At 35.3% G+C, this 124762-nt stretch overlaps 1 long non-coding RNA gene across 1 annotated transcript; it reads right to left on the reverse strand.

Moving 5' to 3' along the window:
- Positions 1 to 45519: 45519 nt before the first annotated feature.
- LOC141493696 (uncharacterized) lies at positions 45520 to 108250 on the reverse strand. Its single transcript, XR_012470292.1, has 3 exons — positions 107888 to 108250; positions 106642 to 106776; positions 45520 to 45849 (listed from the first exon to the last, which is right to left on the reverse strand). It is a non-coding gene; the product is annotated as an uncharacterized LOC141493696 (long non-coding RNA).
- Between the last annotated feature and the right edge of the window lie 16512 nt (positions 108251 to 124762).

A 124762-nucleotide genomic window follows, 5' to 3' on the forward strand; every position in this document is an offset into this window, starting at 1 on the left:
TACCATCAATGTGATAGCTGACCTTGATAAGTGTTCATCCTTAGTGAAGGTGTTTGATAACAAGGCTGAACACATCATGCAAAAAGTATGGGAACAAGAACACACCCTTGTTTTACTCCATTGGTGACCAGGAAATCCGAAAACATTGTCTACCATCCAGAACTTGAGCAAACACATCATCATGAAATTATGGACATCTGGGCAATCAAATTTTTCAATAATTTTCCATAAACCCTCATGACTAACTATCAGAGGTCTAGGTCAGATCCATAAATGTTGCATACAGACCTCTTTTCTTCTCCTGCTCTTTCTCCTGCAGTTGTTGGGCAGGAAAAAAAAATAGTGACTGTCCCTTGACCCATTCTGAAGCCACACTGGCTCTCAAGAGAATGACAACTTCCAGGAGAAGGATCATTGTTTTAAGGCGAACTCAGATTATCATCTTGCCAGCAGTGACTAAAAGAGAAACATCTCTGGGATTGTCATAGGATAATCTATTCCATTATATCTATTTAAAAGACACACTTAGTAATCCACAGAGGAAAATCAAGTGATGTCTGTTGCCCAAATCATGAAATTCATCTAAATAAAAATTCAATTTAGTTAGTCCATTAATACATATATCCTGGATAAAGATAAAAGAATATCAGTGATCTGAATATAGAATTCATCGAGAGGAAAAGAGTGAAATGGTTTGCCTTTGGTAAAAAAGTAACAATTCCAAGCTACTTCCTGATACACACACAAAATATTATTAATACCAATATTAGCGCAGTATTGCTATATAACTGAAAATGCTGGCATTGGAAATTTTAAGAGTCCTCAAAAGGTACACAGAAATGCATGGTGGGTGGTGTGATGTTTCATCCTTTGTTCTCAAAGAAGACCATGACTTCAGGGAGATGATGGCATGACATGCACATGAATTAGATTTGAGTGAGGGGGTGCTGCTAAGTCATCAGCTTGGTGGTCTATATGTGCATGTAGGTACATATTACTGACATTGATTTCATTCAAGAATCAATAAATAAATAAATAAATAACATTTGTTAATTGCCTACTATGTGCCAATCATTTTGTTACACCACTGGGGCTATAAAAAGAGGGGAAAAAGGTCATCTTGCCCTCAAGGAACTTACATCTAATGGGGAAAGACAATGTACAAACATGTGAAAAGGCGAGCTACACATAGAATAAATAGAAAATAAGTAAAGAAGGGAAAGCACTGAAATTAAGTGGGGGTTGTTAAAGCTTCATGTAGAAGATAGGATTTTAGTTGTGTCTAAAGAAAGGCTATGGAGGTCAATAGTTATTTGAGGCAAGAGTCCCAGTTATAAGGGATAGCCAGAGAAAATGTAAGGAGTTAACCAAGAGATGAAGTACCCTGCTTGTGGAATAGCCAGGAACCCAGTGTCACAGGGTCAAAGAGTACATGTTGAGAAGTAAGAAGAAGACTGGAAAAGTAGAATGGGGCTAGGTTTTGAAGGACTTTGATTGCCCCTTCTAACTTTGTAGATCTATAGGAAATTAAAGTAATGGGCTATCCAAGAATCATCACTAACAAGTAACGTTGGGGGCTAGAGAAGTCAATGCCACATACAGGCATTCCCCCGTGGTCTGTAGTATTTGATTACAAATGAAGCTATGATCCATGGGTCATCCTTATGTACTAAACAGATGAGGAAACTGAGTCAAATAAGCAGTAACGTGTCTTGCTTGGGGTCAAACAACTAGTAAGTGCCTGAGGTCATATTTGATCTCAAGTCTTCATGACTTCAGACTCAGTACTCTAAACAATGCAACACCTAGCTGCAGTGAGAGTGAAATGGATGCAAGAGAATACAATCAGGGTTTAGATTAGACTTTCAGGATGTTCTTAAATACCCATTCTGCTTTTTTATACCAATCAGGGTATGCATATATTTTAACAGTACATCATAACAACAAATTTTCATGGCTTATAAGCAGATTTCCAAGTTCTTATTTTAAAAAAATCAAGTGATGGAAAATGGATGGGAATTGCCAGAATCTCCATTTTTCATCTTATGATTGGTATTTCATTATTACAGGTTTGGAATTTTTAACTAAAATAATAGTAACAACAATAATAACAGTGATATGATAAAAATATACATTTATATAATGTTTTAATGTTAATGTATTTCATGACATATCTGTTGGGAGTAAATATTACAAATATTATTATACCCATTTTAAAAATGAGGACATTGAAGTACAGAAAGGTGAAATGACTTATCTAAATCTCATAGCTCATAACTGACAGAACCAACGTTGGGATCCAGGTCTTCTAACACTAATTCTAGTACTATTTCTTTCTTTTGGAGGAAGGAGAGGGGATAAGGAGGAGATTAAGAAGGTCAGGTCACTCATAATCCCAATCAATTTGGAACAATTCCATTTCTTAAAAACGTCTGGATCAGTTCACTCCTCTTTAAGCAGCCTGGTGGCTCTCTATTCCCAGAGGTTCACCTTATTGTATTAGACTTTGTGAGGATACTCACTCAGCTTTTGCCCTATTTCAGTTCTTTGATCTACTTTTGTTTAGTCTCTCCTGGGAGCAGGTTTTTTCCTCTAGTGTTATTGTTACTATTTTAAAATTACTAATGAGAAAATATATTAAACATATAACTATAACCCCTATCCATCCTTCAAAGAGTAGGTACAAGTTAAAATCCAGAGCTGTTAAAAAAAGATTTAGAAAAAAATAATTAGGGCCTTTATTTGTTTATGAAAGATGTTTTGTCTTTCTTACAGCTTTTTGTATCCATAAGCAATTTTTTTTGAAAAAGCATGTTCATAGATCACAAGAATTATTGTATTTTTTTAAAGCAAGCACAATTCAAAGTCTAGTCAGCTCTTTCTACTTGGTGCTATTATGGGTAGGAGATATTCCTTAAATTAAAATATTATCCTTTATAATAAAAATCTGGTTAATGAATTGGCTAAAAGGTATTCTCTGTTGTTTGGGCTCTATTTCAAAGAGAACATAAATATTTTCAAATTCTCTCAAGTTTTTCATTCCTTTTAGAATATTCATGTTCCCTCTTAGGCAAAGTGTACCATATTGGAGGATGATTCTGAGATCTTCTAGGGAAGAATGTTTTTTACAGTAAAAACTTGCTGATACTGGAACATCTATTTGGATCAACTAAATAAAGTGTAGTCATTCAAATTAGAACAAAAATCCTCTTTACTAACACTTTAAGTAACTTTTTTGGTGTCATTCGTATGTGTTAATTTCTTCCAAATATAATTAATATAGTAATACTACATTCATATACACAGTTTTCAAGGAAAATAACAGTGACAGAATAAGACTTAAAAAGCAATTTTCCCAAAACAATCATGTGAGGTAAGGAAGAAAGGAAAGGCAGGAACAAAAAGAATAATAGAGGAAAAGGATAGAAGGAAGGAAACAGAAAAAAGGATGGAAGAATGGAAGGAAAGAAGAAAGGAAGAAAGAAGGAAGGAAAGAGCAAAGATAGGAAGAAGGGAAGGAAAGAAGAATAGAAAAAAGAAAGGAAAGGAGAGTAAAAAATGAAGAATGGAAGGACAGAAAGAATAAGGGAGGGAGGGAGGAAGAATAGAAAAAAGAAGGAAAAAATAATGAGGAAAAGGAATAATGGAAAAAGGAAGGGAGGGAGGGACTAAGGAAGGAACTAAGAAGGAGGGAAGAAAGGAAGAATAGATAAAAGAAGGGAAAGGAAAATTAAAAAGCAAGGAAAAGGATGGAACAAAGGAAAGATGGAGGAAAGGATGGAAGGACAGAAGGAAAATGGAAGGAAGGAAGAATGGAAAAAAGGAAGGAAGGAAATGGAATGAAGAAGGAAGAATGATAGGAAGGGAGGGAGGATGAATGGAAAGAAGGGACAAAGAAAGTAAGGAAGAAAAATGAAAGAAAGGGAGGGAGGAAGAATGAATGGAAGAATGAAAAAGGAAGGAAGAATGGAAAAAGGAAGGAAGAAGGAATAACAGAAATAGTGGAAAACAGGAAGGAAGGAGAGAAGAATGGAAGGTAGAAGGAAAAGGAGGAAGAATGGAAAAAATGAATGAATGAAAGAAGGAAGGGACTAAGGAAGGAACTAAGAAGGAGTGAAGAAAGGAAGGAAGAATAGATAAAAGAAGAGAAAGGAGAAATAAAAAGGAAGGAAAAGGATGGAAAAAAGGAAGGATGGAGGAAAGGATGGAAAGACAGGAGCAAAAATGGAAGGAAGGAAGGAAAATGGAAAAAAGGAAGGAAGGAAACGGAAGGAAGAAGGAAGAATGATAGGAAGGGAGGGAGGATGAATGGAAGGAAGGGACAAAGAGAGTAAGGAAGAAAAATGAAAGAAATGGAGGGAGGAAGAATGAAAAAGGAAGGAATAATGGAAAAGGAAGGAAGGAGGAATAATGGAAATAGCGGAAGACAGGAAGGAAGGAAGGAAGGAAGGAAGGAAGGAAGGAAGGAAGGAAGGAAAAGGAGGAAAAATGCAAAAAAGAAGGAACCAAGGAAGGAAGGATGGAAGGAAGGAGGGAAGGAAGGGAGGAAGAAAGGAGGCAAGGAAAGAAGGGAGGGAGGAGGAAGGGCAGGAGGAAGGGAGGGAGGAAGAAGGAAGGGAGGGAGGGAGGAGGAAGGGAGGGAGGGAGGAGGAAGGGAGGAAGGGAGGGAGGAGGAAGCGAGGAAGGGAGGGAGGGAGGGAGGGAGGGAGGTAGGAAGGAAGGAAGGAAGGAGGGAGGGAGGGAGGGAGGAGGAAGGGAGGGAAGGAAGGAGGGAGGGAGGGAGGAGGGAGCAGGAAGGGAGGAAGGGAGGGAGGAGGGAGGGAGCAGGGAGGGAGGAGGGAGGGAGGAGGAAGGGAGGAGGGAGGGAAGAGGAAGGGAGGAGGGAGCAGGAAGGGAGGGAGGGAGCAGGAAGGGAGGGAGGGAGCAGGAAGGGAGGAGGGAGGGAGGAGGAAGGGAGGAGGGAGCAGGGAGGGAGGAGGGAGGGAGGGAGGAGGGAGCAGGAAGGGAGGAGGGAAGGAGGAGGGAGCAGGGAGGGAGCAGGAAGGGAGGGAGGGAGCAGGGAGGGAGGAGGGAGCAGGGAGGGAGCAGGGAGGGAGGAGGGAGCAGGAAGGGAGCAGGAAGGGAGGAGGGAAGGAGGAGGGATCAGGGAGGGAGGAGGGAGGGAGGGAGGAGGGAGCAGGGAGGGAGGAGGGAGCAGGGAGGGAGGAGGGAGCAGGCACGCATCCTCCAGGCCAGACTGCGGCAGTGTGGAGGCGGCCTGCCCCAAGGCCAGCGCCCGGCTCGCCCCCCCAGGGCTGTCCTTCCCCGCCAGGCCGCGGCGGGGCGCTGCGCGGGGATCCCGCGCCCGTCCCCGCGCCCGCTGAGCCTCTGCGCCCGCAGCTGGCCGGACCCGGCTCCTGCGCCTCAGCCTCGCCGTGGCCCCTGCAGCGCTCGGGGCCGGGCCGGGCCGGGCCGCCTCTCGGCTCCTGCCCCCTTGCCGGATGCCCGACTCAGCCTGCCGGGGCGGCGGGCGCCAGGGTCGGGTCCCCGCGGGCGGTGGACAGCTCCTGCGGCCCGAGACAGAGAGCAGCGTCTGCCGCCACCTGCCGGGAGTAGGAGGAACTACAGGAAAGACGCGAAGCCGAGCGGGGTGACATCACCCGCTCCGAACAATGAGGAGGTGGGCTGGGAGAGGGAGCCCTGCGCAGTCAGGAATGCTTTCCCTCCGACCACGGGAGGGGCTTATTCATCCACAAGGTTTTGTTAGTGATCCAAGGAGTCTTTTTTTCCCTTTCTTTCAGGGAAACTTTTCTATTTACTGTGCACTGTGCTTGCAGATAGGGAACTGGTAGGTCCCAGTGTTCATATTCCCAGGTTTCTTGGGTGAGGCTACATACAAGCCAAGAGTGAGACAATACGCCCAGAAGACAGTCCCTTCATTCCTTGACAGCCTGGCTACAAAGGTCCTTAATCTGTGTGAAGACAAGAAACACGTCTTATCTAAACTTACTATGACCCTTACCACCTAAGATAATGTTCTATGCCCGTTAAATGTCTTATAAAGGTTTGTTCAGCAAATGAATTCAATTTGAACATGTTCCTAGAATTGTGGATTGTTTCAGACAGCGTGAGTATGACCAGTCATATGGAATAAGGAAGGTCTGGGTTCAAAAAACACCTCTGAAACTTTCTAGATGTACGTGACCTTGAGCAAGGCACTGCCCAAGCCTCCTTTGCCTTGTGGATAGAATGGATACAGTAGCATTTGCACCTACCTCACAGAGCGCTTGTTAGACTCAAATGAAGTAAAGGAAACAAAACCTCATCTAAGTGTCCCAGCATCTTACACATAGCAGATGCTTAATAAATGTTTCTTAGAGAGGGCATTTATCTTAGTTAATAGAGTCTTGGATCTGAAATTCGTTGGAACATGATTCAAATACCTTCCCCTGAGCTTATTCACTCAAAGCTTCAGTTTCCTCGTCTATGAAATGGGGATGGTGCATTCAGTATCAAACATATTCACAGAAGTCTTCTGAAGGTCAGAGAGATTATGGATGAAAAGCCCTTAAGCAAACCTTACAGAGTTATCAAAATGTCAGTTACTCTTCCTTCATTTCAAGTATACAGATTGTTCATGAAATTGGATATAAAGACTCTAATATCTCAGCACAGCAAAGATCTTTTTTTTCCCAAACAAGGACCTCAGTAGTCTCCACCTCCATTAAATCATCTGCATGAAAATCAAGTACAAGAAAAATGTTCTCCTGGGTGTCTTTAAAATGCATTTTCTTGGACTGTGGGGACATCTTGTGGCAGTTTGTATCACCAGTGTTGTCAGCTTCAAAATGTGACTTCTCTTTTGGTCTTTGTATGCTACATAGAGCCAGTACCACATGATCTCACAAAAGCCCTGATCTGGAGTTGGAAAGGACCTTAGACGTCACTGGTCAAATTCCCTCATTTCACAGATGAAGAAACTGAAGGTTTCGCAATATACAGATGAAATATTCAGATGTGTATAGTTCTAGGTCTTCAAGGGTCTCTGCAGAAAAGCATTAACTACTAAGAAAGATCTAAAATAAAAAGACTGCATGGGAGGTTAAAGGAACTATAGTTATTTTGCCAGGTAAAAATAAGAATGAAGAGCAGAAGAATATATTGTTAGAAAGACAAACAACTTTGGAAGCTGTAAAAATTATAATCAATATAACCAATAAAATTAATGATTCCAGAGATTGGATACAAAATACACTATCCATGTACTCTCACAGAAATACAGAATTCTATCTATGTCCATATATACATACAATTATACATACACATATACACATATGTGTTTGTGTGTATAAATTCAACCAATGAGGATTTTTTTTACTTGACCATGCAAAAATTGTTTCAAGAAATTTGGTTGTTTTCTTTTTTTAATGATATAGGGGTAGGATGGAGGGAAAATAGATTCCTAACATTTTAAATAGATTCCTAACATTTTTAATTAACCATACAGATATTGAATATACTTTAAAATGAAATAAGTATACTGCTAGTTTTTATAATTTTTTCTTTGTTATAAGAGACATCTCATGGATTTGAGGTAATGTGGAAATGTTTGTAATATAAAAACAAAACAATAGAATTTTTTTTAAAAGATAGATGACAGATAAACTCAAGAACTAAAAGGAAACAACCCCATTTCTGCACACAAAGCATCCTTAAATAGTCTACACTGAGGAGAAATGAATGTCTTGATAATAAGTGGGATAAAGTAGACAGAGAAAGAAGACAATATACAAAGAGCAAAGTGGTTTTCTTAGGTGAGTTATTTTCTTACATGATTGGAAACTGCTTTCTAGAAGCATTCTTTTCTTGGTGCAAATATACAATTGTCCTTCATCTAGAATATTAGATATTGCCATTGACAGGACCAATAAAGTCATTTCCCAGACAGAGAAAAAAATAGCACTGAGACAAAAAAGCCAATTCCAGTTACTTATAATTTTGTACCAGCTTTAATGCACTCTCATTTTCATATTTTGATAGGATAAATGGTATTTGTACTTAAAGAGCAGTCATTTCTTATTTTAAAATGAAAAGCAAAAAGTTCCACTGGTCAATCTGCAAAATTGTACATTTATATTTATCAGTGGCCAGATAGGATCAGTATAGAGCTGAGTGACTTGTCATCTTTTTTTTCTTTCTTTTTTTGCAAGGCAGATGGAGTTAAGTGGCTTGCTCAAGGCCACACAGCTAGGTGATTATTAAGGTGTCTGAGACCAGATTTGAACCCAGGTACTCCTGACTCCAAGGCCGGTGCTTTATCCACTAGGCCACCTAGCCGCCCTGACTTGTCATTTTGTATCAACATCTAAAAGGGGTATTTGGAAATAAAATTAATATGATAATTCAATTTGAGATTAAAACATAAGTTAAAAATAAGGTTTGTGATTCCCTATGAGAGACAGTAAAGGAAGTAACCCTCTTTAGGTAGTATATGTGAAGTTAGCAACTGCTTTCAACACAATACCTTATAAGGATGCGTTCATTTCTTTTCATTCACTTAATAGTAATAAACAATCATTTGCAAAATGAGGAAGTTGGATTTGCAAATTGATTGTCTTTCAGTTCTATGGGACCAGCTAGTTGGCACATGGAGAGGGGACTAGACCTGAAATCAGGAAGCTACATATTACTGAAATCAAATCTGGGCTCAGAGATTTAATTAGCTGTGTGACCCTGGTAAAGTCATTTGAGCCTGTTTGCCTCGTTTCTTCATTTGTTTCTTTGCCAAGACAACCTCAAATAAAATCACTAAGAATTTGAAATGACTAAACAGCGACAACGAAAATTCTGTGGAGCCAAAGATTCCCTCTCCTACAATTTACTATGTGACATTAGCAAGTCATTTAAGCTCTATAAGCATCAATTCCCTTAATTATAAAATGGAGAGAATAAAACTTAACGGAGATTTAATGAGATAATAAATGCAGAGTATCTTGTAAACTTTCGGTTGTTATATATGGGTAAGGTATAATAATTAGAACTCTATGGATTTTTTCCTATGCAATCAATATCCTGAGGTGAACACAATAATAAGTGACATTTTACATAGAAATTAATGTGTCAACTGTTAATCCAGTAAACTGTAAACTCCATAAGGTCAGAGAGGGCTGTTTTCCTATTTCTATCAGGTGATGGGATGGGTACAGTCTTTGTCCCATAATTGTTTTGTTTTTAGTAAATGTTTGTTGAATTAATCAGAAACTGAGATAAAAGTAAGTTCACTCCTACCATTCGGTCTTATCCAAATAAACTCTAAAATCTCTGCCCCAATCCAAATATTTTTACTTCAGCAGCATGGAACATGACTAACATGGAACATGACTGTTGAATTTGAGGGAGTGTCTATTTTTCTTTTCTTTAATTCTACCAGAGTTTAGATAATAAGAAGAATCAAAAGCAACAAATATAGTCAATATGGTATACAAAGCCCTCAGCTAGATGCTATTGGAATAAGTTAAGAAAAGGAGTTTTGAGACCTTCAAGGAAAACTCAGTTGGAGATAATATCCAATTTTATATGATGAATGAATTAGAGAAGGATAAAACAATGTTGGAGGGCATAACGGAATGTTGCCATGATATCTGAAGAGAAAGATGCCAGACCTGAGTTTGAATGCTGTCTTAGATAATGGCTAGCTGAGTGACCCTGGAAAGTCACATATCTGCCATTAGCTTCAGTCTCCTTAACTGTAAGATGGAGCTAGAATAAGCACACAAAGGTGTTGGGAGGATTAACTGAAATAATACATGAAAACTGGTGTATACTGCACTGAGAATGGGGTCAAGGAAGGAATGGGGAATATGGAGAAGAGTTTGGCTAGCATTTAGAATTGTGTAAGTTAGAAAGGTAGGGTAACACTAGATTGTGTAGAGTCTTGAGGAATTTGAACTTTACTCAGGAGGTAGTAGGGAGATACCAAAGACTATCATATGAAATATTATTTTAAAAGATAGCAGCCTGGTACTGGTTTAAGATATAGAGTAATGGATCAGTGGATTAGGAAAGTTTCAAAAGAAACTGTAGTAAATGATTACAGCAACCTCCTATTTGTCAAACCCAAAGATATAAGCTTCTGAGATAAGAACTCACTATTTGACAAAAATTGTTGGGAAAACTTGAAAATAGTATGGTACATCTCATACCCTATGTCAAAATAAAGTCAAATGGGTACAGGATTTAGATATAAAATTCAATACCATAAATTAGTAGATTAAATAATATCAGATCTATGGAAAGAGGCTAAATTTATGAACAAACCAGAATTAGAGAACATTATAAACTGCAAAACAAATTATTTTGACTATATTAAATTAAAAAGGGTTTGCACTAATAAAAATCAACACTACCAAAATTATCAGGAAAGCAGAAAGATAGAAAGCAATCTTCACAACTAGGAGTTCTGATAAAGGACTCATTTCTAAGATATATAGAGAACTGCATCAAATTTATTAGCTTATAAGTCATTCCCCAATTGATAAATGGTCAAAGGATATGAACAGTTTTCAAATGAAGAAATTAAAGCTACATATAATCATAGAAATGATCCAAATCATTATTGAATAAAGAAATTCAAATTAAAACAATGAGGTATCATGTCCCACCTATCAGATTGGTCAAGATGAGAAAAAGGTAGGATGATCAATGTTGAAGAGGTTATTTTAGGAGGATTGGGATATTGATGCATTGTTTGCTGGAGTTGTGAACAGATCCAACCTTTCTGGAGAGCAATATGGAACTATGCCCAAAGAGCAATAAAACTGTTCTTACCATTTGACCCCAAAATTCCAATTCTAGGTCTATATCCAGAAGAAATGATAAAAAGAGAAAATTCCTACATGTTCCAAAATATTAATAGCAGCTCTTTTTGTAGTAGTAAATGGAGGGGATGCTCATCAATTGGAGAATGGCTAAGCAAGTTATGGTGCATGAATACTATGGAATACCACTGTTCTATAAGAAACCATAAATGGTCAGATTGTAGAGAAGCGTGTAATGACTTTGGGGATCTGATGCTGAATGAAGGAAGTAGAACCAAGAGCACAATGTTCCCATCAACAACATTATGAGATGAACAACCTTGATGGAAGCAGCAACTCTCAACAGTCCAGAGAACTAGACCAACTGTATCTGACTGGCTATGGAGTATATTATCCCCATCCAGAGGAAGAAAAATGAAACAAAATAAACCACACAAGGAAAAAAAACCTTCTGAATCTGATAAACACTTTCTAAAAATTATCTCTTATGTTTCTCTTTCCCTTAATCCTAATTCCTCATACCAAAAATTACTAATTTGTAAACATATTCATCAAAATTGGTGTGTATGATGCTAACTTGAATGTTTGCTGCTGATGGGAGGTGGGTGGGAAGGGAGGGTGGAGGGAAACTTCATAACTTAAAGATATATGTGCATATGGATGAAATAAATAATTTTTTACAAAGATATATGGGGAAGTAGGGCTGGGGAGTAGAGATGGGAAGATTTATAAAACCCCTTCTACAACAGTTCATATACATCATCCTGAGAACCAGTGGCAAGATGGTGGCACAGTCATTCGAAAACATTTAGAACAATTCTGTGGAGTTAGAATTTTTAAGATCTAATACCTGATTGTTTGATTGAGAGTAGACAGGGACATTATGAGATTGATTTTGGGGAATAAAGTAAATAGTGGTTCCACATACATAGTGAAGCTAGTAGAATGATCAAGTTTAAGTCCTAAAATGGTTTGGCATAGGTGGACTTTGAAGGGCCACTAGAACTCTAGTTGGAACAAGCTATAAGTCTAAAGCTTTAATAAGAGTCCAGGACTGGAGATTTATGAATGGAGTCATAAGTATAAAAGGGATAGTAAAAGCCATAAATGCCAATGAGTTTGTCAAGAAAGTATAAAGAGAGAAAAGAAGAAAGACAAGGACAGATTCCTCCTTAGGTAAGGAGGAATCTCACAGTAAGGTGTGAGAAAAAAATGATAGACCCACAAAGGACATAAAGAAGGAGAAGTCAGAAAAGAAAAAGGAGAATCAGAGATGTCATTAATGCAAATGAGAGGGGAAGTATCAAAGAGGAAAGATTGGTCAACAGTTTCTGAAGATCACTTAAGCCAAAAAACAAAAAAAAGAGGCTATAAAAGGACTAGATTATCTAGAGAGTCCCCAATTAGTTTCCAAGTAGTTTGGAATTGATGATGATTTCATCTATTTTTAGAACCTTAGGGACATTTTCTTAGGAGCCTGGCATGTCATATCTGTCGAGAATGAAATGTTTTCTTTGCAATTGTCAGTGAAATGGAAATCTTCAAGAAAGCCTCCACAAATGAATCCATCACACCTTTTAAAGCAGCATGTTTTTTTTCCCTGAATTTTACCATAGTTTCAGTTCTTTTATTTTTCCCAAATGCTAAATTTATCTCCATACACAACATTGAAGGCACTAACTGTGCTCATGTCAAAGTGGCAAAACCCATTTCATCAACATGGCATGGACCAAGGGAGGAATCCAGGGCCTGGTCTAGTGGATTAAAACTATAATCTTTCTGTTCCTTGCACACACACATACACACACACACACACACACACACACACACACACACACACACACACACACACACACACACACAACAAACAAAAATAAAAACCCAGTGTTCCCCAAGCCATTCTGTAAAATATACTGTTTTCTCTTGGTAATTTGCCTCTTCATGCTAAATTTTAAATAGCTTTATATTATTAATTAAGATATCTTGAAAATAAGAATTATTTATGCAAAAAATGTAACTATGTCCCCAAGGCAGCTCATTTGGTGTCCATATAACTATGATTTTTAAGAAGTTCTCCTCATAAGGAAACAAAAATTTACCACTCTCTAATTTCTACCTATTAGTTAAATATCTTCCCTCTGGTGCCAGAATAATTTTTATGAATCCCTCTTCTATATAATAGTTTTCTAAACATTTAATGACACCACTCCCTATCCATTCTTCATCATTGCCACTTTTCATATCCAACTCTAAAGAATCTTTCCATCTCATAGATATACCTCCTGGAACTGTTGTAATTTTTTTATTGTTGTAGGGACTGAGGGGGTGAGTGATATTTGGGCTAGGCATTATATTTTCATTGTGTAAAGAATTCCTAGTGAGCAAACTTCCTCTATCAAGATAGATCTCCTGATGTTCAATATTTCTAGGAGCCTGGAGATCTTAAGATAGTGACTTACCTTAGCTCACATACCCAATATGTGTTAGTGGTATGACTTGAACCCACAACTTTTTGCTGCTGAATCACCTTTCTATTTGCTAAACTACACTATACCTAATTGAAGTTATTCAATGAAATATTAATAAAATGGTCTACCTGGACCAATAGCCCCAATAATCTCACTGCTGTTCAGTCCCTCTTCTTGTTCTTTCAATGACTGAATTATTATATAGAAATTCGGTCTAATTGATGGGGACCAAACCAATCAGTGAATAATGGCACTTTGCCCATTCTGGTGACCTAAGTAGAGAACACATCTGCAGGGTCGGGCTTTGTCCTCCTATTCATGAGACAGCAGTGGGTAACATCCTGCTGTGCAGAAAATAATCCACTCAATTCCAAGCTGCTTGGCTCTCTTGAAATTTTTTTGGGGGGATGGAGGGCAGGGGACAAATCTGGGCAGCATCTAGTCATTTCTATTCCAGGTCAGGATGACACAGTGCACACTCATTGGGCTTTATCATCCACACTTTGCTGTCCTTTTCCCAGATGGTGTTTCATAGTCATCCAATTTGAATTGCTTTTCTCCCTGACTAGGTTCAATATTCCTCTCATATTTATGTGGAGATTCCTTTCTGCAATAGAAAGTTATATTTAAAAAAGAAATGAGGGACTTCAGTGAAAGTGGTAGCATTTTCTTAGGGTAAGAATAGAAACATATTTCAAGACCCATGCTGTCCCTAAATATAAAATATCACCTACCCTGTTGGGGGAAATGTTTCACTATAGGCATTGTTAAATGGGGGTCATCATGGATGAAGAAGACATGACATTTTTTCAATGTCATTTTCCTAAACTGAAGGAAAATTCTTGAAAAGCAAGGAATTATATGAATATATAAGACCAGACTTAAGACTTATAAATAAATTATTATTAAAATAATAGCTAATATTTATATAGTGTTTTGAGCTTTGCAAAGAATTTTACATATATTATCTTATTTGATAATATACCCCGTGAGGTAGATGTTATTAATATCCTCATTTTATTGATGACGAAAGAGGTTAAGAGTAGTTAATCAACATTTCCAGGGATACATGACTAGAAAGACTAGGGTAAGATACAAACTCAGCTCTCCTTGATACTGAATCCCAGTATTCTACCCACCAGAATGCCACCTAGATAATTCCCATCTTTGCAAGTCTCTTGTACTCTAACCACAGTGGAAATAGCATACAGGCTATAAAAGTGAGAGGGGGCATTAATGTTGATTTCTTAAAATTTCTTAAATTCACCTTGAAACTCTAGGTTCTCATGGTTGTAATATTGGAAAAGAATTGCATCCTCACTCCTACCTTCTCTACCTATTAGTGGCCTTTAGGAAATCACATAGATGGCCTCATAGATTCCTCATCTCTAATAGGAAGCAGGTAGAAGAAATAAGTTCTAAGATTTTTTTCTATCCCTAACAATCTTAAGGGCATTAATGGAAAGAACACTACCCCTGGTGCTGGAGAACATGAGTTCAAATCCCATTTCTGATATTTACTAGTTGTATGACCTTGGACTAGTCCCATTTTCCCAGAGGTTCTATGTCCTCATCTGTAAAATAATGGAGTAGTAAAGGATGGCCCATAATTAAGCTCCCTCCCTGCTCTACATTTGGACATCTAGTTGTAGAAAGTAAATATTAAATTGACCTTTGAGATTTTTGAATCTTGAGATATATAAAATTCTGAAAACAGAATTGTGGTACATTTGGTAATCTATCTGAAATTCCTTGACTATTCTATGAATTTTAATGATCAAATTTGGTACTCAGGAAAGAGACGAGAAACTATTTCTCCCCTCTATTCTATCAAGAGATGAAAGTCAACAGTATAGAATGTGAACTATTTAATATATACTATCAGAATTGTATAGTGATGCCTGAATTAGTTTTGCTCAATTGTATTTTTTTACATTTTTATTCTTTTTACAAGGAATGACTCAGTGAGTAGGGGGAAAGGGAGGGACATATTAAGAGAGAAATATGATATATAAACAAAGAACCTAATTATACTTTAAAAAATCTTATTGGGTTGGCTAGGTGGTGCAGTGGATAAAGCACCAGCCCTGGAATCAGTAGTACCTGGGTTCAAATCTGGTCTCAGACACTTAATAATTAACTAACTGTGTGGCCTTGGGCAAGCCACTTAATACCATTTGCCTTGACAAAAAAAAACTAAAAAATTATTCATATTTTTATATCACTTAGATTTCCCTCTGTATCCTTGCCCTTTCCCTCTCCCAAAGACAGTTAGAACAAGAGAAAAAACAGCAAAAATATGAATAACATATAGAAAAAACTGGATATTACTTGCAATGTACATATATATCTGTCCCCACCACCTCTGCAAAGTAGTAGGATGGAGGCAGAAAAGTATCTTTTCCTATTTCTTCTTTGGTGATTTTGCAACATTCATTTGGTTCTCATTATACCATTTTACATCAGTTTATATAATTCTTTCCACACTTCTCTGTATTCATCATATTTGTTGTTTCTTCATTTAGAGTAATGTTCTATAACATTCATGTACCATGATATTTAAACATTTCCTAATTGATGAGCATATATTTTATTTCCAGTTGCTTACTACAAAAAAGTGCTGCTATAAATATTTTGGTTAAATGGCACTTTTCTTTTTCTTACCAATGTCAATAACAATTTTAAAAAGAAAATACTTTAGTTTCTACTTTGCCTTTTGGAGGGTAGGAATCCTACTATTTTCTTAAGGTTTAAATTACTTTAAAATAGAGATGACCTAAATACTCTCTTAATACATTTAAATTTTTCCATTTGAGCTATCTTGTTTTCTACCTAAGAATAATTTTCTACTGAGGAAGCAGACTTATCACAGATTTCATTTGCAGGGTCAGCTAAGGCACCCCAGGTAATAAAACCTGCTATTCCTCTTGTACTATCAGAGCAAAATGATGTTAATGACTGAGGAGCATATGGAGCATGGGCCCATTCCCTTTAGCAAACTTGCCAGACTGGGTGATTTTCCACCCAATTTGTCTGATTGAAAAGTGAAATTGTGGGGAAACTCCACTGATGGTTTTGTGGATTAGACTAAATCACAAAAGGTGGATTCATGACCTGGATCTTCACATTTCCAACTAATTCTGTTTTGATTAGAGGATAAAACTCCTTTAGTGGCCAGGGTTAGGTCAAGAAACAATTTCCTTAGAATCTCCTGAGTATTCAATCTCTGCTTTAAGACTTCTAGAGATAAAAATACATTCCCTTCCTAGTCAGCCCATCCCCTCTTTTGAAAATTCAGATTCAGGAATCAATTTTTTTTTTTGTGTCAGCAATCCCTTTGGTAGTCTAATGAAACCTATAGACCCATTCTCAATGTAATGTTATTAAATATTTCAAATAAAATACAAAGGATTACAAAGAAAACCAATTTTATTAAAGAAGAATGATCAAGGGTGGCTAGGTAGCGCTGTGGATAAAGCACGGGCCCTGAAGTCAGGAGTACCTGGGTTCAAATCCGGTATCATACACTTAATAATTACCTAGCTGTGTGGTCTTGGGCAAGCCACTTTACCCCATTTGCCTTGCAAAAAAAAAGACCTAAAAAAAAAGAATGATCAAGAATATATTTTTTAAAAATATTCATGGATCAAATACCATCCACATTCAGAAAGCACGCTGTTTTCAATTTTTTAAAATTTGATTTATGTTTTATGATTTATTTCATTTATTTTTATGATTTTATTCATTCATTTATTATTTTTATGATTTCCCCTCCCAATGATTTTTCTTCCTTTTTGTTCTAATTCTTCTTTCACACTATTTTTAGGCAATGAGGTTAAGTGACTTGCCCAAGGTCACACAGCTAGGAAATTATTAAATGTCTGAGGTCAAATTTGAACTCAGGTCCTCCTGACTCCAGGGCTGTGCTCTATTCACTGTGCCACCTAGGTGCCCCCCATATTTTTTTAATATGGAAATATGTTTAACATAGTTATACATACATAACCCATATTAGTTTGCTCATTGAACAAAAAAAGGAAGAGAGAGGGAAGGGATGGAAGGAGAAAATGTAGAATTCAAAACCTTACAAATAATGATTGTTGAAAACTACCTTTACATATAGTTGGAAAAATAAATATTTTTAAATGGTCATGGATGCCAGATTAAGAACTCTGCAATTGTTAGCAAGTTCTGCCTCATACTTGTCCTAAATCTTCCTCTTTACCTCTTCCTAGACATGCCTTTTGAAAGATACCAAGTAGAATAATGATTCTATGACGAAGTCTTCAATTTCTTAATGATAGCTCTCAATATTCCATCTTCACAAAAACTTTATGCCACTTTAATTGCCCCCAAATCACTCTTCTCAGCCTAAATATTACTGATTTCTTCAACTAATCTTCATATGAGCTGGTCTCCATTCCTTTCATCAACTGATTTTTCAGTGGTCTGTGATTTTCCAAAATGACTACCCAGAACTGATAATGGTATTCCAAAAGGGAATACCTGAGCAAGAGAAATATAACTTATTCCAAATGCTACCTACTAGCATTAATGACTTTCCAGGTGGGTGAACTTGGGCATTTTGCTTTATCATACTTAGTTTCCTTCTGTGCAAAATGAGAGGATGTTCTCCATGATCCTTCCCTACTCTAAATCTACGAGCCCTTTTTAGTTCAATTTGTTAATGGTTTGGCCATATCTAACTGAGCCTTCATCTTGTCCTTAGACAATGTCCATTTGTTTCATTACTTTGACACAACTTCTGCATCTTCTTTTTTTCCAATCTATCTTTCTGTTTTCTCATCTTGTCACAATGATAGTTTGGGCTCTTCCCTAGTTGTGTCCAAATACCTCACTTTATTGATTTTTAAAATTAGTAAACATAACTAATCAATATGTGCCTTCAGTTGCTGGAATGAAGGGTTAGAATGCCTGATTTGTTTCACTAAAATGACTAGCTATCTAGATGTTTGGTTGATCCCACCTTGACTTTGACAACCTTTGGTAACCTTTACACAAAGTTGAAGTGATGATATCAAACACATAATTAATAAACCAATAATGAAAATGCAAGCATGATCTTGAGGCAGGGAAGACATGATAGAGAATTTGAAGGTGCTTACATTCTGAGTTTCTCAGTGATTGATTTTTTCATTCTAATCGGTACAAGTGGAGGTATAGAAGCCCATTTGTCAGAAATACAGGCAGATTTTAAAAGAATCCATAAAACATCTAGTTCACAATCTGTGGGACCCAGACAGGTCCAGGAAGTCATTTTAATGACTCTGTTAATCCATAAATGCACCTATCGTGTCACTAAATGCCTTGATATATAAATAAGAAGATATACCCTAACCCTAACCCTAATCCAAACATTGCATATGTTTAACATTATTTAAGCTAAATGTTAACTTTATATCATAAAATTATACTAAGATTTTGGGAAAATTCTGTATAAGCATTTTTAAGTATTTGGTACTGCTCTCAACATCATCTCCTTCATCATCATCATCATCATCATCTTTATCAAACATCTATATAATTAGTACCTTAAGGTTTTCACTTTATACTTTATGTTATTTGGTCCTCACAAAAACACTATGAGGTAAATCATATATTTATCTCCATTTTACAGATGAGGAAAACTGAGACACAGAGAAGTTAAGGGACTTGACCAAGTTCCCAGAGCTAGTAAGTTTTTGAAGCAGGATTTGAAGTCTAAGTCTGACACTCTAGCCCTTGTTTCATTTAGTCAGAGGAATAAATCCTGACTAGATTAACAGGGCAACAATTTATTACAAATAGAAAAGCACTGTTTCTGAAATTAGAGAACAAATTAGAGGGAAAATTTTGACTCTAAGCCTCACCATCTATACAACTTCAGGCAAGTCATTCTATCTCCCTAAACCTTCATTTTCAGAAAAATGATTCTTTTGCTCTTATATTAATAATCAATTATTGACTTAGAACCAGGATTTTTTCAGAAGCCTATAGGATATTCAGTCTCTCAAGGACAGTTTTGATTGAGGAGAATACTGAAATCCCAAGGATATATCCCTTTCATCCCAAATGGGAGACCCCACTTAATTAGAGAACCTTACAAAGAATTTAATCTAAGGTGAATTCCCCTTGTGTTCCATTTTTGCAGGTTTGGGTGTATGTGTGTAGGGCAGGGCAGATATCCTTTTTGTCTAGATTACCCTAGATGTGATAACATGGTAAAGATAAGTTTCTTTGATCACCACTGAGTGATCAAACTGTTCCCTCAGACCCTCATTAGAACAGGTCTACCTCTCATTATAGTATCCATTCTTTTCATTAATTCTTTAAGATCAGGGTTGATCATCACTCTCGGATTATCCACTCTTCCAAGGGCATATAATCATTGAGTGAGTTCTATGAGGGGGTCTCTGAATGGCATTCAAGAGTGTTACTGTCTTTTTATTAATTGCTGCTAGCATGATTAATAAAAATAATTGCCCAGAAACTATGTCTCAAACCTTTTATATGGCAGTTTCCTTATCTATAAAATGAGAGATGTACTACATGGCTTACACTTATCCCTGAGCTTTAGCATCCTTTAAAGTCAATTTGTAGAGCCTGGCCCTCTGAAGTCCCTTCCAAATCTGAATCTGAAACCTTATGATAAAATGAAAATTCATTTATAAGTGCTACCAGATTCATAGTATTCAATGACATAATATCCTTTCACAAAGGACAGATATTAATGGTACAATTCAATTATATGTAGATCTGTGACATTTTATGTTTGAAAGGGGATCCTTATACTGCCAAAAATGGGAACCACTGGCCTTACTACAAGTTCATTGCATCCTACTCTGAACTGTGTCCTACCTGGGATACCTAGGATGACCCTTGATCTTTATCTGTCAGCTCCTTGTCACAGTTGTACACTGATGTATGACTTTAGACTCATCACTGCCTTTTGGCTTCTATCTTCTTCAAAATATGTTGACCCTTTTGCTTATATACTTCATTTCCTGGTGAATGAACTTTGCTTGCCTGGACTTTGATTTGGGATATCCTCTGAGGGCTTGAAAAAGAAGCAGGTTAACGTCTAACTTTAATCCATACTTTGGAAAAATTATCAATAAGGTCTTTCCAGAAGATATGAGGGAGATAATTTTATTCTAATAACAGAAGAGTCATCTTTGCTAAAGAAATAGATACTTAGATACTTTTTAGGCTTCTCTAAAATGAATTATTAACAAAAAACTGGGAAGATATTGACTTTTTTCCTAGCAAGATAATCTATGACTTCAACTAATTGGAGGCACAGAATTAGAAAGAAAATACATGCTGGCCAATTTTCCAAAATGCAATATAAAGTTGCCATTTCCAGGTTGCTGAAACATAGGGGTAAGCATTATTTGTTTCCCTCATAAAGGGAAAGTCAAACACAGTTTATGACTTTGGGAAAGCCTCCTGAATTATTAATTCAATCACAGTCTGTTTCCAAGAACAGCATACCACACCCATCCATAATAATAACAAACCTTACTGACCTGACACTTTTGTGTCTCAAATATATTTATGAAAATGAAAGTGTCAAAGGTGATAGATACTGAAGACAAGTTATACAACTCATTACTATTATGAGTAACTTAGGTGGGGAAACTAATTTGTTGCCTGACACACTGTTTGATTTACCAGTTGAATGACTCATAGCCAATTGGAGATTTGAAGCAAAGTTGAATCCTTAATTATAAAGATAAACTAGATTTTTAGTTCAAATATAGTTAGAGAAGAGCCTCCTAAAAATTAAAAAGACAATTAGTGAATTTTAAATTATGAAGTCCAAGTTGGGAGCTGTGATTAAATATGGATTGTTCCTTATTTCATTAGGCAAGTTTATTTTAATCTTTTATTTCACTACTCAGTGAATAGGTAGCCAATGTGTCAATAAAGTTTGCTTAAAAGGACTTGAAGCAAAAGTGAAACAACGGAAGCTGTAGTTTGGAAAGGAGATAGACATCAATTTATAATTTTGATTTTCCTATTTTTAATCATGTACCATTCAAGGTCATTGTGATGAAAAATATTTGTAAATATGTAGAAGTGTCAGTGGTCCATACATAGAAATGCCACCTTCCCCCAACTTCAGCTATATAAACATTACAAAAATCTGAAACTTTTAGGTTCCCATCTAGTATCCTTTTCCCAGGACCTAGACTCAGGGAATTCAACCAAAGCCTAATTAAAATAGACTTTTGTGGATAAGGCCAGGAAACCAATCAATATTTATAAATTTTTATGATAAAATTCTTTCCCCAATCCTAAAGTAATTTATTTTAAAAAAATTGGGAACTATTCCCTTAATAACACATTAGAAAATTTAGGGCTACCTATAAACATCGCTCATCTCCTCTCAACCTTATTAACTCTATTAGCTATTTTGTCATTTTTTTATTAAAGATTTTATTCGAGTTTTACAATTTTCCCCCAATGTTTCTTCCCTCCCTCTACCCCCCACAGAAAGCAATTTGTCAGTCTTTACATTGTTTCCATGTTGTAAATTGATCCAAATTGAGTATGATGAGAGAGAAATCGTATCCTTAAGGAAGAAACATAAAGTATAAGAGATAACAAGATCAGACAATAAGATATCAGTGTTTTCCTAAATTAAAGGGAATAGTCCTTGGACTTTGTTCAAACTCCAGATGGTATTCTCCATTTCAGACAGACCAAAATTGTCCCTTATTGTTGCACTGATGAAATGAGTGTCTCCATCAGGGTTGCTCATCACCCCCATGTTGTTGTTAGGATGTACAGTGTTTTTCTGGTTCTGCTCATCTCACTCAGCATCAGTTCATGAAATCCCTCCAGGCTTCTCTGAATTCCCATCCCTCCTGGATTCTAATAGAACAATAGTGTTCCATGACATACATATACCACAGTTTGCTAAGCCATTCCCCAATTGAAGGACATTTACTTGATTTCCAATTCTTTGCCACCACAAACAGGGCTGGTATGAATATTTTTGTACAAGTGATGTTTTTACCCTTTTTCATCTTCTCTTCAAGGTATAGACCCAGTGGTATTGCTGGATCAAAGGGTATCCACATTGCTGTTGCCCTTTGGGTGTAGTTCCAAATTTCTTTCCAGAAAGATTGCATGAGTTCACAGCTCCACCAACAATGTAATAGTGTCCCAGATTTCCCACAAAGCTTCCAACAATGAGCATTATCCTTTCTGGTCCTATTGGCCAATCTGAGAGGTGTGAGGTGGTACATCAGAGAAGCTTTAATTTGCATTTCTCTAATAAGTAATGATTTAGAGCAATTTTTCATATGACTATGGATTGCTTAGATCTACTCATCTGTACATTGCCTTTGCATATCCTTTGACCATTTGTCAATTGCAGAATGACTTTTTTAAAATAATATTACTCAGTTCTCTGTATATATTAGAAATGAGCCCATTGTCAGAAACATTAGTGGTAAAAATTGTTTCTCAGTTTACTACATTTCTTTTGATCTTGGTTACAGTGGTTTTGTCTGTGCAAAAGCTTTTTAATTTAATATAATCAAAATCATCTAGTTTGTTTTTACTGTTATTCTCCATCTCTTCTTTAGTCATAAACTGCTTCCCTTTCCATAGATCTGAGAGGCAAACTAGTCGTTGATCTTCTAATTTGTTTATAGTATTGTTTTTTAATTTTTTTAACTCCTGTATTCATTTGGATCTTATCTTGGTATAGGATGTGAGGTATTGGTCTAATCTAAGTTTCTTCCATACTAACTTCCAATTTTCCCAGCGGTTTTTATCAAAAAGAGAGTTTTTATCCCAACAGCTGGACTTTTGGGGTTTATCAAACAGCAGATTACTATAATCATTTCCTGCTCTTGCACCTAGTCTATTCCACTAGTCCACCACTCGATTTCTTAGCCAATACCAGACAGTTTTGATGACTGATACTTTATAACATAATTTTAGAACAGGTAGAGCTAAGCCCCCTTCTTTTACATTTTCCCCATAAAATCCCTGGAAATTATTGACTTTTTTATTTTTCCGCATGAATTAACTTACATTTTTTTCTAACTCATTAAAGCAATTTTTTTTTTGGAATTTTGATTGATAGGGCATAAACAGGTAGTTTAGTTTTTGTAGAATTGTTGTTTTTATTATATTAGCTCTACCTATCCATGAGCAGTTGATATTTCCCCAGTTATTGAAATCTGATTTAATTTGTGAGAAAAGTATTTTATAATTGTTTTCAAAAAAGTTCCTGAGTCTGCCTTGACAAATAGACTCCCAGGTATTTTATATTGTCTGAGGTTACTTTGAATGGGATTTCTCTTTCTAGCTCTTCCTGCTGTATCTTGCTAGTCATATATAGAAAAGTTCAGGATTTATGAGGGTTTATTTTATATCCTGCAGCTTTGCTAAAATTGCTAATTGTTTCCAGTAGTTTTTTTGGATGATTTCTTGGGATTCTCCAGGTATAACATCATGTCATCTGTAAAGAGTGAGAATTTTGTCTCTTCCTTCCCAATTCTAATTCTTTCAATTTCTTTTTCTTCTCTAATTGCTGAAGCTAACATTTTTAATACAATATTGAATAGTAGTGGTGATAATGGGCACCCTTGTTTCACCCCTGATCTTATTGGGAATGCCTCTAGTCTCTCCCCATTGAATATAATACTTATTGAAGGTTTCAGATAGATATGGCCAATTATTCTAAGGAACAATCCATTTATTCTTTTACTCCCTAGTGTTTTTAGTAGGAATGGGTGCTGTATTTTGTCAAGAGCTTTTTCAGTAACTATTGATATTATTATATAATTTCTGATAGGTTTGTTGTTGATAAAATTGATTATACTAACAGTTTTCCTAATATTGAACCAACCCTGTATTCCTGGGATGAATCCTACTTGGTCAAAATGTATTATCCTGGTGATAACTTCTTGTAATTGTTTTGCTAAGATTTTATTTAAGATTTGTGCTTCTATATTCTTCAGGGAGATAGGTCTATAATTTCCTTTCTCTGTTTTAACTCTTCCTGGTTTAGGTATCAGCACCATATTGGTTTCATAGAAAGAGTTAGGCAGAGTTCTGTCTTCCCCTATTTTTCCAAAAGTTTATATAAAATTGGAACTAATCATTCCTTAAATGTTTGGTAGAATTCACTTGTGAATCCATCAGGCCATGGAGATTTTTTCTCAGGGAATTCAACATGGCTTGTTGAATTTCATTTTCTGAGATAAAGAGTTGTTTAGGAATTTATTCTCCTCTTCATTTAACCTGGGCAACTTATATTTTTGTAAATATTCATCCATTTCACTTAGATTGTAAAATCTAAGTGGCATAGAGTTGGGCAAAAATAATTCCAAATTATTATTTTAATTTCTTCTTCTTTGGTGGTGAGTTCACCTTTTTCATTCATGATACTAGAAGTTTGGTTTTCTTCTTTCTTTTTAAAAATCAAATTGACCAGAGATTTATCAATTTTATTGTTTTTCTTCATAAAACCAATTTATGGTTTTATTTATTAATTCATTAATTTTTTGCTTTTGCTTTTATTAATTTCTCCTTTAATTTTTAGAATTTCTAATTTGGTATTTAATTGGAGATTTTTAATTTTTTCTTTCTCTAATTTTTTTAGCTGTATATTTAGTTCATTGGTTTCTTTTTCTCTAATTTATTCATGTAAGCATTTAAACATATAATATATCCCTGACAGCCACTTTGAATGAATCCCATAGGTTCAGGTTATGTTGTTTCATTATTATTAGCTCTTTTTTCAAAGAATTATTTCTGCTCCTTCTTCCTAGGCAAATAAGCCTACCTGTGACAAATAGCATAATAACTTAGCACCTGCTTTGTGTTATTAGCTTTTTCCTGATCCAATTACAGGATTATCAAAAAGGACTAAGTGACTCAAGAAGACAAGTCAGAACTGGATCAGTTCTATCATTTCCCAGAATTAACCCTAGACACAGTAGGGAATGAGAGAAAGGCAGAAAAACAAACTTTTCATCATCCTAAATTTCAGGGAGAAATGGTAAGTTAACGCTCACCAACTAATAGAGAAATCTTCTGAGAATTTTGAAATCCCTAAAAACAGTTGGAAGCTGTGACCCAATTCACAAATGACCTCTTATTATTGAATTTTCATCCAAATTTCTTAGACAATAGGAAAATTTTAAGGTTTAGGGCATTTTGACTGATTTTCTCAACTAAATTGAACAAAAGTTTGTTATTTTCTAATTAGGAATAAGTTGATTGAATCAACTGAAAAGCAATGAAAATTGACATAATGAGTTATAGGAAAGGTAGATGATGGTGAAAAAATGAAAACCTCTGCACCTGGAACCTAATTCCTCAGCATTCCCCAAATGTTCAATGTAAAGATGCCATAAGAAGAATAAAAACAATAAAAAATAACATTTACATAGCATTTAACATTTGCCAGACATATATTTAAGTAAAGAAAGCAGACTTTTTTTTTCCTGGAATGAAACAGTGAGATTCTCCTTCCCCAGGTCTGAGTAGTGTCAATGAAATCTTCAGGCTTGTGGGGCAATCATTTTCTTATTAATTCAAACAAAAAACTCAATAAATATTGATTAAGAACCTCCTTATATGCAGGGTACTGAATTAGACCTCAAGAAACTTATAGTCTAATCACAATGGTTCTTAACGTGAGCAACATGAACTTTTTGTTTTTATTTTTATTTAATAGAAATTTATTTTTTCTCCTTCTAATGCACACCATCCCCCCAAAGAAAGAAATGCTCCTTATAAAAACTTTCCATAGTCAAGCAAAACAAAATCACTCACTGGTTATCTAAAAAAAAATCGACCTCATTCTGAATTCATCACCTCTCTTAAATGGGCATGCTTAATCATTGAATCTCTAGAATCATGGTCTTTATTTAAACAGAGTTCTTATAACTTTTGAAGTTACTTGATTGTAAGTATTGTTTATTATCTTAATTGTTATCATTTAAAAATATTTTGATAATTGTATATTGATAAAATTAATTTCATTTAATTTTGTATATTATCTGTATTTAGCAACATTACTCTGAGAAGAGATCTATAAAGTTCACCAGATTGCTGAAAGGTCTATTAGGAGGAGAAAAAAAACATTAATAACACCTAGTCTGATAGGTTGTGGTAACTAGAGTTATAGCTAAGGTGGGGCAATTGAGCTTATATGTATGGTGCTGAATTTATAGGTCACATGCATTAGAAACAACAGAGCTTCACAAGTTGCCAGAAAGAATTAGTTAAAATAGGAACCTATCAGTGATCAGTTTCCTTTTCCCAAACTATTGCATCTACAACTCAGTCCTAATGGAACTCTACAGGAATATCCTTAAGGCGTACCTGGTTTGTTTTTCTAAAAGGGTGAGTTAATTTCTTGGATTCAAAAATTGATTGAAAGTTGTTTTCTGCTACTTGCCATGAGTGAAGTTTGTGATGTACTACATCCTAACACCCTACAAATAACCTTGCGTTTATTTGATATATAACATGTAATTACTTCTTTGCATGTAGTTTAATCCCCTTTCCTCGGTAAGATGTGACCCAATTCACAAATGACCTCTTATTACTGAGTTACTGCTCCTTGACAGGGACAGTTTCATTTCTAACTTTGTATCCCTAAAGTCTACATAATCAATAGAACTTATTGAGTGAATGAAGGTCCCACAGGCATCCCAAATTCAACAGGACTCATTATCTTCTTACCAACAAACTTCCTTATTTCTCATGTGGGCACCACTATCCTTCCAGTCTTCCATATTTGTCACCTCAGAGTCATCCTTAACTCATGGCACTCGTTCATCTCCTATCATCCAATCAACTGCTAAATGCTTCACAATACCTCTCACATCTTTTCTCTTCTCTCCATTTGAGACTCATGTAGACATCTATCATTCTTCTTATTTATTGTGACACTTGCTAACTGGACTCTCAGCCTGCATCTCTCCTTTCTCCCTCCATCTTTCATGCATCTAACACTATTACCTGCATAAAGAACAGATCTCATCGTGTCATTCACCTGCTTAAAAAAACCTTGCCTTGGAAGATTAAATCCAAACTCCAGTTTTTCATATAGTCCAGCTGACTTTTCGACCTTGCTTATATTATTCCCTACATATTCCAGTCAAATTTAATTAATTGCTATCATTAAATTCCTTATTCTAAATAATGTTGTTAGTAATCTTGCTCCTCTCAAATTACCTCATATGTAAATATTTTAACATGTTACTCCTAGGATCAGTAGACTGTATCATTCTTGAAGGCAAATATTATTTCATTTTTGAAATATCCCCAGTCCTAGAAAACATAGTATGTACTTTAAAATGCTTATAATATTGAATTACGTCAATGGGGGGCATATAAAGAAAGCAAAGCAAAGCATATAGTCACAAAACAAGGACTCAAATCCTGGTTCTTTCACTTTTCCAAATTGATTCTTTTAGACCAGTAAGGCACCATTAGGTGCAACCTTGCTACAATACATTCAATAGTTTATTTTTTTAAGCCTATAATACATTCAATGGGATAAAACAGCCCTACTATAATATACTGAATTGTATATAACAAGTTTCCTGTAATACAATCAATTTACATACTACAACCCACATGTGGAGAATGGTTAATTTATAGATAAAAAACTATCTTTAGTCACTTAGTCCATTCCTTAATGTATCCTGTACTTCAACTCAAAAAGAGCTCAAATATAAGTGATGTGCTGATAATAAAGAATAAATTCCCTTGAGAAATTTAGTGAAAATAAAATGAAAATGAAAATTCATTTTTTCTTCTACAATTCTCTATAGTGTATATAAATAGATTATATTCTGAAGGAAAAAACGCATCAATTAAATTAATGATATTTTGGAAGATTCCCTTTCTTGACAAGGTCACAAACCCAGAAGTAACCTCCATTTTCTCAGTCTCACTATGCTGTTTCTTCAATTTCAGTGATGCAACAAATAAAAATGAAATAGTACAGAGTCAAAGAAATTCTGAACAGAATTGGGGACTTAGAGACCAGCTGTTCTGATGCATATCTAAGCAGGAATCTCCTGGACAAAATGCCCCAAATTGTGAGCACTTTAAAAATAGGACAAGTTGGAAGTACTATATTTACTATAATGACTTGCACAAGAGAAATGCTCCCCCTCAGAAATGAAGGAAAAGTAAAGGGAAGAAAAGGGAAATGAGGAGAGACAAAAAAAGAAAAAAGTCAACAATATATGTGAACAGAAAAGGACATTGTGCAAAGAATACTCACATAGAAAAGATCACAAATCCAATCAATAACTGATTTTATTTTTAATGAACTTAGATATTAATTTTAAAAAGTAGCCAAATGATCGAGACTTAATTCAACAAATCCTTTGGTTTTGTTGTTATTTTCGGTAATAAATGATCCCCCCTTTCTGAATTCATAGAGTTATACTGAGTGAACACTAGAGTGCAATATTGAGTAAGATTCCACTTTCACTGATATTAGGAAATAAAAGGGAGTGTGAAATCCAAAGTCAGGAAATGTGACACAAATAGGGACTGAATAAATTACTGAAATACGTCACCAGCAAAGTAAAATGGCTGGATATTTTGCTACAGAAAATTTACCAAGAAGCTCAAAATATATGCTTTTGCAAACTTCATGGAAGTTTGGAAGATCAATGATATGATTTTTCCAGCTCTTCACTGAAAACCAAGCTAAGAGACCTCTCTAGGAGGAACAAAATGAAACAAATATCCAAGCTGCATTATAAGAGAAGGCTTGATTCATTTTTGAAATGGAAAATTCCTTCTGTTGCTTCTGTGGTACATTAAATACCATAGTAGCATACATCAGTTAAATAATTGCATTCAAACTTTGCTTCAATAGTATTCTCCATAAACCTGATTTTTCTTCTCCATACTTCAATTTAAGAAGAGAAGTAAATTAAAATAAAATAGACTAATAACGTGGATTTGTTCAACCAAACAGATTGTGGGAGATATCATGGGTTTGATCCAGAATTGGTCCATATCTTTTAAACCTTCTGAATTTACTTTACCTCATGATCACAGTTGATGCTTAGTGACATTTAATTACTGCAGAGTTGCCCATTATTAACAGAGATTAAATTATGCTCAATTAGTGTCCTTCTACTATACTCCATAATTCAATGCAATGGGCTCAGACTATTTTAAAAAAAGATTCTCAACAAGGTTTGAAACAATTTTTAAAAGTATTTTGATGTTAAAATTGCATTGCATCCAAATCTTCCATTCTGCTATTTCTTACATGATATTCTGCCTAAACTGACTGATTTTGACTAATTTATTAGTCAAGAAGATTGGACTTGGGGCAGCTAGGTGGTGCAGTGGATAGAGCACTGGCCCTGGAGTCAGGAGGACCTGAGTTCAAATCCAGCATCAGACACTTAATAATTACCTAGCTGTGTGACCTTGGGCAGCCACTTAACCCCATTGCCTTGCAAAAAAAAAAAAAAAAGAAGAAGAAGAAGAAGAAGAAGAAGAAGAAGAAGAAGAAGAAGAAGAAGAAGAAGAAGAAGAAGAAGAAGAAGATTGGACTAGCCACAGTGAGTAGGGCCAGAAAGAAATGTCTAGTGTTGACCTGTGTTGTCTATTTACTGATGAACCAGTGATCTCATCAAGGGGTATACTTCCCCCAATGACCCGGGTTCTATATCCTAAATAACTATTACCCATGCCCTCTCATGATTTTGCCACAGGGGAATCTACTCTAAACTGAGAGTCTTCTTTTTTGTTCACTGGATACTATACACATTATGAGATGATACATGAATTATCACTCTCACATCATGAAAAGCTCATGTCAATAGAAAGAAAATAGGGCAATAAAGATTAGTTGTCTTAAGCCTGAAATTCACTTTATCACTCTAGATAACCTTAGAGTTTTATAATTTGTGGAAATGCTGCTCAGTTTTTTCTGTTTAAATTTTGTTGAAATAATTATCAATTTCAATATATTATCAGAATTAGAATTTTAGTCACTTCCTGTTGTAGCAAAGATATGATCCCTAGTGGCTTAAATGAATAAGTAGATTTTTATAACTTTTTAATACACTTCTCCATAATTGCTGTGGCAATTTCTTCAAAGCGCCATTGGTTTGAACCTAAAATTTTATTATAAATTAGTAAAACTGCCCCAGCTATCTGGGTGGTGGTCAAATGATGTGGAACTCTTTATATAACATAGGAGATGACCCTTTATAAATGTAGCCTTAGATACCTTAGAAAAACATACTTAAATAAAGTAAATTGAAATTAAATCTTGTGTTAGCCTGCTTGGCATGATTTGAGTTCAAGCCTATTCAATAGATACTTACTAGGAATATATTTCATACACAACACTGAGTGGATACTTTCAAGGTCTTCAAGCAGAGGTTAATGAACCACTTGTGGACCATTATAATGGGGATTCTTTTTGTGTATGGGTTGGATGATGAGTTCCCTTCCAACTGTGAAACTGTGATTTTGTAAAATTACACAGTTACACCTATGCCTTTTCCTTTAGCTCAAAGTAACTTCTCTGTGTTAAGGGTGCTTAAATCTTCAGCCCAACAAAGTTCTCCTTTTTGGCTAACGCACTGCAATTTCATTAGACCTTAATAAATTGCACATATTATTGGGAAGGGAAATGCCCTAAGCTAGAGTTCTCTACATGTCATTCATGGATTCCAAGAGGGTCCTAAAGACCACTTCTCAGGGTCTACAAGCTTAAAACTTTTCTTCGTACCTCTGTTATTTATATAACTCACATAAACAAAAGATCTCTGACATTGTTTCTTTGTTTTCAAGAGTATAAAAAAGCCCTAAGATCAAAAAGTTTGAAAACTACTGCCCTAAGACATTATCAGCCTCTTACAAATAATCAAGATTAGTTTAAGAGCAGTTGTCTATTCTCTTGTACAGTACTGTATAAGGGCCTGGGGAAATGAGACATAGGACTTCAGGATCACAGATTTGAAACTAGATGCTATCTTAGAGACTGTCTAGTCCAAACCCCTTATTCAATAGATGAAGAATGTGAAGTCTCAGGAGTGAAGTGATTTCCCAAAGATTTTACTATTGGCAAGTGGGCAAGTAGATTTGGAACCCAGATCCTCAGATACAAGATGTAACGATCTGTCCACTATAAAACGCTGAACTCTATTTGGGGAAGAGAAGAAACACTCCACAGGACCAGGTCAGCAAGAATCATTGAAATAAGAAGATATGGATGAATGGAAAAAATGGTTTTCACTGGTCAGTGTTTTACATATCTTCTAAGAAGACAATTCTTAATTGATTTTTCAACTAACAGAAAGCCAAAGAATTTGTATTATATCTCATATTTGCCCATCTTTTTTGAAAAAAAAAGATATGTTTAAAACATTTGTTTCCCTTCTCCAATAAACAAGAAAGGTTTGAAGGAAAGAATTGTTCTTCATTTATGGTCTCAGTGCCTATCAAAGTAATTTATATACAGAGTTGGTAGATCATTGTAAAAGCATAAGTATGCCAAATGTCAGAATTGATGTTGCCATGCTTGTCATCTTCCTTTCTGTTCAAATAGTCTTATCCCTCTGAATTTTTTTACTTCCTGCTAACTGTTGTATCCCATGGGATCCATTGTGTAAGCAAGATCATTTATCTTGGTAAACCGTAAAGGCTTTTATAAATGTGAATTATTATCATCCATTGATCATCTTTGGAAATTTTCTCAGTCAGAATAATAACCTGTAAATTGACTCAATTTTAGTGGACACCCATGACTTTGGAGTACTCAGTAAATATCGATGATTTTTGTGAATCACATTTTTTTGTGCCGCAATCAAATTGCAAGCCTTATAAACTCAAGAAACATGGTGGGTAGATTTAATATAATGAAAACAGAATTCCTCTCTGACTTTCCCTTTAACTTGTACTTGAACAAATTACCTCTCTGTATCTTTTCTTCTTCTGTCAAATGGGGTTAATAAGTCCTGCCTCTCACACAAATTTGTTATGAGGTCAAATGAAATCATATTTGTGAAAGTTATTTTGAAAAGTTGTAAAGCATTATTTACAAAAAGGTATACTTAACATTTCAACAGATGAATCCAAATAATTGATATATGGCAATAATTTTATGAATATAAACTAGATTTCATTGCTTTTATCAAAAAGTCTTCTGCTCTCCATTTCCTCATTATATAAATGATTATCCATAATGCCTTTAGAACTTTCCTCATTGAGTTGTTGAGATTCAAATGATAAGTAATTAAAGCATTTTACAAACCTAAAACATTATAAAATGTTATTGTTAATATTCTTATTTTTAAAATAATTGTCTCCTTCCCAACTTTTTTCATTATTTCCCTAAGAATTTTGATCTTATAGTCTCTAGGTAACTTCGTTATTATTTTTTAGTTCTGAAAAGTAATCCTTTGGTAATATTATTGATATAGTGACACATAAAATTTTAAAACATGGGTAGTATTATCACTTGCAATCTTTTAGTGAGGTCTTCTTTAAATAAGAGCAATATCCTAATTCCTTTCCTCGTGTAAGTTAGGATAATTTAGCCTTAAAAGATGAGACCAGGCATTAGTCTTAGTTAACTCAGGAGATTAAAGGTTCAGTTTATTCACATCACTTCCTGTTCTCCTTAGGATACAACAGAGAGAAGCTTCAAGGATAGTCTGATCCTTGTGATGGATCATAATGGGTAACTCTGGCAAAGGATTATCCCTGAGTTGAGTCAATTCAAGGTATCCTCATTGACTATCTTCCATCCTTCTCTAGCTATAGCTAAATAAATCTCTTTTTTTGCTAATTGTTGAATGACCTAAGAGTATCTCACTTTACATTGATATCAAAACTAAACTATAGGGGAATAGATTGAGTCAGGCCAACCCAGAACACTTACCCATGAGTACTTAAATATTCCCGAATAATTTAGCATTCTTTAAAGGGGTATTTTGTAGTTATGTTCATATAGTTCCTCTATATTGGTGAGTAGAGTCAAAAATATTTTATCCATCCTCACCATGTTGAGTTTGTTAGTAATATATATATATATATACAATATTAACTAAATATATATTTTATATAATTTTACATATATTTATCATTCATATATCATATACCATCACATATATTATAATACTATATATAATATTAATCAACTATTATATTTACTACTAATAACCATAAACCATACATAACAAATTATGTATATTAAGCAACTATAATACATTATGATATATTGCCATTATGTATTTATTATTATATATTAGAGCATCACCAGCCCTGGAGTCAGGAGGACTTATGTTCAAATCCAGCCTCAGACACTTCTAACTTCCTGACCATGGGCAAGTCACTTAAGCCTGATTGCATCATATCCAGAGCCATCTCCAGTCATTCTGATTCATATCTGGTCACTGGACCCAGACAACTGTAGAGGAGAAAATGAGGTTGGTGACTTAGCACAGCCTTCTTTCTCACTTAAATCTAATTCACCTGTGTGTCATAATATTAGCTTCCTGATGCCATCATCTTCTTTGAAAACAAAAGAAAAATATAAATTAATTGTATATACATATATATTATATATAACAAAAATGCTGATGATTGGGGGGTTTTATTTTATATATTATTGCCTCACCGAAACAATTGCTTCATTTCTTTATTTGGTTGACACTTTAAGGTTCTCTTAAGTAAAACATCCTATCTGCAAAAAGTAACAATTTTGTTTCCTCTTTGCCTATGTTTATCTCAATTTCTTTTCCTTTTGATCTTATTATTGAGATACTGTAATTCATAGTATAAAGTTGATTTCCTTCTTTGCAAAGTGTTTCTAGTTCTTTCCAGTAGATGGTGCTAACTGGGCCTGAGACAGATTTTTTTTTTAAAATGGGGTCTTTTAAAAAATCCATATATGTTCTATGCAATGTTATAAAGGGTTAACAAGCCATTTCCAGTCATTATTAGCATTATTAGCAGGGGTTCCCATCCACATCCCCCCACTGCCCTCAAGCAATCTTTAGGGATTTCAAAATCTGCATATAGATGTGCTTTTCCAGTAGATGACCCCCAGGGGAAATTGGGCAATGGTCCTAGATACCTCAGAATGGTTGACTACTGCCAAGAAGACAATGGGTTGGTAGATTTTAGGATGCCCTTTATTTTGTGAATTCTTTGAAGGGGAAAAAATAAGGAAAGGGGATCTTTTAGCTTGAGTAAATCAAAGAGCTATCTCAAAAAATAAAAACCCCTCAATCTAGGGAGTCCTCACTCATCACCATTTAGCTGAAGCTAAGTCTGGGGAGTGTGTCCAGATGAGGTTAATTGTCCGTAAGTGGTGCATCATGAGGGGCAAAATAATGAGCAAGGAAGGCTAATTTTACAAAGCTCCTGATGTTTTAAGGCTTCAGATGCCTCCCAAATACACAAATATTATCATCACAGCCATTTACTAAATAGAAATAATTTAAAGAAGATTTACACAAGATTTGGCTTTCCTTTCCTGTTGGAACAGCCTTTTTGGTAGCCTACATGTAGCTTCTTCTGTATGTGCTTTGAAGTGAAAAAATATGCCCCCTTAATCAGGTTCTGTTATTTACATTCTGTGCAAATCTAGAAGCTTCTTTCAGCTGCTCAGACAGCAGCCCTCCCATTGCTGTTTTTATTTATTTCCATCCCCATTGCATTCTGATTAGCCTAACCATCCCCTCCACATTAACTCATTTTCTCATTTGTGGATGCAAAAGGAAAAGTCATCTTCCTTTCTGCACAGATGTCCAAGTCCACAGGCAAGATTCTACCTTTTCCTCTTCCTCCCCAAATTGTCCAAAAATGAAACACTTTTCCCTTTCTCCTCCTCCCCTCCCCAAAGGAAGAACAAAACTTTGCACTAGGTGAATCATCACTCACAGTGGGGAGAAACTGTCTCCCGGCAAGCCTCCCCACTGTGCCTGTAAAAGTGCTGCCAGCATCACTGGATTGTTCCTGCTGAATAACAATGCTAGCTGCTGGGTAGTTTCTCCTCCCTCCTGCAAATAGATTAGGCTGCTCCCTCTTAAGTGTGTGAAGACATTACCCAGAAGCCCCCGGGATTCCATTATCAGCGGCAAACAGATGGAGCATATCAGGGCCACGTCAATCATGCCACACCTGTTGATGGAGCATTCCAGCCAAAAAATTAATTGCCTAGAAATTTGAAATCAGCAGAGTCAGATCGGGTAGGATGAAAGAAAAGAAAGGGAAGAGAGAAAGGAGGGGGAAAGGAAAAGAAAACGGAAAAGAAAAGGGAGAGTTCTGCTAGGGAACTCTTCTCATGTCAGTGAATCTGAGGATGACTTATTAAGCATCTGATGTGATGGGGATCCTAAGAAAGACAGTACTATTGGAACATAAATCTATGATGGGGAAAAAAAAGAGGAATTATAAGGGAAGGACATCATAGAATTGCTTTATTTTGGGAGACTTCAAAGTCCCCAGGAGGAATCTTGGTTTTTTTCCTCTCTTTTTTTCCCTCCTGAATGATTTCTGATATTGACATCATTTCCCCCTTTTTATTGCTTTGAATCATAAATTTTGACTGAAGAGAGAGTCTAGGGAAACATTAACTTCCCATCCATTACTGATCGAAATCTCAAAATTATGAAGGATACATTTCATTCCTTCTACTCCAATTTCTACTACCTTTTTAGGACCTTTAAGATCTGATAGCAGCTCTAGGGTGGCATACCACTTACTCCATATGTTATCTTTGACACTAAATTCCTTTGACCTCATTTCTTTATTAATTAAGCGAGAATAGTTGAACAAAATGAAGTCAATTCTAGCTAAAAAATTCTATGGATCTGATACATGGAGAGATATGTTTTATTGGTGGCATTAATCATTTATCAATTTACTTCTGAATACCCCCCTTACCCATAAAATCTTAAAGGATTAGGCATGAAGAATCAATATGCAATGGAATACATCATTAGAATATATTTCTGTTTCTATATGTATCAATGTGTGTAAATGGGTAGATACAGAAATCTACAACATTGTATATATATCTATATCTATATATATATATATATATATATATATATATATATATATATATATATATATATATATAGCATTTTGCCTATGTGGTCCAACTACTATATATCAGGGACTATCCAAGTGCTTCAGAAACAAATGAAAAAATGACAGTAGCTGCACTGGAGGAATTTGCACTCCACTGGAAGATACAACCTTCTCACAAACAGCTAAGGATAGGGAGGGAATTAACAACTTAGAGGGGTCTTGAACCTTGAACTAAGCCTTGATGGAAGCTAGGGTTTCCAAGAGGGGGAGACAAGAAAGAAGAACATTGGACAAAGGAAACTTAAACTCAACTTTCCCCATGCCTGTCCCTCCTTCAGCCTTTTCTCTTTTGTATTAATGGTTCTACCATTTTTTCAGTTATGTAGGTTTTCAATCTCAGAGTCATCCTCAATTCTTCCTTCTCTTTTACCCCTTGTCCTACACCTCCTCCCATCCCAAATATTTCCAAGTTTTGTTGATTTGACTTTTATAACACCTCTCATATCTGACCCTTTTTCTTCATTTCCATAATCTCCACACTAGTCAAACTTTATGGTCTCTCTTACCTAGTCTATTATAATAACCTACTTGGTCTCCTTTCTACAATTCAACTAAGTGTTACAGTGGATAGACTACTAGACTCAAAATCAGGGAGACTCAGCTTTCTAAGTTCAAATCTAGCTTCAGTCACTTATTAGCTGTGCAACTCGGGGCAAATTACTCAATCTTGTTTGTCTCATCTGAGTTTCCTCATCTGTAAAAGGTGCTGGGGAAAGAAATGACTAGCCACTCTAGCATCCCTGTTTAATGGGGTCAGGGAAAATCAAAGAAGATTTTAAAATGACTAAACACCACCAATAACAATCATAGAAAAAGGAGTTAGTAAAGGAGTTAGAATTATGAGTAAAAAGGAATAATGATAGGATGTCCTATACTGAATTAAAATCCTGTCCCATTAAGATTACAGTGTTCATGGGATAACTGAGCTAAACCTAGAGCGATCATAAAGATCATTCAGTAACTCATTTTATAGATGAGGAAACTGAAGCCAACAAAAGTTAAATGATCTACCCAAAGTACACAGGTAATGACCTTTCTCAGATTCAAACTCAGGTCTTATATTTTCAAATCCCATTTCTTTACATTTCATCAAAATGCTTCTGTGATGAATTTGTGTTATTATAATTGTTTATATAATTCTATTATAGTGTGCTTCTGAGCCCCCCCAAAATAATCTATAACTCTTCTTCTTTGGAGTTAATAGCTCTAGAAGAGAATTTTCTGTTTTCTTTGGAAGAAAAAAGAAAATGAAATTTAGTATATTCTTTGCCTTCCCAGAAATCTCACTCTCATCACAACAGCAATACATAACTGATAAATCAACCACTGTGTGAATAGTACACTATTAAGAAATGTAGGGCAGCTAGTGGCTAGTGGATAAAGCACCGGCCTTGGAGTCAGGAGTACCTGGGTTCAAATTGGGTCTCAGACAATAATTACCTAGCTGTGTGGCCTTGGGCAAGCCATTTAACTCCATTTGCCTTGAAAAAACCTAAAAAAAAAAAAGAAATGTAAATAAGATTTCACTTCTTCAGCACCATAAATGAAGAAGCAGCTAGGTGGCACAATGGATAGAATACCAGACCTGGACTCAGGAAGACTAATTTTTCTAAAGTCAAATTTGGTATCAGATATTTACTATCTGTATGTCTCTGAACAAGTCACTTTACCCTGTTTGCCTCAATTTTGTCATGTATAAAATGATCTGGAAAAGGAAATGACAAACCTCTCCAGAAAACACCAAATGGAGTCACAAAGTATTGAATAAAACAGATGATAGATGATTTCATGAATATAGGTATTTCTTCGGCCAAGGTAATTCCCAATTTCTTTGCTCCTTTGGCAATCTGGTAAAAACTATGGACTCCCTCAGAATGTTTTAAAAATGTATAAAATTAAATACTAAAGGAATCCAATGATTGAAATAGCTGCCAAATACTAAAACAAGTTAACAGACCCGTTTAAGAACCCCAGCTTAATAAATGGTCATTGTGATGATGAACTCCACACTTAGCAAGATAGTCCTCTGATGACCAGCATATAGACCATACCTTTAAAAGTCTTTCCAGTTTGACTGAAGTTTCTATAGCTTATTTGTTCTCTACTGGGTTAGTCTTTAAGAACCAAGAATCCCTTCACACCCACAGCATCAAAGACTAATTTTAGTGGAGGAGAGAGTAGAGTACCTAAGTGTTGGAAAGACTTGATTTTTGTATCTGAACTTATTGTACTTTCCATTTTTATACTTGTATCTGAAAAATACATGAGAAAATGTCCTTGTTTATTTTTTTCACAGATGTGGCATGAGGGAAATAATTATTTTTAATTATATTAATAACAAATTATTGAATTAGGATAAGGTTTTCCTTTTCTTTTTCATCATTCAGAAACAAGTCCCTAAAACCAGGCTCTGAAGGACAAGGCTGATAGATGAGATTTTCTAAATTCTTGCATACACACCCTTGGTTGGGACCCCATTCAACTAAAAGACCTCACAAACCAGAATTCAATCTTGGTGAGTTTTTGCTGTTAGGAAAGAAGCCTCTATCCTTGCAATCGTCCAGTAGAATTTAGAGTGACTTAGCTTATAATAGAGAAAATCAACCATGAGTAGTCTGGATAGAAATGGAATTATTTGCCCAGATTAGACTGCCAAATCTCAAGATAGGGTCATATTCTCAGAGGAAGGAGCTGAAGACTTTTTGTTCACCTCTTCTAAATACATCTACCTCTTCAGTGATGGTTAATTAATCAGAGTTGATTCCCACCATCAGATACTAACTCTTTTCCAAATACTTTTTTTTGGGGGGGGGTGGCAAGACAATGGGGTTAAGTGACTTGCCCAAGGTCACACAGTTAGGCAACTAAGTTTCTGAGGCTGGATTCTGACTCTAGGGCCTGTGCTCTATGCACTGCGCCACCTAGCTGCCCCTTTTCCAAAGACTTTAAAAGAATTTAATATTCTACAGAAGAAAACAGAAAGCCACTGACCTCATTCTATCAATTATTTGCTGGCCATAATTAATAAGTTGATTATTAATTATCCATAAACTATGTGTGTCAGATTTTTTCATTCATTATAGGGGAAAATATAATTGTGGAATGTTGCATATAATGTCAATTTCAATGTGTTGATTAGTTTTACAAAGCATTTTTTTTCCTTTTTCCCTTCTATTCTCCATTAAAAGGAATATCTATTTAGGTAGCATAGGGGAAAGAAGGATACCTGAATGAATGAAAGTGCCTTAAGGGTAATAGATATTAAAAAGTTAAATTCTATAATATTGAAAGGCATAAGAAACAGCACTGTCACATGCATGTTCATGGTTCCCTTAATTGTAAATAAAATTGAACATCCCCCAAAGGTGTTATAGGTAAGACTTTATTGGTTAAAGAAAAATGGTCTCATTTGCTGCTTCCTTTCTTTTCCTGTGTTTGTGTGTGTGTGTGTGTGTGTGTGTGTGTGTGTGTGTGTGTGTGTTGGAGGTGGTGGGGTGGGGAGGATGAGTGTTTATGTGCATTTTATTCAAAATCTGGAGAAATTCTACCTGTCTGAAGAGCAAGATATTGTGATATATCTTATTTGCTGCATTTTTTCCCATGTGTATTTATGACCCCCTCTCACTTTTTCTATGCATAATCCCATTTAGACAACAGGTAAGGACCATCCTCTAAGGGAGGAAAGCCTGTGGTACTGAAAAGTATGCTATTTTGATAGAAAAAGTCACTGCGCATCTATAAAATGCTGCTTAAAAACCTTTTCAGTTTTCTATGGCATTGCCTAGACTGGAAAAGAATGATCTTTAAGTCCCTTAGAATTACTCCTCAACAGTATTTTATACGCTTGATGTGAAATGACCTATTCTAGCAGGGAGAAATCTATTGCACAGGAAGATGGCAGCTTTAGTGAATGTTATTTACTGTAGAATATCACTGACACCTAGTCTCATCTGCTGTGGTCAATGGGGAAGTTCTATCACTGGATACATAAATGAAAAAGATCAGATGAGACATTTCCCACAGAAAGGTATTAAGTCTGTGATAATGGAAAAAAAGGACTAAGCCAGGATTCAAGAGACCTCTGTCTATTCTTGGCTTTGTCAATAACTATTTGTATGAGTGTAGATAATTCACTTCATCCCACCTCGGCTCAATTTTCTCAGCCACTAAATGAAGGCATTGGACTGGTCTCTTTGCTGTTCCCCTCCTGGGGCCCTCCATCTTCTGATTCTGAGCATTTTCCATATCTAGAATGTTCTTTCTTCATTACCCCTTCTTGGTTTCTCTGGCTTCTTTCCATTCTCAGTTGACATCCTACCTTCTGCAAAAAAAGATATTTTCCAGTCCTTCTTAATATTAATCTTTTCCTCCCCTTGAGATTACCTCGCAAACATCTTGTATATCATTTCTTTGTATATAGTTGTTTGCATGACATCTCCTCCTTTACAATGTAGCCTACTTGAGAAAAGAGTCTATTCTCCCCTACATTTTTTTTGAATTGTACATAGCAGAATGTAAGTGCTAAAAAAATGCCAATTCATTGATGGTTGATTTCCAAGGTCCTCTTAGATTCAATGACATATATTCAGGAACCTCTGTCCCCCACACACTCAATTTAATGAAACTAGAATTTCAAAACAAAGTTTCAGCTTAACCGCTTCTCTCATTAGCTCCTGTAATTGTTTTGTTTACTGACTTTTCTGAAATAGGTGAAGAATTCTAAGAATGTCCTTCATGGATAGTTACATAAATCCATGAATAAAACGTGTTTGTAGAAGCAGGGAGGATAATGGAAAAGTTGTTGGTTCATCATTACTGAAGCCTAATTGTTATTTCAGAGGCTGACTCCTGATTCTGCCTTCAATTAGAAATTATAATAAGTGATGGTGATGATGAAAAGCAGTGAGATATACTGGATTGAGAGATGAGTTAAAGTCCAGTCCCTGACCCTGTTGTCGGTGTGATCTTGACAAAGTCCCTTAAATTGTAAGTCCTCAGGCAACACTCTAAGAATTATGAATTGCTGAGAGATACCCATCTGGGAGCTCTCCATATTACTTTAATACTTAAATTATAAGTACTCTATATATTTCCTTATATGGACCTTACAATAATCTCATATATAGGTACAATAAGCATTTTTATACTCATTTTAGATAAAGAAATTTGTGATCTCTAAGGTCTTTGAAGAGTCAGTGATTTTCATACACTCAGCAGTCTCAATCGTCTTCATGTTTAATTTAGCAGACAAGTACTTGGAAAGGAAGTGTTTCGTTGGCCATTTCTGAAAGATTAATCACTTATTACATGTTCATTTGGCTAGGAAATGATGGAGATATGATTCAAACCCTGGTTTTCCTAAGACCATAATTAGGGTCAGCCACTGATTTTTCAATAGGGGCTTTATCTGTGAGACTCTATCACCATCATCTTTAATGTTTCTATTTAATAGTGATACTGGCTAGTATTTATATAGTGCTTTGGAGTTTGCATAATGCTTTACATATGATTTCATTTATTTACAGAAACCTCATGAGGTGCTATCCCCATTTTACTGATGAAGAAACAGGCTGAGCGAGAACCTATGACTTGTCCAAAGTCATATAGCTAATAAGTATCTGAGGCAGAATTTGAACTCAGGTCTTCCTGATTCCTAGCCCAGCATACTATCCACTGTGTTTTAGAAGAGACAACACACATCTTAGTATAGCAAACTCCTCAGTCAACTTAATACCTGTTACAAAATACACTGAGACTGTCCTTGATTTCCCTGTTCGTATTCAAAAGTCAAATTCTATTTTAAGAGTTTTCTTCTATAGCTGGCTCCCATGTTATGCCCTTCATTCAAACTCAAACCTACATAAGAAACCCTAGCTCCTGTATACTACTATAAAAAGAATCCAAACTGTTTGGTTTGGGGATGTTTGTGTGTGGTGGTTACTGTGTGAGCAGTTGGATTTGTGTTTTAAACACAAATAAGAGCTATTGGCTCATAAGAGCCAATCAGGCTCAGCCAACTGGCAGAGGCCTCTTGCTTTCCTCTAACCCCAAGAAGGACAAGTAATGATGTTCTTTATGTCACTTGAACAACCAATAGTCATTTTTAAGCTTCTGAGATTTATTGCACCTGCCATATAAAATATCTCATTGAATCTCAAGATTCAATCAGGTACTTAATTCAAAAAAATTATTTTCACAAATTGTGCATTTCTACTGGAATAGGTAATGTGGTATACTAGGGCATGGACTGCATTTAATGTTAGAAGATCTGGATTAAAATCTCGAGTCTGCTATTTATGACCTATATATGATCTTAGAGAAGTCACTGAACCTCTTTTAGCTTTTTTTCCTCTGTCCAATGAAAAAGTTGGCCTGGATGTTATGTAGGTCCTTTTCCAACTCTAAATTTTTTAATGAAAATTAAAAAAAGAATACAACTATTACATCTAAAATACTGATCACAAATTTCATTAGCTGTTTCAATGATAGAATGCTTATTCTGTATGTGATAAGCATTATGTGATAAGCATTTTACAAGTCATTTGCTCTTCATAACTATTAACCCTGTTTTACAGATGTGGAAACTGAGGTAGGCAGAGGTTATGTTACTTTCCTATGGTCACCCAGCTGATAAATACTTGAGACTGGATTTGAATTCATCTCAGCAATCAATCTTGGTTGGGGTTTAGTGATAACCCTTCAAGATTGGCATGGGTATGAAAGGACTGACATTGTGATTCTATTTCTGAACCAATATGGAGCTAATACAAAGAAAATCATTTAGCAGGGAATAGAATTATGATGTGGTAAATTTGACTCTATTTATATGACACTATCAAATATTTGTTGAGTTGATTTCTGTGAAATTTACCGATTTGTTAATTCAAACAACTAATATGACTGGAAAAAAAGACTGGATACAATTTGTGAAGGATTATAAATAGCAGGTAGAAGAATGTTCATGTAATTCTAGAGGTTTTAGAGAACCATTTGAGTTTATTAAGTCACTGGGTAGTGACATGTCCAGAGCTGAGCTTTAGGAAATAAATTGTACTGTTGTATGTGGTGCATATTGGGAAGGGGAGAGACTTGAAGCAGGAGGATAGATTAAAAGGGTCACCATAGTTCAGAAGGACTGAACCAGGGTGATGGCTATATGCATGCAAAGAAGGGGACAGACCTCCACAAGTAGAATCAACTCAATTTGACAATTGTTTGGATGGTGAGAAAGACATTGAGGAGTCTATGATGACTCCAAGATTGACAATGTGGGTGACCAAAGATAGTGGTATGCAAAACAGAGACAGAGGAACTTGATTCCAAGAGGCGTAGGTTTAGAGGAATGATAGTTCTGTTTTGGACAAGTTTAATTTTAGCTCATGTCATCTCTTTTTATATTCCACGAGGAAAGGGACAATTTCAATTTTGGTTTGTATCTTTGATGCTTAGCAGTGTCTGGCACTAAATTTAATAATAATGATAATAGATAATAAATGGGTGATGGAGGAATGACTTTTCCAATCACTTTCAGCTGGCTGAAACATCAATCACTTTCTACCCAATATAATATATTTTGCTATACTGTTTCATTCAATAGAATTTTCATAAATCCATGAAAATTCATCCTTGCCCAAATACAACAGGCCATTTTGTTCATTGTTCAGTCATTTTTCATTTGTGTCCAACTCTTCATGACTCTATTTTGGATTTTCTTGGCAAAGATACTAGAGTGGTTTGCCATTTCTTTCTCCAGCTCATTTGACAGAGAAGGAAAGTGAGGCAAATAGGTTATGTTCCCAGGATCTTCACAACTTGAAAATGGCAGAGGTCAGAGTCAAACTCAGAAAAAGAAAAATATTCCTGACTCCAAACCTGCTATGCCAGCCACTGTACCACCTAGCTGTTCACACAACAGCTATCCCTATTTACATTTGTAAAATATCTACAGCCATTAACTTTAAAAGCATAAAAGTTCTCTCCTTTATTGTGGAGATAAAATGATTAATTCTGACCTTGAACTGCGTACCACATATCCATGTTCCAAAGTGTTCAATTGTAAACTATATACTAGAGTTAATGTTCATTTTATAATCCATGTACATTTTTGCTTGAGCATTGCTTTATTTCTCTTCAGATCTTAATCATTTCAATTCAAGCTGAGAAGACATTACCAGCATTTTTAATAATGATGACAAAAGGAAGAGGCAAATGCATTGAGTTTGAATAACAAACAATAAGAAGCAGAAGCATCAGGAATGTGCTGCACGCTTGCCATGGTGGGGTGTGAATTCTGGATTTTATGACTGAAGGCCACGAGAATGACAAAACCTTGGTCCCAGGCAAAGTTAACCAAGAGCTGCCCCAGAAGGGGCAGGTTCACAAAGTGGGCATCAGCTGTGTACTGATTTCTTCCTACTCTGCAAATAGCAAAACAATGCAGCAACTCTCACCCACATTTCCTGGGAAATGAAAATTCTTACATGCAAATCAACACAAAAATCTTCATGCCTAAACATGGGAATATAGTGCTGTGTTTGCTGCATGCACTTTGAACAACCAAATGGGAATTTATCAATGTTCATCATCTCTGTAACATAGACAATCACATCAACAGCTTCTATATTTTTTAAAATTCAGGATACAAATAGTCAAGATTCAAGAGAACCAACTAGATTTCCATTTCTATAGATTCTACATCCTTTTGTCTTTTCACCTAAAGTTAGCAGATCATGATCAGTGCCTCCTTTCCAATTTTAGACGTGATTTTATTTTTAAATTAAACCATTGATTCTTCCTTCTCTATCCTAGTGCATTCCCTACTTACTTTAGCTTATTGAAATTATATTTTCATCATTTTAATTTCTCTGAAGCAAGTATAACCATCTCTCCTAAGTTTTCAGTGGACTTTCTTGCATCTTTAGTATTTTGACTGACTTAGAAATGCTTTTTCTATGTTTTTGTTTTTCATTTTTAACGTCTTTCTTCGGTCTTGGTACATGAGAGAGAATATAGCTATAAAAACAATTATCCCCTAGTCCATATGCCTATCAGAAGGAAACAAACCACAAGATTCTATGGCATCATAATCTCCATGAAAGCTTTCTCCATGAATAATTATTAGTTTACCTAAAGCTGAAGAGCAAAGAATTTCAAAATAATTTTTGTTTTGTTTTCAGCCTGTTTATCTTTTCTGTTTCAGCCCATTGTTCCCGGTTTTATTCAAATGTACTCTAAACTCCATTATGATGTCTGATTTGATGTCTGCCCACTTTCTTCCTCATTTTTGACATTTCCTTTTCTTCTTCTTCTCAAACTGCACACTCACTTTTAGGTCTGTTTTTTGCTTCCAATTTGCTTGCTTTCTCCTCATACTTATTCCAGCTCTCTGTTCTTCTTAATGTTGACATGGGAAAAATCAACTGGTCTTCCAATCAGATGACTTTATCCTGATCAGAGAGAAGAAAGCAAGAAGAGGGAAGGAATAGTTGGCATTGCATATCAGCTGATATGCTGCATTATAGTTCTCTGATTCTTAACATAAAATCTATCACACAATGAATCCATTTTTGTGTATATAATGCATATTTTTAAATTCTGAGTTATAACTTTTAATATTCTTTTTAATGAAATGAATTTAGAAAGCTTTTCTCACTAATTAGATGTTTCTGGACACCCAAGATAGACATAATGAAAGGCAATTATATTAGCCTGGAAAAGTAGACTAGGTAACAATGGTTGCTATTGCCTTAAACTATTCAGCCTCAGCTTATTATTGGAGTACTGCTACTAACAGCTCTTGAACCAGTTATCACATGCATTTATGACAAACAGAACAATAGAGTTCGTTAAGTGAACTGCTCTGATGGCTAGCATTAAGGGTGTCAATTTATTGACTGTATCTACTTTTTTCACAACTATCTTCCTATTCTTCGAGGCATTTAATTTGAAAAAGAAATTTATGCTCATTAAAATATTAATTCTTAATTTTTTGGCTCCAGATCAGTGATTTCAACAATAGAAAGCACTCCATTATGACAATCCCTCCACCAATGCACATTGGTCACTCGTCTATAAATCAGAATGATAGAGATCAGACTGGGCAAGAGAGAGGAGTAAGAGAGAGAATTTGAACACAGGCCTTTATGACAATATGCTTAACCTATTTTGGACTATATGACACTTCCCCTCTCAAAAATACAATATTTATGTGGAGGTGGTAAGAACAGGGCTGACTTGAACTGTGACTTCATTGTTATAGGGATCTATAGATGATAAAATACCTTCAATTAGTGCAGACAAGCACCTGCTTTGCATCTCAAGAACTTAGAAGAGTAACCTGGGCTACCTAGCAGTTAGGTGAAGTTAATTGACTTGGGCAGTCAGGTGGTCAGTGGGGTTGGGATGTCAAGAGATGGTTTATTTTTACACTACTGTTGAAAAGTTTGTTGCCTGATATTGGACCACTGGGCCTCAGTGATATGGGAAAAATCCTTATTCTAAAAAGTAAAGATCTCCCAATGATCACCAACTATTCTAATCTTACTATGTTGGGTCACTGACCTCACCCAGGATAAGGAAAATGGCATCTTTATACAGTGCCCCCTCACTTTCATCAATCTTATGATGTCATGATCTTCTTTGAGACAAAGGACAACTATTCCTCCTATCATTGAAGTCAGGAAGACCAGAATTCAAATCAAGTCTTAGAAATATACCAGCTGTGTGACTTTGGGCAACTCATATAGTTAATACAAGTTAAAGACACCTGTTTCCTCAACTGTAAATAAGCTGGAGAAGGAAATGGCAAACTATTCTTGTGTCTTTATCAAGAAAACCTCAAATGGGATTATGAAGCATTGAATATCACTAAAATGATTAAACAACAACAAAAAAAGTTAATTGACCAATATCACACTATTTGTCAGAGGCAGATATCAAAGTCATGTCTTCCTGAGACCAGCTTTCTCTCCACAATGACATAATGCATCTCAATTGATGTTATTAATACTAACCAACTTTTTTTACTAATAAATATTCTGCTAATTACTACCTAAATGCCCACAAACTTTGTAACTTTGAGAATCAATTTAAACAAGAAAATTTTGAATTATTTTTTGCATATAGCTGTTCATACATGTTAAGAGTCTGATTTTTGAATCAACAACTTCCTAGGTCATTTCACATTTCCCTTTCTCAGATAATAGGAAAGGTGATATCAAAGCAATTCCAGAATCTGGATATCAATCATCTGCTCAGCTTTTTTCCCCTTATGTTTCAAATATGGCCTTGACTCTGGCTATTCAAAAACTGTAAGATGTAGTTAATAAATATATTTTATTGAATTCAACAACTTGGTCATGGAAAAGGAACTCTCCTTGTCAACTACTTCTGCCTTTCTGTGCTTTTGCAAGGACAGGTTCACATTTCTGAGTTGCATAATCTCATTTTCTCTATCTTCTAAGAATCCCTAGCTTTCTTCAAAGTTCAGGAAGCATTTCTCTTTGTCTTCCTCCTTATTTGTATTCTCTCCCTCCTTAAATGATGATATCACAGATCTGGAGCTAAAAGTGACTTCACAAGCTGGCTTATCCTATGTCCTCATTTTACCTATAAAAGAACAGAGGTTTAAGGAGATTAAGGGATCTGTCCAAGGTAACTAAAGTAGCAAACCATCAGAAGTGGAATTTGTACCCAGATCTCTAGTCTCCAGAGTCAGTGTTGCTTCCACACACATCATGGTGGGCTTCATGTCTCCATGATATATTTCTTCAGTAGAATTTAAACTCTTTGAGGGCACAAACTGTTGTTATTGCTGTTTTTAATTATCCCTTCCTATCACCAACTTCCAGCAAAATGCCTGACAAAGAGAAAGTACTTAAAATGTTTGTTGGATTCCATATCCAAATGAAGTAAAGAAGCAATGTTAAGACCCAATTATATACATATATACAACTAGATACATATATACAACATAGTTAGGTCTCCAAAACTAATAATAACATGAGAGATCCTTGAACAGTGGATGCCTGCAATATTTACAGTGGAACTCATGTCATTATCATTAGTCCAGTCTATAGGATACTCCAGCTAAACATTTGTGGACACTTGGGGTTTTATTTTCTGTCTAAACCTCCTTATGGTTTTTTAGCATTCAGTGAGGATGAAAACAGGATCAAAGACAGCTACTACTCTGAAGGTAAATTATTCAACATGAAAAGGGGGCGGGGAAGTTGATGTGTGACCTTTTCATTCATAGATGATTGTGAACCTAATGCAGGCTACGATTGTATTCATTTTGACCCATCAACACCAAGAAAATAGAGTTTCTCTCCCAGCTAGCACCATACCACCCAAATGTGGAACCATCAATTACAACAAATGAAGAAATTTTGAATGCTGTGGATGTGTTCACTTACCTTAGTAGTATAATTTCCAGGGATATACACATAGAGTTCGACACCTGGATCGCCAGAACGAGCTCAGTGTTTGGGAGGATCCAAAGAAAAGTGTGGAAGAGAAGAGGTAGTATTAGGCTGCCCACCAAACTGAAGTTCTGTTGGGCTGATCTTACTCACACAACTAGTGTTTGCTAAGACTTGATTTGAATTCAGGTCTTCCTGACTTTAATGATAGGAGGAGGTGTTGTCCTTTGATCTCAGAGAATACCATGACATCATAAGACTGAGGAAAGTGAGGGAACATTGTGTAAAGATGCCATTCTCCTTATCCTAGGGGAGGTCATAGGCCTGACATAGTAAGATTAGGATAGTTGATGATCAAGATCTCCATCTTGACTTCTTAGAGTAAGGATTTTCCCATATCACTGAGGCTCAGAGGTATGAGATTGAGGCAACAAACTTTGGATGGTAGTGTAAAACTAACCTGTATCTCAACATCCCAAGCTCACTAACCACCTAGCTACCCAAGTGAATTAACTTCACCTAATTGCTCAGTCATCCCCAGTCACTCCTGTAAGATCTTACTGTGAAACCTGGACAGCCTACCAGTGTGCCATGCCAGGAAACTGATTCTGTTCCATATGAATTGTCTTAGGAAGATTCTGAAGATCACCTGGTAAGACATTAAGGTCCGTTCTTGGGCTGAACTGCTAAGTATTCAAACTCTACTATAGAGAGTGTAACTCCAATGGATTGGCCTAGTTGTTCAAATGTCAAACAAATATTTGCCCAAAAGGCTATATTATGGAAACTCACTTAATGGAAGGATTCACATGGATGTCAGAAGGAGCAGTATAAGGATACTCTCAAGTCTTTCCGAAGAATTTTGGAATTGATTGGAAGGCACTGACATAGGAATGCCCACATCAAAGAAGTTGCTTTGCTTTGTGAGCAAAAGCAAAATTGCAGTTGTTCAAAAGAAATATGAGATATACTAGTTTAGAAACATTTCCACTCCAAATGTTCACATCGGTGCCCTACCTGTGATAGAGTCCTCTGAGCTCATTTGATTTGATCAATGTCATTAGACTCCCTCTACCTTGACTCCAATATAATGATATAATTTTCCTCCTTTTTGATCATGAAGGACAACAATTAAAAAACCATCATCACCTTGATTTTTGACTTTTTAAAATAAAAACTATCATTTATTGTGCAAGAAATAACCATGATTCTCCAAAATGTGATTTAAATATTGTGAACTCAACTCTGTATTATTCTTAGAGGTTTAAAGGTAAGAGGTAATTTTGGATCCTTCAATAGTACTAGTGCTCAAATAAAGATTTAAAGGGATGAGCTTGCATTCTTCAAAATGAAGTGGTCTGCTCAAAGATTAGGTCTGCAAGAAAGTCTGAATTGAAATACATAGAGTGCTAAGTACAGGTTTGTTTTTTTTTTAAGATTTTTCAAGGCAATAGGGCTAGGGTTAAGTGACTTGCCCAAGTCCACATGGCTAGGTAATTAAGTGTCTGAGGCTGGATTTGAACTCAGGTACTCCTGAGTCCAGGGCCGGTGCTCTATACACTGTGCCACTTAGCCACCCCTAGAGTTCTAACTATAGGTAGATAATGTAGATTTTGTTTCAAGTTGCTGAATTTAGAATGTACTAACAACCCTTATAGCCTATCAATGGGAAGAAACAATAGACATTAGGATCTATTAATATTTCTAGGTCATGAGGTATCAGACACTAAGATCCTTTCTTGGTCATAAAAGTTGTTCATATCCCCCACCACCATATGTATCTGGTAGGGAGATGCACAGCAGAAACATTTGAAGTATTAATTAATCCTCCAGATTTAATCATAGAAAATCATTCACATTCTAAGTGTGTATTCTTAATAGATTTCTTTATAATTGCTATATTGGTCAAGCATGCCAGAAAAATTTGTTTGCCCTTGAATTTGAAAAAAATGTATTTGGTTTGGGTTGAAGGGAGGAATGAAATATTTGGGTCTAGTCTTAATTCTTGTATAGGCTGGTCAATTCCCACCTGAATCTTACCTGTGGGTGACCAAATATAAAATCTTCTATTTGGTACTTAAAGGATCGACCTACTTTTATCTTTCCATTCTTCTTATACCTTCTACCCCTGCCCCACAATTAATGTTGAATTCTTTGATATTGGCATTCTTCCTGTTCCTCATGCCTGAAAAATTCTTCCTCCTCATCTCTGCCATCTGGCTTCCCTAACTTCCTTTAAATCTCATCTAATCTCTCACTTTTTTAGGAAGCCTATCAAGTCCCTCTTAATTCTAATGATTTCCCTCTGATGATTATTTTCCAACCATCTTGCAGATAACATGCCTGTCCATAGCTGTTTACATATTATCTCCTTCATTATTTCATGAGTCCATTAGATACTCAAGGATAGGAACCATCTTTTGCTTATCTCTCTATTCTCAGTCCTTAGGTACATAGTTGATGTTTAATAAATCCCTATTGAGAGGTGGCTAGGTGGTGCAGTGGATAGAGCACCGGCCCTGGAGTCAGCAGTACCTGAGTTCAAATCCAGCCTCAGACAACTTAATAATTATCTAGCTGTGTGTCCTTGGGCAAGCCACTTAAACCCATTTGCCTTTGCAAAAACAAAACAAAAAAAAAACCCTTAAAAATAAATCCCTATTGACTGTGGGCTATCATAGGACAAAAGCCTGGAATCTAGTATGGTTATAATATTACAGAGATCTTCACTGAATTCTAGGTACTGATAAATTACAATTAAATCTCTCAGCATGTCTCCTTCCATTTGGTTTATATTTAAAATATAAGTCTAGGGGGTAGCTAGGTGGCATAGAGCACCAGCCCAGGAGTCAGGAGGACCTGAATTCAAACCCAACCTCAAACACTTAGTAATTACCTAGCTGTGTGACCGTGGGCAAGTTAATTAAACCCATTGCCTCAAATAAAAACATTTAAAATATAAGTCTATAGTAATAAACAGTTGACTTGGAACTAGAGCCCTAAGCAAAATAGATGAAGCTCTCTGTGTAAATTCAGATAGGATTGGTGAAAAAAATTTTAAGCCACTATTCAGGTAGTGGAATTCATAAAACAATCTCAGCCTACATATTAAACCAGCCCTTATTTAATTGACATCTTAGACAGCTAACTTGTAGCTTCATTGTTTCTGGGAGCCTATTCATAAAATACTGTGTAGACCCTTCCAGATCACATATAATTGTTTCTTTGCTGTTTATGTTCTTTCTACATAAGAAGCAGCACATTCTCACTGAGTACATTCTGTCTCTTCCAAGAGGCACATTTACACACTTTGGAGCAGCAGGCTGTTGACTATTAAAATTGTAAGTTATCAGAGCATGCAGAACCTCATTTCAGGTATCGATCTGCTTGAGTCTGCTGTCTAGACTGCTGTTTGCATTGAGCCATCCCATTACTTAAGAACTACAAGGTTTATTTACCAAATGTGACAGGCAGAACACTATGAGCCTTTTTCATATGTATTTTAAGTGAGAAATATAACTCTTTTAAAATTATATGGCTCTCATAGAAGCCAGAAATTTTTGATTCAAAGAAGGACTGTGAAAAATGGTGTTTGGCTCAGAGACAGTCGGAGTTAGCCAATTCAAGAAATACTTATTAATACTTAGTAAATATCTGGCATTGTGATAAGCCAGAGGTCTCCACTAGGGGATACAAAGATGAAAGTTTCCCTGCCATCAAGTTGCTTACATTCTATTAATGTGAAGGTAGGAGCGGTAGGAGTATACAACCAATTGTGTCTAATATAAGGTAGATGGTGACCCAGGCATAAGAAGAGAAATACAGATGAAAATCTTTTATAAACTATCTAAATATAGGGGTGGCTAGGTGGTGCAGTGGATAAAGCACTGGCCCTGGAGTCAAGAATACCTGGGTTCAAATCCAGTCTCAGATACTTAATAATTACCTAGCTATGTGGCCTTGGGCAAGCCACTTAACCCCATTTGCCTTGCAAAAACCTAAAAATAAAATAAAATAAAATAAAATATTTGAATATGGAACGAAAAAGGAAGACAAAAGATGTAATGGTAGCAAGACTAAGAGTCTTATAGGAAAAGATGGACTATCAAAAGAAGAAATGAGGAAGTGCCATTAGGAGATTATTTACTGAAGCCTTACAAAAGACATACTCTAGTCATCATAATGATTCAGAATGACATATCTGACAATTCAGAAGCACATAGAGCTATTGGAGTAGGGGGGAAGAATCAAAAGTATAGCCTCTTAAAAGTAATTGCTGGATTTTTCTGAAGACCCTATTATCTTCCTTCCTTTGAGAGAGCTGGCCCCTATGTAATGACTTTGTCCCAATTTTTCAAATTATTTTAAAAAGATTTATTTTAATTTAATGCAGTGGGGCTAAGTGACTTGCCCAAAGTCACACAGGTAATTATTAATTGTTTAAGGCCAATTTTGACCTCAGGTCCTCCTGACTTGAGGGCTGGCACTCTATCCACTGGGCCACCTAACTGCCCTTTTCAAATTATTTTTTAAATGTTTTATTTTTCCCCAGTTGCTTGTAAAACAACTTTTAATATTCATTTTTACAAGTTTAAGTTCCAATTTTTTTTCCTTCTGCCCCCCCAATCCCTCTAAGGAATTTATATAGGCTATAATGAATAGTCATGAAAAACATTTTTATAATAGTCCTATTGTGAAAGATAGCATAGAACCCCAGAACAAAAGAAAATACAAGAAAAATAAAGAAAATGAAAAAATATGCTTTAATTTTATACTCCAAGAGTTATCAGTTCTTTCTCTGTGGGTGGATAGCATTCTTCATCGTAAGTCCTTCAAAGTTACCTTGAATCATTGTATTGCTAAGAAAAGCTAAGTCATTTACAATTGATCATCCTACAATATTGCTGTTATCTTGAACACAATACATTTCCCTTTGCAACAGTTCACGTAAGTCTTTACAAGTTTTTTGAGAACATCCTACTCATCATTCATTAGAACCAAATAGTATTAAATCATAATTACATACCAGAATTTGTTTGGTCATTCCTCAACTGATGGGCATCCCCTCAGTTTCCAATATTTTTATCATCAGAAAAGAACTGCCACAAATATTCGTGTGTGTGTGTGTGTGTGTGTGTGTGTGTGTGTGTGTGTGTGTGTGTAGGTCCTTTATCTTTTTTGTTTTTTCCTCTCTTTTGGGATCCAGACTTAGTAGTGATTTTGCTAGGGTCAGCAGTTGTGTGTGGTTTTTATACCCCTTTGAACATAGTTCCAAATTATTCTACAGAATGCTTGAATAAGTTCACAACATCACGGAAAAAACAAAAATGTCTTATTTTCCCTAAATCCCCTCCAACATTTTTCATTTTCCTTTTCTGCTATATTACCAATCAAGTATAAGATAGTACCTCAGAATTATTTTAACATAATTTTTTTCAATCAATAATGAATTTGAATATTTTAATATGGCTTTAGATAGCATTAATAACCATATCTGATCATTTGATATCCTTATTTGTTCATTTATCAATTGTTCCTTCAGATTAATTTTGTTATTTTGAGCGGCTAGCTGGTGCAGTGGATAGAGCACAAGCCCTGGAGTCAGGAGTACCTGGGTTCAAATCCGGTCTCACACACTTAATATATTACCTAGCTGTGTGGCCTTGGGCAAGCCACTTAACCCCATTTGCCTTGCAAAAATCTAAAAAAAAATTGTTATTTTTTCTAACTCAATTAGTATTTCACTAAATGAGTAATTTAATTTAGATTAAATTGTCAATTTTTTATACTACCTTAGCCTACCCATGCATAATTGCCTTTTTTAATTATTTAGATCTGATTTTGTTTGTGTGAAATGTGTTTTATAATTATTTCTATATGGCTTCTGGGTTTGTCTTGGCAGGGAGACTCCCAAACATTTTATGTTCTCTCAGTTACTTTAATTGACATTTCTCTTTCTGTCTCTTGCTATTGCGCTTTGTTGGTAAAATATATGTCTCTGTGTTTGTGTGTGTGTGTGTGTGTGTGTGTGTGTGTGTGTGTGTGTGTGATTACTGATGATTTATATGGTATATTTTATATCCTGCAACTTTACTAATGTTGTTTCTTGTTTCAAGTAGTTTTTAGGTTGATTTTCTAGAATTCTCTTAGAATACCATCCTATCACAAAGACCAAATACTATTACTTTTAATTTAGGAGAAAAAAAAACACCAATATCCTATTTTGTAATTTTATTATCTCTTATACTTTATGTTTCTTCCTTATACTTATGTTTCTTCCTTCTTTCTCTCTCATCACATTCAACTTAGATTAATGGAAACAATGTAAAGACTAACAGACTGCCTTCTGTGGGGAGTGGGGGGAGGGAAGGGAGATTAGGGGAAAAATTGTAAAATAAAACAAATAAATTCTTTCTAAAAAAAGAATAAAATCATATCATCTGCAAAGAGTGAGAATTTTGTTTTCTCATTACCTATCCTAATTGCTTCAATTTATTTTTCTTCTCTTATTGCTAAAGCTAAAAATAGGATATGGACAAAAGTAGTGATAAAGGATATCCTTGTTTCACTTCTGATCTTATTGAAAATACTTCTAGCTTATTCCTATTGTATAAAGTGCTTACTAATGGCTTTAGATTTTATACTTATCATTTTTTGATTATTTACTTATTTATAAAATTTTAAATTATATCACTTATTTATAAGATTGAAAGTTTATCATTTTAAGGAAAACTCTCTTTATTCCTAAGCTCTTTAGTATTTTTAATATAATTGGGTGCTGTTTTTGTAAATTTTCTCAACATTCACTGAAATAAAGATATAGCTTCTGTTAGTTTTGTAACTGATATGGACAATTAGAATAATTTTTTTCTGAAAATTGAACTATTCCTGCATAATTGGTATAAATCCTACCTGATCATAGCACATTAATCCTAATGATAACCTACCATAATCTCTTTGCAAATATTTTATTTAACATTTTTGCATCAATATTCATTAAGGAGATTGTTCTATAATTTTCTTTGTTTTGACTTTTCTTCATTTAAGTGTTAATGTGTTAGTGTCATAAAAGGAATTTTTCAGAACTCCATATTTGCCTATTTTTCCCAAATAGTTTATTTCGAATCAGAATTAATTGTTTTTAAGATATTTGTTAGAATTCACTTGTAAATCCATCTGGTCTTTGAGACTTTTCTTGGGGTGTTCAATAATGTCATGTTCTATTTCTTTTTCTGAAACAGGGATTTTTAAAGTATTTTAATTCCTCTTCTGTCAGAGTGATTTATATTTTTGTAAATATTAATTCATTTCATTTACATTGTCAGATTTATTGGCATACCATTGAGCAAAATAACTGAGAATTATTACTTTAATTTCCTCATCATTGGTTGTGAGTTCTCCCTTCACATTTTTTGATACTGGTAATTTGGTTTTACTTTTCCCTTTTTTAACAAATGCTTATCTATTTTATTGGATTTTTTCACAAAATGAACTCATTTTTAATTCTTAATTCAATAGTTTTCTTACTTTCAATTATCTTAATTTCTTCTTTTCAGAATTTCTAATTTGGTATTTAATTATTCTCCATTTTATTTAATTATTTTTGATTTGTTCTTTTTCTATCTTTTCTGTCAGTTCCTCTTTCTCTGTTTTATATATGTGAGCATTTAGGTTTTAAATGTTTGTTAGAATTCACTTGTAAATCCATGTGGTCTTGGAGATTTTTCTTAGGGTGTTCATTAGTGGCTTTCATTAGTTATTTTTCTGAAATGGGGATTTTTAAAGTATTTTATTTCTTCTTTAATAAGTTTAAATATAATGGCTAATCATTGTCATTGTCTTTGACTGATTCTGTTTCTAATTTGTGTTTTTATCATTCTTTAAAATTAGGTTATTTTGTTTCCAATTAATTTTTCTTCTTGTAGTATTCTTTATCCTCTTTTACCTCCCATTCTTCCCCCCCCCAGTATAATCCTTTATTTTCATGTTATAATTGTTTTATACCTGTCTTGAACCCATATCCTCTATCTTAGTATACTCTTTTCACTGTCCTATTATAGACTGTCCCAAAAGAAGTCCTGTTCTCAAGACCTACAAGCATCATCACATCATAATCATTTCATATCTATACCTTCTATCCAACTTTACTCCCCTCAACTGTCCCATTAGAAATACAATTCTCAGGAGCTTCAAGTATCATCACATCACAGTCAATTTATACCCATACCCTCTATCCAAATATACTCCCTTAAACTGTCCCAATAGAAAGACAATACTTAAAAACTAAAAGTACCTTAATATGATTATCATCACATCAAAGGAAATTTAAAGCCCACATCATCTGTCCAAGTAAATGCCGTCATTCTGTTCCAATAGAAATATAGTTTTCAAGGATATAAGTTTATAAGGATCATCACGTCATAATCAATTTATACCCACCCTTTGTCTGTTTGCTTCTGAATTTCAGCTCTCCTAAGATAAATACAATTGTCAAGAGTTATAATTACTGTCTTCCTATGTAGGAATGTGAACGGTTTAGTCCTATTGACTAACTTTTTTCTTTCCATTTATATTTTTATGTATTTCTCCAGTCTTTTATTTGAAGATACATTTTTTGTTCATTCTTCAGTCAGTTTTCCAATTGGTTAATTTTATTTTTAGATTTCACTTTTTTTTTCACTATTTGATCAATTTTACTTTTATAGGTTTAATTTTCTTCAGTCAATTTTTCATAATTCTCATGCATGACTCATTCAGTTTCTCAACTTTTCTTCTTCCACTCTTCTTTGGTTTTTGAAAATACTTGCTGAACCCTTCCAAAATGTCTTTTTGATATTTGAGACCAATTCATATTCCCATTTGATATGTTTATTTATTTATTTTTAATTGACATTTTATTTTTCCAAATACATTTTATGAAGGTTTTTCAACATTCATGTGTATATGTTTAAATTACAAAATTTCCTTCCACCCTCCTTTCCCATGCCCATCTCTTCATCAGCAGTCAGATTAATATTGTACATATATATTTGTGTTAAACGTGTTTACAGATTAGCCATTTTTAGCATGATGAATTAGGATTAAGGGAAAGAATTACATAAGAGATTTTTAAAAATATGAATATAATGTCCATCAGATTCTGAAGGATTTTGTTTTGTTTTTTCTTCCTCTGGAAAGGGATAACATTGTCCACAGCCAGTCTAATAGCGTTGTCCTAGTTCTCTCAACTGCTGAGAGGATCTGAGAAGAGCTGAGAGGAGCTGCTTCCATCAAGATTGTTCATCTCGCACTTTGAGCCTTCCAAGTTGGTGACCTGCTTTACCACTTGACCTACTGAGTAGGACCTGAGCTGTGCTGTGGCTAAGAGCCTTTGACTGGCTTCCCATCTCCTACCTATGCTGGGCTTCACTTCCCTCAAGCAAGACAGACCTTTTCTAAAGTTACTCCAAATACCTTGAGCTGAAAATGTGTTTCATTCTGTTTTGTTTTGTTTTGTTTCTTTTGGTGTGGGGAGGAGGGGCACTGCATTCTATCACTTTAGGGTCCCTTTAGAGCTCATTTAAAGTTGTTTTGGGAAAAACCCCGTGCCTTCCTAGCATCTTGCCCTCATCTTGCTTCTGTCCAGGAAGTTTCTTGCCAATTTTCTAAGTTGTCTTCAGTTTCTCTGAACTGAGATGTCTGTAAACTGCCACTGCTGCCATTGGTTCAGTTCCTGGGTTGCTTTGGGCCAGTCATCTGGCATGGCCTATACTAAGACTGTGTTCGTCTCTCATTGGAGTGCAACAGAATTTTACTACTGACCATCTAAGTTGTCTTGGCTGGAAAAATTCCACTCTAATTTTTTTGTGGGTTATGTCATTCTGGAATTTGTTTAGAGTCATTACTTACAGATATTTGAATAGGACCTTGGTTGAGTTCTTACTTTTCTTCTGACTTCTTGTCTTTGCTTTCTCAAATTACTTTTATCTATTTTCTTTCCCCTTTAGAGCGTAAGCTCCTTGAGGGAAAGGCCTGCCTTTCTATCCACTCATATTTATATTCCCATTGTTTAGTATATCCTTGATCATAGGAATGTATGATCGTTAACTAACTGACTAGGTAGAAAAGGAGTTTCCTTAGGACCCAGAAGTCCCTCAACCAATGCAGTCAATCAAAAAGCATTTATAAAGTTCCTCCTGTTCCCAGGTACTGCTCTATGTGATAGGAATACAAATACAAAGAATGAAGAGATCTGTATTCACAATGAGCTTACATTCTAATGAGAGAGAGAGAGAGAGAGAGAGAGAGAAATACATACCTAAATATAACGTTATTCCTTCTTAAATTGTTGCATTGGTTTCATTTATGCAAAATCTTTTTAATTTAATGTAAACAAAAGTATGCATTTTATATCTTATAATGTTCTTGATCTTTTGTTTGGTCGTAAACTCCTTCTCCTTTCATAGCTCTGACAGATATACTATTCCTTGCTCTTTTTATTGGTTTATAATAAATCCTGTACTTAATTTCAGTCTTATCTTGGTATAGGGTGTAAGATGTTGATGTAGGCCTAGTTTCTGCCAAATTCTTTTCTAATTTTCCTAACAATTGTTTTTCAAATAGAGTGTTCTCAGCCCAGAAGCTGGAGTTTTGGGGTTTATAAAATAATACATTACTAGTCATTTTACATTATCATTTTATTATATTAACTTTGTTATTTTTATATTATATTAACATTATTAATTTATATTATATTAACATTATTAATATTATATTGTATTAGCTATCATTTTTATTATATTAACTTGGCCTATCCATGAGCAATTGATATTTTTCCAATTATTTAGATATGACTTTATTTGTGTGAAAAGTGTTTTGTAATTGATTTCATTTAGCTTCTGAGTTTGTCTTGGCAGAGAGACTCCCAAATATTTTATGTTGTTTACAACTAAGTTTCTTTAATTGGAATTTCTCTTTCTATTTCTTGCTTTTGGACTTTGCTGGTACTATAGAGAAATATGTAGTAATGTTAATGATTTATGTAGCTTTATTTTATAATCTTATAATCTTTATAATTTTATAATAGTTTACTAAAGTTGCTTATTATATCAAGTGGGTTTTTTTAGTTGATTTTAAGGGTTATCTAAGTGTGCCATATATCATCTGCAAAGAGTGAATGTTTTGTTTTCTTATTGCCTATTCTAATTCCTTCAATTTCTTTTTCTTCTCATTGCTAATGCTAACATTTCTAATAAGATGTCAAGTAATTGTGGTAATGATAGGCATTCTTGTTTCATCTATGAGCTTATTGGGTGTGCTTCAAACATTCCTATTATATGTAATGCCTGTTGATGATTAAATAGATACTGCTTATCATTTTAAAGAAAATTTTATTGATTCTCATGCTGTTTAGTATTTTTAATAGAAATAGGTGCTGAATTTTATTAAAAACTTTGAGATAATAATGATTTCTGTTAGTTTCATTACTGATATGGCCAATTATGCTGATAGTTTTCCTATTATTAAAGCAACACAGCATTCTTGATATAAATCCTACCTGATCATAGCCTATTATGCTTGTGATGACTTGCTGTCAACTCATTGCTTTTAATTTATTTAAAATTTTAGTATCAATATTCTTTAAGGAAATTGATCTATAATATTCTTTCTTTTTGTGACACTTTGGTTTAGATATTGGCACCATATTGTGTCATAGAAAGAATTTTGTGGAAAAGTTAAGTTAATATGGAATTGGAATTAGTTGTTCTTTAAATGTTTGTAGAATTCTCTTGTAAATCCATCTGACCCTGGAGATTTTTTCTTAGGGAGTTTCTTGGTAACTTGTTCAATTTCTTTTTTATGAAATGGGGTCATTTAAGCATTTTAATCCCTCTTTTTTAAATCTAGGCAATTTTTTTTACAAATAATTATTGTCAATTGTCAATTTTTGGCATACATTTGGGCAAAATAACTCTTAATCATTACTTCTAATTCTTCCTTATTGATGGTAAATTCTCTCTTCATTTTTGATGCTGGAAATTTGGTTTTCTTCTTTAAAAAATCAGATAGATCAAAAGTTTATCTATTTTACTGGGTTTTTTCAATAAAATCAACTGTTATCTTCATTTATGGTAATATCAATAGTTTTCTTACTTTCGATTTTCTTATTTTCTCCTTTGAATTTTTCAGAATTTCTAATTTGGCATTTAATTGAGGGATTTTTGATCTCTTTTCCTTTTTTATTCATGTAAATATTTAAAAATCATAATTTTCCATAACTATACCAGTAATGATTAAGAGCTATTTTGCCCAAATTATTGGCAAAATATTTGAAAATATAAATAAAATAATTCTCACCCCCCTTTCCTTCTATTGTAATAGATCCTATATGTTTCTTCATTGATGTAATTTGCCACATTCTGCCTCCTCCTCCCTCCTCCTGCCCCAGTACAATCTCTTTTTTGGATGTCCCAATTTTTTAAATCATTCCATCAAAATCAACTTATATGTCTACCTTCTGTCTAAGTATGCTTCCTCTAATAGATACAGTTTTCAATAGTTGTGAGCATGATACTAGCATGTCCAGATGTAACCAGTTTAATATTATTGATTAAAATTATTTTTCTTTTCCCCTGTTTACCTTGAGTCACATATTTGAAAATTGAATTTTCTTCTGAGCTCTGATTTTTTCATCAAGAAAATTTGAAAATCATTTTAAAGGATATGCTCAATTTTGCTGGTAGTTGATTCTTAGTTGTATTCCAAGTTTCTCTGACCTACAGAATATCCTATTGCAGTTCCTTTGATCCTTTAAGATTGATGTTGTCAAGCCCTACATATCTTGACTGTGGCTCCTTAGTATTTAAATTGCTTCTTTATGGCATCCTTCAATATTTTCTTTTTGATTTGATAATTCTGGAATTTGGTCACAATATTCCTTGGCATTTTCATTTTGAGAGCCCTTTTATGGGGGTGATTGGTAGACTCTTTCAATGACTATTTTACCCCCTGGTCCTAGAATATCTGGGCAGTTTTCCTTGATGATTTCTTTTTTTTTAGGTTTTTTTTACAGGCAATTCAGTTAAGTGGCTTGCCCAAGGTCACACAACTAGGTAATTATTAAGTGTCTGAGGCAAGATTTGAATTCAGGTTCTTCTGTCTTCAGGGCCAGTGCTCTATCCACTGAGCAACCTAGCCACCCCTCCTTGATGAGTTCTGGAATGATATTGTCCAGTCTTTTTTTTATCTTTACTTCCCGGTAATCCATTAATTCTTAAGTTATCTTTTCTAAATCTATTTTACAATTCAGTTGTTTTTCCGATGATGTATTTTATATTTTATTCTTTTTTCATTTTTACATTTTACTTGATAATACTTTACGTTCCATATAATCATTGATTTCTATTTGCCAAAGTCTATTCATCAAAGAATTATTTTTTTTCAGTTAGATATTACATCTCCTTTTTCATTTGGTCAATTCCATTTGTAAAGGAACTATTATCTTTGTTCCATTTATTTTTAAAGGAATATTTTCTTTCTGTATCTTCCCAATTATATTTTTTAAAGAATTTAATTTTTTCATTGAATTTTTGTGCTCCCTTATATAAGATGCTGAATTTCTCTAGCATTATCCCAATTTTTCTACTACAACTTTTTTTCTACCTCTGGGAGCTCTTTTTGGACTGGAAACCAATTCATATTCTCTTTTGGGGCTTCACATGTGGTACTTTTTCTTCTGTCTTCTGCTGAAATGATGTTTTCCTCCATCCCTATATTCAAAATAACTTTCTATTAGCAAGACTTTTTCCTCTGACTTTTCTTATTCATTTTTCATCTTTCCTGTTTCAAGCTAATTGGTGGAGGGGTCTTCTGTGTTGGGAATAGTAGTGGCTTATTCACTAGGCCTTCCATCCCAGTCACATTGGTTGAACATGGCACCTGGGTTTACCTGTGTTGAAGCTCTCCCAGGTGGCCCGTTGTGCCACTGGCCCATTGAGTTGGATCTATAAACCCTCTGCTATAGATCTCTTCTGTGTTTGATAGCCTCAACCAGGTATCCTCTGAACCCTTCCTACACTAGTATCAGTTCCCTGCACTGTACTTTACTCTGCTACCTGCACTGGGTCACACTTCTCCACCATGGGACCTTTTCTGAAATCCTTTTCATAAATTTTAAAGCTGAAAGCTGCTCCAATCAGTTCTTTTTGAGTTATATCATTCCTGAACCTATTTAGGGTCTTGATTTGCATTCTTTCTAAGGGAGAATCAGGAGAGCCTAGGAAAGTTCCTCACTTATCTCCATCTTCTTGGCTTCTACACCCTCCCTCCAACTAACGCACTTTCGATGGTGTTATATATATTAGTTCAATCATTCTGGAATATAATTTGAAATTATGCCTAAAGGGCTATAATACTCTATATATTCGTTAACTCAGGAATACTACTACAAGGTCTGTATTCTAAAGAGATAAAAGAAAAGGAAAAGGGACCTATATGTATATATATAGCAGCTCTTTTAGTTGTGGAAAAAAATTGGAAATTGAAGGGATGCCCATTAATTGGATAATGGCCAAGGAATCGCATATGATTTTGGTTGAATACGATTTTGCTTTAAGAAATGACAAGCAGGATGCTTTCAGAAGAACCAAAGAAATCTTAAGTGAACAGAACCAATATATTTAGAGGACAGCAATATTGTAAATATGATCCACTGTTAAAACTTAGCTATTCTGACAAAAAAATGAATGCTCTAAAGGATCCATGATGAAAAATGTTATCCTCCTCCAGAGAGAGAAGCATACATATTTTTATTATCTTATTTTATTTGTGTTCTCTTTTGTAAGATGGCTAATGTGGAAATGTATCTTGCTTTATCTTACACGTATAGTTAAAAAACGAAGCGTGTATTGGGGGGAGGGAGTGGTAGATCAGGAAGTCAACTATGGACCCCCAGGGACGATTTGACCTTGGAAGTTTAAAACTAGGAAAGATACTGGAAGTCATTTAGTTAAACTACATAAGGAAGTGTAGTCACAGAAGGGTAATGTATACTGTCAAAAGTCATGTAAGTAGAAACTAGCATGTATTGGTTTCCATTAGGAACTGCTTCTCTCAAAAGGTAGAAGACTCTTTGATTAGACACTTCTGGAATCATATGTTGGATCCAATGAATTTCCATTGTCTACCATCTTAAAAATCAATTACCTCATTTTTTTCAGTAACAACTGTCCTGCTTGTTGTTGTTGTTTGTTCTTCATTCTTGGAGAAGACCGTGTCATCAGGGAGGTGATGCCATGATATGCAAGTAAGTTGGATTTAAGTGAAGGGTGCTGTGCAAACTTTCCGGCCTCACTTTCTCCTCCATCTTGATATGGATCAGAATGATTGGATATGACTCTAGGTGCAGTGGAAGACCTTGACTTTTTTAAGGTTAGATCTTTGCCAGGACACAGTTTCATTGAAGCAATGCTATTTCCTTCATTAAGGTTAGAGAAGAGAAAGATGAGACCAAGAGGTCAAGAGTTATCACTTCCAAAAAAGAAGAAAACAGATTGTTGGAAAAGTAAAAATCTCAGGGTAAGACAGAACTAAAACTCAGAGTTCCATTCTATCTCCATTGTTTCTTCTCTTTCCAAATAAATACAATAAGGGCATCAAAAAGAGTTTGAGGCCAGTACCCAAATTTTTGATACTATTGTTAGGCTGTGTAGAATTGGTTAGATAAGAACCCACATAGTCTAGAATATTGAACCAGGGAATCCATGAAGGCTTCACCATATTCCTACAGATTCACTTTTTGGTAAAACTATTGAATAACCAAGACAACTATAGATTTCCTCAGGCATCCCTCCACGTTGATTTCATTGTTTTAATCAATGGTTTTTGAGTCCAGTTGTTCAGTCACTTTCAAATTCATCTAATTGTACTATTCAATTGTCTTGAAGAAGCAATTCACCTTATGTGAGGATCCTATTTTCAAGTGATTTTCCCCCCTTTTATTCTAGTGCTCTCCTTCCATTGATTATATTCAATTTATCCTGTCTATAGCTAGTTTACATATACTTCTTTGTACATTATTTCCCTTGGAGATGATGATCTTCAGAGTAGAGACTGTCTTTTGCCTTCTTTTGTATGCATAGTGCCAGGAACATAGCAAACACTAAATGTTTATTGACTAAGTGCCTAAGAAAAATAATCATCATCTCCTACTTCTGAGAGTCAAGATGGCAGAATAAGCCATAAGTCACTATAATTTCCACATTCCCTTCCCAAAGCCCATAAAATTGTGCCTCCAACAAGTCTTGATTATCAGAACAACAAGACAATGGAGTCAAACAACTTTTAACCCAAGAAACTTGAAAGAACCACAAGAAAGATCCATCTCACTCCTTTAAAAGGGAGTGACGGAGCACAGTCCAGGGCAGGAGGCATCCCAGCAAGCCTTACCTCAATTAACCAGCAGGAGATGTTCCACCAGTGTAGTAGAACAGGCAAAATGCCAATACCAAGACTTCCTACATGCTGTGATAAAGTCAAAGGAGCAGGTAGTCTGCAGGTCCAAGAACTGGATGCTTCAGTATAGCCCTGGGCAAACAGGCATCCTCCAGAAACCAGACCACCACATGTTTCAGCATAATCTTAAGTAAACACAGAAACATCCCATTGATCTAAGCAAATGCCAGACATGACCACTGGGACTCCAGCTCAGAATCAGGTAAACCACCAGACCCCTTTGGTCTACAGCAGCTCTAGCTACCCACCACCCCATTCTCTCAACACAGCACCAGACTTGAGAGTCTCCTGTGGATTCAGGGAAACATCAGCATAGCAGCAAGTAAATAGCATTGGTTCCATAGCCATTGAAAAAAGAGGCCTTAAACAGTACCCCTTCCACCCTGGGAACAGAGACCAAATTTAAAAGAGAGGGAAAAGGCCAAAAATAAAAGGAGAGCAAAAACCAAACAAATAAACAAAATATGCCCAAAGAATGCTATTAGGGTGCCAAGGAAGATTAAGGACACAAACTCAAAGGAAAACAAAAATGTTAAAATACCTATAAGCACTGTCCCCTTCCACAAATGGGTGGTCTCAAGTCCAGAAAGAATACATGAAAAACTCAAAAAGGAGCTTAAAATTATATGGGGTAGAAGAAAAATTGGTTAAAAAATGAAAGTGATACAAGAGAATTATGAAAAAGAGTCAATAATTTGAAAAACTACTTAAAAAGTAGAATTTTACAAATGGAAAGGAGATTAAAAACCCATTGAGGAAAACAACACCCTGAAGAATACCATTGACCAGATTTGAAAAAAGGACAAAAGTTAATTGAGGAAAACACCACATTAAAAGTTGGAATTGAACAAACAGAAACTAATGACAATATGAATGATCAAACATCAATCAAACAAATTCAAAAGAATGAACAAATGGAAGAAAATGTAAAATGCCTCATGAGATAGACAAATGACCTGGAAAATAGATACATAAGAGATAATATCAGAATCACTGAACTACCTGAAAGTCATTATCAAAAGGAGGACCTGGATAGCACCCTTCAAAAAATAACCAAATAAAAACACCATATGTCCTGAAACCAGAGGGGAAAATAGTAATCGAAAGAATCTGCTGATCACTTTAGGAAAGAGATCCAAAAATAAAAACTCCAAGGAACATTTAGCCAAATTTCAGGTCAAGGAAAAAATATACAAGTGGCTAGGAAGAAATACACAATCAGGATAAAACAGGAATTGTAGCTACAATATTAAAGTATTGGATCGTGGCACAAGACATTTTAGAAGGCAGAAGAGTTACAAGCTACAAATAAGAATTACCCAGCAAAATTAAACATAATACATCAAGTGGTAAAAATGGTCATTCAATGAGAGAGAAGTATTTCAAGCTTTCATAAGGAGAAAATCAGAACTAAACTAAAAATATGACCTTCAATAGCATGGGCCAAGAGAAACATAAATAGGGAAAAAGGGAAAAAGAAACATAGAGATTCAAGAGAAGTAAAATGTTTATAGACCTATTTGGGAATATTATACTTGTAATTCTTATAAATTGTATCACTAATAATATAGGATATGGGGGAAAAGTGAACTTGAGGGAATGACAAAAAAATTAAGAAATGAGAAAGAGGAGTACATGAGTGAAGAAGGAAGTGAGAGGTACAATGGGGTAAATTATTTCACATGGAGAATCACAAAAAAGAATGAAGGGAAAAATAGAAAGGTGGGCAATGAGCATCATTTGAACCTTGAACCTTGACTCAAAGAAGAAATAACATACATAATTAGTTGAATATAGCAATCTATCTTATCCCTTATATGCAGGGAAGTAGGAGAGGAAAAGATTAAGTGAAGGGTTAGGGGACTGACAGAAGGGAGGGCAGAGCAGGAGAAGTGTAGGCATGAGCAAAACACTTGTAAGGAAGGGAAGGAGAGAGGACAAACAAGAGGAAGAATAAGATGGATGGAAATACAGACTGTAAACAAAAATGGAATGAACTGTACCATAAAACTGAAAAAGAGAGCAGAGAGGATTAAAAACCAGAATGGTATAATTTGGTTGTTATTGTTTCTATTGTTTATCCTTCCATCAAAGTATAGAAACATGGATTCAGGGAGCAGATGCCATGGCAAGCACATGAACTGAATTTGAGAGGGGGCGGGGGTTGTTGTGCTAAGTCACCAGCCTGACCTCTGGAGCTCTCTCTGTCCAGTAGCCAGATATGCATCACAAAGCCTGTAGATGGTCCTGAATATGAGGCAATGTTTTTTAAAAGAAAGATACTTGAAGCAGAGTCATAAACCAAGCAAAGTGAAGGGGCCAGAGCAAAAGCTGGTATTTGTCAGCTGAAGTCAAAAAAAGGAGGGATATGATACTTCTGGCCAAGATGGCAGAGAGAAGATAAGCACTGTACTAAGGTCTCCTTTACCTTTTTTTTAACCTTTTCATGTGCCTTCCCTCACATATAATATGAAACAAACCTCTGGACAGAAATCCTATTGACAAAAACCAGAAAAGAAGCTAGGAGAAGAACATCTCAAGTTTCATCTTCCAGATCATGGGTGAGCCTGGCACATAGAGAAGAGAGCCATTGGAGGTGGGGGTGAGATTGGGATTGGTCTAGGATCAGCCACGCAGCAGCCCAGGAATGAATGCAAAGGCATTGGCTGTGGGACTGATGTTCTGGGGTGCTCTGGCAGGGCTGGAGGACAAGTTCCAGTGCAGAGAGTTACAGACATTGACCAGCTGAGCTCTACTGGTCTAGAGGACCTCAGACTCCATAACTTAATTTCAGCTGAACCCTCTTCCCAGTATAAACAGTAACAGCAGGCCCCCCACCCCAGGCTCAGGCATGAGTAGCAGAACTCCCTCAGCTGTGAATAGGGAGAGCATTTACCTCTCTCCATGGCATAGCCCACATTGTTCAAGGACAAAAGTATCTAGCAGCACTACCCACACCCTCCAGTCTAAGGGATAGGAGCTCAAATCAAGGTCACAAACACTCCAGAGAAAGCAATCAGTACCTTTACTGACCGTCCCAATTGGAGTTATTAAACTCAGTGAGCAAAGCCTGCAGGGATCCCAACATCAAACCTCTTTGAACCAACCCCTCCCCCAATGCAAGATCTTAGGAAAACTAAGATAGGGCAGCGAGGGGGTCCATAGAAAAATTCCTAAAAAATAAAGATCCTAATTGAGAGAGATCTAGAATCTCTGAGGAAAATATGATTTGTTCTTCAGCACAATAAGACTTCCTTGAAAAATCAGGAAGGAGTTTAAAAATCAGTTGGAAAATTTGGGAAAAGAAACCCAAGAGAAGATTAACACCTTGCAACAAGAAAACAATTCTTGGAAAATACAATTGGACAAATGCAAAAAGAAAAAATTAATTCTCTTAAAACCTCAATTGGTCAAATGGAAAATTCTGTCAAAATAGAATTGACCAATTGGAAAAGGAGTTGCAAAAGGTAAATGAAGAAAATTCTTCCCAAAAAAGGAGAATGTAATCTGTGGAAACTAATGACTTCATGAGACAACAACAATCTGTTAAAACCAAAATGTAGAAAAAAAATAGAAGAAAATGTAAATCATCAGCAAAACTACTAACTTAGAGTAAAGTAGGAGGGACAACTTAAGAATTATTGATCTTCCTGAAAATATTGAAGAGAAAGAAAGCCTGGACTTAATATTACAGTATTTAGTGATGGAAAATTGCCCTGACACATGGAACCAGTGGGAAAAATAGTTATCGGAAGAATGCATCAATTCCCTCTAGAAACGGATGCCAAAATGAAAACACCAAGTAATATTGTGACCAAGTTCCAGAACTATTAGATAAAAGAGAAAATTCTACAAGCAGCTGTAAAGAAACAATGTAGATACCAAGGAGCCCCAGTAAGGATTACACAGGACCTGGCTACATCAGCTATTAAGGGATCAAAGAGCCTGGAATGCGATATTCCAAAAAGCAAGGTAGTTTGGAATACAGCCAAGAATTCATTATCTGGCAAAACTGACCCTTTTCTTCAAGGTCAAAAGATGGACATTTAATGAAATAGGAGACTTCCAACTTTCCCTGATGAAAAGACCAGAGCTTAATAGAAAATTTGAACTTCACACATGAGACTCAAGAGGCACATGAAAAGCTTAAAAAAAAGGTAAAGAAAAAACTGCTATCTTATTTGATGAAACTAGCTATATCCCTACTTGGGTGAAAGACTCTAATAACTCTCAAGAATTGTAATCTATTAGAGAAAATATACTTAGCCAGAAGTGATGGACACTCATGACTTTTCTGTGACTCAGATAGAATGATTTAAATCAATACCTCCTTTAAGAGGGGAGCAGTAAAGAGATGGGGGGAGATGGAGGAGATTAGACTGGGATAAATCTCATTACATTAAGAGGTAAAAAGGACCTATTTCAATAGAGGGGAAGAAGGGAGAGAGGAGGTGAGAACTGCCTGAATCTTACTCTCATCAGATTTGGCTTAAAGTTAACATACATACATACATTCAGTTAAGTTAATAAACTTATCTTACCTTTCAAGTATTAAAAGTGGAAAGGGGGAAGGGGAAGAAAAGGGGAACCAACAGAAGGACGTAAAGGAAAATGGGACAAAGGGAAAAGGGAAAGAAAGGGGAGGGGATTGGATATAGGAGGGGAAACACACTGAAGGTGATGGTATTCAGAAACAAAATACTGGGGAATATGGATAAAGTGAAAAAAGTGGGGAAATACAAACAGAGGGAAGATAACATTGATGGTAATAAAAAGTTAGTAATTATAACTTTGAATGTGAATGGGTTGAACTCTCCCTTAAAACATAAATGAATGGCAGATGGATTAAAAACCAGAATCCTACAATATGCTGCTTACAAGAAACTCATCTGAAGCAAAGAGATAAATATGAAGAAAAGGTTAAAGGCTGGAGCAAAATATATTCAGCTGAATTGAAAAAAACAAGGGCAACAATCCTTATCTCAGACAAAGCATTTGCAAAAATAGATATCGTTAAAAGAACTAAGGAAGGAAACTATAACTTCCTAAAATGTACCATAGACAATAAAGTAATTTCAGTGCTAAATATGTATGTACCAAATGGCATAGCCCAAATTCTTAGAGGAGAAGTTGAAGGAGTTACTGGAAAACACAGGCAAGAAAACTCTACTAGTGGGAGACCTCAACCTCTCACTCCCAGATTTATATAAATCTAACCATAAAATAAATAAGAAGGAAGTTAAGGAGGTAAATAGATTGTTAGAAAACCTAGACATGACAGACATATGGAGGAAATTGAATAGGAAGAGAAATGAAAATCTGCAGTACACGGCACTTATACAAAAATTGACCATGTACTAGGATATAAAAACCTAATAATCATTTGCAGAAAGGCAGAAAGAGTGAATACATTTTTCTCAGATCATAATGTAACAAAAATCACATGCAATATTGGGCCAGGGAGATGTAGACCCAAAACTAATTGGAAACTAAATAACCTCATTTTAAAGAATGAGTGGATCAAACAACAAATTATAGAAAGAATTAATTATTTCAGCCTAGGTAATGACAATAATGAAGCAACATACCATAATAAATGGGACACAGCCAAGGCAGCTGTTAGGGGATATATTATAGTTTTAAATGCTTACATGAATAAATTAGAGAAAGAAGAAATTAATGAACTATACATGCAAGTAAAACAATTAGACAAAGAACAAATTAAAAAACCTCAATTATATACCAAATTGGAAATTCTAATAATTAAAGGAGAAAATAATAAAATTGAAAGCAAGAAAACTATTGAACTAATAAATAAAGCCAAGCATTGGTTTTATGAAAAAAACCAATAAAGTTGATAAACCTCTGGTTAATTTGATTTTAAAAAAGAAAGAAGAAAACGAACTTACTAGTAACATAAATGGAAATAGCTATTGGTAAAAGAGTTAAGTAAGGAAACTATACCCTCACACCAATGAGAAGGAAATTAAAGTAATAATTTGCCCAACTCTATGACAATAAATTTGATAATCTAAATGAACTGGATAAATATTTACAAAAATATAAGTTTCCCAGGCTAAATGAAGAGGAAATTAAATACCTAAATAAACCTATCTCAGAAAAAGCATTTCGGGGTGGCTAAGTGGCACCGTGTATAGAGCACTGGCCTTGGAGCCAGGAGTACCTGAGTTCAAATCTGGCCTCAGACACTTAATAATTACCTAGCCGTGTGGCCTTGGGCAAGCCACTTAACCCCATTGCCTTGCAAGAAAAAAACAACCTAAAAAAAAGAAAAAGTATTTCAACAAGTCATTATTGAACTTCCTAAGAAAACACTCCAGGGCCAGATGGATTCACAAGTGAATTCTATCAAACATTTGAGGAACAATTGGTTCCAATTCTATAGAAATTCTATGGAAAACTAGGTGAAGATGGAACTCTGCCTAACTCTTTCTATGACACCAATATGGTGTTGATACCTAAATGAGGAAGAGTTAAAACAGAGAAAGAAAATTATAGACCTTTCTCCCTGATGAATATAGATGCAAAAATCTTAAATAAAATCTTAACAAAATGATTGCAACAAGTTATCACTAGGATAATACATTATAACCAAGTAGGATTTATCCTAGGAATGCAGGGTTGGTTCAATATTAGGAAAACTGTAAGTATAATTAATTATATCAATTACAAACCTATCAGAAATCATAGGATTATATCAATAGATGCTGAAAAAGCTTTTGGCAAAATGCAGCACTAATAATAACACTACTAAAAACACTAGATAACATAGGAATAGATGGATTGTTCCTTAGAATAATAAGCAGTATCTATATGAAACAATTAACAAGCATTATATGCAGTGGGGATAGGCTAGAGGCATTTTCAATAAGATCAGGATTGAAACAAGGATGCCCATTATCACCACTACTATATTAGAAATATTAGCTGCAGCAATAAGAAAAGAAAAAGAAATTGAAGAAATTTGAATTGTGAAGGAAAAGCCAAAACTCTTACTCTTTGCAGATGTCATGATGGTACAACTAGATAATTCCAAAACATCATCTAAAAAACTACTAGAAATAATTAGCAACTTTAGTAAAGTTTCAGTATATAAAATAAATATTCATAAATCCTCAACATTTCTATATATGACTAGCAAGATACAGGGGAAAGAACCAGAAAGAGAAATCCCATTCAAAGTAACTAACTTCAGACAGTATAAAATACTTGGGAGTCTGCCTCAGAAATTTTTTGAAAACAATTACAAAACACTACTCACAAAAATATAATCAGATTTAAATAACTGGGCAAATATCAACTGCTGACCTATAGTGACTCTAAACTAGAGAATTTTCTTTCTCCAATTTTAAAAAATCAACACATTTGTCCCACTCTAGTCTTTTCATGTAGTAATTCTTCCTTTCTCCATGATTGTTCAAAGCTTACTTTACAGTTCAGATACCACATGCCCAAACTTCAAAGACCTTGGAACTCATTTAGTTGAATTTTCTGTCTCATTTTATAGGTGAGAAAATTGATATCTGAAGAGATTATGTCCTTATCTAAAGTCATATGGCTATTTAGTTGAAGAGTCAAGAATGAAACTCAGCTCTCCTAACTTTCAGTCCTGGATCCTTTCTGCTACATCTTCTGGTCTTTACTCATACTGTACCCTCCATGCAGAATATCTTCCTTACCATCATACCCTCGTTTCAATTATCAACAGTATCCTCTACCTTAAAGCTCCGAGTAAGTGGCATTTGTTGTTGTTTGGTTTCTTCATGACTCAATTTGAGATTTTTTTGGCAGAGATCCTGAAATGGTTTGTCATTTCCTTTTGTAGCTCATTTTACAAATGAGGAACTGAGTCAGACAAGATTAAGTGACTTGCCAAGGGTAACCCAGATAATAGGTGACTGAGGTGAAATTTGAATTGAGGAAGATGAGTCTTCTTGATTCTCAGTCCTGTACTCTAATCATTGTACCACTTAGCTGCCCTTTAAGTGGCATAACAATCTTTAAACTTTCCCTGAGAAGCAACATGTCATAATAGAAAGACACTCGACTTGGAAAGAAGAAATAAAAAACTAAGTTCATATTCTTCCCACGCCCCTCTACTGATAGCTATATGACCAGGTTTATTATCTGTGAAATAGGAATAATATTTGTATAACCTCTCTCTCTCTCTCTCTCTCTCTCTGGTTTTTGCAAAGCAATAATGTTAAGTGACTTGCCCAATATCTGTGTGACCTATCTCTCAGGGATGTTGTGAAGATCAAAAGATACATATACATATAAACATACATATATATATACATATATATACATGCACATACATATATAAACATATATAGATACATTCATATAAATACATATATGCACACATATACATATATGTGTATGAAGAATGTAAAGTGTTTGGTTTCCAAGGCTCTGGTGCTCAAGGACACCAGATAATGATAGTTTACAGTGCTCCCACACACAACAGTCCATAAAAAGAAAGAAATGAAACAAAGAATGGTCTCTTTTACCTACTCAAAAAACATCCATCTGGGAGGGGAAGACCCACAGGGTTTCTAACCAAAACAGGAAGTATTGCTATTTATATTCATCCTGAGCCAATCAGGGTTCAAACAATGAACAAGTTGGGCTTGTCCTGGGACTTATTGTTGGCCAACCTATAAGAACTACAGTGTTTTGGGGCTGGTAAACCCCAAGATATCTAGCTAGATTTCAGTGATCAAAATGTATATTGCTTTGGGCAGAACACCCTCAGGTAAGGGAAGGAAGGAAGGAAGGAAGGAAGGAAGGAAGGAAGGAAGGAAGGAAGGAAGGAAGGAAGGAAGGAAGGAAGGAAGGAAGGTAGGAAGAAGAGAAAGAGTAAGTTAAATTAATCTTTATTATGAATAGCATGAAAATATATAAAAATAGTGATCTTTTGCATATATATATATATATATATATACCTTTGCTTGTCCAATGTTATAGATGTTAATTTGTAGTCCCTTCAAAACATACAAGCATTGAAATAATTGACTACAAAAGGTAATGGATATGAAAAATTTTAACCAATTGTTCTTAGCCTTCAGTTTGGGGTGACCAAGAGGAAGGGACCCCAAATTGGATCAGAAGAGATTTAGGCTATACCTGCACAAAAAAAGGGTTTTTTTTGTCTTTTCTCTTAATATACTATAAATTACTTAGGATCTGTTTTGCTTTAGTCTTTAAATTACCAATGCCTACATGGCACTATAAGGGGCCTTCCTGACTGAAGGGAAACGATTCAGGTGAAATAGCCTGGAATCAGAATTATCTCAATGGATGACCTTGGGTAAAACATTTAACTTCTCAGTTTCTCAGAATTATGGAGAGGTAAAATGAGCTACTAACTCTGAAAAATTAGAAATCCTGATCATTTTCTTTGTCTACTTCTTAACTGATGAGTTGGATGGAATTATGGTCTACCGCATTAATGAAAAATTTTCTCTGAGGAACTGGACAACTAGAAGGAAATGACTTATAGCAACGAGGAGTTCTCAAATGATCTCAGGAGGAAAATTGCTTAATGATATACCCATCATGATTCTCTTACCTAGGAAATGGGACACTTGAATTTGGAAGGAACAAACCTTGCTTCTGACCAAACTAATCATTGGCACATTACAAAGTCAACCAGGAAACCTTTGCATAAAGATGAATAATAGAGGAAAGCAGCATTTTTTCCCCTCAGGTGAACTCTTTTAATTGGTAATTCTATGACAGAAATTCTAACAATGCCCCTGCTAACTGACATTGGTATCTAGGGCATTTCTAGCAACTGGCAAAATGAATTGTATCCCTCACCTTGCCGACAGGCTATTCTGATAGGTTTCTAGGGAATTCTGATACTTAATACTAATGTATATTTGTAAGCTCAAAACAAAATATGGCAGGAATGTTATTTTTCTCTGCACCAGAAACTGGTAGAGAGAAAAATGAAAAAGCATTAGACTTTCTTGGGAATGATAAATGAATATCTTCTTGGGATAAATTTCATACAGATTCCTGAGACTTTAAGCCACACCATCTTTAAAACGCAGTTTGTTTTTGTTATAAGAACAATAATTTGAAATATCAGAATGCCATGCAAAATAATTTGTAATTATTATAGTTAATAGCCACCTTCAGAAAGCATTGTCCACCTTATATATAATCTTAGTAGCAGACTTATCATTAACTTATCATTAATTATGAATATTAATAATTCTGTAAAAGATCTAATGTATCATTTGTTTCTTGTGGGTTGACTATTTGTCAGATAGTTCTCCTAAATGGAAAGGGCTTAAGGTCTGAGAAGTATGAGGCTATTTTAGTTAGTAACTTGGAGCTTTGTGGCTGATGGTTGTTTTGTTTGTTTTTGCCATTAACTCTGAACAGATCTCACCTGTGCCTTTATTGACTAGAGTAGTCTATCTTTAGGGCTGATATTTATTAGTTATAAAATTGCCTTGAAAACAAGTACAAAAAATCAATGCAACAGACATCTATAAAAATCAACAGCACAAATAAAGTTACTACCCACTTTGAATAATTTGCTATTGGGCATATAGGAAAGTAAAATAACTTCAAGGATTTGTGTATGGACTAAAAGGTAAGATTTCAATTCTTTCTTGGACTTCAGAAAAGAATAATAAGTTTAAAATGTATTAATTCAACTACATAGGTACTCCATGAACTAATATTCTAGAAAATCTCTTCAAATAAGTAATGAAAATGTAATGAGTCTCTCTATAGGATGCAAACACTTATAATTTCATTTACCTTTCAAGAGTGTGATATCAGACATGGTGGAACTATTTCTGCATCAGTCAACATTTCTTTACTTGTATTTTAAAAGGTTAGTGTTTCTATTATTGTTTTTTTCAGCTTCTATTTGTTCTCTCCATTTTCATGAAGGCAAAATCAATACTGCCATTATTATGAGAATGGTCAGAAACTGGAAGAAATCTTCAACTATTTCAGAATCAATAGACTTTTAAGTTCTTACATGACATAGTAATTAAAAACAATTATATTTTTCCTTACAATTTACCCTATTAAGTCTATGTGCTGTTGACATGGGGAAATTACTAATTACCAAAGGCTGTTTGAGATGAAGAGGGAAATATCTAAAAGCTCTCCTTCCCCTTTTAGTTTACAGTTATTTACCATTTATTCTGTCTCTTTCCTTTTGTGCTCTCTATCTCTCTCTCTCTCTCCTGTTTCTTTTCTCTTTGTATATACCCAATATATGTATATGTATATCCATATTTATGTGTATGTATATGTATAAAACATGCTTTTGTTTATATAGTATTGTCCCCATTGGAAAACAAGTTCCTTGAAGACAGAGACTATTCTGATCTCTCTTTATATTCCCAGAGCTTAGTATAGTGTCTATCACATGGTAACCCCCATAAAAATTATTGCTAAATTGATTTTGTTGGTTAAAATAAAGCTACCTATTATGCTATATTCAAAACAAAAGATAACAGAGCATCCACAAACTCCAATTACATTTAAATGAACCCATCCAACAATTTCTACCATATGTTGGTTGCATCAATGTTAACATACACACACACACACACACACACACACACACACACACACACACACATATATATGTATATATATATATATATATATATATATATATATACATATATATATATATGTCAAGTATGAATTGGACCAGATAAGTTCAGAGGTTCCTTTCAGCTAGGATTTTTGTATTCAATTAGTCTTTCAGGGGAAACTTATATCAATGAAATTATGGATCTTTTAAAACTTGAAGAAAAGAACTCTTGTTATGTTTTAAGATCTCTTAGCTAAAACACTTATCTCCTGGAGAAAATTAATAGTGACAACTGAATTTGGTATAATGAGAGAGAAAGAAAGTTATCTTCTGGATCTGTTAATGGCTAATCAATCCCATTTTAATGACATTATACCTAATACCCATTGGGGAAAAGAGAAATTATATTAAGTGACTCAGTTTTTGATGGACAGCTCTTGTTGTTAGATTTTCATGAATGTGAAATACAGGGATGACTATGAAAATTTTCCTTATTCAAATCTGCAATGATTCTAAAAAATATGGCAGGAGAATTTTGGACAATGAGAGATTAAGTTATAGGAAAACAGAGTGTTGCTTCAGAGGAAACTGCTGAGAAGCTTAGATATATGTCAAAGAAAAGGAAAAATTGTAAATGTTATGGATTTTCCTTTATCTCTGTAAAACAGAGCTTCAAATTTTATTTCTATTCTCAATTTCATGCTCTGAAAGCTGTTTTACATATGATGCCATGATCCATTAATCTGTAATGTAAATCTTGTAGTCTGAAATCAACCAATAGGTATATGATAATTTGCTTACCTTTTAAGGACTTGTGAACAAAGTTCCAATTGTTAGTTTAAGTATTTGGGAGTCAGGATTTATGACTCCTTCTAGCTATGTTGATTATCTGCCTAGATATATTATTAATGACTTAATAAAAAAATCTACTACAAGTCCCTTTTGTCAAAAGCCAAACCATCCTTTACATTAAAAGGTTAAGGCAAGAGACTAAGCTTTATCTTTGTATATGTCAAAAGGATACATGGAATAAACAAGGTTTCCCCATCATTATATTTGTCATGATACCACATTTTATTATGATACCATATCATTTGTTTAGAGCTGCATATAATATGCAATCTGTGATCAAGGGAAATCTGATTGTGGCAATAAATATTCCAGTGATCATCTGAAAAATCAAAATGTTCCCTCTCTTAAATTCTAATGATGTTGAATATTTCTCTCTTCGAGGAAACTACTGTACATGGTAGGCAGTCACTCATCCCTTTAGCCAATTTGATTCAGATCTGCAGGAGAAAAACAACTTGGTAAAACAGCTGCTGAAGGAGAAGTGGGTTCCACCTCATTGAAATTCCACTTAGTACTATAAATGGTTTTGGGGAGAAACCATCGAGCTGTGCATAAATGCGTCATCGAGCCCCAGGCAGGGACAGGCCCCACTGACCCCAATGTGCTTGCATGAGTAACCCAAGCTCTTCTTCATCAGTTGAGAGAAAATGGACAACTCTGACAAAAGAATCAAAACCCCTCCACTTCTGAATCAAGTCTGTCCTGGAATCAACATCTGGAGATGCTCCAAAAACACTAATAGATATCATTAAGAATTGATCACCCTGATTTTATTCATCTCAGCTAATGATGGAATCTGACTCTTTGCAAGGATTCATGCATGATCTTTGAGATTTTCATCACAAAGGCAAGTTGTTCATTTTAAATACCAGTACTGGAAAGAATAATTGCCCCAAATTATTTTTTAAGTATTTGTTTATCTAAAAGTGCAGCTGATTTTGTTTGGTTTGCATTCCTAGCCATTAGCAGAGTTGGTTGTAAAAATCAGATCTATTCTTTCATTGGTCTGCAAAACCACCACAAAGGGGAGTCTTTCTACCAACGTATGTTCTCACTTGCTCAGCATTAAATAAATCTTTTGTTTTAATTTTATAAGTATTGAAGTACAATAGGAAAAAACTACATTTGCAAATAGACTCTCAATTTGGAATCCTGGCTCTCTAATTTACATATTGGTTGTACCTTGGGATTCTGCTTCCTTTGCTCAGCACCAGTTCATACAATTCTTTCCATACTTCTGTAAAATTTGACCACTTATATTTTTTATAGAACAATAGTACTCCATGACATTTATATACCATAATTTGTTCCATCATTCCCTAACTGATGGACATCTCATTTTCCATTTCTTTGCCATTACAAGAAGAACTGCTATAAATTTTTTTAACATGTGGGACATTTCCCATTGTTTATCATTTCTTTTGTAGATAGAGCTAATATTGCTATTGCTGAGTCAAAGGGTAGTATCAGTTTTATTGCTCTTTGGGCATAATTCCAGATTGCTCTCCAGAATGACTAGATCACTTCACAACTCCACAAATTAATGTCTCAATTTTCCCACATCATCTCCAACATTTATCATTTTTTCCCTTTTTGTCATCTTAATCAATCTGATAGGTGTGAGGTAGTACCTGATAATTGTTTAATTTGCATTTCTCTAATCAAAAATGATTTGGAGTATTTTTTCATGATTTTGTATAGCTTTCATTTCTTCATTTGAAAACTTTCTATTCATATCCTTTAACCATTTATCAGTTGGGGAATGACTTGAGATCTTATAAATTTGATTTAATTCTCTACATATTTTAGAAATGAGACCTTTATCAGAAAAACTAGCTTTAAATACTATTCCCCAGCTTTCTGTTTTCCTTCTAATATTGGCTGCATTGGTTTTCATTAGTGCAAAACCTTTTTAATTTAATATAGTCAAAGTCATCCATTTTGCAATTTATAATTCTTTGGTCATAAATTTCTCCCTGCTGATGATCAACTACGAAGAACTTGTTCATTTCAGCTGTACAATAATAAAGACAATTCTAAAAGTCTTGGGATGGAAAATATCATTAATATCCAAAGAAGGAACAGTGGCATTTAAATAAAGACCAAAGCTTACTATCTTCAATTTTTTGAAGCTGTCTTATGCATTATGTCATTTTTTCTCTATGTTTTTCCCTTGTATTTGGATTTGATTTGTCTTTTACAACATGATCATTATGGATCTATGTTAATATGGTTATACATGTAGAGGCTCTATTAGATTGCCTTCTTTCAGAGGAAATGGGGCAAAAAATATAACACTCAAAACCTTACCAAAACACGATTAGTATAAACTTCCATTGCAAGTGGTTGGAAAAACAAATAATTAAACATTTAAATTTAAAAAAATTATTTCTCTTCTCTCTTTAGATCCAACAGAGTATTTCTTGATCTGTTAATTTGTCTATGGTATTACTTTTTATATAATAAATGATATTTGTAATTTATGTAATAAATATGGTATTTATACTTTTATGTGTAAATCTTGAACCAGTTTTGGTCTTATTTTGGTATAAGATGCAGATCTATGAGATCTGATGAACATGAGATGCAGATCTATGCTTAGTTTTTGCTATACTATTTTCTAATTTTGTCAGCAGTTTTTGTCAAATAATGTTCTTATCCCAGAAGCTAATGTCTGGGTTTGTCAAAAAATATATTACTACATCATTTACTACTTTTTCTTTTTTACCTAATCTAATGCACTGATCCATTATGGTGTTTCTTAGCCAGTACCAGTTTTGATGGCTATTGCTTTATAGTATAATTTTAGATCTGGTACAGCTAGGTCACTTTCCTTTGCATTTTTTCCCCTTCAATTCCCTTGATATTCTTTACTTTTTGTTGCTCCAAATAATTTTTTTCATTTTCTCCCAACTCTGTAAAATAGATTTTTAAGTAGTTTGATGGGTATAGCACTGAATAAGTTTTTTTTTTATTTTGAAAGAATTGTCATTTTTATTATATTAGCTTGGTCTAACCATGAGCAATTGATGATTTTCCAATTTTTTATATCCAACTTTATTTGTGTGAAAGCATTTTTGAAATTCTATTCATATAGTTTTTGGGTTTGTCTTGTGAGGTAGATTCCCAAGTATTTCATGGTGTCTACATTTACTTTAAATGGAATTTATCTTTTACCCTTGGGCTTAGTTGTTCATATCTAGAAATGCTGATGATTTATGGGAGTTTACTTTATATCCTGCTATTCTGCTGAGGTTGTTCATTATTTCAAGTAATTTTAGTTGATTTTCTAGGATTCTTTAAATATACCATTTTATTATCTGCAAAAAGTGAAAGTTTTGCTTCCTCATTACCAATTCTATTTCCTTCTCTTACTTTTTCTTCTCTTATTGCTAAAGCTAACATGTCTAGTACTATATTGAATAGTAATAATGATAATGAGCATCCTTGTTTCACCCCTGATCTTATTGGAAATGCACTGAGTTTATTCCCATTACATGTAATTTGTGGATGGTTTTAGGTAGATAGTGCTTATTATTTTTAAGGAAACCTTTATTTATTCCTTTAATAGGAATGAATGTTGTATTTTCTCAATGGTATTTTCTGCATCTATTGAGATAATCATTTCATTTCTGAATGTTTTGTCACCAATATGCTCCATTATGTTGATTGTTTTCCTAATATTGAACCATTTCTGCCTGCCTAGGATAAATCCTACCTAATCATGGTGTATTATCTTAGTAATAACTTATAATCTCTTTACTAAAATTTTATTTAAGATTTTTGCAACAGTGATCATTTGGGAGATTGATCTATAATTTTCTTTGTTTTGGCTCTTCCTGGTTTAGTATAAACACCATATTGGTATCATAAAAGGAAATTGGCAAAACTCCTTTTTTAATTTAGTCTTTATTTATTTAAGACAATGGGGTTGAGTGATTTGCCCAAGGTCATACAGCTAGGCAATTATTAAGTGTCTGAGACCGGATTTGAACTCAGGTACTCCTGACTCCAGGGCCAGTAATCTATCCACTACATCGCCTAGCTGCCCCTAAACTCCTTTTTAAAAAATAGTTTACATAGAAATGAAATGTTTGGCAGAATCACTTGTAAATCCATCTGGATCTGGAGACTTGTTCTTGGAGAATTTATTGATTGATTCTTCAATTTGTTCTTCTGAAATGGGGTTCTTTAAATATTTTATTTCCTCTTCTGTTAATATGCATAGTTCATAGTTTCGTAAATATTTATCCATTTCACTCAGATTGACTAATTTATTAGAATAGAGTTATTGTCAAAATAGCTCCAAATTATCTTTTCTATTTCCTTCTTATTTGTGGTGAATTCACCCTTTTTGTTTTTGATACCAGTAATTTGGTCTTTTTTATTTTTTTAAAAAATCAGATTGGGGCGGTTAGGTGGCATAGTGGATAAAGCACCAGCCTTGGACTCAGGAGTACCTGGGTTCAAATCCGGTCTCAGACACTTAATAATTACCTAGCTGTGTGGCCTTGGGCAAGCCACTTAACCCCATTCACCTTGCAAAAAAACTAAAAAAAAATCAGATAAATCAAAGGTTTACCGATTTTATTGTGGGGTTTTTTTCATAAAACTCTTAATTTTAATTATTAGATCAATGGTACTTTTTGCTTTCAATTGTATTAATCTCTCCTTTGATTTTTGGAATCTCAAATTTGATATTTAATTGGGAAAATTTTAAATTGTCATTATTTCTAGCTTTTTAGTTGCCCGGTTCATTGAACTTCTGTTTCTCTATTTTATGCAAATAAAAGTTCCCCTAAAAACTGCTTTGATTGCATCCCATAAATTTTGGTATGATGTGTCGTTGTCATTTTCTTGGAAGAGATTTATGCTTAATTCTTTGATTGTTGTTTGATCCATTCAGTCTTTAAAATTACATTATTTAGTTTCTAATTATTTTTTGGTTTCTCTTTCCATGTCCCTTTATTACAAGTAATTTTTATTGCATCATGATCTGAAAAGCAGGCATTTAATATTTCTGCCTTTCTGCATTTTATTGTAAGTTTTTATGCCCTAGTACATGGTCAGTTTTGGTATAGGTGCCAAGTATTGAAGAGAAAAAGGTATATTCTCTTCTATCCTCATTCAGTTTTCTCCAGAGGTCTATGCTATGTAAATTTTCTAAAATTCTATTCACCTCCTTAACTTCCTTTTTGTTTATTTTGTGGTTAGTTTTATCTAATTCTAAGAAAAAGAAGTTGAGATCCTCCACAATTATAGTTTTTCTCTCTATGTCTCCCTGTTATTTGTTTAGCTTCTCCTCTAAGAATTTGAATGCTATAACATTTGGTGCATATGTGTTTAACAATTATATAACTTCATTGCCTATGGTGTCTTTTAAGAAGATGTAATTCCTGATTTAGGTATAAACACCATATTGGTGTCATTCCTTATCCCTTTTAATGAGATCTAATTTTGCTTTTTCTTTGTCTGAGATCAAACCTGCTACCCCTGATTTTTTTTTTACTTCCACTGAAGCACAATATATTTTGCTCTAGTCTTTTACCTTTAACCTATGTTTATCTCTCCACTTCAAATGTGTTTCTTATAAATGACATATTATAGGATTCTGGTTTATAATTCATTCTACTATCTTCTTCATTTTTATTAGAGAGTTCATTATTTACATTTATAGTTAAGATCACTAATTCTATATTTTCCTCCATGCTATGTTCCCCCATTTGTTCTTTTCTCTCCTTTTCTCTTATCCCTCCTCACCAATGTTTTGCTCCCTTTCCCCTTTAAATTTCTTTTAAATTTAAATTTTCAGTTTACTTTTATTTTCACTTTCCTTTTATCAGTCACTTTATTCCCTTTTCTTTCTCTTTCCCCTCCTGTAGGTTGGGATAGATTTTTAAACCCAATTGAGAATGTCTATTATTCCCTCTTTGGGCCAAATTTGTTAAGAGTAGGATTTACTCAGTGTTCATATCCTCCTATAACAGGTCATTGTGCCTATGGAACTGTTTAGCTTCTAATACCTATTCTTCTCCAAGTTTTATCCTTTTCATGTCTTTATTGTTTATGCAGTTTAATGTGCTTGACTAGATGGTTTTTTTCCTCTTTCCATTTACCTTTTTATACAGCTCTTGAGTCTTGTATTTGAAGATTGAATTTTTTTTAATTCAATGCTGGTCTTTTTATTAGAAAATTTTGGAAGTCCTCTATTTCAAAGAAAATTCATCTTTTAACTTGCCAGTATATGTTGAATTTTTCAGGATAGTTAATTTTTGTTTGTAATCCAAGATCCTTTGTCCTCTGGAATATCATATTCTAGGTCCTCCAATGGATTTATGTTGAAGTTAATAAGTCCTGTGTAATGCTGATTATGCTTTTATTGTATTTAAATGGCTTCTTTTTGACCACTTGCAGTATCTTCTTTATTTGAGAATTCTGGAATTTGGCTATGGTATTCCTTAGAGTTTTTATTCTATATCTCTTTCTTTAGGGGTTCTATGGATACTTTCAAGTTTCATTTTTCTCTTCTTCATCTAGGCTATTAGGGCAGCTATCCACAATAATTTCCTAAAAGATATTTTCCAGGTTCTTTTTTTGATCTAGGTTTTCAGGTAGATCGATAATTCCTAAATTATCTCTTCTGGATCTATTCTTCCCAGCTGTTTGTTTTTCCCAAAAGTTATTTTACATTTTCTTCTATTGTTTCAGTGTTTTGATTTTACTTGAATCTTCATGTCTCATAGAAACTTTTGTTTCCATTTGTCCAATTCTAATCTTTAGGGTTTTATTTTCTTAAGTTAGGCTTTGTATTTCTTTTTCCAATTGGTTAATTTTACTTTAAAATGGAGTTGTTTTTGGAGTTGTTAATTTTACTTTTTGATGGGTTTCATTCTTTTTTCAGTCAGTTGATTTTATTTTTTGTTGAAATTCATTCTTTTTTCCAGTTGATTATTTTTAAAGCAATTGATTTTTTCAATCAATTTTTCATCATTCTCCTGCATGGCTCTCATTTCATTTTTTCAATTTTCTTCTTCCTCTCTTCTTTGGTTTTTAAGATCCTTTTCAAGCTCTTCCAAGTTGAGACCAATTCATAAACTTCTTTGAGACTTCTCATGTAGATTAATTTGTAACTGCTTTCATCTGAGATGACATTTTTATTATCTCTATATGAATAATAGCTTCCATGGTTAGTATTCTTTTTGATAGTTTAATTCTGCTCCTGAGGTACAAGGAGTATAGTCCCAAGGTTTTTTTATAGCACCAGGATCTGGTACCTGGGTTATCACTTGCCAGATTGTTATCTATGCAACCTGGGCATTGCCTATACAGAGGTTTGTTTCCTCTTTTATGCCCAGGCTTTACCTATGTAGTGGTTGTTTCCAACCTAGTCCTGGCTGTTGCTCCAGAGTTTCCAGGGCTCAGATTTAGTCTGGGGGTGGGATTTTCTCTCTGCTGGCCTGCTATCTAGCTAATCCAGGACCTGGGCTGGGCTGTGACTTCCTGTTCTCCCACCAACTCTGGGTTATACTTTGCCTTCACCCCCCCAAGAGACAAACCTTCACTGAAGATTCACCACAATAGCTTGAGTTGAGAACTTGCTTTTTTGTGTAAAATATAGCTTTAAGATATATGTAGAGGTTTAATTTAAAATTGTATATGGAAAAGTTCCAGGAACATGCTAATTTAGTTGCTGCCATCTCGGCTCCATTCTCGAAGCTGAGACTCTCTCATCTATAAAGTAAGGGAGTTTGATTAGATGACCTCCAAAATCTCTTCTTGTTCTAAATTCATAGTCTTATGATAGATGCATCAACAAGTTTGACTGGAACATGGTATGTGAAAAGGCATAAAATAAAAATTCATGAATCTAAACCAGGTTCCTTAAAGATCTTTTCCATTCTAAAATATTCACTGTATCAATTACTCATTCAATAAACATTTATTACTTATCAAATTATGGACGTTGTGCTAAGCAATGAGGATACTTTACCAAAATACATTTGTCTAATTACTCCCTTTTATTTCATGAAATATTTTGATACACAGGACTATGCTTACTTTTCAATATATCTCCTTGGGGCACAGATTGATCAAGTGGGAGTGAAAAGAAAAGATTACCTATTAGTTTATTATTGTATAATAACACCCCCACATATCCAGAATCAGTGGAGAATGAAAGAGTTCTATATAAATCATTTTTTCAGGTAACAGAAATATATACCTCTATCACCAAAACTTTTTTTTAAAATTAACTGTTAATGAAAGTTTGAAAATGCATGTTTTCCCTTCCTAAATGTTTTCTGATGATTCAATATTATTTTTATGTGATGGGAGAATTTATTTAATCTTTCTAAGTTTTAGATTCTTCATCTGTACAGAAAGAGGTTGGAATATGATCATCTGTATATGTCCTTCCAGCTTTCATGTTGTATACTTCCATGTGTTTGATTACTGCCTGGAACTATGATAAATAATGGCATTATATTAGGGAAGTCTATAGAACAAAAAATTTATCTTTCTCTTATAATGTTGACTATTCTCTAATCTACTGTCTTAAAGTTAATTTTATGTATAATTCTATGTATCTCTTGGCCCTAAAGTAGTCACCAGAGTCCTTCACAGAGCAGAGTTTGTGAATTTTGGCAATTCCTTTAGAATTTGGAGGTCCTTACCTGTCCCTAGGGTGAGATGGAGTATGGTTTTGCCTAGACATAGATCTTTCCAATAAAAGGTGAATTTCCACTAAAATAAAGATCAAAGGCAGGCTTGAAGGAGAAAACATATCAGAAAGGGCTGCCATGCAATCTGAAATGCCTGTATCAAGGCCTAATTCTCTATGAACTTTTGGTCTTTTTTAGTACTAACTGAAAGACCTTACTCTATGACCAACCATAGGATTGTAGATTTAGAACTGGAAGGGATTTTAATATTCATCATTTTTCAGATGAGGAAATTAAGGCAAGAAGCAGTTAAATTACCTGCCCCAAACTTACATAGCTAGTAAATATCTAAAATGGGATTCAAATCCAGACCTTTCTAACTCTCAGCCCAGGACCCTAATCACTATGTCAGAGGATCTCAAATCACAGAGTAATGTGGATTCCACATAAGAACAGCAGCATTCTTAGAGTCCTCTATAGTTCAAACCTATATGCTGGATATTTGAAGTGTCACAAGACTATGCTCTAAATGGCTGAAATTATCATAGGACTTTAACTTATTCCCAAACTGACCAATTTCTTTCACCTCAATCAAATGATGCATCAAAAGAGTATTCAAAAGAAGAAAGATAAAATAATGATTATAATTTGAGATTTCTCTGTGGCAATCTCTAGCTAATTGTTATATGAGAAGTTTGGAGATGATGGGCAACCTCCTAGCCAAAAGGAGATGTTTAATTATTTTAAACAGTTAATAACTAAATGGGTTTATTGCAAAAAGTAGCTTTTATAAAATATATGACCACTATATCTATCTATATATCTATTCTGCTCTGGATGTGTATTGGGATTGTTGTGTTTTTATATCTGTTTATTACATTTAATTTATAGCATTGGTCTTAGGTACATGAGCAACAATTGAATTATAAATCCCCCCCCCCCCCCCGGATTTCATATACTAAACCACAGCCTGCCACACTCTTCATTCTTCTTAGTGCTCAAGTCACTTGAAGCTCCAATTATAAGTAATTGCTGTATTACAATGTACTGATAATTGATCCACCTGACATCATGTATGTTAAAATAGAAAGATGACAATATACCAATGAAGCCATTAGCCCTATGGGGCTTGATGTTAAATACTGCAGATGGAATGAGTGGCCTTTGAACCCTAACTTCAACTGAGGTAGAATTCTCTTAAAGGAATCCTTCACCTGGCAGACCTGGAGTCTGGCTCATTGAAAATAATTGTCTATATGACTTCTGCCTGTAAAGGACATCTAATCCATAAGGGAACATGTCCTTATGTCCCTCTCTATTCTGTAATAGGAAATTGCCAAGATCATTCCAGGTATATCATAATTAAGCATGAGAGTGAACCATTGGAACTCTACCTTCTAAATTCTAAATAATAGGCAAGTATTTTGTCTTGGCCTTTTAACAAAGGATGTGAATTTTTACCACAACAAGTTCCTTTAAAGAAAAGAAATATCAATATGGCTGTTTATATCAGGATAATGCCTATTGGTCTATCTTTTAAAAGATATCCATTCTTCAATTAGAATTTTTATTCATTCTAAACATGACCAAAACTATAATAGAAAATTTTATTGCAAATTACCTTTGGGACACTTGCAGTTTTAAAATGCATATTCAGCACATTTGTTTATACTATTTTGAGCTTTTGGTTACAACGTAATGTGGCATCTATTAATGAATCTGTGTTATATTGGAAACCATGTTCTTATAAAAGATATTTTGATACTAGCTTAGGATCATATAGTATAAGTCTTGTTCTTTATAGACCTAGATTTTTCTTAGTTATTGGGTTTCTGTTAAATAGCCTTCTCTGTTAAAAATATCTCTGATTTTTGCTTGCTCATTTTTTCCCTTGAGTTTCTTTTCTCTAACTGTATATCTCTAAGACCAGCCTCTGCTGGATGCCATACAACTGTACCAGCCAATCATTCTCTGGAACCTGCCTCAATGAAGTTCTCATTGCAGTGCATTCATCTCCAAATGGACTTTGAAATGACCAGAAGAATCTGGGTCCTGAATAATTTTGAGGGGGGAAATGATGTAGAGAATTCTGAAGTAGCAGAAACAAAATCTGTCAAATGGGTGCAAGTTCCTACTTTAAGATTCTGCCTCCCTTGGACACTGTTGATTGTATCCTGTCTCCTCTTGACCCTATTGTTGTATCTTACCCCCCGTTTCCCCCTTCATGTGCCCTTGGCCTGGACACTGGCAGGCAGGAAATAATGTGTTAAAATTGGACATCAAGTACCTTGAGACAGGTAGATTGCCACTGGAAGTTACCTGTTCCAAGGTGAAAAAGGCCACTCCCAAGCCCCCGGCCCTGTCCAGCCTACAGTGGATGGGTATTTAGCAGAAAGAATACTTCGATCTTCTTTGCTTCTTCTGGCCTCCCATCCAGAAAGATGGACCTTCCTTCTGGCTCTTTCTTGAACCATGTGGAGCTTCATGAGCTTCATCATGTGGCCTGGTTAACACAAGCCTCATGGCTACCTGCCCTTTCTCTCCCTCTCCCTCTCCCTCTCTCCCTCCCTCTCTCTCTTTCCCTGTCTCTCTCTCTCTCCCCCTCTCTCCCTGTCTTCTTCTCTCCTCTCTCTCTCTCTCTCTCTTTCTCTCTCTCTCTCTCTCTCTCTCTCTCTCTCTCTCTCTCACTCTTCTTTTCCAGACTTCAGATTTCATATGAACCTGCCAGGTGATCTGCCAAGATTACTTAGCAATCCACATGGTATTTTCCTTAAATACTTCTTAACATTTTTAATAATTTTTTAATCATTTTATTATATGTTGCAATTTCTTTTACTAAATCTCTATTTTATTTTACACCTTCAAAAAAAGAGTACTCAAAAGAGAAATCAATCATACAATATTAAAACTGGAAGGGCCTGTGGAGATGATGAAACCCAACCTTCTCAATATACAGATGAGAATGAAGCTTAGAGAAGTTAAATGACTTGTCTTGTGCCACAAATGAAAAAAATGAAGGAAAACTTTTATCAAAGTATCTTTTCTAAAAAAAGGTGATTGAATTCCTTTTTAGATTATTGAATCAGGAGAAACTAGATGGCATCCACCCTGCCATCACATGGCAGGATGTTCTAAAGTGATAGGAGGTGGTGACTCCATTGATTAATATGTTTATGAAGCATGGAATGGGGTCACCCATGCTTTATCTGATACTGAGACTTGTCAATTTTTGTCTTTTTAGCTGTGCTAGAAGGAGGAAAAGGAAAATTATGAGAATGTTGAGTGAACTTCCTATGTCAGATGCTAATTCAATGGACTACCTAGTCAATGCCATCTTTTTTAATACCAGTAATACTCTATGACTATGGATCATAGAGCATCATGATTTCATGAGAATAAAAACTGAAGATAATTCAAAGAACACATTTTAGTCAGTGAACAGCATTTAAGTTCTAAGATTTAAAAAAATAGTGGAAAAAACAGACAAGCAGAATGACCATAGTCTCTGTCTTAGAGTAAGTTACATTCTAGTGGGAGAGATAATGTGGATACACACACACACACAGACACACAGCAAATGTAAGGTAATGTAAAAAGGAATATGCCAACATTGGGGAGGACCTGGGAAGAACTCCTGGAGAAGGTAGGTTTTGAGCTGCCTGGACAGAAGCCAACTTTCAAGGAGATGAAGGAGAGACCTCTAGGCATTGAAACAAACACTAAAATAGCTATGGAATTAGGAGATGGATTGTTTTGTGGGAGGAGCAGCAGAAAGGTCAATGCAACTTACTTTAGTGCCCAGAAGGGAGTAAAGTATAAGAAGAATGGAAAGGTAGGGAATAATGAGGTTTTGAAGGGCTTTAAATGTCAAGCAGAGAATTTTCATATTTGATTTTGAAAGTAATAGAGGACAACTTGAATATATTAATTGGAGTGGGGTAGGGTCAAACTAGAACTGCACTTTAGGAGAAAACATTTTACTAGGCAAATAGAGCATGGTAGGTAGAAGAATATTAATCTTCCAATACTGATTTTTTATTATCAAATAAACATGACCAGAAAAGTACATATGGCTGTTTATATCAGTATAGTGCCTGTTGGTCTATGTTTTAGCTGTTTTAAAAGAGATCCATTCTTCAATTAGAATTTTTATTCATTCTAAACATGACCAAGACTAAAATAGAAAATTTTGTTGCAAATTACCTTTGTAGTAAGTAGTCAGTTGCATGGTAAGAAGAACAGATGGATAGTCAAAATACAGCACTGATACCTCCAAGAGATTAAAAACTGAGGAGACGGGAGCCAAGATGGTGGCAGGAGTACAGCCTCTCTTATGTGCTCTCTCCAAAATATGTCACAAACCTTAAAATTATGACTCTAACTAAATTTTCAAGAGACAGAACCCACAGAAAGATCCAGTGAGGCAATTCTCCAGCCCAATGTGACCTGGAAAATAGTGGGAAGGCTCTGTTCCACAGGGTTCCACTAGAGGGAAGGAGATTCAGCCTTCCAGGAATAGCCCCAGGTTACCAGGCAGCAGAAGCAGTTTCCTGACCTGCTACCCCAGGGAGCACCAATGACAACTTGGAAGATCAGCAGGGAGACCTCTACCAGAGCAAGCACAAAACCCAGGCCATCATGGCCTCCAGCTCAGCACAAATCCCAGGAAATGGAAGCAGGCCCATGTAGCTAACCAACAGGAGGCACCTAGCAGCTGCTCCCTAATTGCTCAGCCCACCGAAGCTAAGGGAGTATAAGGAAACTGCCAAGGTCTGTCCTCTGTCCCTGGGACAGGACTCTGGGGCTTTGGCCACATTCACACCCTCGTTGCAGTCTGGGGCCCCAGAAGGGAGAGCTTGTGGCCATTCCACAGACCATGAGAACAGTCATAGCCTCACATACTGAGGTCTTTGTGGGGGGTGTACCAGGAAGGCTCAAAATCTCAGAAAGCACCCCAAAACCAGGCACCAGCTGGAGAAATGAGTAAATAGGAAAAAAGGAACCTGACCATAGACAATTACTTTGGTCTCATGGAGGACCAAAACACAGATTCTGAAGATCAGAAAGTCCAAAGTTCTGCATCTAAAGGGTCCAAGAAATATAGAAGCTGGGCTCAGACTATGATAGAACTCAGAAAAAAATTTTGAAAAACCAAGTAAGGGATTGGGAAAATAAATGAGAGAGATGCAGGAAAAACATGAAAGCAAAGTCAGCCACTTAGTCAAGGAGATCCAAAAAAATGCTGAAGAAAATACCATGATAAAAACCAGTTCAGGTCAAATGGATAAAACAGTTCCAAAAGTTATTGAGGAGAAGAATGTTTTAAAAAGTAGAACTGGCCAGATGGAAAAGGGGATAAGAAAGCTCTCTGAGGAAAACAAATCCTTCAGATGTATAATGGAGCTAAAGGAAGCTGATGACTTTGCAAGAAATCAAGACACAATAATTCAACACCAAAAGAATGAAAAAGTAGAAGAAAAATGTGAAATATCTCATTGAAAAAACCAACTGATCTGGAAAACATATCCAGGAAAGATAATTTAAAATTACTTTTTACAGAAAAATGCCCTGATATCCTAGAAATTGAGGGTAAAATAGAAATTGAGAGACTCCACCAATCTCCTACTGAAAGAAATCCAAAACACAACCCCCAGGAATATTATAGCCAAGTTCCAGAACTTCCAAGTCAAAGAGAAAATATTACAAGCAACCAGAAGGACACAATTCAAATATCGTGGAGCTGTGGTCAGAATTACACAATATCTAGCAGCATCCACATTAAGGGTTCATAGGGCTTGGAATATAATATTCCAGAAAGCAAAAGAACTTGGAATGCAATTGAGAATCAACTACCCAGCAAAACTGAGCATCCTCTTCCAAGGGAAAAGATGGACTTTCACTGAAACAGGGGAATTTCAAATGTTCCTGGTTAAATGACCAGAACTGAACAGAACATTTGATCTTCAAGTACAGGACTCAGGTGAAGCACAGAGAGGGAGGATGTGAAGGGAAAATTATGAGGGACTTAATGATGATGAACTGCATGTATTTCTGCATGGAAAGATGACAAATCTTCATTTAATACTTCTCATTTAATAAAGCAGATAGAAGGAACTTTTATAGATGAGGCACAGGACAGAACTGAATTTGAAAATTTAATATATTGTAAAAATAGAGTCAATGGGTGAAAGGGAAATGTACTGAAGTAAGAGAAAGGAGAGGTATAATGGGTTAAGATATCTCATATAAAAGGTATTTCATGTAGCTTTTGTAATGGTATAGAAGGGGGGGAAGGTGAGGGAGAATGAGGGAACCAGCATTCTCATTGGAAATGTCTCAGAGAGGAAACAGCTTACACACTCAATAGGGTGTAGACATCTAGAAGAAAAAGGAGAGAAGGGCGACAGGGGTAGGGGAGAGGGATGTGGGTGATAGAGGAGAAGGTAGATCATAGGAGATTATAGTCAGATAAAACACATTTTCTTTTTCACTTTTTGCAAGGTGGTGGGATTGGGTGGCCTGTCCAGGACCATGGGGCTGGGTGGTTGCTAGGTCTCTGAGGTTGGATGTAGGGTTGGGGCCTCTTGGCTCCAGGGTCAATGCTCTGTCTGTTGTGCCACTCAGCTAACCCACAGCACATTTTTGAAGAAGGACAGAGTGAAGGGGGAGAGAAAATATAATAGATGGTAGTGGGGAAGAATGAATGGAGGTTGCAACAGCAATTGTGAAAAAAATATGGAAGTAACTTCTATGATGGACTAATGAATGATAAGGAATGTGAACCACCCAAGACAGAGCTGATGGTATCAGAACATGGACTGAAACACATTTTTCTCTTTCTTTTACTTTATTTCTCATGAGGTTTTATATTTTTGTGGGGGAGGGGGTATTATGTTTACTCTTAAACAAGAATACTTTAGTAATGTGTAAATAAATTTTTAAAAATTTTAAAAACTGAGACCACCTCTTTCCAGTTCAGCAGATAGTTCATTGGAGAAGAAACAGACAAAAGTCATATGAGATGTGGAAAAATTGTCATCTGTATGTGCCATGGAGTATTTAAACTAATGAGGTCACATAACCTTTGAGAAATGTGAGATGACACATGGCTAGATTTGCTATAAAGAGAGTAATGTTTGATTGCACCTGATTCTAGTATAAGACAGTTGAGATTCTCCTTTCTCTCTAAGAACAAAAACAAAACAAAACCACCACACTGATGCAAAGGCTATATAATAACATGAATAGGTGGGTCAAGAAAGAAACTGAAAAGAAAAAAGACTCAGAAGTATGATGAATGTCATCTTGTGACATTCCTGAGAGAATGATATTTTGGTTTGTTCCATTGTCTAATATTAGTACATTGGCAATGAGGTTCTGCAAAAATCTTTTCAAGTGGTTTTCAGTTTCTAAGAAGACTGTGCTTGAATAAAGCCTAACAAATGGACAGAAGTCTGATCCTCACATGTGGCTTGCTGCTGGTCATTTTAATGACTGACCTGCATTGTCTTATACTGTTTGGGCTGCTGTATATGTAGATGAATTCAATGTATATGCCAAGGCAGTCCACATAGAGCTATTCTATGCAGCTACAACTGGCTTATTTCACATGGGCAGGCATGGCCCACATTTCCATTTTTTAAATGTATTACTCCTCTATTTGATGGCAAGATGCTTTGGTAGGAAAATGACTCCTGGGATTTATCTGTCCCCTGCCACTTTTGTCATAGACCCACTTTCAGTGGCTAGTAAAATACAAAAGCAGGGTCAGTGCCAGGGGGAGTGTGATATGGCAAAACCTCCCTAGAGATTTGTCTCAAACCCATAGGGATTTGGAAGGATCTATACTTTGGATTTTTATTATACAGTTAATTATTAGTCTCAAAGGCAAACAGATGGAGATAACTACATTGAAAAGCCCAGCCTTCAGACAACCTACTAAAGAGAGCCAGCACCAGGAAACATGGGACATGCCAAGCTAGTTTCTCTCCAGACCCCATGACCCTCCAATGGGCTCATCCAGATTTACACCCCCCCCCCCAGACAGCATACATGATACTGCAGGTGAAAAACAGAAGGCACAATCAGGGAAAACAAATCACAGCATTGGACCCATTTTCATGTAAAATATCTTGGCGTTCATCAGGCTTCCTAATGGCAGGACATTATTTTCAACAAAATGAAAATGTCGAAAACGCAGCAGCCAAGTACACACAGACTGGAGAAGCGCATTTCATATTCCAGTCACGGACTGAGAGCAGTTTATTCTTGAGTTCATTCTGGGGAGGTAATGACTAGGAAAATGACAAAGAAAACTGTTACTGACCATTAGTGAGCAATCACTCTGTCATATTACTGAGATAATTTAGATAAATGTGAGGTTTTGCTGTCTCCTGGGGAGATGGGCTGTGGATATCTTAGATGGTGGACGAACATTTAAAGCTTGCTTTTGAAATATGCTTGTGTGTATTTTATATATATATATATATATACATATATACATATATATATACATATATCTTTATATATGTATACATATATTTCTTTTTATACATGTATATATTTATATAAAATACACATATACATTTATACACACACATATACATTTGTATAAACATACACAGATAGGTTACACTTATCTGTGATTACATGCATGTGTGTCCATATATAAATTGTGTGTATAGGTCTATTTGTATAGATATTCCTTTCCCTTAACAGACAAAATAATAACTCTTTAAATCTTTCTGGAAAAAATCTATTAATATCCCTCTGGTCAGTGCCCAGAGATGCCCACTGAAATACTCTGCTGAAGGCTTTTCAGAAGTATAGAAAGCAATGTTGGGAAACATAAGATATTTAATAAATGAATGTCAGGCGGACCATGTTTTTCTTCAATTGACTCCTATTATTTTAGCAGCTGCTAATTATGCAGTGTTGATATTTGGAGGAATGGTAACAGATTTCTCTGTTCCATCTGGGTAATCAGGCCTTTAGAGACTGTCCTTCTCTGAGGTTCAACTTTAGAGGGTTCTGGCCTCTGCCTCTAAGGGTAGTAAGAAGATTGAGTCTGAATGAACAAAGAGGATTTCATGGATATTCCTTCTGTGTTCTTTGGTGATTCTTTCTGTTTCTGTAGGTGGTCTCAAATGTCAATGAAGGTATCATATACATTACAGTATCCCATACCAAAGGAAGCTAGGAGCTCTTGTTTCCTCTTTGAGAAAGTATATCTGAGGGCATTATTTGATAATAACTTATGATTCTGATATATAGTATGTCCCAAAATTTTAGTGTAATTTATATTATTAAAGTTTGAAATTATACTATGGCTTTTTGGGATATGCTATATACATATATATTCATATATATATATATATATGTGCATATACATATAATGATAAGATACTTGTTATAATACACACATAAAACCTAATACATATAATATTTATATATATATATATATATATATATATATATATACACACACACACATATACATATGCAGATGCCTATACCAATTCATATATATGAAAGTAGTTACCATACCTGGATGTTTAACTTATTAAAACATGAGATTCAGCCATTTCAGCATTGTCCAACTCTTTGTGACCTGATTTGGGGTTTTTCTTATCAGAGACACTAGAGTGGTTTGCCATTTCCTTCTTTAGCTTAATTTATGAATGAGGAAACTGAAACAAACAGGGTTAAATGATTTGTCCAGGCTCAAACAGCTAGTTAGTATCTGAGGTCAAATTTGAACTCAGGTCTTCCTGATTCCTGATCTGGCTCTCTATCTACTGCACATATTAGCAGTTTATAATGGAAATAATACCTTTGGGGGATCTCCTGTATTGTTTTAATCGTGTTGAATTTTAATGACTTCTATACATTCTTTATTAATAAGGCACTTATAGATAGTATATTGGGTATGAAGTTACACTGGTTATGAATAGATGCAAAACCTACCTTAAAACATTTTTACTATTATAATATAATGCTTTCTAAAGTCTAAATACTCTCTTTGACTTCTCTGGAAGGCAAAAAAAACAGCCAACTTTCCTGGAAATCTACTCAATAGATTTGATTTTGCCCTGACAAAATTTAAAGAGCTCAGTTCAGTATTTTGAGTCTTTAACTATCAAGCTCCAACCTAGCTTGTGGGCTACAATTCTGGCCTCTCTGACTTATTTGATGTTCCCTGAAATCAGCATGGTGTTCTCTGTACTTGTTGAGTCCCAGTTCTTATGTTGGGTCTCTTTTCTGGATTCCCTCAATCTTCCCCAGGTGAGCATTGGAGGGGCTGAAGACAAGGAAGACAAGGATGACAAGTTCTCCAAGATTCCCAAGTACTACCAGATCTCCAAGTCTCCATTTATTCACCAAAACACAAGTGCTTAAATATCCCTCCCAGTCTCTAATCCACTCCCTATGGCACTTAGTAAGATATGGCTCTGGTGCTCAAGGACACCAGGTGAAGATAATTTTGAGTGCTCCTATACACAACAGTCCCTAATATGTCCTTTTTTTTCACAGGCTCCCTCTTTCTGATGGCCCTAAAGCATCCCCTCCTCACATTTTTTTCTAATTCTGTAGTTATTTTGCAGCTCAAGATATGTACTACCTTCCTAAGAGCTACCATTCCCGATCCTCTTGGTGGTCAGTACACTAACCCTCTTCTTATATGAAAAGGGGCATAGAGAGAGAGAGAGAGAGAGAGAGAGAGAGAGAGAGAGAGAGAGAAAGAGAGAGAAATCTAGACTTTGAAGTCAGCACTGTTTTTTCATTGTCTTTTTGTCTTTATGTTCTTTGTGTTCATACTGCAACTAGGTATGTACCTGTACAGTAGATGTGACTATACTAGATACATAATCTACCTCTTTCATTCTATGGCCATCTCTCACCATAATGATCACATTCCACAATTGTTTTTGCTGTGCTTGCATTTTTCTTTCCTTACAAGACTATTAGCTTCCTAAGGATCATTGTACCTCCTAGATCCTGCTGAAGGTGACATAATTTAATAATCTTTGGAATCAATGCCTTGTGGTAGTGATTGGTGTATTGGTATTCTGACTGGTGAGTCTGCTAGTACAAACTTCTCTGGTCCATTATATCTATCTGGCCCCAGACTATACTTTATAAGATGTGCAAATTTAGAGAATCTACCCCAAATGTTCACAGGGTCTATTGTGCCTGACTTTTGGTGGTGCACTACAAATTCTTATTGGTCTGATCAATCACAATTGGATACATTCAACTTGATTCTGAAATATTGTGAATGAAGGTTGGCAAACATTCTAAATGGTACTTTATAACTTATCTTACTGCACACCTCATTGTCATTAACCTCTACCTCTCTTTCAACTGCAAAATAAGATATTTGTAAAAGCTCTTTGAAGGGGTGGCTAGGTGGTACAAGTGGATAAAGCACTGGCCTGGAGTCAGGAGTACCTGGGTTCAAATTCAGGCTCAGACACTTAGTAATTGCCTAGCTGTGTGGTCTTGGGCAAGCCACTTAACCCCATTTGCCTTGCAAAATCTTAAAAAAAAGGTCTTTGAAAACCTTAAAGAGCCATATAAATACTGGCTATTATTATTATTCTGGAGGAGTCATCAAAACAATATTTCTATTATTATCGAGAAAGTCTCGTCAGTAGACTCCTTTTTGCCTCTGTTCATCATCTCAGTAACTCCCAAACCAAAAATACTCCTCTGGCTACTCTTTTGTGTGATAGTTCCCACTACTGGAAAGTAACCTCCTCAAGGACAGGGACTACCTTGCTTAATATGTGTAATCTAAGTACTTATCATGGTATACCTGCTGAGTTCTTAATAACTGCTTTTCTTCTCCCCATCCATTCATCCACTCATTCATTTATTAGCTCGTCAATTACAATCTTTCTATGACCCATAGCCCCATCCATATAATAAGGACCTAATACATTATCCCTGAATGAATAGAGACTCCTACAAATGAGAAACGGACACTCCTAGTTTCCCTGAAACCCTGGAACTATCTAGACCAACTGCAATAAAGCGGAAAAACCGATTCCTTCAGTCTCATGCAATTTTGAAGAATGCAAAGATTCAGCCGGAATAAAAGTGAAATAGAGCAAAAAAAAAGGTGATAATTCAGCTTCCCCTCAGAATCCTGCCATTTCAGAGAGGAAATGTGTTGAGATATGCATTCTCCTTATCAAGTGCCTCCATTGATCTCCCTCACTAACTACCCTCATCCTGCTTTATTCTGTCAATGCTGACAAAGTCAATGCCTAAAAATATCAGAACCTAGCTGCTTTTAGGAACCTTGCATTCTACACCTTTTTTAAATAAAAGCATTCAAAGAATTAGCTTTACAATAGAATATAAACTACTCAAGAACAAGCACTCTTGTCTTTATATTTATATTTCTAGTACCTAGGCACTTAATAAATGATTGTAAATATGGATGTGATCTTACATTCTGGGATATAGTATAATTACAACTTTATTAATATTTTTAAATTTAATTTGAAGCCAAAATCATTAAAGGGAAAATTCTTCATTTACTAAGATTAAATTTTGATCAATAGATTCTGCCTTCATTATTTTTTTTTTTGCCACAAATAGTTTCTATGAAAACAAAATGAGATGGTTCTGCTTGGTCTCTTATTTAAAAGACAAGTTATATTAAAAACTACATACAGAGTATGCATAGAAATATTGGTTCTTTTTAATGCATTTTTGTGACAAAACTTGAAGGATATAAGAGAGCAATTAGAAGCATGACAGGAGGGGAGGCTAGGTGGTGTAATGGATAAAGCACCGGCCCTGGAGTCAGGAGTACTTGGGTTCAAATCCGGTCTCAGACACTTAATAATTACCTAGCTGTGTGGCCTTGGGCAAGCCACTTAACCCCATTTGCCTTGCAAAAAACCTAAAAAAAAGCATGACATGGTGGATAGAGAGCCAGTTTTGAAGGCATGGGTTAAAGTTCTACCCCTTATATATGGCCCTGAACAAGTACTGTAACTTATTGGTACAAAAGGCAATAAATTACAGAGAACATGTCAACTTGTACTGGTAAAGGGAACTTTTTCGATTAGGAGGACCTTTAATCAAGAAAATTATAGATCTGTTCTCTTATACCTATATGTATATACATACATATGTAAACATATATAAAACTAGAAATTATTTGTGTTTTGATAATATGCTAGTGTCTGGTGTTACCTACAAATTTAAAAAATATACTAACTCTGCCTTCATTAGAATCACTGTTTAAAATGTTAAATACCTCAGGGTCAATGATATCTCCTTAGGGCACACTACCAGATTTTTTCTTGGTCAGCTAGGTGACCAAGAAGATAGGGCATCAGGTCTGGAGTTAGAAAGGCTTAAGTACAAATCCAGCTTCTGAGCTACTAGACTGGGAAAGTCACTTCACCTCTGCCTACCTCGGTTTCCTCAGTTGATGATAATAATAGCACTCACTTCCCACAGTTGCTGTGAGAATAAAATGGGCTAATAATCATAAAGTACTTAACACTGTACCTAGCAGGTACTATACAAATGTTAGCTCTGTTAATATTATTTTCCTCTAATTTGATATCAAATCATTAATCCAAACAGTTAAGGATGTGCCTAAGTATTCTATCAGCTTGCACATATATACATCTTTTTCACAAGAATAGTATTTGACTTTTAAAACTATTTTAGTAAAAATCTAGGCAAATTAACATATTACTTTGATGAAGCTAGCAATATAGTGTCCATCCACTATGATGATCCAGTAGGACTCTAGTCAGGGTTCAGAATTGAGTTACTTCATTATTATGATTATTTGCTGATGAGGATGTTCAATGGGATCGTATGTGCTTCACACAGAGGCCATCTGCTCCCAGATTCCTAAGAAGAGAAGAGTACGTTATGGTCTGGGATCTACTTCTTCTGGGAGCTAATGGCCTTCTCTTAAGTGGTTACATTAGGTGACTCATGGACAGGATGTTCAGTATTACAGCTCATGATGTCATTTTTTTGGCCTTGATACATCTCAAGAGAATAGTGTGCAGAGGGAGATAGTTGAAAGTTTTTAGAGTAGCATAACTTGGCAAAAATCCACAATCCTGAACCAATCAGCCTATAGAATTTCAAAGTAGAAACTGTGGAATGTACAAGATATAAGCAAGCATTGTAGAATTAATTTATGAGATCTCTCACCTGAGGGCATGCTTTTGCAATTATGCTACAATTATGTCCCTCAGAGTCTAATATTAGAAGTTATGTTATATATTTATAGCCCTTCACATTTAAAGCATATTAGATATACATCAAGCACTATCTATCTTGGGGCAGGGATCTTAATTCAACTAGATGGGGGATGTAAATATAAGGAAGAGACATTAGAAGATATATGAATGGATAATGCTATGTTGTAAAAATTAAAGGGACAGTGGGGTGGCTAGGTGACGTAGTGGATAAAGCACCGGCCTTGGAGTCAGGAGTACCTGGGTTCAAATCCAGTCTCAGACACTTAATTGCCTAGCTGTGTGGCCTTGGGCAAGCCACTTAACCCCATCTGCCTTGCAAAAAAAAAACCTAAAAAAAAATTAAAGGGACAAGACATTGAAAATATGTTGAAGAATCCTTCAATGGCCAGGCCCCCTATTTAGCCACAACTATATCCATATAATTTCTTTGGCTAACCAGTCTAGTAACACTGTCACCTTCTCTAGATATTCAATAATCATAAATTAAATGATATATCCTAGAATTTTGCTGGGATTGAAGTCAAACTTGCTTAGCTATGTCTTGCAGAGTCTATTTCCTTTATTTTTTTTTGAAATTCAAGAGAGTATTTACCTTTTCTGACCTTAAGGCACCTCCCTTATTCTCTACAGTATTTCAAAGATCATTGACAGGGATTTTTCATCAATTCCACCTATAAGTTCTTTTAATATGCAGGATATAATACGACTCTTCATCAAGACTTAACCTCATAAATAGCAGCTAAATGTTGTCTATTTCCTTACTTCCCTTGGCACCATCTCCCAAATGATTATTTTGATTTTTACCTTTCCCTGTCAAAAGATTCTGTTCCTTAGCAGATAGAAGCAAAATTAGAATTGAACAACAATATCTAGAGGGGGATGATCAAGGTGGGGGTGGAGAAAGGCAACTTTGAAACTGTACTAGAGAAGGATTAGCCTGTAGGAACTTGAGAAGCCTTTGGGGAGGCATCGTAGCTATTTTCAGATAGTTGAAAAGTTATCATATAAAAGAAAATGAAGATTAATTTGCTTGTACCCAAAGGTACCAAGGGGCAAAGATAGAAGCAATAGATAGAAAGTAGAGAGAGAGAAATTTCAGTATAATATGTAGAATTTTTTTTTTAGTAGAGTTGTTCAGAAATGGAACAGACTACTTAATAACACAGTGAATTTCCACCACTTGAAATAGATGACTATTTTGGCCGATGCAAATGAAGATGGGTTGAGATAGATGACCTCTGAATTACCTTCCAACTTAGAGATTCCAATGTTCTAATTAAGTCCACCAGTAAGAGAAAAATCAGGTTTAATTCATTAACTTCAGCCTTTTCCTCCATTGCAGTTAATGATAAGTAGCTAATTGACTGATTAAAAGGTTATCTCCTCCTCTTCCAATGCTCACCTTCTGGTAGTGAAATGATCAAAAGAGCAATGGTAGCTCAACTAATCCACATTAGAGCAAAGTAATGAGGAATTTGATGCATTATATTGACTGCTGACACCCCACCCCCAGAAAATGCTCCTAACCACAATTATGTACTTGCCCAGGCTGTTCCTGTCATTCAGATTCCTTTCAAATCAGGCAAATCTTTACCTTATTTCTCCAAGCTATCTTTATTACTCTAATGTAAAGCCATATTCTCTTGTCTTTTGCTAACTCTGGTCTTTCTTTCTTTCTGCCCATTATTCTGAGAGTATCAGATGTTTGGTTTCAGTGTTAGGCTTATGAGTGGAGCAGTGACCATTAATGGAGACTCATTAAGTAGTGAAATACAACAAAGATACCTTAAAAAAAACTGCCAACAAATGCATCTAGTTCTTTTCACTCATTAAATGCAACTAATACTAGTTTCTAATATCTCTATTCTATCAGAAAAATCTCATGAAAAAAGCTATTTTCAATTGTGCCTCTTCTACACCCTCTGCCAATCTGGATTCCAAACCCACATGAAACTGCTTTCTTTATTTTTAGTTAAAGATTTTATTTATTTTGAGTTTTACAATTTTCCTCCAATCTTACTTCCAACCCCCACCCCCCAGAAAGCAATCTGTCAGTCTTTACATTGTTTCCATGCTGTACATTGATCCAAATTGAGTGTGATGAGAGAAATCATATCCTTAAGGAAGAAACATAAAGTATAAGAGATAACAAGATTAAAGGGAATAGTCCTTGGACTTTGTTCAAACTCCACAGTTGTTTCTCTGGATACAGACAGTATTGTCCATTGCAGAGAGCCCCAAATTGTCCCTGATTGTTGCACTTGATGGAATGAGCAAATCCATCAGGGTTGATAATTGCCCCTGTGTTGCTGTTAGGGTGTACCGTGTTTCTCTGGTTCTGCTCATCTCACTCAACCTCAGTTCATGCAAATCCCTCCAGGCTTCCTTGAATTCCCATCCCTCCTCATTTCTAATAGAACAATAGTATTCCATGACATACATAAACCAGTTTTCTAAGCCATTCCCCAACTGAAGGACATTTACTTGATTTCCAATTCTTTGCCACCACAAACAGGGTTGCTATGAATATTTTTGTACAAGTGATCTTTTTACCCTTTTTCATCATCTCTTCAGGGTATAGACCCAATAGTGGTATTGCTGGATCAAATTTTTATTGCCTTTTGGGCGTAGTTCCGAATTTCTCTCCAGAAAGGTTGGATGAGTTCACAGTTCCACCAACAATGTAATAGTGTCCCAGATTTCCCACAACCCTTCCAACAATTATCATTATCCTTTTTGGTTATATTGGCCAGTCTGACACTCTGAGGTGGTACCTCCAAGAAGCTTTAATTCACATTTCTCTAATAAGTAATGATTTAGAGCAATTTTTCATATGACTATGTATTGTTTTGATCTCCTTATCTGTAAATTGCCTTTGCATATCCTTTGACCATTTGTCAACTGGGGAATGGCTTTTTTTTTGCAAGGCAAAAGGGGTTAAGTGGCTTGCCCAAGGCCACACAGCTAGGTAATTATTAAGTGTCTGAGACCGGATTTGAACCCAGGTACTCCTGACTCCAAGGCCAGTGCTTCATCCACTACGTCACCTAGCCGCCCCACTACGCCACCTAGCCACCTCCGGGGAATGGCTTTTTAAAAAAAAAATATGATTCAGTTCTCTATATATTTTAGAAATGAGTCCTTTGTCAGAAACATTAGTTGTAAAGATTGTTTCCCAGTTTACTACATTTCTTTTGATCTTGGTTATATTGGTTTTAATCTGTGCAAAAGCTTTTTACTTTAATGTAATTGAAATCATCTAGTTTGTTTTTAGTGATGTTCTTCACCTCTTCCTTAGTTATAAACTGCTTCCCTTTCCATAGATCTGACAGGTAGACTAGTCCTTGATCTTCTAATTTGCTTATAGTATTGTTCATTATGTCTAAATCCTGTAACTTTTTGGATCTTATCTTGGTATAGGGTGTGAGGTGTTGTTCTAATCTAAGTTTCTTCCATACTAACTTCCAATTTTCCCAGCAGAAACTGCTTTTTCTAAATTTAGCATCACTCTCTTAATTGTAAATTTAATGGCCTCCTCTCGGGTTTCATCTTTCTTGACCTTTTTATAAAATTTGATATTACTAAGCACCTTCTCCTCCCAAATACTTTTTCTTTTCTGGGTTTATGTAATGGCATTCATTCCTGGTTCATCTCATAGCTGTCTGACTTCTCCAAAGTGTCCATTATTTGATTATCACCATGGCATGGTTCTTATCTATGAGCATGCCTCAAGGATCTATCTTAGTCTTCCTTATCTTTTCTTTCAGCACTTTCCCAGTAAACTCATTAGTTCCCAGGGATTCAATTATCATCTCTATACAGATGATTATAAGATCTGCTTATCCAGAACTATCTCTCTCCATAGTGTTATTTCATAAATTGCCTAGTGGATATTTCAAACTCGACATCTCAGAATCATCTTGTATAAAAAATGAACTCTTTCCTCCCAAATCCACCTATAATCTAATCTTCCCTATTAATGTTAAGGACAACACATTTCTTCCAGTCATTGAAATGTACAACCTTGCTGTCATCACTGACTACATACTCTTTCTCATCCCAAATAATCAAAGAGTTGCCCTATCTTATATTTGTCTTCACAACATCCTTCAAGAATAAGCTCTTCTATCTACTTCCACATTTACTGTCTTAGGTTTTAACTTCATAATCTCAAACTTGAACTATTATAATGGCTTCCTAAGTGTCCTCCCTGACATGTGTCTACTGACTTCAATCCATCCTCCAAAAAACTGCCTAAGTGATTTCCCTAAGAATGTGCATCTGACCATGTCACTCTTCTATTCAATAAACCCTAAAAGCTGCTTCTAAGATACTTCTTATATCTAATATAAGCTCTTCTTCCGGGCATTCAAAATTTTTACAATTTGGTTCCTCTCTAACTGTCCAACCTTCTTATATTTGAGTTAGCTTGTACTCAACAATTCAGTCATACTGGCCTCCCCAACCTATATTTTGATTCATTTGCATATATGTTATATAAATGTGTAATCTCCCCAATTAGAATGTAAACTCCATGAGAGCATGGAATATTTCACTTTTGCCTCTGTAACTCCATTATTTAACCCAGTGCCTGGCTCAGGAAATGTCTTTTGAAATTGGGGAAGGTCTTCACCTTTCTAAAGATAATAGAAATTATTTCTTATTATATAAACATCTTTATATCTAGGCAATCCATAGACATTTATTTAGCACTAGACGTTGTGCTAAACATTGAGAATTCCAAGAAAGGCAAAAGAAAATCAAGAGAGGGAGGGGATATTAAGGAAGATCATTGACCATTAAGTTTTAAAATATTAAGAAAGGATCCTGAAATTTGAAGTAAAATCCCGATGATAAAAGCAAATATAGTATATACTAACAGAATAGTATTTCTTACTTGTCAGAAATCCAACTTCATTACCCAAGAACATATCATTAGTAGAAATTCAATTTGAAAATGACTTTTTGGTAAAAATACTGCAGTGATTTTCATACCAGTAAACAATGACCCTGCATCTGGAACCACCTTTTGTTTATATATAAGCTTCTTCATTGCTCCAAGTTCTCTTAACACTTTGAATTGAGTATTTCCTTCACTTTGTGCTTTGAGCTGAGATAAGCAAAATCTCTTCTATCCTGAAATAACTGACTCTCTTCACCAGTGATGTCAGAAACCCTGATTGAACTGGGCCTTCCTGGAGCTCTCCAACCCTGATGTCTGACTTTAGGAGGAAGAGGCTCTTATTTAAATGCATCTTTTGTAACATGGGTAATCGAGGAGAAAATTACCGTTGGAGGAAATGGCTCTGAGTGCACATATACTTTTTCTTCTTCCCTATTACCCCAATTCATCCCAACCCCCTGGTTCACACATCACTAAAGTTACTTTTTAATGAAACAAGGCTGAGCTTTAATGTTGCCCTCCTTGCACATCTGGAGACATTTGCTTGAAAAGAAAAATTATCTCTAACAGTAGATAATTTGCTTTTTAGTCAGGGGCCTTTATTTCCCCATATACTGCATTTTCCTGACTTTCATCCTCTATCTAATTTTCTGGAAGTGCACATCCTAAGCACAGTAGAAAAGGGGGAATAAGAGAGAACACATTCATCATTAAAGAGAGGAAAACGGAAATAGAAAAATGATGATGACCTGGCATTAGTTGAACAATCTCCCCATTCTCTCCCCAAAGTTTTGTTTTTGAATAGTCTAGGAAAGTCAAGCTGGCCTTAAATGATCTAAACATAGTAATTCTGCATTGTGCTTTCTTTTAACTTTGGCATATGAACAAGGTCATGAGTGGCTCCAGTTGTTGGGCTACAGTATGTATGGAGCCTAAGAGAGGAGGCAAGTAGGGGATGAGGAGTATCTATTCAGATAGTCACGTAAACCCAAAATCTGAAAATTTATATATTCATAAGACAAGGGAGCATTTTCAGTCATGATATGATTTGGGCTTACTTACCTTTTCTGCTCTGAGTAGCATCCAAGCATCCTTTCCAAAGGTCTGAGGCAAATTATGAAATACAAAGTATATTTTCATGCTTTTCTACTTTCTCTTTCAACATTTCCTTTCTCCTTTCCAATCAGTCTATTTCCCCTGTAATACATACATACATATAAGCATATATATTTATATGTAATCACATATGAATCTCTCTAATCCTTCCATCCTCCCCAACACATACATACATACATGCATGCTCCTTTCCAATCACTCTAACTTTCCCCAAAACATACATAGAGACATGCTCAAAGAGAAATCATGCATATATCTCAGTTGCCCAAGAACATTTTATTCCAATTACATGTAAAGATAGCTATCAATATTCATTTTTTTGGTAAGATTTTGAGTTGTACTTTTTTCTCTCTCCTTTTCTTCCCTCCTGCCTCCCCTTGACAGCAAGTAATCTGATAAAGGTTATACATGTACGACTATGGGAAAAGACATAAAACATAAAGGAAATTTAAAAAAAAAATTAAAAAAGTATTCTTGGTCTACATTCAGACTTCATAGTTCTTTAGATGTGGATGGTGTTTTCCCTCACAAGTCTTTTGGAATTGTCTTGGGTCATTATATCACTGAGAAGAGCTAAGTCTAGCATAGTTGATCTTCAAACAATGTTTCTGTTAATGTCTACAAAGTTCTCCTGGTTCTGCTCACTTCCCTCAGCATCAGTTCAGTCCAAGTTCACTTTTTACAGGACCCTGATAATTATAGTGGAAGGAAGGAAGGAAGGAAGGAAGGAAGGAAGGAAGGAAGGAAGGAAGGAAGGAAGGAAGGAAGGAAGAGAGGGAGGGAGGAAGGAAGGAAGGAAGGAAGGAAGGAAGGAAGGAAGAAGGAAGGAAGGAAGGAAGGAAGGAAGGAAGGGAGGGAGGGAGGAAGGAAGGAAGGAAGGAAGGAAGGAAGGAAGGAAGGAAGGAAGGGAGGAAGGAAGGAAGGAAGGAAGGGAGAGAGGGAGGGAGAGAGGGAGAGAGGGAGGGAGGGAGGAAGAAAGCTTAAATGTTCAAAGAAATTAATCTCTAAAACTAAATGTTGCAAAGAAAATACCTACTTGCTATGAGAAAGAGGAGATCTACTCTTTAATGAACTTGTAGAATATGGGAGTTGAGAAAGCAGAAGGGAATTTCCACACTGGACATTTCCCCATATTGGGAAGTCCCATACTGAGAGTCTGGAATAGCAACATCATGCATACACACACACCTACCTTTCTCTTTTTATAGAGCTGTCATTGGCCATCTTGTATTGAAAGTTTCTCTTTCATGATCTAATCTAGTTTCATATCACTTCAGATAGTAAAGCATGATTTCCATCATTCAATGATAATATTTTGCCTCCTTGAGGCAGTTTTTTAGATGCATAGCTTTTTAAAGGATCTTTCTTCAGGGAGAATTCCTCAGAAGACAGACAGCTGTGTGATCCCAAGTCAGATTTGCTTGACTTGGTCTGACCTCTCCTGCTGTCTCAGTCATGGCCTCTCATAATAGATCTATGATTGTTACCCTGAGCAGCAAGGACAGATTGGTTGAGTCAGCCATGCCTTCTAAATATGGGTCTGGTCATGCTTGACTCTTGACAAACAGAACCTCCATTGACTTCAAAACAAGGAATGTCAGTTGGAGAGTTGTATCACGAAAAAGCTCTACATTCTGTCACAGAATCTTAGGCAATGGCATTGCTAGGTGATGGAGAAGATAGAGCACTAGGCTCAGGAAGACCTGAATTTAAACCTGGTCCATAAGTTGGGTGACTCAAAACAAGACATTTAACCACTGTCTGCCTCAGTTTCCCCTTCTGTAAAATGGGGGTAATAATAGAACCTACCCACCAGGAGTATTATGAGGGCAAATGGAGATATCTTTGAAGCATTTTGTGAATGTTAAATTACAATAAAAATGCTTCCTATTGTTATCACATCATTCATATATACCATAGAGTTGTGATTGAAACTTACATATTTCTGCATAAGCAATGCACCAGAGAAACCACACTCATAAAATAAGACACCATGGCAGGAGAATAGTCTTTTTGGAATCCCAACTTCCTTCAAGACTCTTGTTATTCCATCTTCTACCATAGTCTTTTCCCAATCCACCCTCACTCCTATTTGCCAGTGTATTGCCCTCTGAGATTAGCTTCCAGCAACTCTGCATATATATATATATATATATATATATATATATATACATATATATATATATATATATATATATTTATATTTAATGGTTGTTTGACTTGTGCCCAGTCACCTAATAGGGAGGCATCTACATGAGATTTGCAAAAGACTTGCTTCTAGGAGGACTAATACAAGTGTGGCCTAGCACATGGTTAAGAGCAGCCTCTCTTCATTGGCTACATTGGATCATCTGGCTGAGACATAGTCACTCTCTCAAGTGCAATCTGAGGCTGAAGGACTGAGGGTATAGTAGCATTAGCCTGGGCAGAGAGCGACCACCCTCCCCTTAGAGCCCGTGGACCATGTTTATATCAATCAACATTTACTGAGTACCTGCTATATGCTTGACATTGATCTGGATGCTGAAGAAAACAGAAAACTAAATAGTCAATGACACAAACCCCCTACACTGTAGGAGCTTGAGATTTACTTATAAAAAACACATCCATTCACATTAAAGATAACTTATTAAACTCAGTAGCAGTTAGGTTAAGTTTCTTCTACAGTTCCAAAGGCACTTAGATTTAAATTAGGGCCCTTATAATTACTCTCTTATCTTGGGAGAAGTCATTTTAAACCATCCCTACCATGATTGAGTCTCAGTTTCCTCTACAAAATGCAGTGGTTGAATTAAATTACCTCTAAGAACAATAAATCTATGGTCCAAATTGTCAGTGAAATACCATGAATGTGTGGGTAATAATTGATAAGTAAATAATGGAATCAGGGACAACAGTTAGGAAGCAATAGGTGAATAGGTGATAGATAGTTGATGAGTGAGTGAATTAGTGACCAAATGTGTGAGTGAATGAGCATTTATTTAAGAATTTATTATGTGCCAGACACTCTGATAAAGCACTGGAGATACAAATACCAAAAAATAAGGAGATACCTAATATCAAGGTGCTTAGATTCTAATGGAAGAAGAGAATTCATAAATTGGGAATGGGAAGGAGAAGCCCAAAGAGTGGGGTCAATGCCACTAATGCCATCATAATGTGATAAGGATGAATGTAAGAGACATTTCAAAGAAATGTCAGACCATTTTTGTTGACTGATAGGATATGGGAGTAAAGAGACAGAGGGAATCAGGAATTTGTGACAGAATGATTCAAAGATAATTCCTAGGTTGTATGATATCAAGACTGATAGACTCTGACAATGGAACAAACAGAAGCCAATTGTTCTACTCATGAATTAAACCTATGACTGTGGCCTCAATGATGGAGATGACCACAGAGAAGGCAGAATCTATAACATTGTTAAATGTGTTTCTCAGGGACTCTTAGCACACTGCTGGCTAACCAACCAAACAACCAATATTGAAAGAAGGAATAATGAAAGACAAAGGGTCAGATCAGTAGTCCTTTACAACTCTGACTAGTATATACATTTTCCTGAATCATGATGAGCTCTCTATCATATTGGAATGATAAATGTTTTCCTTATTTGGTAAACAGATATATATCAGCAATATATAGTCAGTGAGCAAAATTGTTTGGCAAATATGAAGCAAACTATATACAATCCAACTTGTCCCTATAGTGATAGGTACATCCTGTTTCCTGTTAGTTGAACATAAAAAAAAGCAAATGTGACACTGAAATTATCAATATTTAATGATGGCATTTGTAGTATTTGTTAACCCTTCATGACTATGAAACTTTCTTACTGAAATAACATTAGAATAATATGTCACTTTAGTACAGAATCAGATCAGTATTTATTCAATCTCCCTTTTTCATAAGGAAGAGATTCTCAAAGTAAATTTGCCTCCTCCAACAGTAATTCAGGTAACAATAATCCATAGATTAATAAAATTTGCTTTAGGATTTGGCTATCATCTCTTTACTCCACTTTACCTAATCCCTGTTATCACCTAGTCTTGAGCTGGTTGACAGCTCAAAATGCCTAGGGAAGTATTAAAGACTGACACAAATTTAGAAATTCTGTGTGTGTTTGTGTGTGTGCGTGTGTGTGTGTGTGTGTGAGAGAGAGAGAGAGACAGTGATGAGCCAATAAAAGAGGGAGAGAGAGAGAGAGAGAGAGAGAGCGAGAGAGAGAGAGAGATGGTATTTTTATTTCTCTTGAAAATAATACTAGAGCTGCATGGTAAATAAAAACAAAAAAAATGGTGGATCAGTGTTTCAGTTGTCCTAAAGATAAAAATAATCTTTCCCCCAAACATCTTTCCTTCACTCCCTCCCTCATCCAAAACACTAATTCATTTTCAATCACCATTCCCCTTTACTCCTCTCCCCATCAAATTATATATATATATATATATATATATATATATATATATATATGTGTGTGTGTGTGTGTGTGTGTATGTATATGTGTGTATATATTCATATATATGCATACATACATACATACAGTGTGTGTATATATTTGATTTTGCTTTTGAAAGTCATGCCATTTTAATCTGGTCTCTGGTCCAGATTTCCTTGCTGGGTACTTGCTGACCACTGAACTATTGCCACTAGGAAGCTCTTGAGGTCAGGAACTATATCACTTTTGTCTTTGCATTCCTAGCACTTAGCACACTGCCTCAACCCTAAAGTGTTTAGCAAATATTTAAATTGTACTTGAAGCATCTTTTTGCAAATGAATGTGATTGAAATAGCATATAGAGGCCATGTGGTATATTTGAAAGACTGATACACTTGAAGTCAAGAGAATGAGTTCAAATTTGGGTCCTGAAATTTACTGAAAGAGTCATGTCACCCTGAGCAAGTAGTCTGACCTTTTAGATTTGCAAAAGGTAAATAATGTTTTCATTATACCCTTCAACAAGGTTATTGTGGGAAAAAACTTTGTAAATACTATAGCACTAATGTGTAAAGAATCAATATAATTATTATCTCTGCCATGTCATTGCAGGGGGCTGATGTGCTACAATAATTCCATTGGGGGGAATTATGACTGTTGAGGGTCTCACAGTGGGAAGAGAAGTTTTAGGTTCCTTAAGGGTCTTTAATCAGGTTACTCATCTTAATATCCAAGTTCTAATCCTACCTCACTTATTTACTATTTATATAAGTACCACAGGCAAATTATTTTATGTCTTTTATTCTGGGTTGGTTTTTTATTTTAAATAAGGAGCATAATATTTGAACTAGCTTTTGAAATTGGATTATTAAGAGGAAAAATGAAATGATTTATACATCTTTAAGTAATTGTCAACTGTTACTGTGATGTCAGGTAGAATAGCTGAATGAATGGTTTGCTATCTGAGGAAGGCTTAAGTCTTTTCAGCAAACTACATTTATATTTTATACATATATACATGTGTGCATACATCTATCAGTATACATAGATGGATATCTATACATGTATGTATATGCATATACACATATCCATGTATAATATATAGTATACATTTCTTCTTGAGAATATGAGAACAAAAAAGAATTTTTGTTCAAAATGGTAAAAATATACTTGTTTGAATTAAATCTCATGATCAATAAATATTTTTATGATATGAATAGATATGAATAATATCTATTATACACTGTATATTCATATCCATATCATAACTGTATCCATTATATTCCATATATTTTATCCATGTTATTACAGGTAAAATATTACTCACTGTATCTAAAATTAAAATTTAAAGGTGTCACTCATTCTGCCTCCTTCTTTAATAGATAGCCAAATTGTGAATAATTAAATTTCATTCTCTTCTTCTGTGCTCTTCAGCTCCAGAATACCTCAGATGAAATTCCTAACCATTGAATCTATACTTCAGAAATGCTGGGTTCACATTTATCAAATTATTAAAATTTTTAAAAATCATAGAACCTATTTTCCCAAAACACTGTCAAATTCACCTACTGGCTGGAGAAAAAGATTGATCTTAAAAAAATGACCTGTGATCCTATTGGCAACCATGGTAAACTATGAAGTCAGATGCAATAATTATGTAACAAGTATATAGTACATTACAGTCTGCAATATTATGAAAATAATGAATTATATATAATATATAAGAATGAATATTATAATTATACTAATAATAGTTAGCATTTATGTAGTATTTGATATTTATAAAGCACAACATAAATAATTATCTCATATGATCCTCACAACAGTCCTTGGAGATAGGCGCTTTTTTTTCCTCCATTTTACTGATGAGGAGACGAAGCTGAGAGATTTTTTCTAAGGCGATATATCTACCAGGTTACTGAGTCAAGATCTGAACACAAACCTTGCTAACTCCAAGTCCATCACTTTATCCATTATGCCGACCTAATAGCTCCCTTGCTACTTAACTGTCTATATTTACAAGTCAGGTGAACAGAAAGCAGGAGGGGATATGATGGATGTGGGGTTAAAGGTCTTTCTGATCTCCCCTCAAGCTTATATGGAGAGCACTATGCTAATTGTTAGGGATTTCCACTTTGAAAAGTCATTCAAAGGGTATGTTTTAAATTAATCAAATCTGCTTCTTAGAGATAAGCTAAATTCAATTTTTAAAAATAGAGAAAATGAAATGCAAAGCTATGTAACCATGATTATATTTAGCTTCAAGAAATATTCCTATATAATCCAAAAAGTAGATTCCAAAGGTGAATAAGGTCTGAATTTGTTTCATGCTGATCTAAATTCTCTTGGGGGAATATGCTGTCACCATTCTTCATAAATAAACAATCCATTCCAAATATTTTAATCTGTTTTATACCCCTTTATAAATGTACTATATATTCAATAAAGTGAGTAGTTAAGTCAAATCAACATTTATTAGGCATCAACTATTTAATAATTAAATATAACAGTATTATATTCTATGGATTGGGTAGATAGGGGATTGGGGGAGTTGGACTACAGGAATAAAACTGAATATTGTGGTATAAGCAGAAGGCTCTAGCCCTAGAATCAGATCTGAGTTTTTTGATGCTACCTCTGATTGGGTGGAGCACCCTTGCTACCTAAGTGACCTTGAATAAATAACTCCCTCTCATTGAGTTTTAGAGGCTTGCAAAATGAGGCAGTTGGATTAGTTCCCTTCCATCTCTAAATCTATAATCCTATGATCTTTCTAAAAGCTGTTGGATTCATACACAGAACCGAATCAGAAAGAGTACTGAGTGTAAGGGAGAATCACCCTAGATTCAGGGTTTCGAGAATCACTGCTTCAGATCATTTACTCATTCATAGTATTTTCCCAGTACCTTCTTTGATAGCTGCTACTAGTCCTTGCAGATGGTCTGAGTTTAGGTAGGCCAAGTTCTCCTTGTGTAAGGAGAGGTTAACAATCCTTCCTTTATTAATCAAGCCAGCATTTATTTATAAATGCTATCTATCTATAAAAGCAAAGTGCTCAGGAAATAAAGAACAAGAAAAACGTAGTCACTGCTTCAAGAAGCTTACATCTAAATCAACTGCAACATAGAAGACTCATACAGAAGAGAAACTAGCTTCAGAAAGGGAGCTCCTAATATCTGGTGGGACTGGAAAAGGTCCCCAGCAAATGTGGTGTTTGTGCTGTCTTGAAGGGATCCAGGGCCCTGGTAGATAGAAGTTAGGAGGGAGAACATTCCTGACAGAATGGACAGCTAAAGGAAAACAAAATTTGGAGACCATGTGTCAAATAAGAGGAATAGCAAGGAAGTCTCTATGGCTGAATCAGAAAATGAGTGAAGGCAATAAAAGACTGGAAAAGGAGGAAGAAACTCATTATTGAAGAGCTTGGAATTCTAAACAAAGGTATTTATATTTGATCCTGAAAGACAGGGAGCCACTGGAGTTTAGTGAGTAAGAGTTAATAATGAACAATCAGAAAGTTATGTTTTTAGAGGATTTACTAATGAAATCTCTCTTGTTCAGTCATTTTTCAGTGCCTTAGGACTCTTTGTGACCCCATTTGGGGTTTTCTTGGCAAAGATACTGGTATGATTTGCCATTTCCTTCTCTAGTTCACTTTTTATATGAAGAAACCTAGACAAACATGGTTACATGACTTGTCCAGAGTCATACTGATAGTAAATGTCTGAGGTCAAATTTGAACTCATGAAGATGAGTCTTCCAGGTACTCTATCACCAGAGAAGCAAATGGCAAACCACTCCAATATTTTTTTACAAATACATTCCAAAATTATTTAATGCTATCTGTTTAGCATTTGAAGATGGGAAAAGGGCACTGTTATAAAGGAAAAGTTTGAACAAGAGTATCCCAATTTTACTGAATAGCATTTAGTGGTTTTAAAAAGGTATAATCATACTTGAGAGGAAAAATATATAAACTTAGTTGTGGAAAGAACATAACTTTGCATATCCATTACTCTGCTCAATTAGGAGAGTTTTAAAAGCTTTTTAAAAGGGACAGTGCTAAGCAGAAAGAAATAGCTATCTAAAACATTTTGTGGAAGCTATATAGCCTACTTTGTATATAAATCTATATTAGAGATGCAGCATAGTATTAGTGGATTTCTGCATTCCTTGGAATCTGTAACTTTTATCACCACAAATGCGTGTATTCATTTATGCTGTTGCTGCTGTTTTGTCCTATGTTCTTGAAGAAGACCATGGCATGAAGCAGGTGATGTTATCACATGAATGGGAATTGGATTTTAGTAAAGGAGTACTGGGCAAAGTTACCAGCCTCACTTTTTCCTCTGGAGTCATCTGAGTCCAGTGGTCAGATATGACTCAGGATGACTGGAGATGGCTCTGGATGTGAGGCAGTCAGGGTTAAATGACTTGCCCAAGGTCACACAACTAGTAAGAATCAAGTGTTTGAGGTCAAATTTGAACTCAGGTCCTCCTGACTCCAGGGTCAGTATTCCATCCATAGTGCCACTTGGCTGCCAAATTCATGTGTTTAAAATGCAGGATGTAAGATAGTTAAAGAAAAAAAATAGAGATATAAATGTATCATGTGAATTCTAATCTTGGGCCTGCTGTTACATCATTGTGTGGCCTCAGACAAATCAGTTCAACTCCCAGAGTTTCAGTTAACTAACCCAAAACTAAACTAAAAACTAGAATGTTGGATTAGATGATTTTTAATACCCCTACCAGCTCTAAAATATAATCCTTTGTATTAAAGCATTAATTTAATTAAAGCAAAGCAAATACAAGAGGAGAAATGGTCCAAAGTCTATCAAACTGAAAGCTCAGATGGAAAGAACCATAAAATTAGCTGTGGGCAGTCTTTTCCTGCTATGCATTTGACCACAATATCACTTGGACAGTGACATCAAGACTTGGTAAATGCCACAACCATGACATTAGAATGCTGCTGGGTTCCATTTTTAGTGTATATATGAAACAAAACTTGATAAAATTGCATAGGTACAATGTGGAAGTTCATTAATGACATTTGTTGAATGAATGACTAGCTAAATGGGCAGAATGTAAAAAAATTGTGCTAAAATAAGAGAGAGGACATTAATAGGTCCTTACCATGATTTTCAAACTACTAATGGTCAAAAGCACTGTGAAAGTTTCCAAAGTGAATTACAACCATTCTTTCCCCATTTTTATGTTTAGCATTTAAACATAAATCCTCAAAAATTTAATCTCGATAAAGACATTAGCTTTTAAGATAAGAACTCACAATTTGACAAAAACTGTTGAGAAAACTGGAAAAGAGTATTACAACAAACTAAGCATAGATCTTATACCAAAATAAGGTAAAAATGGGTTATAGACTTAAAGCATGATACTAATGATCAATTAAGGGATGAAGAAATACTCTATCTGTTGGATCTATGGAGAGGGGAGAATTTTACAATCAAACAAGAATAGACAACATTAAAAAATTGTAAAATGGATAATTTTGACTATTTTAAATTAAAAAGGTTTTGCTCAGGGGAAACTAGGTGGTGCAGTGGATAGAACACATGGCCTGGAGCCAGGAGGATCTGAGGTCAAATTGGGCCTCAGATATTTAATAATTATCTAGCTGTGTGATCTTGAGGAAGTCACTTAATCCCATTGCCTTGCAAAAAACCCAAAAAAAATCAATTAAAAAAGTTTTTGCACAAATAAAACCAATGCATCAAAAATTAGGAGGAATGCAGAAAGTTGGGGGAAAATTTTCACAACTATTATTTTGTATAAAGGGCAATTTTTAAAATATAAAGAGAACTGAATCAAATTTATAAGACTACAATTCATTCCCTAAATTATAAATGATCAAAGGATATGAACAGGCAGTTTTCGGATGAAGAAGTTAAAGATAATTATAGTCATATGAAAAATGCCCCAATTTATTATTGATTAGAGAAAAGCAAATTGAAATAATCATGAGGTCCTACATCACACCTATAAAATTGGATAAGAAGACAAAAAAAGAAAATGAACAATATTGGAGGAGATATGAAAAAATTGGGACATTAATATATTATTGATGGAGTTGTAAACTGCTCTGATCATTCTGGGGAGCAATTTGGAACTATGTCCAAAGGACAGTAAAATTACTGGGTCTATATCCCAAAGAGATCATAAAAAAGGTAAGAGACTTACATGTACAAAAATAGTTATAGTGGTTCTTTTGTAGTGACAAAGAACTGGAAATTCATTCCCCATCAATTGGGGAATGGGGTGAACAAATTATGGTATATGGATTCTGTAAGAAATCAGGAGTGGTTGTTTAAGGAAGCATGGAAAGACTTTCATGAACTGATACTGAGTGAACTGAGCAGAAACAAGTGAATATTGCACACATTAACAACAACATTGTGAGATGATCAACTCTAATGGATACAGATTCTCTCAAAAGTTCAGACATCAGGAACAATACTAAGAGATCAGCTATGGACAATGTGATGCACATCTAGAAGGGGGAAAATTATGGGCTCAGAGCAAAGAATACTATGTTCACTTTAAAAAAAAAACCTTCTTTTGTGTTTTTCAATTCTTTCATATTTTTTTCTTTCTCCTTAGTTCTAATTCCTTTTTTTACAACATGACTATTATGGAAATATGTTACAAAAACAAATGTACATGTACAAAGTACAAATTTTCCCAGATTGTTTCCTGCCATGGGGAGGAAAAAGGGAAGGGAGGATGGTAGAAAAGAAATGTGGAACTTATAAATTTGCAAATGGAAGAATGTTTAAAAACTACTTTTATAAGTTATTGGGAAAATAAAATAAAATTTCAATTAAAAAATCTGTTAGCTGGAGTATTTTTGGAAAATTTTACAGCTTTTCCTTTTGAAGTTGTAATAGAGGTTATTTAAGAGGGAACAGCTCTGTGGTCCACAAGAGGTTGAGGCGACTTTGCACTCTGAGATAAAAAACTGTCACAATAATAATAGGTAGTATTGACATGGTGTTTTAAGAATGGCAACATACTTTACATATGTGATTTCATTTAATCCTTATACCAACCTGTCATATATATGTTATTATATGTTATTATTATCCCCATTTTGTAGTTGAAGAAAGTGTGGGTAAGAGAAGTCAAGTGCCCTGTCTAGGATCACCCAGCTAGTGTGTGTATATAGGGTGAGATTTAAATTCAGGACTTTCTGACTTTAAGTTCAGCATTCCATCCAATGTGCCACTTGGTTTTTCCTGTGAAGGAAATTTGGTTTAAACTCAGCAAGTGATATTAACTTTATAATGATCCTCAGTGCCCAGGAGTGCAGGAAAGTGAGTAAATGAAAAGGAAGTAGGGACCTCTCTATATACAGGTAGACAAGCACAATGTAGTTATATTTATTCTTTTCTTCCTTGAGCTGATCTCACTTTAATGGAAATTCTTATTACTGTCACGATGTCATTTCTCATCTCCTCCCACCCCTAACTCCCCCCTCCTGCATCAATCAAGCCACAGCTACCCTTAAAGGTAGTTGGTACACGGCTTTAGGTAAAAATTGTAAGCATCTGCCAACCTGAAAGTCTAGGACATTGTGAACAGAATGTTTCTCTGCATTTCATTTTCTTTTAGGTTGCTATGGTTTCCATGCTGTGCTACTTCCTCAGCACTGTTGGATGGGTTCAGTTAATCAATGGCAAACCACAGTGTAATCATTTTCTCTTCAGAGAGCTGGGTAGGAAGGGGAAGGGTGGGGGAAAGAGAACAAGGCTGAAGTTCCTTACAGACTGTCAAGACAACCAGTTGTTTTGTGGTGAGGGGTGGAAAGATTTGTTCCTGTTCCCAACAGAAAGTGAAAAGAAGAAAGGAGGGGGAGATTGCAATCACTTCTCTGCCCAGAGGAAAAGAGTGACAAGAAGTAAGGCCTTTTAAAAAAGACTCAGAAGGGGTAATCCTTAAAATAAACCCAAATCATCAGCTCTTTTTATGTGCTTAAGAGGTAGAAAGTGGGAAAAGATATGCCAGGACTCTGCCTCAAGAGACTTCCAAGTTATACAAATTTTCCTCTACAAGTAGATTCATGGTCCTTTTCTGAGAAGAACCTCACCCTTAACTTCCCAGCACAAAGAATTCTCAAAACAACTCAGTGTTCTCAAATTCAGCTTCTGACTTTGGTGCATTGAGAAATTCATGCTCTTTCATACAAGTGAAAAAAGTATGACCTTGGACAGCTCCTTGAAAACAAATATGTTGTAAGACATTGAAATCCAAATAGAGAAACATCACTGTAATTACAATGTTCAACATATAACATCAGTTGCACCTTAGACATTGAAAAAGTTGTATTCCAACTAGAAAGATGTCTAGGACATGGAAGAATTCATTTGAAAGGAATTTCCTTTATGTTCAAGCCTACAAATGGTGGTTTCCCATTCACAGGAACCTTATAATTATACTACTTCATGCTATGTAGAACCTGAAGCAATGCCAGCTCCAATTAAAGAAATCCTTTTTTTGTGTGCCACATTCTTAGTTGGTTCACATACGTTAGACATGAATGGAACCTGGAATCTGGGGGCTAGAAAATCATAGAGTATCCTTTAATTTTAGCATTAAAAAGACTTTAAGTGGAGCAAAGGAGGCTTTAACCAATGGCTATAGAAATTTGGGCTTGGGTGAGGGCTACAGAGACCTGTTAGCGAAGGAATTGGCTGATAGTTCCCATCCCTCACTTGTACTATCATTTAGGGGAAGGTCAAATGGTTTTCTATGTTCATATAGAAACACACAAGATCAAATTCAAGAATTAAATCATCTTTTGGCATTCAGGGAGAAGATTATGCAAAAAGAAAAATCTAATGAGGGAAATCTAGTTTAGAAATCAATAACAATCATGAAGTTGATGGAAATATAAATCCTGGGATAGTAATAAAGGAGACTTTAGAAGCACCTGATTCTGATAGTGAATCTTGGGACTGTACTCACATTTGACCAAGTCCCTGCTCCTTCTGGTTCTTTTTTATGGATAAATTTTATTAACATATTCTACATCCCCTAAATTTTCTTTTCTATACTCTACCCTTCCAGAAAGTTAGCATTTATAAAGAAATGACTTTAAAAAAGATAGAGAAAGAAGGGGGGAGAGGAATACAGCATAAAAGAGCAGTATATCAAATCAGAATTTATTATTCTATATTCCTTCTAGTTCTTAGAAGAGTGTCAGAAGATCAGATTTTGATAGGCTAAGATTGGATGATCTAAGTTTAGCTGGAGAGATTTCTATATTTGCATATATTACCCTGAGGCTTTAACTTCCCATAGTAGTCAATTCTATCATTATTATAACCAAGTCTCTTCTTACTAGTAAATTTTCATATGTCAGTAAGTAAGATATTCTTTCTCCTTCAAGCAATATTTCTTCATTCAAAATGAAATGATTATAAAATTCTTCATCACTTTGCCACAAACTCTTTCTGGATGAGTTTGGATTCCTAAATTAAGATTCCTTCTGAATTTTGAGGTGACTGCTACTCCACCTCTTGTCATGCTCCTCTAATTTTTCAAAAAAGATCAAAAGATTTAATTAGGTCATTATTTTTCATACTTAAATATATATAAAAAAGACAGCAATTTCTGACTTGCATACTTCTTAGCTACTCCTAAATTTTCTAGTCTTCCTTCCTGGATCTGTTTATTTTATTTACTTCATAAAAAGTGATGAAATCATTCTTGAGAAACTTACCCCCTATCTTTGCAAACCTCTCCTTTAACACATTGGAATCAGACTTATATAGTACAAAGTATATACTAGGGACTGTGCAAAGCTCTTTTTATGACATTATCTCATGTTATTCTCACAACTCTGTGATGTACAAACCATTATATTTGAAGAAATTGAGACAAAGAGCTCTAAGTGAATTGGCTGGGATTACACAGCTAATAAGTAAGGATAATTTAGAGTCTCAGGTCTTCCTAACCCTAGGTCTAGAATTCTATTCCCTGTGCCAACAGCAGCCTTCAGAATAGTACCAACTAAATAGAATGTTACACTTCTCCTCTCCAACTAATCTTTTATGAGCCTTGAGACAAAGCATTTAGAGATCTTAATGAATGCATCAAAATGGCACAGTGGATAGAGAACCAGACCTGTATTCATTAAGATTGATCTTCCTGAATTGAAATTTGGTCTCAGACACTTACTAGCTGACTAACGTTGGGCAAGTCACTTAACTTTGCCTCAAATTCCCTATCTGTAAATAAATAAACTGGAGAAGGAAATGATACAACACTCCAGTATCTCTGCCAACAAAACCCTAAATAGGGTCATAAATTGTAGAGCAAAACTGAAAGACAACTGAATAATAGCAATGAAGACTCACAAAACAATTGAGATCACAAGGCTAGTAAGTGTCTAAGGTCAGATTTGAACTCAGAAAGATGGATCGTCCTGACTCCAGGTGCAGCACTCTTTGTACTATGCTACCTAGCTATCCAAAAAATGTACAACATGATTTGTCAGCTGATTAATGGGTTTGGGAGGGGACAGTGAGGAATAATAGCAAAACAGAGACATCTTTGAAGATTGTAGCCTAGTCATTAAGGGCAAGGTATTGACATCAAAAGAAATAGGGACATTAAAAGAGGGAAAGATTTGAAATGGAAGAGTATGGGAGGAAAGATAATGGATTCAGTTTTGGACTTCAATATACCATTAGAACTTTCAGGTAGCATATGCAGCAGGGCACTGGAGATAAAGGACTGAAGTTCCTAATGTATTTTAGGACTGAATTTATAGATTTGGAAGTCATCTGCTCAGAAATATTTTTTAAATCCATGGAAAATGATCTGATCCCTAAAAGAGAGAATATAGAACAAGATTCCAGGATAGAACTTTAGAGGATATCTGCATTAATGTGTGGGAGAACAATGGGATAAGGAGATCAAATAGGCGTGGTCAAACAGGTAAGAGGAAGCCTAGAAGGAATCAATGTTCCATAACACTGTGAAGATGTTAGGAAAGGAGCAATAGTCAACAGAATGGATTGGACAAAAAGCTGAATACCATAGAAAGATCAAGGAGGAAAAAGTACTAAGAAAATACCATTGGATTTAGTAATTATCAGAACATCAGTAACCTTTAGTAAAAAAAGTTGTCTCGATAGTGGGACCACATTAGCAACCGTATTGTAAGGGATTGCAAGGGTTTTCAAAGTACATGAATAAGTATAGGAGACTAATGTATTCTAGTCTTTCTAGGATTTTAACAATAAAAAAGATAATGTGTATATATACCTAGATACACTCACATATCCTGTACACAGATATACATCCTCTCCATTTTTAAATAAATAGAGAAAGGAGAAGAGGAGAATTATATTCACACACACCTATGTGGCATATCAAAATGAAGATAAGACTTTTTAGGAGCAGGGGAAATAAGCAGGTTAAGTAGTCAGTGGAAAAGAAGAGATGGTTGATGAGAGACAAGAGAAGACGCAGAAAATGAAAATATGCATGATAGAATCAAGTAGACAAATAGGAGAGTTGACTTTAAAAAATGAAAATGTCCCGTCATTCCCTCAGACCAGAGGTGAGGTCACTGGTTGGAAAAATAAGATGTTGGGGCTGGTGTGGAAGTTATGAAACCTGAGGAGAGGAAAGGTTTGTAGGCAATCATTCGTGGTAATGCATTCCAAAGTTAGCTAGAAATGAATAAAAAAATTATTAGGAAGTGATAAAGGTCCATTTGAGTTTGGATTAGTAATTATTAGTAATAATTCCAGTCTCCGTGATTTCAGGACTTCCTTCAGAAGTATTTAAGTACTCAAGTATAGGAATGAAAAAGGGCAAATGTTGGAGATTGCCTAAGATTAAGGATTATCAGAGTGTGAAAGGCATAAGGACAAAGGGGAAGAGATTCAATGATTTAGAAGAGCCTATTAATGAGTTAGTTAACTATAGGTCAAAACACTAAAAGGAAGGAATGGAGCCATAGGGAGAGTATGAAAACACAAAGAAGAATTGAGGTTGAGGTTGAAGTAAAGGCTAGGAACAATGAGATGGGGCCAAATGTTTAAGGATGGGAAATGGTGATCAGAGAATAGAATGAATAATTTAAGATCTTGTAGTGGAAAAGTTTTATATTATCATTATGTCAGGGTATCTTTGAATGGTTGAAAAGTCTTGGGAACTGAGGAGGCTAATATATAGAGATCAAGTAGCAGTTAGAGTTAACCTTGCAGAGAAATCCACATACCATCCCATATTTGAGTTGGAAAGCACATATAACAGAGGAGATTCCATTCTATTTTCCATTATTTTTCAATATTTTATTTATTTATTTTTCCAACTACATGCAACAGTAGTTTTTAACATTCATTTTTGCAAGGTTTTGAGTTTCATATTTTTCTTCCTCTCTCTATCTTTTCCCTCCACCTTCCCCCCGCTTCAGAAAAGTTACAACTTGTTCAGCAGAAACAGGTGGCCAACTCGACCACCAGAAGGCAATCTAATATCCATCCTGTTTTTCAAAGAAATAGCTTCTCTATATGTCGGACACTGTGAAAAGTGCTGGTAAAAATAACAAAAAGCAGAAATAGCTCTTGACCTCAAGGTGCTCATATAATAATGTGGAGTTGATATGGACAAAAAAGATACATACATAGAGTAGATGTTGTATCTAAAGCTTCTCATTATCAGTAATTTTAAAAAAATTAATACAAACACTGGTAATAAATCTTCCAAGTATATATGTTAATAGCATAATGGAATACTTCAAACTTCCTAACCACTAAGAAAAACATAAGGATGGATCATGAGTTTTTCCAGACTCACCACTACTTCCTAGGGATCTAAGAATAGTTGAAAATCTGAGTCACATTCTTCTGGCCAGGTATTCCATTCCAAATGGAATGAGGAAGGGGAGAGTATGTGTGTGTGTGTGTGTGTGTGTGTGTGTGTGTGTGTGTGTGTGTGTGTGTGAGAGAGAGAGAGAGAGAGAGAGAGAGAGAGAGAGAGAGAGAATATTTTATGCTTGACCCTTTTGTAGAAACATAAAAGCAGAGCATACCAAGTTGAATACTTTTGTTCGAAGAAATATAGGGACACTATAGATGTCATATACCAGGAACCTACTCCCCTTTTCAAGGATTCCTTCACAGAGGCCAAGCTTTAAATAAGAAATCCATTGGAATAGATCCTGAATATAGACCTGGTCAGTATTCATAACATTACTTTATTTTTCTTTTGGACAAAAAAGTACCTAAGTTCTGAGAAAATTGTGATGAAGCCCGCCACCCTGAGATTGATCTCTAGAAACTCTCTGAAGTCTCTTGCTCTTGGGGTGGGAAAAACCAGAGCCATTCTACAAAGAAAAGAGCTTCTAATACCAATTTGATCATACAATCCTGCACACAGAGGGGAACAAGGCCTCAGTTTTCTTGGTGTTGACCCCATTAGTGAGATACTGTAAAATGAGAGCTACTCCATCTTACCCTGTCTATGAAAAGTGAGATCGAAGGGTATCAGCCACCATACCCTGAGTAGTATAAGAAAAGATGATCAAATAAAATCTAAGATAAAGATTTGTGCAAATGCCAATTTGTACTGAGAACAGAACATCACGAATCA

This window comes from Macrotis lagotis, chromosome 7 (assembly GCF_037893015.1).
Source record: "Macrotis lagotis isolate mMagLag1 chromosome 7, bilby.v1.9.chrom.fasta, whole genome shotgun sequence".
Classification (NCBI taxonomy): Eukaryota; Metazoa; Chordata; class Mammalia; order Peramelemorphia; family Peramelidae; genus Macrotis; species Macrotis lagotis.